General features: G+C 43.6%; 1 protein-coding gene across 1 annotated transcript; it reads right to left on the bottom strand.

Annotated features, from left to right (window-relative positions):
• Positions 1-17,742: 17,742 nt before the first annotated feature.
• Positions 17,743-106,510, bottom strand: LOC124021854 (multiple epidermal growth factor-like domains protein 6). The gene is made up of 34 exons (XM_046336995.1): positions 106,170-106,510; positions 79,547-79,669; positions 73,053-73,178; positions 69,555-69,677; positions 69,306-69,428; positions 68,779-68,916; positions 68,511-68,633; positions 67,893-68,015; positions 67,440-67,613; positions 65,790-65,921; positions 65,208-65,336; positions 64,887-65,015; positions 62,130-62,264; positions 59,969-60,103; positions 51,599-51,724; positions 50,277-50,408; positions 49,943-50,071; positions 49,295-49,426; positions 48,983-49,111; positions 48,687-48,815; positions 46,741-46,869; positions 45,037-45,165; positions 35,106-35,234; positions 25,473-25,601; positions 25,091-25,219; positions 23,264-23,395; positions 22,873-23,001; positions 22,492-22,620; positions 22,071-22,199; positions 21,593-21,721; positions 21,380-21,508; positions 21,060-21,188; positions 20,699-20,827; positions 17,743-18,499 (listed from the first exon to the last, which is right to left on the bottom strand). Exons 1-34 carry the CDS (start codon positions 106,336-106,338, stop codon positions 18,423-18,425), a joined length of 4,416 nt encoding a protein of 1,471 aa, XP_046192951.1. The 5' UTR covers positions 106,339-106,510; the 3' UTR covers positions 17,743-18,422.
• Between the last annotated feature and the right edge of the window lie 37,669 nt (positions 106,511-144,179).

The following is a 144,179-nucleotide window of genomic DNA, read 5'->3' on the forward strand; positions in this document are numbered from 1 at the left end:
CTGCTCTTAAATGAAGCGGCCTGGAACAAAGTATGTGCTATGAAAGCTTTAAGTCGCTTCCGCTGTGGAATCCATTTTGTTTGTTGAGGATTTTCCTCTCCCTGGGATTCCTCTCGGCAGGCCCTCTCTCCATCCCTCAAGACTTGGACTAAGCCTTTTGGACACGCATCAGGCCTGGTGAAGGGGAGAGTCTAGGGCTCCCAGGGGCTTACAGGCCCTTAGAGGGAGCGGGGTGACCTTTAATCAAGGATCAGGAGCCAGGCCTGCAGCTGAAGGCCCCCAGGAGCCCTGATTATACCTCTGGCATCACAGCCCACTGCCGCCACATAGCATCAGCCGGGTTGAGATGAAGTGGTCAGCACAGGCACGAGGTATATGACAACACAGCTTAATCTCAATAGGTTAGCGTTATCCTCATACCCATACACTGGGCAACTCCCTCCAGAAAACCCATAAGGCAGGGGTGCATGTACAGTATATACCCTACTCTCCAGATATTCACTGTCTGCAGGTTTGGTCTGCTGGTCACCACAAACACAAAAAATGTCATTATGCCTCCCGAACACTGTAGTTGTCCCTGACTAATAGATATTCCCAAGTGAAGTTTGTGCATGGATTGAGATTCAGCTAATGTGCATGTTTCCTCTGTGTTTATCAGAGAGCCAGGGTCGTCCTCCAATGGATTGGTCATGAAATATAAATGGTGTCAGAAGTGGAATTCTTAAGCACATAGTGGTCCGTAAATTGTTACCGTTTAGTATACTAAGTTCAGCTTGGCGGCGTGTTGACCGCTTTCCCAGTCTATCCTCAGATAAGCCAGAGTCGCAGGTCACCATATGGAGCAGCTCACATTTCTGTCTCTGGAGTTGAGATTGGGGTGAAAAAAGGCAACATTAGGGCAACATTAAGGTTAACATTCTGACCACTTAACTACTGATGTTACAGAAATGAACTATTTCCAACTTTATTGTGCATCTCATTCTGCTGGGTCAGACGGTGACCTGCGACTCTGGCTTATCCGAGGATAGATGGGGAAAGCGGTCAGCACGCCGCAATTGGCGCCCACAATAGGAGACGTACTTTACTTGTAAAAATCTGTCATCATTGTCTAGTCCAGAAAACAAAGAAAATGACTGGTTGGCTGGGGAAATGTTCTTGGTGATGTTGATTGGCAGATTCACTCCGTAAGTGCTGTTCTATTTGTTTAGCAGTTTCATAACAGACAGAGGCTTAGGACAGCAGGGGTTGTGGAGTGTTGGCAATAGAACCGCTGAAAGCCTCACTGACAGGGAGGCAGCGTGACACCAGCCCTAGAATCATCACTGAACCTACCGCGCAGTTAGTCTCATGCTAGAGGGCATGGATCTGCTCTTTCTTTACCCGAAGAATGAGCGGGCACTCAATTAAGGGCTGCCCATTGAGACTGCAGAGTGAGCTTGAATGCGGGCCCATCCAGAGGAATGAAGTCCCCATGAATAGATGGCAGGCCCTCATGAAATATTAAAGAGCGGACAGATTTCCCACAATATTTGTACACCTCCCTTTGTGGGGATTTCTCCCTCCATTGAGCCCGAAACTGTTAACACATCCGCTCTGAAGCACGGCCCCGTGGTCCGGGGCATCAAACGACGGGGCCCCCTGTTCCCTCCCTTTTTCTTCTCTCTTCAGTCGCGTTCTTCATCTCTCGCTTCTCTCTCTCTCTCTCTCTATGCCCATGACCATGGCTTACAGAGTGAGAGAAGTACTGAGCTATTCATGGAAGGGATTACAGCAGTTTTAATGACCACCTGCCCTTTCTCCTGCACTGTATTGTGTAGTGTTGGGCCGAGCAGCTAGGATTTCTCTGTTTTTAAAGGGTCAGAGAGCAACTACTGACCCTTGTCTCCACCATCACAAACCTGACGGGCAGATAGGGGGTGTGGGTCATAGTTAATGTTATTATTAACAGTCGTCCATCCATTTAGCCAACATGGTCTTTTCGTAGGCTACAGCTTCTATTGTGTGACAAAAAATAATGTTCAAATGAAACCCACAGTTTGTCAATGTTTTAGTGTTTTAAAGTGGAGTGAGTAATACTGGGCTTAGCATGACTCATATTGACTATAAGATAATGGCTGACATTTGTAGTGCTAAAGTCTTCTGCAAAGTGCCAGAAAATGACAATAAACCTCGGCATGATTTCATTCAAAATTCTTCTTCGACAACGTGAATTATGTGGAGGCAACTGTTTATGTATTGCTCAGTGTTCTGAACTCAAGTAAAATAATTGCCTACTCATACCAGATATTGTTGAAGAATGTTTCAAATTAAATCGCACTGCAAGATTATAATAAGGTTTACGGTATTTTTTGCACATTGCTTTTGCACTATCAAAATGTTGCCCAATGTGTTATGTTAATAGAAATATAATATATAATATAAAATGGTTATGTAACAGTTAATGGAAGTTATGATGGGCCCTTACTATTCTTTTATATCCTTCATGGGCTGCTCTTATCAGAAACAGTTTTGTGCTGATGAATTTTAAGCATAAAACGTTTCATACATGTGTTCTGTATCTATAATTAGATGACATTTGCAGACTGTCAAGAGTAGCTCAGCCATCAGAAGTAAACAAGTGGTTTTTGACATTCTCTTTTATATCATTGCTTTTCTCCCCTTGTCCATCTTTCCTCGCCCTCTACCCATCCCTTTCACACACACACACACACACACACACACACACACACACACACACACACACACACACACACACACACACACACACACACACACACACACACACACACACACACACACACACACACACACACACACACACACACACACACACACACACACACACACACACACACACACACACACACACACACACACACACACACACACACAGGGATCAGGTCTGAGTGCTGCTGCATGGAGAGCTCAGGCAGCTTGGTGAAGGAGTTGGTTCAAGCTGCCATTAGCATCAGAATGGCAACATATTCCTGCCGTGAGTCAACATTAGTTCATTTCAGAATCGAGGGGTTGAAAGGCAGGCCAAAAAACCTTAGCTCTCTCTTCTGGAAAAGTGTTCTGGGTCCTAACAGTGGCTGCACCGTGCTTGCGTGTGTGGTCCATCCTCATTGTGGAGTGAATGAACTACACTTGTTCTGTATCTCTTTGGTGGCTCACAAACAGGTCTCTTTTCCAGCAAAAGTACACAGCAAATGTCACTCTCCCCTGTGTAAGATTTGCATTGTCTTCACATACAAATGGCTATCACATGTTGTGTCAATACTGTAAGGACACCATTACATCTGATGAAGATGATTAAACAGCAGACTACAAAATGGGGAGAATTGGCAACCAAGAGTAGTACGGTGTTCTTTGTACATACATGTATATTTTAATAGTCTGCTATTTAATAGTTTAACAATTTATAACAGGGTGATCACATTGGATCTGTGTGTGAGTGAGAGATAAAGAGAGGGGTGTGTCTCTGCACTACACTGTCCAATCCACCAGACCTCCAGCTGGGTCCACAGGGGAGAGGAGTCCCATGGTCTGGGCTCCATATGCTAGCGCTCTGGACCCAGGCTGTCAGTGTTAGCCCCAGCACATGGAGGGCAGTCGGGGGTAAGCGGGGGGCTGCCTCCCTACCAGTATTTTGCGGAGGGGACGGGAGCCGATCGGAGCCCAGCAGGAGAGGAGAGGCCTTTTCTAAAGAGTGAGCCAAATGAAGCTCTCTTTCTCACACCTTGCTTTCTCTCTCCTTACTCCACTCTTTCACATCTCACACCCTGCTTTCTCTCTCCACATCTCCCTCTCTCTCTCTTACACCCTGCTTTCTCTCTCCCTCCACATCTCCCTCTCTCTCTCTCACACCCTGCTTTCTCTCTCCCTCCACATCTCCCTCTCTCTCTCTCACACCCTGCTTTCTCTCTCCCTCCACATCTCCCTCTCTCTCTCTTACACCCTGCTTTCTCTCTCCCTCCACATCTCCCTCTCTCTCTCTTACACCCTGCTTTCTCTCTCCCTCCACATCTCCCTCTCTCTCTCTCACCCTGCTTTCTCTCTCCCTCCACCCTGCTTTCTCTCTCCCTCCACATCTCCCTCTCTCACCCTCTCTCACACCCTGCTTTCTCTCTCTCCACATCTCCTCTCTCTCTCTCTCTCTCTCTTACACCCTGCTTTCTCTCCCTCCACATCTCTCTCTCTCTCTCTTACACCCTGCTTTCTCTCTCCCTCCACATCTCCCTCTCTCTCTCTCACACCCTGCTTTCTCTCTCCCTCCACATCTCCCTCTCTCTCTCTTACACCCTGCTTTCTCTCTCCCTCCACATCTCCTCTCTCTCTCTTACACCCTGCTTTCTCTCTCCCTCCACATCTCCTCTCTCTCTCTTACACCCTGCTTTCTCTCTCCCTCCACATCTCCCTCTCTCTCTCTTACACCCTGCTTTCTATCTCCCTCCACATCTCCCTCTCTCTCTCTTACACCCTGCTTTCTCTCTCCCTCCACATCTCCCTCTCTCTCTCTTACACCCTGCTTTCTCTCTCCCTCCACATCTCTCTCTCTCTCTCTTACACCCTGCTTTCTATCTCCCTCCACATCTCTCTCTCTCTCTCTCTCTTACACCCTGCTTTCTCTCTCCCTCCACATCTCCCTCTCTCTCTCTCTCTCTCTCTCTCTCTTACACCCTGCTTTCTATCTCCCTCCACATCTCTCTCTCTCTCTCTCTCTCTCTCTCTCTCTCTTACACCCTGCTTTCTCTCTCCCTCCACATTTCTCCCTCTCTCTTTCTTATTCACCCACACCACCTCCCCTCTTTCTTCTCTGGGCTGGCAGATTGATACACTCGCTAAAATGTGATTTTTGTTCCAGTGTTCTCTGTGAATTGACTTTTCTGAAACCGAACCGACCATTCCTCTTTCCCACTAACCTATTCTCGGCTAAATTCAATCGAGCCACACTGCGCTGTTTTTCAATCATTTTGTACACATTCAAGTCGCTCGCGAGAGGATGTAAGGAAGGGACCAGACAAATCTCTTTGGTCTTTCTATACACAATGCCTCTCCTTTTGAATTCCCACATGTATTGCTGATCACCAGTCTGAATGGTCCTGATTAAGTGTTGTTTTTGTGGTCTCCGCACATGAATTCCAAAGCCCGAGGGAGACATTTTCCCTTTTGTCTTTGACATCAAAGTTATTTGGGACGGAGTGTTTCTCAGCGACTGAGGAATCATGAGGTCATCAAGTCTAATGTGTGTTTACCAACCACCACCCGACCAATCTTGGACTATGAAGCTATGGAATCACCGTGCGGCATTACATGCATTCTTCAAGTGTTGGTGTGTTTTTGTGGTGGTACTGATTCCCATAGAGATACGATATAATTCATAATTCAATGGAATTTGTTTCTATCAAAAACAGAGATATTCTCCCTTTTTTGGGTTTGGTTAAAGAGGAGACCTTAATATATTAGTCATGTCTGCTACTCAGTTCCATAACTGGCGTGGATTGGCCTGGGTTTTAAAGCTCCAATTGTCAATGGACCCAGTCCAGTACAGCACAGACCATAAATAGCCTGTGGAGAGTCATTCCTTTAATGAAATAGTAGAGGGTACTGCTGAGTACAAATATACTGTGTGGATTAACAGAGCTATCACAGGGAGTTTGTTCTATGTAAGACTGCCCAGCTACTCACGTCTTATTTCAAGTTTGTTGTACACACGGTACACACCATCCAACAAAATGCTTACTTGCAGGTCCCTTCTCGACAATGCAACAACAATAAGAAATAAGAAAATATTAGAATACAAACATAAAGTAAATGGTTCAGTAGAATATAATAAATATTTTAACAAGAGTATGATTCAGGAAGGCACAATTGATTGTACAATATTTACACAGAGACAGGGGGATTGGGAGGCAAGTGTTTAAAATGTGCAGTATTAGCAATAGTAAATAATAATCTGGTAGCAGCAATTGTGATGTGTGTGTGTGTGTGTGTGTGTGTGTGTGTGTGTGTGTGTGTGTGTGTGTGTGTGTGTGTGTGTGTGTGTGTGTGTGTGTGTGTGTGTGTGTGTGTGTGTGTGTGTGTGTGTGTGTGTGTGTGTGTGTGTGTGTGTGTGAGTGAGTGAGTGAGTGAGTGAGTGAGTGAGTGAGTGAGTGCATATGTGCTAAGTTGCAGAGAATCAGAGCAGGTGGTCAATCCATTTCAAGTGTTCAGCAGTCTGATGGCTTGTAGATAGAAACTGTCTCTGAGCCTGTTGTTATAAGGCCTCATGCCCCGTCTTCCCGACGGTAAGGGAGTGAACAGCTTGTGGCTGGGGTTTGTGGTTCATGATGATGCTGCGGGACTGTACACTGTACATATAACAGAGTGAATAGTTGATAAACAAAGAGAAGATTGATATATAGATGAAAAAGATGTACTACATTTACAGTATTTGTGTATTCTGGTAGGCAACCTAGTGTTACACATTTTTAGGTATACATTATCATATAGCATTGACTCCAGCAAGGTTATGGTGATTTTGTATATTATTAAAAATTGCGTGTTAATGTTATACTATTATTTTATATTATACTATAGATGATTAAACTGCTAAAAATGTGACTATAAAAGTTGTCAGTATTATACAACGAGGTGTAGCTGTGCTGTACCTCAACTGTAGCTACTAATATCATCATCGTCCTAATGTAAATACAGTTTTAACAATAACTTACACTACCGTTCAAAAGTTTGAGGTCACTTAGAAATGTCCTTGTTTTAGAAAGGGATATTTTTTTGTCCATTAAAATAACATCAAATTGATCAGAAATACATTGTAGAAAATGTTAATTTTGTAAATGACTATTGTAGCTGGAAACTCGTACAACACTGTGTACTTCTCCATTCACAGAACAGCACAAACGGGCACTAACCAGAATAGAAAAAGGAGTGGGAGGCCCCGGTGCACAACTGAGCAAAATAGACATTTGTATCCGTAATGGCAACTCCGGGATGCTGGCCTTCTCGGCAGAGTTCCTCTGTCCAGTGTATGTGTTCTTTTGCCCATCTTAATCTTTTCTTGTCATTGGCCAGTCTGAGATATGGATTTTTCTTTGTAACTCTGCCTAGAAGGCCAGCATCCCGGAGTCGCCTCTTCACTGTTGACGTTGAGACTGGTGTTTTGCTCCAGATAATCAACTAGATTGACCTCAAACCTCATTCTTTGTAGACATGTTATTATTAATTGTGTGAGCCAAACTTGCACATTATGGAAATTAAAAGAATATCAAACTGTGTAAAATGACTGAATGGCCAGGGGTGGAATTGGTGATGTAAAAAGTGCTGATTTAGTAGCTAAATTCCTGGTGATTTTCCAGACTGATGTTTTTCTAACTATATTGAGTATTGGCTGAAATAACAACACTATAAAATAGACATTTGTATCCGTAATTTATATTTGACTATGACAGTGATGGTATGGTACTATGGAATTATTGGCACAATTTTAAACAAGAATTTACTGTTTTTCATAAATGGAGAGTTATTATCTCAGAGGTCTTTATTGATTTTCAAGTCTACTCTGACCATGTTCCTCTGCTGCCATCTACTGTTATTGTTCTGAACTACAAGTAGAGTGACACAAAGGGATTTATCTCAATTCATTGATACCTTGCACCCTATCTCCTCTCGCCTCTTTCTCAACTGTATCGTAGGAGAGTGAAGACTACATACCGACACAACACAAATGCATTTTCAGACTTTTTTTTGCCAAACCATCCCTTTTTTTTCCCTTATTTCAGTCCAAATACTGCTAAATAACTCATATATAGCATGGTTTATCCAGGAGAGTATCATCCCAGTATCATACCCAAAACATTATTCCTTTCCTTTGTAAGAGCTGGTAAATTACAATCTACACAATGTGCCACTGGAGTAGTACAGGATCACGCTGTACAGAACAGAATCAGTTTAACTCCTTTATTAATCACTCGTTAATAAATACTACATAATGTCCTCTGACATAGGCACAAGAGATACCAAACACAGAAAAGTTCACAGGTCCACAATTCAGATCTTTAGCCAGCTGGTGTCAGCAGTATAACTGCTATATGAGGAGAATGAATGAATTAATGAATAGTTATTATTGTTCTTCATAATAATTAAATGAATTGTTCTTCATCAAAAATGAAATTATTTCCACAGCTCACCAGTACATTTGAAGAGTTGTTATAACATTGTATTTTTTGTGTTTAATTAAATTATAATTTAATTTGAAACTAATTTGAGACATGCCCAAATTATGTAGATTAAAGTTGCAGTCTGTGATTGGTGCATCCATTTCTTGATTTTAAATTAATTATATATAGTAATTGATTATTGAAGAATATAACTAAATGCCTCATGAACTTAGTTCAACTGTTTTACCTCATCAGAACCCCCAAATCTTGTTTAACTCCATTGGTTGTAAACAATGTAAATGTAATTTAATACTAGAAGGCCATACTTTCAAATCTCAAAATGGACATCAGCCAATTAAAATCGTTGAGGTACTTGCACATGATAGAACCCTACACTGTATGTGGTCCCATCAGATAACCTGGCACACGTTAGCCCTATGGTCCCATCAGATAACCTGGCACACGTTAGCCCTATGGTCCCATCAAATAACCTGGCACACGTTAGCCCTATGGTCCCATCAGATAACCTGGCACACGTTAGCCCTATGGTCCCATCAAATAACCTGGCACACGTTAGCCCTATGGTCCCATCAAATAACCTGGCACATGTTAGCCCTATGGTCCCATCAGATAACCTGGCACACGTTAGCCCTATGGTCCCATCAAATAACCTGGCACATGTTAGCCCTATGGTCCCATCAGATAACCTGGCACACGTTAGCCCTATGGTCCCATCAAATAACCTGGCACATGTTAGCCCTATGGTCCCATCAGATAACCTGGCACATGTTAGCCCTATGGTCCCATCAAATAACCTGGCACATGTTAGCCCTATGGTCCCATCAGATAACCTGGCACATGTTAGCCCTATGGTCCCATCAAATAACCTGGCACATGTTAGCCCTATGGTCCCATCAAATAACCTGGCACATGTTAGCCCTATGGTCCCATCAGATAACCTGGCACATGTTAGCCCTATGGTCCCATCAAATAACCTGGCACATGTTAGCCCTATGGTCCCATCAGATAACCTGGCACACGTTAGCCCTATGGTCCCATCAGATAACCTGGCACACGTTAGCCCTATGGTCCCATCAGATAACCTGGCACACGTTAGCCCTATGGTCCCATCAAATAACCTGGCACACGTTAGCCCTATGGTCCCATCAAATAACCTGGCACACGTTAGCCCTATGGTCCCATCAGATAACCTGGCACACGTTAGCCCTATGGTCCCATCAAATAACCTGGCACACGTTAGCCCTATGGTCCCATCAAATAACCTGGCACATGTTAGCCCTATGGTCCCATCAACTAACCTGGCACACGTTAGCCCTATGGTCCCATCAGATAACCTGGCACACGTTAGCCCTATGGTCCCATCAGATAACCTGGGACACGTTAGCCCTATGGTCCCATCAAATACGTTAGTAACCCTATGCTAACTTCACCAGCTGACAGTGACTAGTTCCTGTACCAAATTCTGTATCATCTTATTTACAAAGATCTTAGACTTTGTAGCCACCAATCAATGGTATTTCTTAGGTCAACTTGGCCACCAGAAGGATATTTTAAACCTCCAAATTCAAGGTTTACTTTTGTTCCACTAGATCTGTAAAGTGTAGTGTCCCACTCAATATTGCATGATGCATCCTTGACTAGCTACTAAATTTAAAAAAGCACGTTTTCACATATGATAAAATTCCATGTTTTAGCCTATCACACACGTTCATGTGTTTTCACAGCAATAAAGATGTAGGAGGATTATATAACATGTAAATGTTAAAGGGCAGAGCTACTGGTTTCCAGACATCCCGCTATGCCCTCCGACAAACCATCAAACAGGTAAAGCGTCAATACAGGACTAAGATTGCATCCTACTACACCGGGTCCGACGCTGGCCAGAAGTGGCAGGGCTTGCAAACTACTACAGACTACAAAGGGAAGCACAGCCGCGAGCTGCCCAGTGACACGAGCCTACCAGACAAGCTAAATCACTTCTATGCTTGCCTCGAAGCAAGCAACACTGAAGCATGCATGAAAGCATCAGATGTTCTGGACGACTGTGTGATCACTCCCTCCTTAGCCAATGTGAGTAAGGCCTTCAAACAGGTCAACATTTACAAGGCTGCAGGGCCAGATGGATTACCAGGATGTGTACTCCAAGCATGCGCTGACCAACTGGCAAGTGTCTTCACTGACATTTTCAACCTGCCCTGACAGAGTCTGTAATACCAACATGTTTCAAGCAGACCACCATAGCCCCTGTGCCCAAGAACACCAAGGTAACCTGCTTAAATGACTACCGACCTGTAGCACTCACGTCTGTAGCAATGAAGTGCTTTGAAAGGCTGGTTATGGCTCACATCAAAACCATTTTCCCAGAAACCCTAGACCCAATCCAATTTGCATACTGCCCTAACAGATCCACAGATGATGCAATCTCTATTGCACTCCACACTGCCCTTTCCCTACTGGACAAAAGAAACACTTTCATGAGAATGCTATTCATTGACTACAGCCCCTTAAACCACACGAGTGGTGCTTTATCGGTATGCTTAGGGTCATTGTCCTGCTGGAAGGTGAATCTCCATCCTAGTATCAAATCTCTGGAAGGCGGAAACAGGTTTCCCTCAAGAATTTCCCTGTATTTAGCTCCATCCATCATTATTTCAATTCTGACCAGTTTCCCTGTCCCTGCTGATGAAACACATCCCCACAGCACGATGCAGCCACCACATGGCTTCACTGTAGGGATGGTGTTCTCAGGGTGATGAGAGGTGTTGGGTTTACGCCAGACATAGCATTTTCCTTGTTGGCCATAAAGCTCAATCTGTCCAGAGTACCTTCTTCCATATGTTTGGTGAGTCTCCCACATGCCTTTTGCCGAACAACAAACATGTTTGCTTTTTTTTCTTTCAGTCACTCTTCCGTAAAGCCCAGCTCTGTTGGGTGTATGGCTTAAAGTGGTCCTATGGACAGAAACTTCAATCTCCGCTGTGGAGCTTTGCAGCTCCTTCAGCGTTATCTTTGGTCTCTTTGTTGCCTCTCGGATTAAAGCTTGCTTGGTGGTGCCCCTTGCTTAGTGGTGTTTCAGACTCTGGGGCCTTTCAGAACAGGTATATATATAATGAGATCATGTGACAGATCATGTGACACTTAGATTGCACACAGGTGGACTTAGTTTAACTAATGATGTGACCTCTGAAGGTAATTGGTTGCACCAGATCTTATTTACATGCGCTTGTAACGCCAGGGTAGTGGGTTCGATCCCCCGGGACCACCCATACGTAGAATGTATGCACACATGACTGTAAGTCGCTTTGGATAAAAGCGTCTGCTAAATGGCATATATTATATTATTATATTATATTATTTAGGGGCTTCATAGCAAAGGGGGTGAACACACATGCAAGCACCACTTTTCCATAAAAAAAAAATTGAAACAAGTAATTTTTTTCCACTTCACTTCACCAATTTAGACTATTTTGTGTATGTCCATTACATGACATCCAAATAAAAATATATTTAAATTATGGGTTTCCAAAATAGGAAAAACGCCAACGGGGTTGAATACTTTAAGGCACTGCACACAGCGGTTGGAACTATACATCTCAGATTTGGACTCATCAGACCAAAGGACAGATTTGGCCCAAGCAAGTCTCTTATTCTTATTGGTGTCCTTTAGTAGTGGTTTCTTTGCAGCAATTAGATCATGAAGGCCTGATTAACGCAGTTGAATGTTGAGATGTGTCTTTTACTTTTATTTGGGTTGCAATCTGAGGTGCAGTCAATTGCTGATTTTTGAGGCTGATAACTCCAATGAACTTATCCTCTGCAGCAGAGGTAACTCTGGGTCTTCCTTTCCTGTGGCGGTCTTCATGAGAGCCGGTTTCATTATAGCTCTTGATGGTTTTTCGACTGCACTTGATTAAACTTTCAATGTTAAAATCTTAAAGTAATGATGGACTGTCATTTCTCTTTGCTTATTTGAGCTGTTCTTTGAGCTGGACTTGGTCATTTACCAAATAGGGCTATCTTCTGTATACCAACCCTACCTTGTTACAACACAACTTATTGGTTCAAATGCATAAAGAAGTAAAGAAATTACACAAATGAACTTTTAAGAAGGCACACCTGTTAATTAAAATGCATTCCAGGTGACTAACTTATGAAGCTGGTTGAGAGAATGTGCAAAGCTGTCATCAAGGCAAACGGTGGCTACTTTGAAGAATCTCAGATTTAAAATACATTTTGATTTGTTTAACACTATTTGGGTTACTACATGATTCCATTTGTGTTATTTCATAGTTATGATGTCTTCACTATTATTCTACAATTTAGAAAATAGTAAAAATAAAGAAAAACTCTTAAATTAGTAGGTGTTCTAAAGCTTTTGGCGGGTATTCGATATGTTATTTTGTATACTTCAAGGGGTCTTAAAATTCTAAATTAAATAGATAAATGATTCTTGGTAATACTTTCTTAAAACAATTCCATATAGCTTTGTAGAACCCCACCCCTTCCCCCATCTTAGACTATTAAAGATTAACACCCCTTCGCAGGATTGGACCTCTAAGTAGTGGACATGTTTAAAGCAAACTATTATATTAATATATTAAGTATTCACAATAATCATTATTATGCGCATGTAAACCATTGACAGGTGACACCATTGTTTCATGGCATCAATCTGTCTTAAAATAGATATTATTTTTGAAATATCTTTCAAATAATTAGCATTCAGGGAGAGATCAGGTAATCTGGTCACAATGCGGACACAGTAAAAGTATAAGAGACACATTTTAATACCATGTGTAGATGCAACAAACCATGTTCATGCAAGGTGTAAAATTTGTTTAAATGGCTACCTGGGCTGCGTTTAGAAAGGTAGCCAAATCAGATCTAGTAGTAGTTCTGTGAAGGGAGTAGTACACAGCGTTGTACGAGATCTTCAGTTTCTTGGCAATTTCTCGCATGGAAGAGCCTTCATTTCTAAGAACAAAAATGGACTGCCGAGTTTCAGAAGAAAGTACTTTGTTTCTGGCCATTTTGAGCCTGCAATCGAACCCACAAATGCTGATGCTCCAAATACTCAACTTATCTAAAGAAGGCTAGTTTTATTGCTTCTTTAATCAGATCAACAGTTTTCAGCTGTGCTAACATAATTGCAAAATGGTTTTCTAATGATCAATTAGCCTTTCAAAATGATAAACTTTGATTAGCTAAAACAACGTGTCATTGGAACACAGGAGTGATGGTTGCTGATAATGGGCCTCTGTACACCTATGTAGATATTCCATAAAAAATCTGCTGTTTCCAGTACAATAGTCATTTACAACGTTAACAATGTCTACATTGTATTACTGAATACTTTGAAGTTATTTTAAAGGACAAAAAAACATTGAACGATTGCCAGTGTAGGCTGGCAATCAATTCTAAGAATTCATGTTGACTTGTTGTCACAATATGTAATGTGGAGAGCCACCAGAAGATGGTGACAGAGGCTTCTGCAGGGATGTAGAACACCTTGACTTCATATTGCACTTGACGATGCAGTTTGATCACACTGGCTGGCAATGACCAAGATTATCATTTTATCCTTGTCCCATACCTGTATGTGCTTTAGCAAACTCTTGTGATTATTGCTCCCATACATACAGTCAGAGGGGTTTGCTAATGTACATGCAGATCTGGGATCAGGCTAAGTAAATGTATTGCATCTGTAGAATAGTTGTACATGACTTCCCTCTGCTATCCCTGGCTCTATTTAGGGCAGATGCAGCCTAAGGGCATTTGCTCTTAGACTGCATGAGATGATGAATATGAGCTTGAAAAGCAGTGGGTTTCCAATTTAAATGCAGTCTAAAGCTTTACTTCTGGTTTGAGTTGTATTTTTCAGCATACATACTACAATCCGAAAATTGCTTTATTGAAAACCGCAGCACTTTCCCCTCCATTTCGCTGAGGATGTCACGCCCTGACCTTAGTATTCTTTGTTTTCTTTATTGTTTTGGTTAGGTCAGGGTGTGACATGGGTGATGTATGTGTTTTTGTACTGTCTAGGGGTTTTGTAGGTTTATGGGGTCGTTTACTATCTAGGTGTTTATGTATGTCTATGGTTGTCTAGATTGGTTCTCAATTGGAGGCAGCTGTTGTCTCTAATTGGGAACCATATTTAGGCAGCAGTCTTCTTTGGGTATTTTGTGGGTTATTGTCTATGTCTAGTTGCATGTGTATGTACATTTATAGTATAGTGTCACGTTTGTTAAGTGTTCTTCGTCTTCATTAAAGTATGTGTTCGTCTTACGCTGTGCCTTGGTCTCCTCCGTACAACAAACGTGACAGAGGAGCTGTAGCTTACTTGGGGTGGCAGGTAGCCTAGTGGTTAGAGTGTTGGACTAGTAACCGAAAGGTTGCAAGATTGAATCCCCTAGCTGACAAGGTAAATCTGTCATTCTACCCCTGAACAAGGCAGTTAACCCACTATATCTAGGCCGTCATTGAAAATAAGAATTTGTTCCTAACTGACTTGCCTGGTAAAATAGAGTATAAGGGGTATGGACTAAAGCCTATTGACCAGTGTGTATGACTGTGCACATCATCAATACTGGGTGCAGACTTTCTAAATACTGGAGAACATTTCATTCAGATGAACTTTATCCTGAATTGTTTCTTATCGTTAAATCAACTGTGTCATAGGAGTCTGTATAGTGCAACAGTGGCAGCAAAGAGAACAAATGGATCATGTGTGTAAACTATTGTTTTTGGAGAAGCCAATGAGCAGGACAACAACTTCAATGATATTACTCCGAAGTACAACATATTTTATAAACAAAAAGCAAATCTCAATGTGAAAACCTCCTTCCAAAGAGGTACTATCATATCGTGAGTATAAGTACAACATTATTTTATTGTAGACGTGAACACATTTACATACATGCAATGTACAGACAAATACACACAACAGTTAAGCATGGTACATGATTGTCAACAACTTAACTGAATTTTACAGTAAATAATGCCGAAAACCTCTGCATAACTTTGTCCTTTTTGGAATTTGACCCAGAAATGTCCTCTTATACAGGGCAAACTAGAAAATGTGTACCAGTGTCTGGTAACTCTTGAGTACCTTTTGAGAGTCGACCACATAACATGAAGTATAGCAGAGTCAACCCCATAACAAAAAGTATAGAAGAGTCAACCCAGTCACATAAAGTATAGCAGTGTCAACCCCGTAGCGTGAAGTGTAGCAGCGTCAACCCTGTAGCGTGAAGAGTAGCAGCGTCAACCCCGTAGCATGAAGTTTAGTAGCGTCAACCCCGTAGCGTGAAGTGTAGCAGAGTCAACCCTGTAGTGTGAAGTGTAGCAGAGTCAACCCTGTAGTGTGAAGTGTAGCAGCGTCAACCCCGTAGCGTGAGGTGTAGCAGCGTCAACCCCGTAGTGTGAAATGTAGCAGCGTCAACCCCGTAGCGTGAAGAGTAGCAGTGTCAATCCCGTAGCGTGAAGTGTAGCAGCGTCAATCCCGTAGCGTGAAGTGTAGCAGTGGCAACCCCGTAGTGTGAAGTGTAGCAGCGTCAATCCCGTAGCGTGAAGTGTAGCAGCGTCAATCCCATAGCGTGAAGTGTAGCAGCATCAATCCCGTAGCGTGAAGTGTAGCAGAGTCAACCCTGCAGTGTGAAGTGTAGCAGCGTCAACTCCGTAGCGTGAAGTGTAGCAGAGTTAACCCCGTAGCGTGAAGTGTAGCAGAGTCAACCCGGTAGCGTGAAGTGTAGCAGCGTCAATCCCGTAGCGTGAAGTGTAGCAGAGTCAACCCTGCAGTGTGAAGTGTAGCAGCGTCAACCCCGTAGCGTGAAGTGTAGCAGAGTTAACCCCGTAGCGTGAAGTGTAGCAGAGTCAACCCGGTAGCGTGAAGTGTAGCAGAGTTAACCCCGTAGCGTGAAGTGCAGCAGAGTCAACCCTGTAACGTGAAGAGTAGGATAGTCAACCCCATCAAGCAAAATGTAGCAGAGTCAACCCCGTAGTGTGAAGTGTAACAGCGTCAACCTTGCAACGTGAAAAGTAGCAGAGTCAACCCCGTAACGTGAAATGTAGCAGAGTCAACCCTGTAGCGTGAAGTGTAGCAGAGTCAACCCCGTAGCGTGAAGTTTAGCAGAGTCAACCCGGTAGCGTGAAGTGTAGCAGAGTCAACCCCGTAGCGTGAAGTGCAGCAGAGTCAACCCTGTAACGTGAAGAGTAGGATAGTCCACCCCGTTAAGCAAAATGTAGCAGATTCAACCCCGTAGTGTGAAGTGTAGCAGAGTCAACCCTGTAACGTGAAGAGTAGCAGAGTCAACCCCATCAAGCAAAATGTAGCAGAGTCAACCCCGTAGTGTGAAGTGTAGCAGCATCAACCTTGTAACGTGAAGTGTAGCAGAGTCAACCCCGTAGCGTGAAGTGTAGCAGAGTCAACCCCGTAGCATGAAGTGTAGCAGCGTCAACCCCGTAGCGTGAAGAGTAGCAGTGTCAATCCCGCAGCGTGAAGTGTAGCAGAGTCAACCCCGTAGCGTGAAGTGTAGCAGCGTCAACCCCGTAGCATGAAGTGTAGCAGCATCAACCCCGTAGCATGAAGTGTAGCAGTGGCAACCCCGTAGTGTGAAGTGTAGCAGCGTCAATCCCGTAGCGTGAAGTGTAGCAGCGTCAATCCCATAGCGTGAAGTGTAGCAGAGTCAACCCTGTAACGTGGAAGTCCAGTTAGGAAAGTCCACCCCGTTAAGTGAAGTCAATCCCGTAGCGTGAAGTGTAGCAGACCCTACCCCGTAGTGTGAAGTGTAGCAGCGTCAATCCCGTAGCGTGAAGTGTAGCAGAGTTAACCCCGTAGCGTGAAGTGTAGCAGAGTCAACCCGGTAGCGTGAAGTGTAGCAGAGTTAACCCCGTAGCGTGAAGTGCAGCAGAGTCAACCCTGTAACGTGAAGAGTAGGATAGTCCACCCCGTTAAGCAAAATGTAGCAGATTCAACCCCGTAGCGTGAAGTGTAGCAGAGTCAACCATGTAGCGTGAAGAGTAGGATAGTCAACCCCATCAAGCAAAATGTAGCAGAGTCAACCCCGTAGTGTGAAGTGTAGCAGCGTCAACCTTGTAACGTGAAGCGTAGCAGAGTCAACCCCGTAACGTGAAATGTAGCAGAGTCAACCCCGTAGCGTGAAGTGTAACAGAGTCAACCCCGTAGCGTGAAGTGTAGCAGAGTCAACCCGGTAGCGTGAAGTGTAGCAGAGTCAACCCCGTAGCGTGAAGTGCAGCAGAGTCAACCCTGTAACGTGAAGAGTAGGATAGTCCACCCCGTTAAGCAAAATGTAGCAGATTCAACCCCGTAGCGTGAAGTGTAGCAGAGTCAACCCTGTAACGTGAAGAGTAGGATAGTCAACCCCATCAAGCAAAATGTAGCAGAGTCAACCCCGTAGTGTGAAGTGTAGCAGCATCAACCTTGTAACGTGAAGAGTAGCAGAGTCAACCCCGTAGCGTGAAGTGTAGCAGAGTCAACCCCGTAGCGTGAAGTGTAGAATAATCAATCCTATGACGTCAGAGTCAACCCCGTAGTGTTTAGCAGAGTCAACCCCGTAGTGTGAAGTGTAGCAGAGTTAACCCCGTAGCGTGAAGTGTAGCAGAGTCAACCCCGTAGCGTGAAATGTAGCAGAGTCAACCCCGTAGCGTGAAGTGTAGCAGAGTCAACCCTGTAACGTGAAGAGTAGGATAGTCCACCCCGTTAAGCAAAATGTAGCAGATTCAACCCCGTAGCGTGAAGTGTAGCAGAGTCAACCTTGTAACGTGAAGAGTAGAAGAGTCAACCTCGTCAAGCAAAATGTAGCAGATTCAACCCCGTAGCGTGAAGTGTAGCAGAGTCAACCTTGTAACGTGAAGAGTAGAAGAGTCAACCTCGTCAAGCAAAATGTAGCAGAGTCAACCCCGTAGCGTGAAGTGTAGAATAATCAATCCTATGACGTCAAGTGTAGTGTGTTATGTGAACTCCATTGTTTCATAAATGTCTGCGATTAGACAACTCCATAAATGGCATCTACCAATTCATAGGTCCCGACGCTGACACCAATAGAATGTCTCGGTACAAATGATCTGTTGACACCTACTGGCATTTAGTTCATCAAGTCCATGCCATTGCACTCCCATTTCTGTAGAAACAGTCTATTGTTTTGTGTGTCAGTTCAATTTCGAACTCAGTGGCCGCTAGAGGTGACCAGTAAGCCCCAGCTGGGGGTCAGTCAGTAGGGGGTGCTATACTGGAACAGGAGTGTGTGAATGCTTATTTTCTTGGTTTCTGTTGGGACTGCTGTGGAGACGTGAGGACCCTCCTGCAGACGAGAAGACAGAAAGTGCGTTCTTTTCTTTAGACTGAATTCTTATGAAACAGCTTTCACTATCATTTTAAAAATGTCATCTTTTATGTTATTTTATTCATTTACAGTAGTGGAAAAAGTACCCAATTGTCATACTTGAGTAAAAGTAAAGATACCTAAGGATCGTACCTTTTCCCCCAATTTTCGCCTAAAATGACATACCCAAATCTAACTCCCTGTAGCTCAGGACCTGAAGCAAGGATATTCAAATTATTGATACCATTTGAAAGGAAACACTTTAAAGTTAGTTGAAATGTGAAATTAATGTAGGAGAATATAACACATTAGATCTGGTAAAAGATAATACAATGAAATAAACATGCATTTTTAGTTGTAAATGCTTGTGCTTCTAGATCTGATAGTGCAGCAGAATCTAACAATAAATAATACATCAGAAAACTAAATACTGCATAGTTTCCTAAGGACTAGAAGCGAGGTGACCCTCTCTTCCTTATACTCCATGATGGAGCTTATACACTGTCACACATCTAGATGACCGGGCGGGGTGGGGTGGGTGTAGAGCCAGAGAGAGCAGGGACTCAAACTGTAGAACCCAGTTCCTATATTTATACAAAAATGTATTTTATCAATCAAAGGGATGCTACATTTTATCTCTGGGACCCTCAGTGTCACGGCTGTCGTTGAAGGAAGACCAAAGTGCAGCGTGGTAAGCGTACATTTTTATTTTATTTAAAATGTCACCAACAAACGAAGAAACAACCATGAAGCTTACGGGGCTATAGTGCCACTAACAAAAGTCAACTACCCACACTGAAAGGAGGGAAACAAGGGCTACGTAAGTATGATTCCCAATCAGAGACAACGATAGACAGCTCTCCCTGATTGAGACACCTACCCAGCCAAAACATAGAAATAAAGAAACATAGAAAACAAAACATAGAATGCCCACCCCACATCACACTCAGGATGACAAATCAGAGCAAGATTACTGAATGTAAGTACATTATTTACCTTCAGAGGTCAATGTATCAAACCAGTTGCCGTGATACATGTTTTTTGTTGTTGTGCAGTCTCCTCAAACAATAGCATGATACTTTTTTCACAGTAATAGCTACTGTAAATTGGACAGTGCAGTTAGATTAACAAGAATTTAAGTTTTCTGCCCATATAAGACATGTCTATGTCCTGGAAAGTTTGCTGTTTCTTACAACAGTCATGCTAATCACATTAGTACACGTTAGCTTAACCGTCCTGGTAAAGGGACACCTATCCTGTCGAGGTTATTAATAGGAAATGACTCAAGTAATAGTGAAAGTCACCCAGTAGAATACTACTTGAGTAAAAGTCTAAAACTATTTGGTTTTAAATATATTTAAGTTTCGAAAGTAAATATATTTGCTAAAATATACTTAAGTATCAAAAGTAAAAGTATAAATAATTTAAAATGTCTTATATTGAGCAAACCACATTTTTTTTTGCGGATGGCCTAGGGCTCAGACATAATCTACAAACGAAGCATGTGTTTAGTGAGTCTACCAGATCAGAGGCAATAGGGATGACCACTGATGTTCTCTTGATAAGTGTGTGAATTAGACAATTTTCCTGTACTGCTAAGCATTCAAAATGTAATGAGTACTTTTGGGTGTCAGGGAAAATGTATGGAGTAAAAAGTATATAATTTTCTTTAGGAATGTAGTGAAGTAAAAGTTGTCAAAAATACAGATACCTCCAAGAAGTACTTTCAAATATTTTTACTTAAGTACTTTACACTATCAAAATAAAGAAAGTTGCACACTCCATGTGTAATCTCCCAGCAATTTAGTGGGTATTTACCAATTAAATTGCTGGGAGATTACACATGGAGTGTGTGACTTTATTTTGATAGTTTATAGTTTATTTGCCGATAGTCAGCACCTCCACACAAACTATTATACTGGGTGTTCGCCAGCTCATGTTTTTTTATTTACTTAAAAGTACTTTACACCACTGTTCATATCTTGTATTGCCATCTCCTTGATTTTTATCTGAAATATCTCTGTGTGTTTTTGTATAGCGTGTGTTTTTGTATAGTGCGTTAATCAGTGGGATATTTATCCTAGTCATGCAGTTCTTAGTGTAGCATGTACTACAGTACCCATAATGCTCTGCCACATCCGTGCCTGCTCTGTCCTGTCACCTTATTAATACACGTACCTTCCTGACAGGTGGGTCCTATCCAGCCCTGTAGACAGGTGCAGCGGCCGTTCCGTGGATCACACCGTGCCCCGTTCCTACACTCACAGCTCTCAGAACAGTCCGGGCCGTAGTGGTTCACTGGACAATCTGGACACGACCCAGACAGGGAAACAAGAAGTGCGACAACACTTTTAGATTGTAGTGTTGTTTGGCATGTTTGAATCCTTACATTGACTTTAAGTCAAACTGCATTGATGTTAAATGGGAGACTCAGTGAACATTTGACTTAAGTGGATGTTAGGAGCCACCCCATAGTCGTTTGAAAAATGTTGATAAATCACAATACTTCAATATTAGATAAAAAGAAACAAACAACTACTTGTGTCACAGCGCGTTCCCATCTTTCCTGTGGGGCACAGACAGTGGCCGGTCATGGGGTCACATGGGGTGTCCCCCTCGCAGTCACATGACTGGTTGCAGCCCACCCCGAAACGACGCTGCTCACACTCTGTAACCGGGAATGAGAGGGAGGGGGAGCATTCATGGCACACATGGATATGAGATGAAAAGTAATCCCCATCCTTCAGCATTGCAGGTAAAAGACTATGACTGGGGCATGTAACAGTCCCATTTTATCAGTAATTGTATCTACTAAATCTCAGCCTAATCCTTATTTCTGACTGTTAAACTGCTTTTCACCTTTCTCACAGTGGTATCCATGGTAACCAGTAGGGCAGAGACAGTGCCCTGTGCTTGGGTCACAGGGGGCGAGGCCTCGGCACTTACACTGGCGTTGACAGCGGTGGCCATGGAAACCAGCAGGGCAGGCTAGACAGAACATTAGAACTTCAGAACATCAAACAGGACATAGGAACAACAGAACATAAGACAGACTGAATGGCCCTGCCTCACCATATTCACACAGGTGACCATAGTATCCCGGGTCACACTGGCACTCTCCCGTCACTCTGTCACATGTCCCGTTGTTATGACAATCACACTGCAATTTGCAGTTGGCTCCGTAACTCCCCGATGGGCACTCTGAATGATCAAGCAACAGAAAACACATACAACACCTTGTCATGGGTAAGCAATGGAATGGTGTCACGGGCTCATGATATCAGGGGCACTCAAATGGAGTCTTCACATCAAATTCACAAAACAACACAATGAGGAAAATGTGAAATGTGTTGGCATGGTTGTCACGACAGGGGTTTAAATACTATTTGAAATAAATGAAACACTGTGTATGTGCTTGATTGAGCTTGTCTGATGCAATTGAACCAATATAAGTGTCTCTGCTAACATCACCTACCTGGCACTCCAGGTTGGATTAAGCAAATAAGCAAAGACATTGAAAGATAGTAAATAGTAAGTATAGTCAGGTCACCTGTATCACAACTGGGTCCGGTCCAGCCTAGTCCGCAGGTACAGCCTCCAGAGACCAGTTCACACACACCACCGTTACTGCAGTTACAGTGCTGGCCACAGTCTTCCCCATACCAGCCCTGGGCACAATCTGACACACACACACACACACACACACACACACACACACACACACACACACACACACACACACACACACACACACACACACACACACACACACACACACACACACACACACACACACACACACACACACACACACACACACACACACACACACACACACACACACACACACACACACACACACACACACACACACACACTATAGAATGTCAATAAAACTTGACGGGGTGGTTTATTACATTGATTACACTCATTGTGGAGCAAGAATAAACAGAAATACGTGTGCGTGTTACCCTGTCTGCAGTCTTCTCCCCGCTGGCCCGCCTTGCACACACACCTGCCCGTCTCTGGGTCACTTCGTGCCCCCTCGCCACACAGGGCCACCCTGGCACAGTCCTGCCCATAGCGCCCTGATGGGCATGCTGGTAGAACCATAGGAAAAGATAGGGGAAAGAGAGGAGACCATACCAAATGTTATATGGTACTGCTTGTGTTATAGGATCAAAAATACATGCAATTGCCATTTTACGCAATTACCATTTTACTTTCTAATGTTGAACTAAATACTATGTAAATATCATTGTATGTGTATTGTATGTGAATGTCCACTCCTCCCCTCCTTCTGTCAATACCCTATGGATATGCCCATTCCCCTGGCACATGTTGGCACTCACTGGTGTTGCAGTCTGCTCCGATGTACCCCGATGGGCACTGACAGGTGCCCGTGGTGGTCTGGCACACACCGGCATTCAGACACTGGCACTGGCGTTCACAGTTTGGGCCATACCGTCCCATGTCACACTCTGTCAAGGCAAACACACACAGGACCTAGTTGTGGTAGTTATTATGGTTAACACATTTCCTACTGGTAAGAACAACGTTTTGTTCTGATCAGCTGATGTCATAACTAGGGCCAAGAGTTTTTCCTGATCAGGTCACATTGTGGAAAAACCCCTGAATCTAACTATGACTATTGTAAGCTCACAAACTTTCAACAGTGGAATTCCTTCGTGACATTGGTTAAGGAAGTGTGTGGCGGTCGGTGCATGTGTGTGGGGTGGTTGCCTTGATCACAGTTGTTGCCATGGTAACCCGGGGCGCAGAAGCAGAAGCCGGTGACAGGGTGGCACAGCTGGTTGGTGCCAGAGCACTGGCACACCTGGTTACAGTTCAGCCCATATGTGCCAGGTTGGCATGCTGGCAGAGAAACACACAACACACACATCAAGTCCCATACAACAAAGGTACAGTGCATTCGGAAAGTATTCAGAACCCTTGACGTTTTCCACATTTTGTTACGTTACAGCCTTATTCTAAATGGATTCAATAGTTTTTTCTTCTCATCAATCTAACCCACAATGACAATACCAATCATGATTTTAGAAATGTTAGTGATTGTATTAAAAATGAAGCACCTTCGGGAGTGATTACGACATTGAGTCTTCTTGGGTTTGATGCTACAAGTTTGGCACATCTGTATTTTGGGAGTTTCTACAATTCTTCTCTGAAGATCCTCTCGAGCGGGTTGGACGGGGAGCGTTGTTCCACAGCTATTTTCAGGTCTCTCCAGAGATGTTCGATAGGGTTCAAGTCCGGGCTCTGGTGGGCCACTCAAGGACATTCAGAGACTTGTCCCCAAGCTACTCCTGCGTTGTCTTAGCTGTGTGCTTAGGGTCGTTGACCTGTTGGAAGGTGAACCTTCGCCCCAGTCTGAGGTCCTGAGCACTCTGGAGCAGGTTATCAAGGATCTCTCTGTACTTTGCTCCATTCATCTTTGCCTCAATCCTGACTAGTCTCCCAGTCCCTGCCGCTGAAAAACATCCCCACAGCCTGATGCTGCCAACACCATGCTTTACTATAGAGATGGTGCCAGGTTTCCACCAGATGTAACTCTTGGCATTCAGGCCAAAGAGTTCTGTCTTGGTTTGATCAGACCAGAGAATCTTGTTTCTCATGGTCTGAGAGTCCTTTAGGTGCATTTTGGCAAATTCCAAGTGGGCTGTGCCTTTTACTGAGGAGTGGCTTCTGTCTGCCCAGTCTACCATAAATAACTGATTGTTGGAGTACTGCAGAGATGGTTGTCCTTCTGGAAGGTTCTCCCATCTCCACAGAGGGACTCTGGAGCTCTGTCAGAGTGACCATCGGGTTCTTGGTCACCTCCCTGACCAAGGCCCTCTCCCCCGATTACTCAGTTTGTCCGGGCGGCCAGTACTAGGAAGAGTCTTCGTGGTTCCAAACTTCTTGCATTTAAGAATGGAGTTCACTGTGCTCTTGGGGACCTTCAAAGCTTCAGAAATGTATTACCCTTCCCCAGATCTGCGCCTCAACACAGTCCTGTCTCGGATCTCTACGGACAAGTCCTTCGACCTCATGGCTTGGTTTTTGCTCTCACATGAACTGTCAACTGTGAGACCTTATATAGACAGGTGTGTGCCTTCCCAAATCATGTCAAGTCAATTGAATTTACCACAGGTAGACTCCAATCAAGTTGTAGAAACATCTCAAGGATGATCCATGGAAACAGGATGCACCTGAGCTCAATTTCATGGCAAAGGGTCTGAATAATTATGTAAATAACGTATTTCTGTTTTTTATTTTTAATAAATGTGCAAACGTTTCTAAAAACCTGTTTTCGCTTTGTCATTTTGGGGTATTGTGTGTAGACTGATGAAGAAAAATGTCAATTTAGTTAATTTTAGAATAATGCTGTAACGTGACAAAATGTGGAAAAGGTCAAGGGGTCTGAGTACCACAATCTATCACCGAACGAATGCTAACTTGTTAGGTTGCATGTGTCATTGCAGAGTCTGTTATTTTGCTTATTTTGCAACAAAAACAAGTGAAACAGTACAATACATCTTCACTCTCCTTCAGCTTCCCCAAGTCACTCACTTTGCTCACAGCCATTGCCAGTGAATCCAGGGGGACAGCCACATTTGCCAGACACATGGTTACAGGAAGTACCGTGGGGACAGTTACAGTCGCTCAGACAGTCATTCCCATAGGAGCCAGGTAAACAGGCTGTGGTGAACGGGGAAATCACACATGTTCAATGAAGTCAATGCATACAGTCTGTTGTGATTTACAGTATATACAGGTCCTTGTAATAAATAGTTACTATGCCTTCATATTTGACTATATGTCAGGACCTGTATTCATAAAGTGCCTCTGAGTAGGTTTGCTGATGTATGATCAGGTGTCCCCTTGTCCATGTAATCTTATTCATTATGATCTAAAAGGCAAGACTGATCCTAGATCAGCACTCTGGCCTTACCTCTGTCACACTTGGGTCCCCTCCAGCCAGGAGGACACACACACACACCGCTGACTTGGTCACACATATCCCCATGGTTACATCGACACTGCTCCTCACACCCTGGGCCAAACAGGCCAGCCTCACACGCTGTTTAGGACACAAGTGCACATAAAACAAAAACATGTTGAACTGCTGTCAAAGTGCTTTATGCTCCTCTGCACTGCTGCTTCTCATATTGAACTGATGTCAAAGTGCTTATGCTCCTCTGCACTGCTGCTTCTCATATTGAACTGCTGTCAAAGTGCTTTATGCTCCTCTGCACTGCTGCTTCTCATATTGAACTGCTGTCAAAGTGCTTATTATGTTCCTCTGCACTGCTGCTTCTCATATTGAACTGATGTCAAAGTGCTTATGCTCCTCTGCACTGCTGCTTCTCATATTGAACTGCTGTCAAAGTGCTTTATGCTCCTCTGCACTGCTGCTTCTCATATTGAACTGCTGTCAAAGTGCTTATGCTCCTCTGCACTGCTGCTTCTCATATTGAACTGCTGGATGTAGCTCTTACTCTTGGCTTGGAGACAAAAGCTTTCTATAGGCTACTACCATCACCATTATCAAAGACATTATCTGTTGCTGTTGGGATTAAGGATACACAAACACATTCACTGTTTAAAAATGTGAATTGTATTGATTGAAAAAATAAAAAAGCACCAGAAAGCAATGTACAGATATCACACATCGATCTGCCCAACATAGGCACGATGTATACAGGATACTTCGGGAAGATGTAGTTTAGGCATATTGTCAAGACTATTCTGTCTATCTGATGTCTCGGCGACATCTTCCCAATGTGCAAACGCTCTCTGAACGACATATTACCTAAAGATTTTGATACGTCGGCCAAAAGTGTGCATGTTTACTGGGGTGATAAGAAGACATTAGCATTGCAACAAAAATTACCTGTACTTAGGCGTTAGTATAGGCTAACACTTCAAAACAATAATAGAAAATATATTTTAAAGAAACAGAGCAAGAGTGCAAATAATTATAGCCCTAAAACTTTAAAAAAATGTAGTATATATTTTTCTACTTTGTCAATGTTGAATGAAAGAGCAAAACGAGGGCTATGGTAGGCTACTGCACTCAAAGTTTAAGCTATAAAAAAGGCACTAGGGCCTATTATCTCTCATAAACAAATTGTGTAAAGAAAGATGTGCCATGCACTCACAAAGCTATTGTCTATTGTTAGGCTACAGTCAGATGTAGAAGGCCTATGGCACACACTAAAGTTAGGCTAGGAGTTTTAAGTCTTCCTCCTCCTTGAGGTTCCGAGCAAGAAACTCCAGCATGTTTACTTTATCGGGATTCAGTGAAGACTGGACAGAGATGTTCCCTGCTGTGCTGAATACTTTCTCTGGCGCGGTGCTATTTTTAAAAATATTTTATTTATTTAACCTTTATTTAACTAGGGAAGTCAGTTAAGAACAAATTCTTACTTACAATGATGGCCTACCCTGGCCAAACCCGTACGACGCTGGGCCAATTGTGTGCCACCCTATGGAACTCCCAATCACGTCCGGATTTGGTTGTGCAAATGCACATGGACTTCTTGGGCAAACTACCTGCCCTCCAGGACACCTACACCACCCGATGTCACAGGAAGGCCATAAAGGTCATCAAGGACAACAACCACCCGAACCACTGCCTGTTCACCCTGCGATCATCCAGAAGACGAGGTCAGTACAGGTGCATCAAAGCTGGGACCGAGAGACTGAAAAACAGCTTCTATCTCAAGGCCATCGGACTGTTAAACAGCCACCACTAACATTGAGTGGCTGCTGCCAACACACGGACTCAACTCCAGCCACTTTAATAATGGGAATTGATGGGAATTTATGTAAAATATATCACTAGCCACTTTAAACAATGCTACTTAATATACTGTTTACATACCCTACATTATTAGAGCTTGGAGTTGTGGGGGTTTGGAGAGATAATTTTTCCCATTTAAAGTTGTAGAATGGGCTTAACTGATGATGCTGTCACATAAGTCTTCCCAGGGGGACTTGAGAGGCCAATCACTGGCGATGTAATGAGCAGTCAGGCTCATGTACGGGTTTGTGGTTGCACTAGACCACATATCTGTTGTGAGAGAGAAATTGGGTATGTCCTTGAGTGCTTGGAGAATTTCTTCCATCACTTTCTTATACAAATTGGGAACAGCTGTTTGTGAAAAGTATCTACTCGACGGTAACTGTTTGTCAAGTTCCTGCAGCATTTCTTTAAATGCTGGCTTTTCAACTGTACCAAAAAGCACCATCTCCATGACCAGTGTCGATTGTAGCATGTCAATCTTGGTGGGGAAAGCTCAACATTATTTGTGGGGATGCATGCCAGCAAAGGCACTAGTCAACACAACTCATTTACTGCCTTTATAAGAAACATAACTGATATAGCTGACTTGCTTAAACAAATGTGGTTTCTACTGCCAATTGAGACGTACAAACTGTGGCATAAGAGAACGATGAGCGGATACGAGCCAACCTGTTATTTTGATTAAGACATTAATGAGCGAGCTAAGACGGACGTCGTCAATTTAAGTATTTGTTTGGCACTTTTTAAATGTACTGCGACAGAATTCAGAACGTGGGCCGTTCTTACAGTATTTTCCCTGTTCACCAACTCAGAACCGAATAATAAATAAAGGGGGGGAATATAAGCAGACAATAAAAGCTCTAACAATATTAAATTATGACATTTCTCTAAAACAGGCTATAGGCTAGATTTGCACCACCAAGTCAGAACAGAAAGCTAAGTTCTGAGAAGGAAAGAGACCAAATTATTAGGGTGAAGCACATGGGCTACTAATATCTTACTACACAACATACACTTAGTATTACTTTCTTAGCTACAGTATACGTATCCCCTTGGCATCTTGCATCACTTATGCAGCAGCATACAAGACAGTTGTGGCTCGGCGGTCCTTCATCTGGGCATGTTTTGTCATCCTTGTCATCAAAGTCTGTCACTCTTTAGATTGATGGTGCTTTTAAGACAACTGGGAACTCAGAAAAAAACAAGGTTGAACTATGACATCAGTGAACATCAGGTTGGAGCGCTAGAAAGAGGCCAGAGTTCCCGACAAGGAATTCCGAGTTGGAAGACCGTTCAAAACGTATTTTCCCAGTCCGAGCTTGTTTTTTTCCGAGTTCCCTGTTGTTTTGAACTCATGGAAGTCTAAGATTTCCCAGTTCCGAGTTTTCAGTTGTTTTGAACATGACAGAAGTAATTCTGGCTTGACAGCATGGCCAATGTATTCAACCTTGTCTGACCCTGTCACATTCTGACCTTTATTTCCTTTGTTTTGTCATTATTTAGTATGGTCAGGGCGTGAGTTGGGTGGGCAGTCTATGTTTGTTTTTCTATGTTTTGGGGTATTTCTATGTTTTGGCCTAGTATGGTTCTCAATCAGAGGCAAGTGTCATTAGTTGTCTCTGATTGAGAATCATACTTAGGTAGCCTGGGTTTCACTGTGTGTTTGTGGGTGATTGTTCCTGTCTCTGTGTTTTGCACCAGATAGGGCTGTTTTTGGTTTTCCACGTTTATTGTTTTGTAGTGTTCATGTTTATCTGTTTTTATTAAACATGAGTAAATATAAACACGCTGCGTTTTGGTCCTCCTCTACTTCACCACAGGAAAACCCTGACAGACCAATTTTGCAACGGAGGTTCCGGACCATGGACCGTCGCTGGAGGTTCCGGACCGTGGACCGTCGCTGGAGGTTCCTGACCGTGGACCGTCGCAGGAGGTTCCGGACCGTGGACCGTCGCAGGAGGTTCCGGACCGTGGACTGTCGCAGGAGGTTCCGGACCGTGAACCGTCGCCGGAAGCTCTGGACTGGGGACCGTCGCCGGTTGCTCTGGACTGGGGACCAGCGCGCCTGTACGGCAGCATTCTCATTGCTACCACCTCTCTCCGGAAATTCAATTCAAATTTCTCATCCGACTCCCAAACAGGCTCTGGCACTCTACGCTGCTCGACCGCCAGCTCCATGTGCCTCCCCCACAAAAAATCTTGGGGTTTCTGTGGTCGTGGTCCCCGGTGTCGTCGCTGTCCTTCCATGCTTCTTGGCGACTCCCGCCAAGGAAGGCTATCCTGTCCAGGATCTCTTCCCACCCAAGATCTCCTCCTAAGTCCAGGATACCTTCTTCTCCTGGGCACGCTGCTTGGTCCTGTTGTGGTGGGATATTCTGTCACAATCTTGGAAATGAAGGTGCAAGGGCCAAGGTGCAGCGTGAGTATAGTTCCACATATTTCTTTAAGTGAAACTAACAAAACAACAAAACTTACAAAGACCGTGAGGACGTAGTGCCCAAACACACTAACCAACAATCAATATCCCACAAAACACAGGTGGGTAAATAGATACCTAAATATGATCCCCAATCAGAGGCAACGATAAACAGCTGCCTCTAATTGGGAACCATATTAGCACCAACATAGAAATATATATACTAGATCACCCCCTAGTCACGCGCTGACCTACTACACCATAGAGAACTAAGGGCTCTCTATGGTCAGGGCGTGACAGTATGATGTTGACATGTCCAATCAAAGCTATGATATAACTTAGATATAATGTGATTTGACGTCAGTTTAACTGTGCCCAATTACCTTGAGCCTTCTTGGATGGGCACTTCTAATGTAAATATATGGCAGCACCCAAGGGGGCTTGAACGTTCAATCAATCAATCAATCAATCAATCAATCAATCAATCAATCAATCAATTTAATTATGAAGCCCTTTTTACTTCAGCCGATGTCACAAAGTGCTATACAGAAACCCAGCCTAAAACCCCAAACAGCAAGCAATGCAGGTGTAGAAGCACGGTGGCTAGGAAAAACTGCCTAGAAAGGCAGGAACAAGGAAGACACCTAGAGAGGAACCAGGCTCTGAGGGGTGACCAATCCTCTTCTGGCTGTGCCGGGTGGAGATTATAATAGTGGCCAAGATGGCCAAGATGTTCAAACGTTCATAAATGACCAGCAGGGTCAAGCTCTCCCTGTAGATTTTGAGATGACGTAGTGTCTCCATGAGTGACAGAACACTGAGCAAATCATGGGGCAACTAGAGAAGATTGCCAACCCCTACGCTCTGTATTTTCCGCTGGCTGCCCCTCCACCAAAGAAAGCACTGAGCTAGGCTGAAACACCTGCATTTTGGAGCTGCCTTTCTCAAGAAAGCAGAAAACAAAAAGAGAGACCATGTTTGTTTTTACATTGTTTGCAAACTGATATGTGACATGTATGAATTCCAAAAACAACTTGCGAAACAGACAACCATTTGTATTACCCCCTTTTTCTCCCAAATTTCGTGATTCCGACCTTGTCTCATCGCTGCAACTCCCCAAAGGGCTCGGGAGAGGCGAAGGTCGGTTCATGTGTCCTCCAAAACATGACCAACCTGAACAAAACGCAGCGCAAACTAGCTCTAACCAGAGGCGACTCCGGGATGCTGGCCTTCTAGGCAGAGCTGCAAAGTTCTAGGCAGAGTTCCAAAGAAAAAGCCATATCTCAGACTGACCAATAAAAATAAAAAATGAAGATGGGGAAAAAGAATAGACACTGAACAGAGGACCTCTGCCTAGAAGGCCAGCATCCCGGAGTCGCCTCTTCACTGTTGACATTGAGACCGGTGATTTGCGGGTACTATTTCATGAAACTACCAGTTGAGGACTGGAGTCTTCTGTTTCTCAAACTAGACACTCTAATGTACTTGTCCTCTTGCTCAGTTGTGCACCGTGGCCTCCCACTCCTCTGTCTATTCTAGTTAGAGACAGTTTGCGCTGTTCTGTGAAGGGAGTAGTACACAGCGCTGTACGAGATCTTCAGTTTCTTGGCAATTTCTCACATGGAAGAGCCTTCATCTCTCTGAACAAGAATAGACTGATAAGTTTCAAAAGAAAGTACTTTGTCTCTGGCCATTTTGAGCCTGTAATCTCAAGTTTGCTAGAGAGCATTTGGATGATACAGAAGAAGATTGGGAGAATGTCATATGGTCAGATGAAACCAAAATATAACGTTTTGGTAAAAACTCAACTCGTCGTGTTTGGAGGACAAAGAATGCTGTGTTGCATCCAAAGAACACCATACCTACTGTGAAGCATGGGGGTGGAAACATCATGTTTTGGGGCTGTTTTTCTGCAAAGGGACAAGGACGACTGATCCGTGTAAAGGAAAGAATGAATGAGGCCATGTATCGTGAGATTTTGAGTGAAAACCTCCTTCCATCAGCAAGGGCATTGAAGATGAGACGTGGAAGGGTCTTTCAGCATGACAATGATCCCAAACACACCGCCCGGGCAACAAAGGAGTGGCTTCGTAAGAAGCATTTCAAGGTCCTGGAGTGGCCTAGCCAGTCTCCAGATCTCAACCCCATAGAAAATCTTTGGAGGGAGTTGAAAGTCCGTGTTGCCCAGCAACAGCCCCAAAACATCACTGCTCTAGAGGAGATCTGCATGGAGGAATGGGCCAAAATACCAGCAACAGTGTGTGAAAACCTTGTGAAGACTTACAGAAATCTTTTAACCTCTGTCATTGCCAAAAAAGGGCATATAACAAAATATTGAGATAAACTTTTGTTATTGACCAAATACTTATTTTCCACCATAATTTGCAAATAAATTCATTAAAAATCCTACAATGTGATTTTCTGGATTTTTTTTCTCATTTTGTCTGTCATAGTTGAAGGGTACCTATGATGAAAATTACAGACCTCTCTCATCTTTTTAAGTGGGAGAACTTGCACAATTGGTGGCTGACTAAATACTTTTTTGCCCCACTGTATACTGTAAGTCTCCAACTTCAGTGACCCAACACACCTCCAGGCTGTGTAAGAGCTATTTGACTAAGAAGGAGAGTGATGGAGTCCTGCATCAGATGACCTGGCCTCCACAATCACCCGACCTCAACCCAATTGAAATGGTTTGGGATGAGTTGGAATGCAGAGTGAAGGAAAAGCACCCAACAAGTGCTCAGCATATGTGGGAACTACATCAAGACTGTTGGAAAAGCATTCCTCATGAAGCTGATTGAGAGAATGTTAAGAGTGTGCAAAGCTGTAATCAAGGCAAAGGCTGGCTCCTTTGAAGAATGTAGAAGAATGTAAAATATAAAATATAAAATATATTTTGCTGATGCTGCGAGGGGTGCAGAGCTGTTGGCTGGTGTTGGAATAGCCAGGTGGAAAATGTGGCCAGTCGTAGAGAAATGCTTATTGAAATTCTTGATTATCCTGGATTTATTGGTGGCGGCAGTGTTTCCTAGCCTCAGTGCAGTGGGCAGCTAAGAGGAGGTGTTATTATTCTCCATTGACTTGACAGTGTCCCAAAACTTTGCTTCAGGATGTACATTTCTGTTTGAAAAAGTTAGCATTTGCTTTGCTAACTGACTGTGTATATTGGTTCCTAACTTCCCTGCAAAGTTGCATATCGTGGGGACTATTCGAAGTTAGTGTAGTGCGCCACAGGATGTTTTTGTGCTGGTCAAGGGCAGTCAAGTCTGGAGTTAACCAAGGGCTATATCTGTTCTTATTTTTTGAATGGGGCATGCTTATTTAAGATGGTGAGGAAGGCACTTTTGAAGAACAACCGGGCATCCTCTACTGACGGGATGAGGTCAATATCCTCCCAGGATACCCGGGCCAGGTCGTTTAGAAAGTGTTTTAGGGAGCATTTCACAGTGATGAGGATTGGTCGTTTGACCGTGGACCCATAACGGATGCAGGCAACGAGGCAGTGATCACTGAGATCCTGGTTGAAAACAGCAGAGGTATTTAGAGGGCATGTTGGTCTGGATGATATCTATGAGGGTGCCCATATATACGGATTTGGGGTTGTACCTGGTAGATTCCTTGATAATTTGTTTGAGATTGAGAGCACCTAGCTTAGATTGTAGGACGGCTGGGGTGTTAAGCATTTCCCAGTTTAGGTCATCTAACAGTACAAACTCGGACGACAGATGGGGGGCAATCAATTCACATATGGTGTCCAGGGCACAGCTGGGAGCTGAGTGGGGTCTGTAACAAGCTGATTATTTCTGGGGAGATGTATTTTTTAAAGTAGTAGCTCAAACTATTTGGGCATAGACCTGGATAGTAGGACATAACTCAGCAGGTTATCTCTAAAGCAGATTGCAACTCTGCCCCCTTTAGCAGTTCTATCTTGACGGAAAATGTTGTAATTGGGGATGGAAATTTCAGAATTCTTGGTGGCCTTCCTAAGCCAGGATTTTGACACAGCTAGGCCATAGGGGTTGATGGAGTGTGCTAAAGCAGTTTAGGGAGGAGGCTTCTGATGTTGACATGCATGAACCCAAGGCTTTTCCGGTTACAGAAGTCAACAAAAGAGAGCGCCTGGGGACACACAGGGCCTGGGTTAACCTCTACATCACCAGAGGAACAGAGGAGGAGTATGATAAGGGTACGGCTAGTGCGTTCGGAACAGAGAGTAAAAGGAGCAGACTTCTGGGCGTTTTAGGATGAATTCAGGGTATAATGCTCAGACAAGTGGATGGTAGGATACGAGTACAGTGGAGGTAAACCTAGGCATTGAGTGACGATGAGAGAGGCTGCATCTCTGGAGGCATCAGTTATGCTAGGTGCGGTCTCCACATGTGTGGGGGGTGAGGCAAGGGAGCTCACCGAGGCATGTAGAGCTGGACTAGGGGCTCTGCAGTAAAACAAAACAATGAGAGCTACCCTAAACAACAGTATACAAGGCATATTGACATTAGAGGGAGGCATAAAGCAATTACAGGTGTTCATTGGGAGGGCTAAGACAACAACAACGGGTAAATAGCGATGAATGGGCAGAGAAGGTCAGTTAACTACACACAGGGCCTGAGTTCGAGGCTGGGGCCGACAGATAGACAACATGAACAGTCCAGTAGGCATCAACTGTGTAGCTGAGTGATCACAGTGTCCAATAAGCAGCAATGGACAAAACAGCGGGAGACACGACGCTCAGAGAGTTAGCAGGCCAGGGCTAGTAGCTTTGTCCTCACTGTCATCAACGACGCAGAGGCCGGTTGAGAGCACATCGGCCGAAATACGTCAGCAGACCATTTGTGATGGATCGGCGGGGCTCAGTGTCGACAAAGGATCCAGGCCAATTGGCAAGAGAGGTATTGTAGTTGGTGTACTTCGTTTGCTAGCCGGGAGAATGGGCCTAGCTCCAGGCTAACTGGTGCTTGCTTCAGGACAAGGGTTTTAGCCACGATAGCCACTCGGTAGCAGCTGGCTAGCTGCAATGATCCGGTGTAATGGTCCAGAGCTTGCGGCATGAATCCGGTGATGTAGTGGGGGGAAAAAAGCAGTCCGATATGCTCAGAGCAGATATTATCCAGGTTATCCGGGCTAAAGCGGCTGGTGTCTGTGCTAAAGGTAAAGACTGCTAGCAGTGGCTAACAATGACTAAATAGCTAGTAGCTAATTAGCTAGCTAGATTCTGAAGGCTAGCTTCTGATGGAGGTTCCAGTTAGGTCTAAAAAAATAGATGAATATTTACACGGGACAAAAACAATCATCTTGCTGCTACGCCATTTTGGAGAATGTCATTTTACAGTAACATGGTTAGGATTCTTATTCCTTACCTGTCTGACAGTGCTGTCCTACCCAGCCTGGGCCACAGCTGCATTCTCCAATGCGATGGTCACACACACCACCATTCAAACACTCACAGGGCTGAGCACAGTCCGCCCCAAACCAGCCATGGGCACACTCTGGGGACAGAGAGAGAGAGAGAGGAATTCCTCATTAATAAAGTTTTGTCACGAGAATGTTAACTTAGTTACCATGGAAACGTATTGTGACATTGAAGCACATGGCTGCAGGAGACAGTTGTTCCAGAAGTGAAATCCAGAAGTTGAAGAAAAATCTAGGTAAATATTACTTGTGTAGAGAATATTTTTATTGTCAGTCATTTCCAAACAGGCTATAAATGTATTTAATTTGTGGTAGAATTTGGATTTTTTATTTATTTTTATGTATTTAGTGTAAACTACCTGTATATGCTAGCTGTCTGTCAAAAACAGTAGAAGCATAATTTCCATCACAAACTTAACTGTGGTGGAAATGACAAAAATCCATTGTTATTACTTTTTTAAAATTTATTTTTTTAGGCTTATCTAATCATGTTTTAAATTCCTTTAATCTAGAAAATACTCCAAGGTGTGGACAACTGGAAAACGTAAGTATTTTTCTTTGTTTATAGAAGATTCCACATAAAACAGCACAGTGGTCACAGACATAGAAACAAAATAAAAACCGACATCTGACTGATGCTGGTGAGCAGACATGGTGATTTGAGTGGAAAAACAAAGCTGGAGAGAGAGAGAAGAACAAAGAGGGAAACATGGATAAGTTCACTGTACATTTGACAGTTAAAGAAAACGTCTGTGGCACACTGCATATTCTACTGTAGGACTTCTCCAAAGAATTGAAAGAGAAGTTGGGGAAACACGTGTACAACATTCAACACCAACACTCCAAACTGAGAGAATTAAAAGAGAATCTGCGGAAAGAGAATCTGCGGAAAGAGAATCTGCGGAATCTCTGCAAAGTCAAAATGAGAGGATAGACCCTACAGAGAGACAGAGAGGGAGAGGAGACCATACAGAGAGACAGAGAGGGAGAGGAGAGACCCTACAGAAAGACAGAGAGGGAGAGGAGAGACCCTACAGAGAGACAGAGAGGGAGAGGAGACCATACAGAGAGACAGAGAGGGAGAGGAGAGACCCTACAGAAAGACAGAGAGGGAGAGGAGAGACCCTACAGAGAGACAGAGAGGGAGAGGAGACCATACAGAGAGACAGAGAGGGAGAGGAGAGACCCTACAGAAAGACAGAGAGGGAGAGGAGAGACCCTACAGAGAGACAGAGAGGGAGAGGAGAGACCCTACAGAGAGACAGAGAGGGAGAGGAGACCATACAGAGAGACAGAGAGGGAGAGGAGAGACCCTACAGAAAGACAGAGAGGGAGAGGAGAGACCCTACAGAGAGACAGAGAGGGAGAGGAGACCATACAGAGAGACAGAGGGAGAGGAGAGACCCTACAGAAAGACAGAGAGGGAGAGGAGACCCTACAGTGAGACAGAGAGGGATTGGAGAGACCCTACAGAGAGGCAGAGGAGACCCTACAGAGAGGGAGAGAGGGAGAGGAGACCCTACAGAGAGACAGAGAGGGAGAGGAGACCCTACAGAGAGACAGAGAGGGAGAGGAGACCCTACAGAGAGGCAGAGGAGACCCTACAGAGAGGGAGAGAGGGAGAGGAGACCCTACAGAGGGACAGAGAGGGAGAGGAGACCCTACAGAGGGACAGAGAGGGAGAGGAGACCCTACAGAGGGACAGAGAGGGAGAGGAGAGCCTACAGAGAGGGAGAGAGGGAGAGGAGACCCTACAGAGAGGGAGAGAGGGAGAGGAGACCCTACAGAGAGGGAGAGAGGGAGAGAGGGAGAGGAGACCCTACAGAGAGGGAGAGAGGGAGAGGAGACCCTACAGAGGGAAAGAGAGGGAGAGGAGATCCTACAGAGGGACAGAGGGAGAGGAGACCCTACAGAGGGACAGAGGGAGAGGAGATCCTACAAAGGGACAGAGAGGGAGAGGAGACCCTACAGAGAGGGAGAGAGGGAGAGGAGACCCTACAGAGGGACAGAGAGGGAGAGGAGACCCTACAGAGGGACAGAGAGGGAGAGGAGACCCTACAGAGGGACAGAGAGGGAGAGGAGAGCCTACAGAGAGGGAGAGAGGGAGAGGAGACCCTACAGAGAGACAGAGAGAGGAGAGCCTACAGAGAGGGAGAGAGGGAGAGAGGGAGAGGAGACCCTACAGAGAGGGAGAGAGGGAGAGGAGACCCTACAGAGGGGAAGAGAGGGAGAGGAGATCCTACTGAGGGACAGAGGGAGAGGAGACCCTACAGAGGGACAGAGGGAGAGGAGATCCTACAAAGGGACAGAGAGGGAGAGGAGACCCTACAGAGGGACAGAGGGAGAGGAGACCCTACAGAGGGACAGAGCATTATACAATGCAGATACTGTGATGGAACCATGAGAGAAAAAAGGAAAAAATGCCCTGCACATGGAGAAAAATGTCAATCCTGTGAAAAAAAAAACAATAAAAAATAATCAAATCAAATCAAATTTTATTTGTCACATACACATGGTTAGCAGATGTTAATGTGCGTGTAGCGAAATGCTTGTGCTTCTAGTTCCGACAATGCAGTAATAACCAACACGTAATCTAGCTAACAATTCCAAAACTACTACCTTATAGACACAAGTGTAAGGGGATAAAGAATGTACATAAAGATATATGAGTGAGTGATGGTACAGAGCGGCATAGGCAAGATACAGTAGATGGTATTGAGTGCAGTATATACATATGAAATGAGTATGTAAACAAAGTGGCATAGTTAAAGTGGCTAGTGATACATGTATTACATAAAGATGCAGTAGATGATATGGAGTACAGTATATACGTGTACATATTAGATGATTAATGTAGGGTATGTAAACATTATATTAGGTAGCATTGTTTAAAGTGGCTAGTGATATATTTGACATCATTTCCCATCAATTCCCATTATTAAAGCGGCTGGAGTTGAGTCAGTGTGTTGGCAGCAGCCACTCAATGTTAGTGGTGGCTGTTTAACAGTCTGATGGCCTTGAGTTTGCAAAAGTGCAGAGATCAGCAAGAGAAACAGAGTCCTGGCAATGGAGAATGCATCAGCTGACTCAGAGAGCGGTGAGGATGTTCTCTGCGTCACACTAGGGCCAAAGTCATAGAGCATCAACATGGTACAGAAGAAAACCACAGACCCCAATGCAGCTCTCTTTGCAACCATGCTGGTCAACAAAAAGTTGGTTAGATTTCAGCTAGATTGTGGTGCTATTTGTAATGTCATCCCTGCAAACCTCACAAAAGCCAGTCACCTAGATCCCTGCAGTCAGGTATCGGTGATGTTTAACAAGAGAACACTGACGCCACTGGGGAAATCTACACTTAACTTCTTGCGACTAGGTGGCGCTATTAAATTTTTTGAATGAAAAACGTTCCCGTTTACTACAACAATACTACAACAAGATATTTTGTCACGAAAAGATGCTCGACTAAGCATATAATTGACAGCTTTGAAAAGAAAACACTCTGACGTTTCCAAAACTGCAAAGATATTGTCTGTGAGTGCCACAGAACTGATGTTACAGGTGAAACCCAGATAAAAATCCAACCAGGAAGTGCAGCATTTTTTGAAACCACCTCATGCCAATGACTCCTTATATGGCTGTGAATGAGCTTCGAATGAGCTTACGTTTTCCACGTATTCCCCAAGGTGTCTACAGCATTGTGAAGTCTGGCTGTAAGGGACCATATATAGCATGTGGTCACATGGTGTCTCCCGCAGATAATCTTGCGTAAAATACTGAGGTAGCCATTTTTCCAATCGCTTCTTATGAGAAACCAATTGCCTCGACGGATATATTATCGAATATATATGTTAAAAACACCTTGAGGATGGATCCTAAACAACGTTTGCCGTGTTTCTGTCGATATTATGGAGCAAATTTTGAAAAAAGTTTGGCGTTATAGTTGTAGCATTTTCCGGTCGATTTCTCAGCCATGCATTATGAAGAAACGGGAGCTATTTCGCCTACAAAAATAATCTTTTTGGAAAAAAGGAACATTTGCTATCTAACTGGGAGTCTCCTGAGTGAAAGCATCTGAAGTTCTTCAAAGGTAAATGATTTAACTTGGTTGCTTTTCTTACTTTCGTGAAAATGTTGCCTGCTGCCAGCAGAGCCTAGCATAGCATTATGCCATAATAAACTTACACAAATGCTTGTCTAGCGTTGGCTGTAACGCATATTTTGAGAATCTGAGATGACAGTGTTGTTAACAAAAGGCTAATCTTGTGTTTGAATATATTTATTTAATTTCATTTGCGATTGTCATGAATAGGAAAAGTTTCTAGGGGTATTTATGTCCGCTGCGTTATGCTAATGCGTTTGAGGCTATGATTATGCTCCCGGATACGGGATTGCTCGTCACAAGAGGTTAAAGTGATCAATCCACGCAATAAGAAATCCTACCGAGTTGCGTTCATCGTAGTAAAAAAAATGTGCACAGGCCCATTCTAGGCAGTAAGGCTATCCAGGCAATGGAGGCAATGGAGTTTATTACTGTGCAGCATCACAACATCCTGCCCATCGAGAAAACAACAGGATCCTGGACTAAAGAGCAAATTTAACAGGAGTACTCTGATGTATTCCAGGGAGATGGATGCTTACCCGGCAAACTGAAGCTGGAAGTGAGATATTTGTCTAAACTCTCATCTGGGCCCGTCCAGCTGCCAAAGAGAAGAGTGCCAGTAGCACTATATAAACCACTCAAAGAGGAGCTCGGTGGTCTAGAGAAAAGAAGGATGATAAAAGCAGCTGAAAAAAAGCACAGATTGGATCAGCAGCCTGATCGTAGTGAAGAAACCGTCTGGAAAACTAAAAGTGTATTGATCCAAAACCTCTCAACAAGGTGCTCAAGGGGAGCCATTACCCACTTCCCACTGTTGAAGACGTGCTGCCAGATCTGAACAGAGCACACGTGTTCTCTGTTTGCGATGTAAAAACGGATTTTGGCATGTGGAACTGGAGGAGGAATCCAGCTCTCTCACCACGTTCTCTACTGCCATGGGATGCTACAGATGGCTGCTCATGCCAATGGGAATCAGTCCAGCCCCAGAGATCTTTCAGAGGAAGTTGAACCAGGCAATGGAAGGTCTTCCATGAGTCAAAATCATTGCAGACAACATCCTGATTGTGGGAGAAGGAGACAACGATGAAGCGGCGACTCCATGACAAAAACCTGAGAATGCTCCTGGACAGATGCAGGAAGCTCAATATCAAGCTGAATCCAGAGAAGCTGCAGCTCAGGCTGAAGGACGTACCTTACGTTGGCCACCTGCTAACATCAGAGGAGTTGAAAGTGGACCCAGGAAAAGGGACAGCCATCAGACAGATGCCTAGGCCTACAGATGTGCAGGGGGTGCAGCGCTTCCTGGGCAGGGTAAACTACCTAGCCAAGTTCTGCAGCCACGCCACGGGGCTCTGCGAGCCACTGCGACAGCTAACACACAAGGACTCACTGTGGCAGTGGTCAGAGAGACATGAACAAGCTATCAATAAAATCAGGGATACCAGTGCACAGACCCCTGTGCTGAAATACTACAACCCAACAGAGCAGTTTGTACTACAATGTGATGCTTCAGAGAGTGGGTTAGGAGCAGCCTTGATGCAGGGAGGACAACCAATAGCATATGCCAGCAGAGCCCTGACAGAGACTGATAAAGGGTATGCACAGATAGAGAAGGAGCTGCTAGCAGAACCCTGACAGAGATTGATAAAGGGTATGCACAGATAGAGAAGGAGCTGCTTGCAGAGCCCTGACAGAGACTGATAAAGGGTATGCACAGATAGAGAAGGAGCTGCTTGCAGAGCCCTGACAGAGACTGAAAAGGGGTATGCACAGATAGAGATGGAGCTGCTTGCAGTGGTGTTTGGCATGGAGAGGTTTCACACGTGGATAAACTGTGGAAGCGCAGTCAGATCACAAGCCTCTAGAGAGCATCATGTCAAAGCCTATCCTCAGCGCACCAAAAAGACTACAATGCATGCTCATGAGACTCCAAAACTACGAGGTCAGTCTCCGATATGTTCCGGGAAAACATGTGGTGCTGGCCGACTCCCTGAGCAGGGCGTACCTCACAGAACAAGACAACAGAGGTCATGTGGAGGTCGAAGTGGAATCAATCAATTTGATACACTACCTCCATGTGCTAAGCGAGAGACTAAAGCACATCCAGAGAGCCACTGAGCTGGACCGGGAGATCCAGACACTGAAAAATGCGATCCTGCAGGGGTGGCCTGAAGTGAAAGAACATGTACCCTTGGAAGAAGCCATGTATTTTCACAACAGAGATGAGCTGAGTGTGCAAAGTGGAGTTATCTTCAGAGGTAAGCGAGTAGTTGTGCCTACTGCCCTCAGGTCAGAGATAATGCAGAGAATCCATTCCTCACACATAGGAATCGAGGGATGTCTGAGAAGGGCTTGCGAGCATGTCTACTGGCCGGGCATGAAGATATGCTGAGCAGCTGAGAAGATATATGGCACGATGTAGCACCTGCACTGCATGGGGTGTGAAGCAGCAGAAAGAGACGCTGAGGCCACACAAAGCACCAAAGCGTCCCGGGAAAAAATAGGGACTGACCTGTTCCAGTTCAACGACAGAGACTATATGGTCACAGTTGATTATCTCTCCAACTTCTGGGAAGTAGACCATTTGGAGAACACATAGTCAAAAACGGTAAATCGAAAACTGAAGACACACTTTGCACGCTACAGGATATCTGACATCCTTTATTCAGACAATAGTCCCCAGTACTCTTCAGACGAGTTCCGAAGTTTCAGCAAGGCTTGTGAATTTACACACAAAACATCGTCTCCAGGGTACCCACACAGAAATAGAAAAGTGGAATTGGCAGTTAAAACCAGCCAAAAGACTGATGGCAAAAGCAAAGAGAGCAGGTGCTGACCCGTACCTGGTCCTGCTGGATCACAGAAATATCCTTCACAAGGAACAGACAGCAGCCTTGCAATGGTGCTCATGGGAAGACGTAAAAAGACACTACTTATTATAATGAGCGAAAATCTTCTGGGACCTGTGATGGCAAACTGTCAACTGGAGAAGTTCAACGAAAGACAGCAGAGACAGGCAAAGTACTACGACACCTCTGTTAAGGACCTCACAGAGCTGCAACGAGGTGACAGGGTGAGAGTTCAGCCACTCACAGGACAAAAACAGTGGTGGCAGAGGGCCACAGTAGTCAGACCTGTTGAGCGAGAGTCCTACGAGGTGAAGACAGAACAGGGACAAGTCTTCAGGAGGAACGGGTGACACCTGAGGAAGAGCAGAGAAATAGAGGAGGATTTCCCCTCTGTTGAGGAGCCTGGCACAGAGCCAGTAAACAGAGCAGTAGTTGACGCCCAACGAAACCTAGAGGTGAACGCTGCACCTCAACAAGAAGATTCAAACATCTCAGGTCAAGCACCTCCTGATGTAATCAACACTCCCCACACAAAGCTCGGTAGGGCCATCCGATGACCTATACACCTAAAAGACTTTGTGTGAAGGTAAAAATAATAATAATGTAATGGACAGTCAGAGACATTAAACAAACATTCAGTTCACATTCCAGTTTATTGCAGACATGGACTACAAGCCAAAGTTAGCTGGAGTCTTTTTTTTGTTTAAAAAAAGAAGAAGAAAAAGAGAATGTGTAGCAATATTGATGTTACTCATATTGATGTTACACAGGAAATGGAAACCAATTGTTACTTACCTCATTCATGGACTGGATGTGCTGGTTGACAACATGTCTAGTAAAGCTTGCTTAACTGTATATCTTTGCTTGTTGTGACTACAACACAAAGCGTATTGAAACATGTGTGCTTTAGAACCATGCAGACGCCTCTGAGGGTAGGCTGTTTGGAGTGTTCATCCGACTGGATAAAACAAATTATAATAATCCCCCCCCCCCTCCCACTTCTAAAACCAAAGTTGCGCCCCTGAGAGAACTACCTGTGTAAATACGCCAGTGAAATCCAGGCAGTTCAATTTGGTGATTCTCACAAGCAGGTGACCCTTACACACCTGTGTTGGGTATGCCAAAAAAGACACAGTTTCACTTTGCTCCTTGAGCTCTTCTATGCGGGTGATCCCTCTGCAATCTGGGCTCATGAAGAAGTGAGTCCCCATGTAACAACAGAACTCCAGGAGGACAAGGTCGTTGATTCAGCTGCCTTGAGCTCTTCTATGCGGATGATCCCTCTGCAATCTGGGCTCATGAATAAGTGAGTCCCCATGTAACAACAGAACTCCAGGAGGACAAGGTTGTTGATTCAGGTGCCTTGAGGAGGAAGATGTTCTATGTATTGCATTTTTTTTATTCTGTATAACTGCATAATCTGATTTTTGTGACCAATCTGGCCATAATGTAGCTTCTCTCTCGAAAACATTGAGTTTTGAAAGAAGACGTCACACACAAGAGGCCATGATGAGAGAGCTATACTGGTGCACATCCGAGCAACAGACTGTAAGCAACGTCTATGGTCAAACACGGGGGTTGAATGCCAACATTAAAGACGAAGAGGAGAATGAGAAGATTAGACCCTGGTAAGAGCATGTTTAATCTGGAGCAGTTTGCTCCTCTCAAGTTGTCACCCTTCAGTGTGTGAGGTGTTAGACTATTTCATGTCACAGACCTGCATGGTTTGGCATCAACATTCTCAATGCCAATACTTGTTTTCTTCTGTTTAAGGCAGTCGGTAGTTTACATTTTTCCCCCCCACAGCCCGTTGGTAAGAAATGACACAACAAATGATATGGTTTCTCTCTTTTGCTTCCTCTATAACCCACTTCCCTTGTCATGTAAAGCCTACTTACAGTAAATGTATTTGTATAACACACCAACTGACTTGCTAGTCGGATGCCATTCAATACATCATAAAAAAGGTTGACATGCTGAATGCACCGAGGTGTCTGTTGTATACTACTAGCACACAGCTCGGACACCTATGCATACCATTTTCCAAATGTATTAAACATTTAAAAAAAGGAAATATCACGTAACAATTTGTGCAAAAAGGGAAGGAGTGTGAATAGTTTCCGAATGCACTGTAAGTGCTCAGTTAAGAACTGAATTCACCTTTGATGGCTCACATCTACACCACCACAACCGTTTGTGATTGGAAGAACCACTCATTGCAGCCATTGTTCGAAAATGTGCTGAGATACAGTGCAATGGGACGGGGAGGGGCACATACAGGAGGTTGAAGTCAGACTTCTATTAAGGACTTATTATAATGGTGTCTGTATGGCATACATAGCTGTAACTCGGTCCAGCCAGCACATATAGTGGACAGATCAGCGAATCACCAGGAAAATAAATGAGGAAAATAAATGATGTAAATCTTAACGACAGTGATTTTTGGAATATCACATGATCCGTTTGAAGTGAATTATTCACCCAAGAAGTTGTTCATAACGTAATTTACCACTTGATAACACATCAACTTACTACAGTGGAAAAAAAGATCACATTATCTGTTCCACATGTCTATTAGCCTACATTACCTGACAACGTATTACATTACCCTGTTAAAAGGTTATTGCATTATGACAACTTCTAAAGTTATCTGCTACTGCATTATAGGGATACTGCGAGATTCTGGCATTTACCGTCCCTGTAGACTTTCAGTCATTGCGCAAACGCAAACCGCTAACTTCCTTCATACAGAAGGCTGAGACAATCAAATGGTATCCACGAGTTCATCTGACTTTAGGTAAGTAGAACAAAGGACTTCAATGCCAGAATCTCGCAATATCCCTTTAACTGTTGTAGAGGGCCTAAGTGCATTGGAACTCTCCCAGACCCCCTTCTTCCCCATTTGGTCCTGGAAGTTGATCCACCACTTACCCAGTTCGCAGGCGGCCCCAGTCCATCCGTTGGAGCACGAGCAGCGCCCGGAGAACTGATCACACACCCCTCCGTTGTGACACAGGCAGTGGTGATGGCAGTCTTGTCCATAAAAGCCTTCGACACATTCTGAAAGAAAGATACACATCGCTGTAAACACAAGCTAGATTCCCACCATATTTCAAATGTACACAAGTCCATTCCATTTTGATCCAGGAAGTGGAGTGAAAAAGTTAAGTGCACACATTAGGGAGAAGGGTAGAGAATCAGGGTGCAGCTACTGTATTCCATGTATAGTCTGTTCTATTGAATGACTGCACACATTAGGAAGAATGGTAGAGAATCAGGGTGCAGCCACTGTCCTGTATGTATAGTCTGTTCTATTGAATGACTGCACACATTAGGGAGAAGGGTAGAGAATCAGGGTGCAGCCTCTGTATTCAGTGTATAGTCTGTTCTATTGAATGACTGCACACATTAGGGAGAAGGGTAGAGAATCAGGGTGCAGCTACTGTCCTGTATGTATAGTCTGTTCTATTGAATGACTGCACACATTAGGGAGAAGGGTAGAGAATCAGGGTCAGCCACTGTCCTGTATGTATAGTCTACCATTACTTAGCATCAACGACGTTCATTACTTCTTCAAGGAAATGTACAGATGTGGAGGCTTGAATGGCAGCTAAATATAGCCTGCTTTTCAAATGTACTTTCCAATTTTGTAGGCAAAATAATACATTCTCTGTTACGCAGGCACACATGCATTGATATTTTAAGTAGAAATGGTCCACCAAAATGGAATTTTAAAAGCCTATTATATTAAATGAAGTGCCTTTTTAACAAACACAACATGGAAAATCCAATATATCAGATTTTTATATGAATCAAGACTTGCCAAAGTGCCAAATTCTTCGAGGAAGACTAACTCACTTAACCCCAAACTTTTGCCAAGTTTTCCCCATCATTGTAAAGCCGTAGTTATTTTTGTTGCTTTGAAAAAGTCATTTCTGAAGAATATAATTTATTTTCATGTGAATAGTGATTAATTTCCATCTCATTTTAAGACCAACCCTTTTATAAAAACTGAACTCTCGTTTTAATATGGTGAAACTATTCCTATTTTTTTCAAAAGAAACATTGAAAACATAACAGTAAAATCATAGTGTAAAAGCAGGTGAGCTAGTTCTGCTTTTTTGGCAATTTTCTGGGGTTTTATGGTGGAAAACAGTGCATCAAGCATAACACGTCAAGCATAACACATCAACCCTGTTGCCCATAGATAGACACAGGATAGAACATACAAAATAATAAAAATGTTAAGCTTGCATGTCCCTTCCTGTAGCACACAACATGTTTCCATCCTCCCTGTCACAAGGGGATTTATGTCTGATTTAAGATGCAAGGTCAATCCTGTTACGGTCAACTCTGTTACTTGAATTGGGATTAACTGGCAGTTAATATCATTTTATTTGTATACCACACACACACACGCACACGCATATGCACACGCACGCACACACACACACACACACACACACACACACACACACACACACACACACACACACACACACACACACACACACACACACACACACACACACACACACACACACACACACACACACACACACACACACACACACACACACGCACGCACGCACGCACGCACACGCACACACACACATGCACACACACTGACAGTACCTTTCTCACAGCTGGGGCCGATCCACCCTGGCGTACACTGGCACTGCCCACTCACAGGGTCACAGGTGGCATTATTATGGCATCCACAGGTGTGTTCACACCCACGGCCAAACCACCCTGCCTGGCATGCTACCACAGGAACAGGGCACAGAAAGTTAGGGGGAATAAAAACAGCCATAACATACTGTAACTGTATACAGATACAAAGGGTGTTGTGACAGTTGTGTGCCATGCTCAGCTCTCCACACAACACAACACAGGCACATGCACAAACACAGGCACACGCACACACAGGAACACAAACAGGCACACACACACACACACACACACACACACACACACACACACAGACACACACACACACACACACACACACACACACACACACACACACACACACACACACACACACACACACACACACACACACACACACACACACACACACACACACAGACAATTCTTTGTGGGCCCTCCTCTTACCATTAGACAACCAAATCTTATTAAGGGACTCCAAAAGGCTAGAGGAGGCTCTCGGCAGGGGCCTCAGACTGGTCTATACCTGGGGCCTCCAATTCACTAAGTACGGCCCTCCTGGTGGCACCCCATTACCAGTCAGAACTGAAAAATGACTATGTTGATCCAGGGGATTATGCAATGCCACATTTATGTATTTTTACTCAACCTTTATTTAACTAGTCAAGTCAGTTAAGAACAAATTCTTATTTTACAACGATAGCCTACCCCGGTAAAACTCTTCCCTAACTCAGATGACGCTGGGCCAATTGTGCGCCGCCCTATGGGACTCCCGATCACAGCCGGTTGTGATAAGGCCTGGGATCAAACCAGTGTCTGTAGTGTCACCTCTATCACTGAGATGCTGTGCCTTAGACCGCTGCGCCACTCGGGAGCCCACACACATGCAAGCGGGGAACATCAGGGCTATTCACCAGACACGTCATTACCACTTCCTTAAATCTACTGCCACCAGTTTTTCTGTTTCTCTTTTCTTTTATCTAGTGGCTAAAGAAATCCCACGGATATTGGTTTGATGCATGTTTGGTTCTATTCAAGCTGTTAAAGGCCTGCTCCAGAAACTTGGCGACTACTAAGTACTTTTTAAACCTCCCGCTTGGGGCTGGATGTGTCAATGTGTGGTTCATACATGCATAATCTATGAAATTATTGTCTTACCTCAAATAGCCACAACATCCCTAGTCTGAAAGCGACTGTTTTTCTATAAACTGTGCTGCGTCATTTACCCCCACGCGGGCCAGCCCCCTAGAAATTTGAGTTCTAGCCAATGAGCTTCAGCCACTTGCCATTTGAGTGACAGATAGCAAGATCCACACACAGCAGAGCGAAAGAGGAGCAATGACAGTGAACATATCTGCACATATGTGACGTAGTAATACATTTTTGGGGACCACTTTTGTCTCGTGAGCATTACTTTCAGAACTACTGGCTAAAAAGTATACAAAAGTACCAGAGAATCTCTTTTAAAGGGGTGTTCCATAACATTTTCTCACACAAACAACTCTTAATGTGATGTTAGTGGAACATTTCATTATTGGAGAAATTAAAACAATCTGATTACGGTGCTGAGTTGAACTATTGAAAGTAGCTTAAATAAACTATAATGCAATAGAACAGATCCCATATGGTTCCTAACATAATTCATTTGTGTGCTTTTGTCTAGTGTGTTAAACATTTACATTTGAGTCATTTAGCAGAAGCTCTCCTCCAGAGCAACTTACAGGAGCAATTCAGGTGAAGTGCCTTCCTCAAGGGCACCTAGTCAGCTCAGGGATTTGAACCAGTGACCTTTTGGTTACAGGCCCAACGCTCTTAACTGCTAGGCTACCTGACGCGTGTTCTGTATGTGTATGGATGGATGGGTGGGCAGGATGGAATTTGCATAGAGGACCAAGGCCAATGGGACTCACTGATGTTGCATTGTGGTCCGACCCAGCCGTCTGGACAGTGGCAGGCACCCGTCAGGTGGTCACATCGGCCCCCGTTAAAACACTGACACCGCTGCTGACACTCCAGCCCATGGAAGCCGTCAGGACATGCTTCACACACACACACACACGCACGCACACACACACATTTTTTTAAATGTCACCTTTATTTATACAGGTAAGTCAATGAATTACGACCTTACACAGCTCAACATATCATGTGAGCATGCTCAGATACTCAAATTAGTTATCCAACACACACGCAAACACACACTTACATTTTTCACAGTATGTGCCGGTCCAACCACTGAGGCAGGTGCAGGCTCCACTAACATGCTCACAGGCTGCCTCATTGGCACATTGGCACATATGTCTGCAGCCTATGCCAAACGAGCCTTCTGGGCACTCTGTGGCAGTGCCAGGGCAGAGAGAGAGAGAGCTCAGAGAGAAACTAAAACACTTTCCCCTGCTAGTGACTTTGTTAAGGCATTGTCTCCAATCCAGCTAGTGTATGTACAGTTACACACAAATTGACACGCACACATGAACGTGCACAAGCATACACAAGGATATATACTGTAAGTGTTTACTCTGTTGGCAGCGGGGTCCCGTGTAGCCCGCCTCACAGCGACATTGCCCCGTGATGAGGTCACAGCTGCCATCGCTGCCCGGGCACTCACACATGTTAGCACAGTCCGCCCCCCAGCGCCCGGCATCACATGCTGCCATGGAGACAAAGGTCAGAGGTCAACACAAGTCAGCATAGCCTAGTGGTTAGAGCGTTGGACTAGTAACCGGAAGGTTGCAAGTTCAAACCCCGAGCTGACGAGGTACAAATCTATCATTCTGCCCCTGAACAGGTAGTTAAACCCACTGTTCCTAGGCCGTCATTGAAAATAAGAATTTGTTCTTAACTGACTTGCCTAGTAAAATAAGTCATATATCTCATATTTTTTCACCTAATCAGTCATGATCAAAGAAGGATCCAACTAATGAACTACAATGTTATTATAACTATTATTACAAGCTGTGGTGGGAGCAGACCTGGGTTCAACTACTTCAGCCTGCCTGGAGCGCAAGATGGGCAAGGTTTTGCAACTTCCACTTCTATTGGTTCCGTTGAGCCAAGGAATTTAGCCAAGATTTCAAATAGTATTGTATTTGAACCCAGGTCTAGTACAGACCATCAGGTACTCCAGTGAGGATTGTGGGTCACACAATCAATCATCCTTACTTACCTCTGCTGCAGCTGGGTCCAGTCCATCCTACAGGACAGGCACAGTTGCCCGTCCTCGGGTGGCAGAGCCCACCGTTATCACACAAACAACGTAGACGACAACCCAGGCCAAATCTACCCACCGGGCAGGCTACGAAAGAGAGAATGTGTGGTCAATTATACTTAGTCTGAGGAGTGGTGACTAGTGTGTGTGTGTGTGTGTGTGTGTGTGTGTGTGTGTGTGTGTGTGTGTGTGTGTGTGTGTGTGTGTGTGTGTGTGTGTGTGTGTGTGTGTGTGTGTGTGTGTGTGTGTGTGTGTGTGTGTGTGTGTGTGTGGGTGCGGGTGTCTCTCTCACCGCTCTGACACAAGGTGCCCATGTATCCAGGTTGACAGAAACACACTCCATTGTGTTTGTCACACACTCCACCGTTCTGACAGTGGGGACATGAGCCTGAGCAGCCCACTCCCCAATGACCCTCCTCACACTCTAACAGACATGAGGGGAGAGAAAGGGACAGAGAGAAAGAAAGTTAGAGAAAAAAAGCCTCCAAAGCTGTCCTTGTGAATGAAATGTTCTATTCTTCAAATGGGTCTAGTACTACTTAGCATTATTTTTCTAACCAGTGTTCCATGAGTAAAAAATGAACAGAGTACTGATTCTCATATGGCTTATTTGAAAATAAAATTATTGGCCTATCAACACATTTGCCGCAGGGTGATGTCACCATGGAAAGCCAAAACTCCCTCCCACCAAAACGAGTTGAAATTGAAGGCAGTCTTTTCAAACAGCTCTTACACTAAAATGGGTATTATCATTTTCAAGATGTCACAGTGTTATTCCAACTTCATAGCGTGGAAATATATATAAAACACAGGAAAATCACGTGTTTGACTACACTGGGCCTTTAAGTACTCTCTCTTCTCTAAAACTGCCAGGCTCAATTCCATCACCTCTTCCAAGGAGCTTGTATTCCCAACAATGTCCAGGAGAATTTCAAACAAACCAGAATGGAAAAACATTAAAGATGCAATCACAACATGTTTTCTTGGTTGTTTTACTATGGTTAACAGTTGGAGAGAGATATGTGCCATCACAATATTGAATAGAACACACGTCCTGCTCTTTTGTGCCCAGCCCATGTTGAATTGAAGAGAGCTTTTAAAGAGGACAGACCGTGGCCGATACTGCGGCACAGGGGTTTTTCCATGCCAGTATGCAAGGAGGATATTCCTATGGGATTTGTCATTATGCCTGGCCAGTCAGAAGAGGATGGGAGGACTGGTTCTAGGAGGACTGGTTCCTCTACCTACAGTTTTCCTTGTTTTTCAAACGCCTTGGGAGGTTGAGTTTTTTATTCAGTGACAGCTTTATTTTTTGTACAGTTAATATTCTACCTACATAGTGCCAGACAAATGGCTTTGGATAGCGTCTGTTGAAGGCCACGGCATTGACGGCCGAAATGTCATGATTTGAATTTGAAGTAGATAATACAATCTCATGTTTTTATGATAGAGTCCCGCCTTTTCCTTCCTGATGTTTGTGCAGTACACGTAAAGAAAAAAGAGAAAATTATTTTTGATTTATTGATTTGAACCCCTTGCGCCCTCTGCCCAAGTTCCTCTTCCCCCATGGCCCTACACGACACGCCCTTTTAGCATGTCGCCTCCCATCCTTACCAGTTTCACAGTGCTGTCCCTTCATCCCGGCAAGACAGTGACACTGTCCTGTCATGTTGTCACATGGGGAGCCAGAACAGTGGCACGATTGGTTACATCCAGCCCCGTAGTAACCCTCCGGACAGTCTGTGAAAGAAGACACACACATTTATGATTTATTGACAGATATTAGGTTGATATACAGACGGAAAACACACTATACAATTTTATGTTTACACAACTGTTTGGCTACCCTCGATTGAACTGAATTTGGATGAATATGTTTGATTAGATTAATATGTAGGAAATATATGTGGATGGGTGTTGGATAGCATATGCGTTTCCTTTGTCAAGTTTGTCTGATATTCCCCTTGGCATGTGAATGGTGGATCTAGAGTGGCTTGCGAAAGTATTCACCCAAGTTGGCATTTTTCCTATTTTGTTGCCTTACAACCTGAAATTAAAATAGATTTTGGGGGGGTTTGTGTCATTTGATTTACACAACATGCCTACCACTTTGAAGATGCAAAATATTTTTTATTGTGACACAAACAAGAAATATGACAGAAAAACAGAGAACTTGAGCATGCATAACTATTCACCCCCCCAAGTCAATACTTTGTAGAGCCACCTTTTGCAGCAATTACAGCTGCAAGTCACTTGGGGTATGTCTCTATAAACTTGGCACATCTAGCCACTGGGATTTTTGCCCATTCTTCAAGGCAAAACTGATCCAGCTCCTTCAAGAAGGATGGGTTCCACTGGTGTACAGCAATCTTTAAGTCATACCACATATTCTCAATTGGATTGAGGTCTGGGCTTTGACTAGACCATTCCAAGACATTTAAAAGTTTCCCCTTAAACCATTTGAGCGTTGCTTTAGCAGTTTGCTTAGGGTCATTGCCCTGCTGGAAGACGAACCTCCGTCCCACTCTCAAATCTCTGGAAGACTGAAACAGGTTTCCCTCAAGAATTTCCCTGTATTTAGCACCATCCACCATTTCTTCAATTCTGACCTGTTTCTCAGTCCCTGCCGATGAAAAACATCCCCACAGCATGATGCTGCCACCACCATGATGCTGCCACCACCATGCTTCACTGTGGGGATGTTGTTCTCGGGGAGATGAGAGGTGTTGCATTTGCGCCAGACATAACGTTTTCCTTGATGGCCAAAAAGGTCAATTTAGTTGCCACCCTTTGCCTTGATGACAGCTTTGCACACTCTTGGCATTCTCTCAACTAGCATCACCTGGAATGCTTTTCCAACAGTCTTGAAGGAGTTCCCACATATGCTGAGCACTTGTTGGCTGCTTTTCCATTACTCTGCAGTCCAACTCATCTCAAACCATCACAATTGGGTTAAGGTTGTCTGATTGTGGAGGCCAGGTCATCTGATGCAGTACTCCATCACTTTCCTTCATGGTCAAATAGCCCTTACACAGCCTGGAGTCTTTTGCTCACGTTTCTTTGCCCAAGCATGTCTCTTCTTATTATTGGTGTCCTTTAGGAGTGGTTTCTTTGCAGCAATTCAACCATGAAGGACTGATTCATACAGTCTCCTCTGAACAGTTTATGATGAGATGTGTCTGTTACTTGAACACTGTGATGGATTTATTTGGGCTGCAATTTCTGAGGTTGGTAACTAAGGAACTTATCCTCTCTAGCAGAGGTAACTCTGGGTCTTCGTTTCCTGTGGCGGTCCTTATGAGAGACAGTTTCATCATAGTGATTGACGGTTTTCGCGACTGCACTTGAAGAAACTTTCAAAGTTCTTAAAATTGTCCGCATTGACTGCTCTTTGAGTCTTAAAGTAATGATGGACTGCCATTTCTCTTTAATTATTTAAGCTGTTCGTGCCATAATATGGACTTGGTCTTTTTCCAAATCTTCTGTATATTATTCAGACCCTTTACTCAGTACTTTGTTGAAGAACCTTTAGCAGCGATTACAGCCACGAGTCTTCTTGGGTATGACTCTCTTTCTCCCATTCTTCTCTGCAGATCCTCTCAAGCTCTGTCAGGTTGGATGGGGTGAGTGGCTGCACAGCTATTTTCAGGTCTCTCCAGAGATGTTCGATCGGGTTCAAGTCCAGGCTCTGGCTGAGCCACTCAAGGACATTCAGAGACTTGTCCTGAAGCCACTCCTGCATTGCCTTGGCTGTCTGCTTAGGGTTATTGTCCTGTTGGAAGGTGAACCTTCGCCACAGTCTGAAGTTCTGAGCACTCTGGAGCAGGTCTTCATCAAGGATCTCTCTGTATTTTGCTTTGTTTATCTTTGCCTCTATCCTGACTAGTCTCCCAGTCTCTGCCATTGAAAAACATCTCCACAGCATGATGCTGCTACCACGTGCTTCACCGTAGGGATGTTGCCAGGTTTCCTCCAGACGTGAAGCTTGGCATTCTGGCCAAAGAGTTCAATCTTGGTTTCATCAGACCAGAGAATCTTGTTTCTCATGGTCTGAGAGTCTTTAGGTGTCTTTTGGCACACTTGAATGGGACTGTCATGTGCATTTTAATGAGGAGTGTCTTCCATCTGGCCACTGTAACATAAAGGTCAGATTGGTGTTTAGTCTGTCCACTCTACGACAAAGGCCTGATGGGTGGAGTGCTGCAGAGATGGTCGTCCTTCTGGAAGATTCTCCCATCTCCACAGAGGAACTTTAGAGCTCTATCAGACTGACCATCGGGTTCTTGGTCACCTCCCTGACCAAGGCCCTTTTCACCCGATTGCTCAGTTTGGCCGGGCGGCCAGCTCTAGGAAGAGTCTTGGTGGTACCAAACTTCTTCCATTTAAGAATGATGGAGACCATGGTGTTCTTTGGGACATTCAATGCTGCAAAACATGTTTTGGTACCCTTCCCCAGATCTGTCCCTCGACACAATCCTGTCTTGGAGCTCTACAGACAATTTCTTTGTTTTTGCTCTGATATGCACCGTCAACTGTGGGACCTTATATTGACAGGTGCGTACCTTTCCAAATCATGTTTAATCAATTGAATTTAACACAGGTGGACTCCATTCAAGTTGTAGAAACATCTCAAGGCTGATCAATGGAAAAAGGATGCACCTGAACACAATTTTGAGTCTCATAGCAAAGGGTATGAATAGTTATGTAGATAATGTATTTCTGTTTTTTAGTTTTAATAAATTAGCAAAAAATATAAATATAAATAATATATGGAGTATTGTGTGTAGATTTCTGAGAAAATGTTTAATTTAATCCATTGTAGAATAAGGCTGTAACATAACAAAATGTTGAAAAAGGGAAGGGAAGGGGTCTGAATACATTCCAAAGGCACTGTACACAGTGGCTTCATAAAGTATTTACACTCATTACAGCAGAGAGAGAGAGAGAGAGAGAAAAAGAGACAGGAAGAGATACATTTTATTTCTCACAGGCTCAGAATACAACCTTAGCGTGAAATGTTTACGTACAAGCCCTTAAAACCAAAAATGCAGAGTAAAAAAAAAAAGATTATATATATATATATATATATATATATATATATATATATATATATATATATATATATATATATATATCAAATAAAAAAATGATATATAACAAATAATAATAACAACAAGGCTATCTACAGGGGATACCGGTACCGAGTCACTGTGCGGAGGTACAGGTTAGTCGAGGTAATTTAGGTAATATGTACATGTAGGGAGGGTTACATCTGCATTGCTTGCTGTTTGGGGTTTTAGGCTGGGTTTCTGTATAGCACTTTGTGACATCGGCTGGTGTTAAAAGGGCTTTATAAATACATTCGATTGAAATACATTTGATTGATTAAAGTGACTATTCATAGATAATAAAAAGGGAGTAACGGCACTGTAATAAGGTGGTCAATGCATATGGTCGGGTAGCCATTTGGCTTGGGGGTAGACGCTGTTAGGGAGCCTTTTGGACCTAGACTTGGTGCTCCGGTACCACTTCTCGTACGATAGCAGAGAGAACAGTCTATGACTTGGTTAGCTGGAGTCTTTTCTTTTAGGGCCTTCCTCTGACATCGCCTGGTATAGAGGTACTAGATGGAAGCAAGCTTGGCCCCAGTGATGTACTGGGCTGTACACATTACCCTTTGTAGTGCCTTATGGTTGGATGCCGAGCAGTTGCCATACCAAGTGGTGATACAACCAGTCAGGATGCTCTCGATGGTGCAGCTGTAGAACTTTTTAAGGATCTGAGTGCCCATGCCACATCTTTTCAGTCTCCTGTTGGGGAATAGGCGTTGATGTGCCCTCTTCACAACTATCTTGGTGTGTTTGGACCATGATAATTTGTTAGTGATGTGGTAAGCAAGGAACTTGTATCTCTCAACCTGCTCCACTACAGCCCGGTCGATTTTATCGGGGGTGTGCTCGGCCCTCCTATTCCTGTAGTCCAAGATCAGCTCCTTTGTCTTGCTCACGTTGAGGAATATGTTGTTGTCTTGGCACCACACGTGTTGAGAATCAGCATGGAAGATGTCTCAACTTCCTTAGCTTAGTGATGAGCTTTAGGACACTACGGTGTTGAACGCTGAGCTGTAGTCAACGAACAGTATTCTCAAGTTGGTGTTCCTTTTGTCTAGGTGTGAAAATGCAGTGTGGTGTGCAATAAAGATTGCGTCATCTGTGGCTCTTTTGGGGCGGAATGTCATTTAATGTGGATCTAGGGTTTCTGGGATGATGGTGTTGATGTTTTTATTTTATTTTTAAAAAATTATTTCACCTTTATTTAACCAGGTAGGCTAGTTGAGAACAGGTTCTCATTTGCAACTGTGACCTGGCCAAGATAAAGCATAGCAGTGTGAACAGACAACACAGTTACACATGGAGTAAACAATTAACAAGTCAATAACACAGTAGAGAAAAAAAGGGGAGTCTATATACAATGTGAGCCATGACCAGCCTTTTAAAGCACTTCATGGCTACATACATGAATTCTACAGGTCGGTAGTCATTTTGGGAGGTTACCTTGGTGTTCTTGGGCACAGGGACTATAGTGGTCTGCTTTACACATGTAGGTATTACAGACTCAGTCAAGCAGAGGTTGAAAAGGTCAGTGAAGACAGTTGTATGCTCTGAGGACGCATCCTGATCATTTGTCTGGCCTTGTGAATGTTGACCTGTTTAAAGGTCTTACATCGGCTACGGAGAGACGTGATCACAAAGTCTTACAGAACAGCTGGTGATCGCATGCATGGTTCAGTGTTGCTCGAAGCGAGCATAGAAGTCATTTAGCTCGTCTGGTAGGCTTGCATCACTGGGCAGCTCGAGGCTGGGTTGACCTTTATAATCCGTAATAGTTTGCAAGCCCTGCCATTTACGACAAGCGTCAAAGCCGGTGTAGTAGGATTCAATCTTAGTCCCGTGTTGACACTTTGCCTGTTTGATGGTTTGACGAAGGGCATAGCGGTATTTCTTATAACAGTGTCCCGCTCTTTGAAAGCGGCAGCTATAGACTTTAGCTCAGTGGGGATGTTGCCTGTAATCTACAGGATCTGGTTGGGATATGGACGTAGGGTCACTGTGGGGATGACGTCATCAATGCACTTATTGATTAAGCCCGTGACTGAAGTGGTTTACAGTACTCCTTAATGCCATCGGATGAATCCCGGAAGATATTACCGTTTTTAATGTCCCTTTGGTAGGATAGTCTCGAACGGAGCCAGTTTATTCTCCAGTGATTGCATGTTTGCCAGTAGGACGGATGGTAAAGGTGGATTATCCACTAGCCGACAAATTCTCATCAAGCACCCGGATCTGCGAATCCTGTATCGGTGTCTCCTCTTCATGGCAATGTCGGGGAATTGGGCCTGGTCCAGGAGGAGCCGTAAATCTTTCGCCTCCCAGTCATTGAAGAAAAAATATTTGTCCAGCCTGAGGTGAATAATCGCTGTTCTGATGTCCAGAAACTCTTTTTGGTTATAAGAGACAATGGCCCCAAAAAATACACAGAATAGCACAATTGGTTAGGAGCCCGTAAAACAGTAGCCATCCCCTCTGGCAACTTTCTCTGAGACCCTGTACTAATTTACAGATTGAGGGTATCCTTCCCCTCCAGAGTGCCCAGAGTATCCAAATTAAATTGGAGGGGAAAGGTTGAAAAACATACCATTAAGAGAGATGCAGAAAAACAGAGGGAAATTAGAGGAGGTAGGCCAGCACGATTCCCCTCGCTCTCCGATATTTCGAATGGATTGGAGATGCAAGGGTCTGATCGCTTAATGGCTTCCAGATGACAAGAAACTCACCGCCAGCTTGGTGTTTCAATGAAACTATTCTGGTTGTTTCTGTCTGTTATTGACCCACACACATAAACGGACACACATAGACACACAAACGCATGCATAGCTACATACACACGCAGACACAAAACACCAATATAGGAACTCACTTATGCAGTAAGTGCATCTCCACAAACACACACACTTTCATGGATGCAAGCATGCATGTATGTAAACACGCACACACGCACACGCACACACACACGTCACCTTATTCTCCCACAGAGTTTGAGTACATTCATTACACAATGACCATCCTATTAGCCAGACACCATTGTGGGAAAGACAGAGGGATAAGTTAAAAGATGGAAGGATGGATGGTGGAAGCAGACTCAACGGACAGCCCCGGTTCCCAGAGGTGTCCGTTGTCAAGTACTATAGCCCCACACATTCTCACAGCTGCTTGTCAGTGAAGCCACCCACCCACAACCCAGTAGGGGAGACCGGGGTTGAGGCTCACAGGTTGGATCATAACTAGGGTGCTGTACGTCAGTTGGTGTGGGGGTGATGTGAGCTCTGCTTTTTTCCACTGTCAAAATGTCACCCCATAATGAGCACATCTGCTCAGACCTAATGCCTCCAATACAGGGGTCTCCAACTCCTGTCCTTGGGGAGCTACAGGGTGTATAGGCTTTTGTTCCACTCCAGTACTAACACATGTTTCAAATAATCAAGGTTCTGACGTGCAGCTAGTACAGGTAATTCTTCAGTCTTATGTGAATAGTACCCTATACATTTTTTAAATTGTTTGCCGGATTCTGTTTTGTGTTTATTCCAATTCTTTCAGGTATTCAAGACTGCCTGAAATGTCAGCTTGTTTTGGTGGGATGGCCTTCCATGGTGATATCACCATGCAGTAAATTAGTTAAATAGACCAATAAGAAAGAGTTCCAAACCTCTACTAATAACAGCACATTTCCAGATCACTCCCAGGCAGTCTTAGCAATAGTCTTACTTGAGAAATTGCCTTTCGCTATGAAGCTATTTGTGTTTCTTTTTGACAATGTTAATTGAAAACAATCCACAACAAGCTACTTAACTGTTACCCAAAAATGATTTGATATGGAGATAAAAATGGCTGCATTGGAGCTTTAAACCACATCAGGAGACCACTTTTGAGGTCTTAGGAAAATAGAATATATGCAAGTAAGCACCAGCAAGATACCTTTGTTTGGTTAGCAATGTCTCTGTCGAGCTCATGTGATCGCAGAGTTTGCAAAACAAATGGCCACTGGATTGATGCAAATGATTATGATATACCAGGTAGGCATAGGTTACTTTGTAGTTCACATTTAATGGAGAAGGTTTTTGGGAGAGCCTTTCCATCTCTACCAGAAGAAGGTTGTCATTAGCGTCATCGCTAACGGCTACACATATGCGCACCACACACACACACACAAGTGCCGTTTCAGAAATACAAATCACTGATGCATTTTGTTGTTCTCTTATGAATAACTTGGGCAAATCCATGCATGTTCTAATAAGTTCAATACATTTAGTTGATTTTCTACTAGTTGTTTTGAATGGATTTTTTAATATTGTTGAATTTAGTTTTATTTTCTGGATCCCGTGATTCTGTCCGGAACACAGATTTTATAGGGCCCTAGGTGAAGTAGGTCTGTTGGAATTGGGTTAGAACCAAACCCTGCACACCCAGGCCAGTAGCTCTCCAGGACCAGAGTTGGAGACACCCCATCCATCTCTTGTTGATTATTGTGTAACTGCTCAGCACAAACCTCAAGAGAGGGGAAAACAGAAGGCCAGTGTTGAGCACCACATCTAAAAGAAGACAAACTCATAAACAGCTGCAACTACTGGTGTATGAAAGACCGAGTCCATGAGAAACACCATGAGAAAACTAGCACAAACAAACATGAAACCAGTCGCTTTGGAATCTAGCCATGACAGAGAATGAGTGCAATAGACTTAGATGCCATACTGTGCATGTGTGCAAGTGCGAGTGTGTGTGTGTCTGTGTGCATGTCTGCAAGCGTTTTATGTTGTCTCGCCTGAGGGAGTTAGAAGAAACAAGAAATACACATTTCTGTTCCCAATACATAGACAAGAAAGTACTATTCTGCATTGGTCTGCGTTGGCATGCCATGCACTGTACCCACCTAGGTCACAGTTGTCCCCATGGAAGCCAGGTGGGCACTGGCTCAGACACTCCCCTGTCACATGATCACAGGGTACCCCAGATGGACACTGACATGTCCTCTTGCAGGCCAGGCCATAGTATCCTCTATTACACTCTAGAGGAGAGGAGCAAAAGTGGGTTAAAGGTACTGGTTACACATTTCGGGCCCGTTTCCTGGACCGAGATCAAGCCAGATAGAACCATTCCATTGACGTATGCATGTTGTGTTCGTTTGTGTGTTTGTGTGTTTGTGTGTGTGTGTGTGCATGTACATAGGTATATGTATATGTGAATGCGTGTGTGTGTTTATGTGTGCATGTGCACATACGTGTATGTGTGCATGAGCATGTGTGTGTATGCTTGTGTCTGGGTACGCTCATGTGTGTGTATGCTTGTGTCTGCGTACGCTCATATGTGTGTATGCTTGTGTCTGGTTACGCTCATGCGGGTGTATGCTTGTGTCTGGGTACGCTCATGTGTGTGTATGCTTGTGTCTGGGTACGCTCATATGTGTGTATGCTTGTGTCTGGTTACGCTCATGCGGGTGTATGCTTGTGTCTGGGTACGCTCATGTGTGTGTATGCTTGTGTCTGGGTACGCTCATGCGGGTGTATGCTTGTGTCTGGGTACGCTCATGCGGGTGTATGCTTGTGTCTGGGTACGCTCATGTGTGTGTATGCTTGTGTCTGGGTACGCTCATGCGGGTGTATGCTTGTGTCTGGGTACGCTCATGCGGGTGTATGCTTGTGTCTGGGTACGCTCATGTGTGTGTATGCTTGTGTCTGGGTACGCTCATGCGGGTGTATGCTTGTGTCTAGGTACGCTCATGTGTGTGTATGCTTGTGTCTGGGTACGCTCATGCGGGTGTATGCTTGTGTCTGGGTACGCTCATGCGGGTGTATGCTTGTGTCTGGTTACGCTCATGTGTGTGTATGCTTGTGTCTGGTTACGCTCATGCGGGTGTATGCTTGTGTCTGGTTACGCTCATGCGGGTGTATGCTTGTGTCTGGTTACGCTCATGCGGGTGTATGCTTGTGTCTGGTTACGCTCATGCGGGTGTATGCTTGTGTCTGGTTACGCTCATGCGGGTGTATGCTTGTGTCTGGTTACGCTCATGTGTGTGTATGCTTGTGTCTGGTTACGCTCATGCGGGTGTATGCTTGTGTCTGGTTACGCTCATGCGGGTGTATGCTTGTGTCTGGTTACGCTCATGCGGGTGTATGCTTGTGTCTGGTTACGCTCATGCGGGTGTATGCTTGTGTCTGGTTACGCTCATGCGGGTGTATGCTTGTGTCTGGTTACGCTCATGCGGGTGTATGCTTGTGTCTGGTTACGCTCATGCGGGTGTATGCTTGTGTCTGGTTACGCTCATGTGTGTGTATGCTTGTGTCTGGTTACGCTCATGCGGGTGTATGCTTGTGTCTGGTTACGCTCATGCGGGTGTATGCTTGTGTCTGGTTACGCTCATGCGGGTGTATGCTTGTGTCTGGTTACGCTCATGTGTGTGTATGCTTGTGTCTGGTTACGCTCATGCGGGTGTATGCTTGTGTCTGGTTACGCTCATGTGTGTGTATGCTTGTGTCTGGTTACGCTCATGCGGGTGTATGCTTGTGTCTGGTTACGCTCATGCGGGTGTATGCTTGTGTCTGGTCACGCTCATGCGGGTGTATGCTTGTGTCTGGTTACGCTCATGCGGGTGTATGCTTGTGTCTGGTTACGCTCATGTGTGTGTATGCTTGTGTCTGGTTACGCTCATGTGTGTGTATGCTTGTGTCTGGGTGCGCTCATGCGGGTGTATGCTTGTGTCTGGTTACGCTCATGTGTGTGTATGCTTGTGTCTGGGTACGCTCATGCGGGTGTATGCTTGTGTCTGGTTACGCTCATGCGGGTGTATGCTTGTGTCTGGGTACGCTCATGTGTGTGTATGCTTGTGTCTGGGTACGCTCATGCGGGTGTATGCTTGTGTCTGGGTACGCTCATGTGTGTGTATGCTTGTGTCTGGGTACGCTCATGTGTGTGTATGCTTGTGTCTGGGTACGCTCATGCGGGTGTATGCTTGTGTCTGGGTATGCTCATGTGTGTGTATGCTTGTGTCTGGGTACGCTCATGTGTGTGTGCAGAACATATTCTGGACCACTGACCCTCCTGGCAGTTCTTTCCCTGGTAGCCTGGTTTGCAGACACAGGAGCCATGGTTGCGGTGGCACTCTAGGGTGTTCTGTTGGACACACTGGCACTCCTCCGAGCAGCCAGGGCCGAACGCCCACTTAGGACACGCTGGGGAGAGACGGCACACCAAGCGTTAAACAGGACTGCAGGCCTGATAGGGTACACACTGCCCAACTGTTTACATGGTAGTGCAGGGGAAGAGAGGTCCGAGGCCCTTACTGATAAATATGGGTTTTATCTTATCTTGATTATTGTCCAGTCATATGGACAATATGAGCACGTCTTGCTCTTCATTGTAATCAGAAGGCTAATATTAATACTATGGATGCCAGTCTCTCTTGGCTAAGAGTTGAGGAAAGACTGACAATCACTTCTTGTATTCATAAGAAACATTCATGTTTGTCCAAATTGCTTGCATAGTCAACTTACACACAGCATTAACACACACACTTACCCCACCAGACATGCCACATGTCTTTTTACCGTGCCCAGGTCCAAGACAAATTCAAGGAAACATACAGTATTATACAGAGTGCACGGAACTCCATCTAATAAAGCGCAAGTGGACAGCAAACCTGGTTTAAAAAAAAACAAATAAAGCAACACCTCACGGCACAACACCTCTCCCCCATGTGACCTACTTGTTGTGTGTATGTACTGACATGTGTGTGTAACTGATAGATGCGCACACACACACACACACACACACACACACACACACACACACACACACACACACACACACACACACACACACACACACACACACACACACACACACACACACACACACACACACACACACACACACACACACACACACACACACACACACACACACACACACACACACACGTTAAGTTCTACAGATGCACAATCGAGAGCATCCTGTCGGACTGGATCACCGCCTGGTACAGCAACTGCTCCGCCCACAACCGTAAGGCTCTCCAGAGGGTAGTGAGGTCTGCACAACGCATCACCGGGGGCAAACTATCTGCCCTCCAGGACACCTACACCACCCGATGTCACAGGAAGGCCATAAAGATCATCAAGGACAACAACCACCCGAGCCACTGCCTGTTCACCCCGGTATCATCCAGAAGGCGAGGTCAGTACAGGTGCATCAAAGCTGGGACCGAGAGACTGAAAAACAGCTTCTATCTCAAGGCCATGAGACTGTTAAACCGCCACCACTAACATTGAGTGGCTGCTGCCAACACACTGACTCAACTCCAGCCACTTTAATAATGGGAATTGATGGGAAATGATGTAAAATATATCACTAGCCACTTTAAACAATGCTACCTAATATAATGTTTACATACCCTACATTATTCATCTCATATGTATACGTATATACTGTACTCTATATCATCTACTGCATCTGTATGTAATACATGTATCACTAGCCACTTTAACTATGCCACTTTGTTTACATACTCATCTCATGTGTATATACTGTACTCAATACCATCTACTGTATCTTGCCTATGCCACTCTGTACCATCACTCATTCATATATCATTATGTACATATTCTTTATCCCCTTACACCTAGGTAGTAGTTTTGGAATTGTTAGCTAGATTACTTGTTGGTTATTACTGCATTGGCGGAACTAGAAGCACAAGCATTTCGCTACACTCGCATTAACATCTGCTAACCATGTGTATGTGACAAATAAAATTTGATTGATTGATTTAATGTTTTTAAACGTATGTAAATTGTAAACTCTTTTGTCTGTAATGTATTTTCCGCTGTGTGTTGGACCCCAGTAAGATGAGCTCTCACTATTGACGTCGGATGACGGTGATCCTAATAACTCAAATCAAATAAAGCATCTTAGAGTTGGTATTCTGATTTAGGATCAGTTTAGCCTTTTAGATCATATTGATCACAACAGAGGGGACCTGATCCTAGATCAGCAATCCTAGTGGCCGAACAGCCCCAGTTCACAGTAAGATCCAGATGTACCAGGAATGAGTCATTCCTTGAGGTAATCACTGGTCCTGGCAATCAGAGAAATGGCTACAGGGAGTGAAAGGATTACATAAAGCAGTGGTTCCCAAACTGTGGAGCATGCTGGGTTTTTAAGGAACTCAGTCTGACTTTCAACTTACTCTTGAAAGTTGTAATAGTAGATTGCACAAGGTGCGATTTCTAAATTGGGTAGCGCATCATCAGTTGTCCTTTTGTCACGACCTTAGAGAGCTATTTATAACTTGTCAGAAATGATACAGATCAACTAGCCGAGGTCAGATAACATTTTTTAGCTAGGTTTTTTTGCCCATTGGTTTTGACATTCAGGGAGAAAATGTTCTAATGTTTGAGCCACTCAGATACAGTGTCACATGAACACATATATGACATGGCAAAATGCAGAGAATTGTAGGAAATTAGCTTTAAAACCACAAAATGTTCTCTCCACCCCATATCAAAATGCATATAATTGCTGGACATTTTCTTTAAAATGGCAACAATCAAAAACTATCCACACCATGGCAAAACATATAGAATTGCAGGAAATAAGATATAAACCTGCAAAATGTTCTCTCCTCCAACAAGAGGGGTGAGAACAGTCATGGACAGTGCTTGTGCCCATAGAAATAGTGTGGGATGTTCCCCTATGACAGAAGGGGGTGAAACGTTTTGGGGAACCACTGACATAAAGGAAATAGAGCGAAAGAAACTACAGGTAGAGGTGGAGAGGCAACGAGACATCATTCCACTCACTTAGATGACAGAAGCGCCCGTAGAGCCCGGGATCACACAGGCAGGCTCCATAGGTACGATGGCAGCGCCCGTTATTGGCACAGTTACACTTCTTATTGCAAAGTCTCCCATACAGGCCCTTAGGACAGCCTACAGAGCACAGAGACACAGAGGCAAGAGTAGAAAGTACAACATATTATAATGTGCACCAATATTAAGAGTTGCACTTTTAGGACAATTCCATTGGTTCAATTGTAAGCTAAATAAATTATACATTTTTGAGAGAAAGCAATGCCATTTTGATCCAGTGCTGCATGATAACATGAATCTGTGCCAACTCACCATCCTGGCACATGTCCCCGCTGATGCCAGGCGGGCAGCGGCAGTGCCCGTACACAGGGTCACAGGTGGCACCATTCTTACACTTACAGCTGAAGGAGCAGTTCCTGCCAAAGGTGCCCTCTGGACAAGCTGGGCAAAGGAAAGGAGAGAGAGAGCGAGAGAGGGTGAGAGAAGCAGAGACAGAGGTAGGGCGTTATTTCTCCCAACAAAGCTATACACAGTAGATACATCATCAAAATACGGAATTTTCTGTAGGATGATCATGTCTGACAGAATGTTCCATTTAAACATAAGGTAGGCCACTTTTATAGCTTCACCCAGCAATAGATAGAGAAACATTTGGTTCGAACTTAGATGACTAGTAACACAACAGGGGTGTATTCATGAGTGTACACCATAGCAAACTGTTGCAAAACTTTTTGCAAAGGAAATGTTTCGCAGTCCCCTCCATGTTTACATTGGTTTGCTTTCGTTTAGTTCCTAGTAAATACATTCTCAGGTGCTCAGCATCACCTGTGACTTTGAGGGTTTAAACCCTGTTGATGTTTTGATGTTTTGTTTTCTCTGCATGGCTTCACTCACTCTGGTTGCAGACAACGCCTGTCCACCCATCAGGACAGTCACAGTGGCCCTCCTCCATGTCACACACGCCACCGTTGGAACAGTCGTCACACGTCAGGCTGCAGTCGTAACCAAACGTGTTGTTTAGACACACTGGGGAGGTGGAAGAAGAGGAGAAGAAGGAAGATGAAGAAGAAGTTAAAAAATATACAGTAGCAGTCAAAAGTTTGGACACACCTACTCATTCCATGACTTTTCTTTAGATTTACTATGTTCTACATTGTGGAATAATAGTGAAGACATCAAAACGATGAAATAATACATATGGAATCAAGTAGTAACCATCTGTAAAACTGATCAAAATATATTTTAAATTGGAGATTCTTCAAAGTAGCCACCCTTTGCCTTGATGACAGCTTTGCACACACTCTTGGCATTCTCTTCATGAGGTAGCCACCTAGAATGCGTTTCAGTTAACAGGTGTGCCTTGTTAAAAGTGCATTTGTGGAATGTCTTTCCTTCTTAATGTGAGCCAATCAGTTGTGTTGTGACAATGTAGGGGTGGTATACAGAAGATAGCCCTATTTGGTAAAATACCAAGTCCATATTATGGCAATAGCTGAAATAAGCAAAGAGAACCAAAGTCCATCATTGCTTTACGACATGAAGATCAGTCAATCCAGGAAAATATCAAGAACTTTTAATGTGGGATAGCCCCCTTTTTTTCAATTTTCGCCTAAATGACATACCCAAATCTAACTGGCTGTAGCTCAGGCCCTGAAGCAAGGATATGCATATTCTTGATACCATTTGAAAGGAAACACTTTGAAGTTTGTGGAAATGTGAATTGAATGTAGGAGAATATAACACAATAGATCTGGTAGAAGAAAATACTCATGAAGCTGGCTGAGAGAATGCATAGAGTGTGCAAAGCTGTCATAGGCAATGTCACGACTTCCACTGAAGTTGGTACCTCTCCTTGTTCGGGCGGTGTCCGGCGGTCGGCGTCGCCGGTCTTCTAGCCATCATTGATCCATTTTTCCTTTTCCATTTGTTTTGTCTTGTCTTCCCACACACTTGGTTTCAATTCCATCTTTACATGTTGTGTATTTAACCCTCTGTTCCCCCCATGTCCTTACCCGGAATTGTTTATTGTAAGTGCTTGTGCACGTTATTTCTGGTGTGCGAAGGGTTTTGTACCCATTGTATTGATTGTTTTGTTTACGGTGATTTTTATTATTAAACTGCGCCGTTGTAACACAGTTTTTGCTCTCCTGTGCCTGACTTCTCTGCCACCAGTACGCACCCCTTACAGGCAAAGTGTGGCTACTTTGAAGACTCTATAATCTAAAATATATCTAGATTTGTTTAACACTTTTTTGGTTACTACATGATTCAATATGTGTCATTTCATAGTTTTGATGTCTTCACTATTATTCGACAATGTAGGAAATAGTACAAATAAAGAAAAACCCTTGAATGAGTAGGTGTGTCCAAACCTTTGACTGGTACTGTATACGTAGATACATATTGGGAAAAGGACTTGGAGTAATCTTAAAAAATAACCAAATTCTACATCGGTGCAAACAAGCTGTTAAGGAACTGCTTTTAAGCTGCTTGTATAGGTGTTACGACAGTGTAATGTAGATGTTACTACAGGTGTATGTATACCAAAGGTCTGGGTGAGGGTGCTCAGGGCCCGCAGCTCTCCCAGGCTGTCCTCCTCGTAATCGTCATAACGCTCTAGCGGCTGGAAGTAATCCCCCAGCAGGGTTATCTGGGGCAGAGGACGCTCCACTGCGATGCGACTGCTCCACTCCAACGCCTCTACTGCCCCCTCCAGGGCTGGAGGGAGAAAGTACAACAGTTATTTTCATTCTCCTTGCACACTTTCTCTCCAAACTAATATCCAGTTGAGCATGCCACTTATTAACATAAAGCAATTTGTTTCTTGTAAACTCTGGGCCATAGCTATAGCCTTTAACCTGTACTGCCAGTTATAGCCTACCACTAAGGCCCAGAGTTTTCCTAGTCAGGTTACAATCAGTTCAGGAAAACTCCTGGCCCAATGTATTATTTCTACCTGACTACCACCAAGACAGGATTCATATCTGATCCACTTACGAATACAAGAGACACGGTTCTCATCTAGCCGGTGTCCTAGGTGACAGTAGCACTGAAAGGAGCCGGCTGTGTTCTGGCAGGTATGGTCACAGCCTCCGTTGTCTACCAGACACTCATCCACATCTGCAACATCAACAACCAGAAAACGCAGATTTCCTGAAGAAAATGTATGTGCTTGCTTCAGCAGTCTAAAATATATTTCATGGTAGTGGCAGGGGTTTAAATTGTTTGAGGCAAATGTACAGTTTAAGTTGAAGCAAGCACCCTTATTAAAACAGCACAGAAAATGATATTAAAGAGCACCATAGGTTCCGCATCATCATGACATGACATCATCGTACACAGCGGGGTGTCTTCCTGCTTAGAAACATCAACAACGGAACTAAAAATCTGCTAAGAATGCGATTATTGGCACCATCCAATTTGCCCCCTTGTGGTATACATACTGTGTACAGTATACTGGGAAGAGCCAACTATTACAATCTTGACAGATTTAGATTCTGTTGATGTCTTTAAGTAAGCAGTAAGTCATAGCACTGTGTAGATATATACAAAATAAATAAAAACATATTTGATCCAATTTTGATCAAGGAAGTTATGTTGATTAATAGAACGTACCATCACAGCCACACCCATCCGAATTGAGACGGTAGCCAGCCCCGCAGTAGCATTCGTAACCCCCGGGATAGTTGGTACAGTCCTGCTCGCAGCACGAGCTTCCCACCTCACACTCGTCCAAGTCTGAAACATACACAGTCGTTGTTGACAAGTCTGTCTATGGAAAGATTTTAGTGGCAATTTTTTCAATAACTTTGAATTCATGTAAAATTCTAAATTATTTGCAGATAAAAATCACTCCATATTGATCAAACTGCTCTTTGCTCACCCACACATGTCCTGAGGTCGTCGTCCAGGTGGTAACCGTGGTGACAGCTGCAGACAGGTCCAAGGGTGGAGTGTTGGCACTTTTGGGAACAGCCTCCATTGGCAGTCTCACAACCATTCACGATCTCCATCTCGATTCCTTAAGAGAAAGAAATATGGCCACATGCCCAGAATATAGGATTATCATTGCATTGTGAAGTTCTGCTGATCTGCGCAGACATTCGAACGAGCATTAGAGTTGAATAAGAAAAATTGGGAGTTGACAAAGTGAATAACAGGACTGAGAATGAATGGGAGTTGACTGAGTGAATGAGAGTTGACAAAAATGAATGTGAGTTGACTGAAAGAGAATGGGAGTTGACTGATAGGGAATAACAGTTGAATGAGAGTGAATGTGAGAAGACTGAGAAAGAATGTGAGTTGACTGAGGGTGAATGGGAGTTGACTGAGTGAATGAGAGTTGACAGAGAGAATGGAAGTTGACTGAGTGAAAATGATAGTTGACAGAGTGAATGGGAGTTGACTTACGATAGCACTTCCTGCCATCGGCACCCAACTCGTATGCTGGGTTACAGACACAGGTGAAGGAGCCCTGGGTGTTATGGCAACCGTGGGCACAAGCAGTTTTGTCGGTCTCACACTCATCAATGTCTGGGACAAACACACACACAAACAACTTTGAACTACTTGCTTTTTAGCATTATCATCATAATCCTCATCACCACCATAACCAATAAAATCATCACCAGACTCATTTGGCAAATGATGGATATTTACCTTCACAGTTTCTGCTATCCTGTGCCAGTATGTATCCAGGAAGACAGTTGCACTGAGCTCTTCCTCCGTCATTCTTGCAGGTGTGCATACAGCCCCCATTTCTGTCTGCACAGGGGTTTCTTACTGAAATACAGTTACATGGGATGAGTACACACACATGAACATTGAAAGAAACATTCACACACACACACACACACACACACACACACACACACACACACACACACACACACACACACACACACACACACACACACACACACACACACACACACACACACACACACACACACACACACACACACACACACACACACACACACACACACACACACACACACATTTCATAATATTCACTTGTCAGCCCTTCTCTCTCTCTCTGACTGATAGAGACATATGCATAATACACATAAGCAACATACACACACACACACACATTGTGACTGCCCTGAACGTCTCAGTGCTTCTCCTTCCAATAGGGCGCTTCCCTTTTAATTCCCAATGAAATAGCCAGCATCAGCTGCTCAAAGTGGGGTGGTGATGGAGAAGCGAATGAGGATGAGTTCAACCCTCAGTTCCGAAGCTTCTTTACTCCGTTTGTTTTGTTGTATTTAAAAGTGTGCTTTGTAGCCTAGTCGCAAGTTTAACCAAGCTAAATGACTTAAATGTAAATGTAAATGTAACCAGGATCGGATCCACTCATTGCTTCCTTTGGACGACACATCTGTTGTTCTCTGTTGGTTCTTCGTGGCCTTTCACCTCTGGAGATCTGTTGGCGGATTGGATTGTCTGACTGACCGACTGACTACAACTATTTTGCATAAAGTATTTCATTTGTTTTAGAGTGATGTATACCGTGATGATTTAAGACTTATTGAGATGTGATATTCTCCATGGTTGTGTGGTAAAATAGTTAATATTTTGATTGTATGATTGAGACTGGGTTTACGCTACACTTTATGAACGGACAAACATTGCGTGACTAAGGTCACTTGAGTTCACTGAACTCATTTACCGGGCTGGACTCTTTTAGGCCTGAAGTATGGGACTTTTCTGGAGGAACCAGAGCTCATTATTTGTTATATTATTATGTGTGTGATCATTTATGTTGGTAATACAACCCACGCGAAAGAACACAGTTGTTTTGAAGTTATTTCCAATGTTTTAAGGGTTAATGAAAAGTGTATGTCCATCCTGACTTTTACATGAGTTCTTTGTATTGGTGTTGACTTGACAGACCAGACGGGACTCATTCCCTCCCAAACCAAAAGGAAAAATCGATATTTTCTCTGGTGGGCACAACCTTCCTGGCACCCCTACAAACAATAACCTCAAGTCAAAACCGTTACAACATACACAGACTGACAGATACACACACACACACTTCATTTCCTCTTGCTAGCCCTTCTCCCCTGTGGATTTAAGAGAGTAAATGGGTAATGTGGTTAAATGGGCGTGTGGTTACTTTCTCTGTGCAGAACTGGCCATAATTACATTCATGTCTGCACCCCCGAGGAGTGAATTTCCAAGGAGCTCCACTTACTAGAAATGATGCACTTTTTAAAACTTTTTAGATTTTTTTCTTGGTCGTTAGTTGTTGATGTATGGAAGACGATGTTAGACAGTGCACATCTAGCTAAGTAAGAAATGGAGATGGCTTCATATATTGTAAAGGGTTAGAAAATCAGAAAAGGTAGAAGATGTCCACATCTGCCCATAGATAGACTTGATACAGCAGTAACTATGTTACTTTTTCACAATGCAGGTTTGTTTGAAATCCACCCTAGGTGGATAACTATTTAATGCGTTTCTATATGTCGCTTTTGGATCGGGTTCGGTAACCATAACAACAGCGGAACTCTGGTAAGCCTCCTGATGATTGCAATAACCAGTCATTCTGCTGGCACGACAGACCATTGGTCAGAGGTCGTCAAGGCGATGACGGCCTAGTTGGACTGGTCTCTCTCTCAGACCTTGGAGTCTGAGACAAGCCAGGAGGAATTTCAAAGCCTGCCAAAGTGCACAGTAATTTAACATATAGGGTTATTACAGTGTTCACTCCCAAATAGCTGCATTCTCTATATTACATCCTAATATATTTATATAAAAGTATCCCCCGCTTTAGTGCTAAAATTGGGCTAATGCATGTCTGGTATCAAAACCATTTAAATATAACTTCAATCCTATTGGATCTACAATAGCATTGACATCTCTCAAAGTGCTTTTTTCTTTGAAAATGTGAAATTCCAAGAATATTAAATACGTCCATATGTCTTGATATATAAAATACGACATGATATATCTGAGATCTACTTGTCGACCACAATAAGAACCGTCTGAAGTTAAAGGATCTGAGCTGCCAATGGGCTTTAGGTAAGGACTGAGGACTGCCAGGCACGATATCTGAAGCCAACCACTCCAGCACAGCTGTATCCTCTATCTACTGTATCTTTAGCAGGAGGAGATCTGGGTGCTATAGTTTGGCCTAGTAGTCATTAAAACAAGCTAGTCAGTACAGTATCTATGAACATAATCAGTGCCGTCTCCAACCTTTATGTACGTTTCAAATTCATTGCAAGCCATGAAACGCCTTTATGCGGTCAAACGCCTTTATGCGGTCAAACGCCTTTATGCAGTCAAACGCCTTTATGCGGTCATACCAAATGGGCATGGGAAACAACGATGGCCAAATGTGCATTTGAGTTTGTTTCAAATTCTACTTTTATGAGGATGCGGTGATTGTCCACGGTTTTCATGAGCCTTGTTTGAGAAAATAATGTGGAGTTGGTAAGGAAAACACCAGGCTGGAGTTAAAGGCATAGCCTTGCATCAGGTTTATTCGGACCCACGACAGGACAGGACCGGACCAGACCAGACCAGACCAGACCAGACAGACAGACCAGACCAGACAGACAGACAGACAGACAGACAGACAGACAGACAGACAGACAGACAGACAGACAGACAGACAGACAGACAGACAGACAGACAGACAGACAGACAGACAGACAGACAGACAGACAGACAGACAGACAGACAGACAGACAGGAAGTGAGCTGTTGAAGCACAGACCACAAAGTCAACACAGTCCGCACAGTCAACACAGCCAACGAAGTCAACACAGCTAGCATAGCCAGCACAGTCAGCATTTTGTAATTTCACCTCATCCCTGACATGGCAAACAAAGACAAAAAGGTTTGTGCTGCATGGAGATTCAAGACCAAGATGGACTGAGAAATTGCGTGCACACCCACATCCACTATAAAGTTTAGGCACAACAGTGCAGTAACATTGATTTCATTGTTTTTGACAAAACTAGCGTAATGCGACACCTCATGGTGGATCATTGCTATCAGTCAACCACAGAACACACGTGTGAGCCATGCAAAGCTTGATAAACGACCATCAACCTGAACTGTGTCTAGACATGACTTTATGATTCATATTGAACATATTACACGGACAGACATTTTTTTATGGCAGTCTAGCGGCACTTACGTATGCAGTGTTTGCCGTCCTCTGCGAGGTGATAGTTGGGTCTGCAGCGACACTGGTAGTGAGCCGGGGACAGTTGCACACAGTTCTGCTCACAGCTTCCATTGCTGACGGCACAGGATCGGACGGCTGGAGACAAACACACAGAGAGAGCGACAACAGATCAACAATTAAAGGTGATGTATAGTACACAAAGTTGATTTATTATCATATGAAGAAAGAATACCTGTTTCGATGCTCTCAAAGTCTAATGCAGACAGACACAATTTGACCACTATTGTTTCTTGTTTCCGATGACCTACATTGACACAGGCCCAGAGTTTTTCATGAGAGCAGGATAAACTCCTGGCCCTAACAATGACTAGTAATTGTTATGAACATTACATGTACAGTAGGTCTGCTTTCTCTGACAGCAGGAGCAAGTGTTCGTCTATATGTTTTCTCAGAAAGAGCGAGACACCACGAGATCGTTTCAAACATTGGATGTATCATAACCCAAGGTGAACTGTATCTCTTTATGAGAAGTACCTCCTCCATTTTCATTTGGATGAACTAATAAATAATATAATAATAATATATGAAAGGTAGTCCATGTGTGCATACATTCTACGTTTGGTCCCGGGAAAACAAAAATGCTCTAAACTGAGCTACAGAAGGACCACAAGGACCACTAAGAAAAGGGAGTCCCAGTTTCAAAACAAAAACTAAACTGTACCCCATCTCCACCCCACCCTTGGAATGTGATGATCGCAGACACTGTCCCCTCTGCTCCAATCTGTTTTCCCTTCAATTGCTACCTCGGAAGAAAAGCCCAATAATAACATGGAGAGAAATGACAGAGATAATTCATTTTTGCTGCTCCATTAGCGAGCCATCGTGTTGGGCCAATAAGTGTACGGACAGCAGGGGGTACTTACGTGGTTCATTGCAGTGGACCTTGTAATATATGCCATTTAGCAGACGCTTTTATCCAAAGCGACTTACAGTCATGTGTGCATACATTCTACGTATGGGTGGTCCCGGGGATCGAACCCACTACCCTGGCGTCACAAGCGCCATGCTCTACCAACTGAGCTACAGAAGGACAGAAACAACCCCTGCCGCTAACCTCTAGGCCATTGGAACCTTATGTACAGTATATCTGACAGGATTGGATAGATATAAGCAATATGGTAGTGGCTTAACTAATATTGCTTACACCTAGTCCTGTCAGATCTACTAAAGTACCTAGAGTGGTATAGGGGAAATGGGTTGTTTCTGGACAGGGCCTATTTCGGTTCCGGTTCCGGTTGGAGCGAGTGGTCGCATCTGCACGTCGCTCCAACGGGTAGTATAACTTTTTCATTATATTTCATTATATCACAACGGTTTGATTTGTCTTATCTTAGCAATTTCTTCTCAGCTAGCTACATAGCCGTCTTTGTATCAAAGATAATTGCGTAATTATCGTATTTCGCCGTCCTAACGTAGTCTTCACTAGCCAGCTAGCTAACGTCCACTGATTAGCTGCACTGAGAAACTTTTACACTCAACTGAACGACTTGATTAGTTTAGTGTTAGCTACCTACATAGCTGTCTTTGCTGTCTTCGTATCATCGTATCATCGTATCCAAGATAATTGTGTTGTTTAGGTTTAGAGTGTGTAGTCTTAGAGTGATTATCTTAATTTACCGAGGTTAGCTAGCCAGCTATTTGTCGTCCTTAACGTAGGTGACTCTGCTAGCTAGCCAACAGCTAGCCAACGCTAGCCAACGTCTTCTGTATAGAACTCAACTACCCGGTCGCATTCACAGGTTGTATCACATTTTCACTTCATTTCATTACAGTACAACGGTTTGATTTGTTTGATCGTAGCTAGCTACTTAGCTAGCTACATAGCCGTCTTTGTATCAAAGATAATTGTGTAGTCTAGAGCGATTTTCTAGGTTCGCTAGCCATCTATTGTCGTTCTTTTAACGCAACGTAACGTAAACAACACTGCTAGCTAGCCTGCTAGCCCCCGAATAGCAACACTGCAGAAACTATTACACTCAACGGAATGACTTGATTAGTGTAGTGTCAACAACGCACCCACTGCCAGCTGGCCTACTTCAGCAGTACTGTATCATTTTAATCATTTTAGTCAATAAGATTCTTGCTACGTAGCTTAACTTTCTGAACATTCGAGACGTGTAGTCCACTTGTCATTCCAATCTCCTTTGCATTAGCGTAGCCTCTTCTGTAGCCTGTCAACTATGTGTCTGTTTATCCCTGTTCTCTCCTCTCTGCACAGACCATACAAACGCTCCTCACCGCGTGGCCGCGGCCACCCTACTCTGGTGGTCCCAGCGCGCACGACCCACGTGGAGTTCCAGGTCTCCGGTAGCCTCTGGAACTGCCAATCTGCGGTCAACAAGGCAGAGTTCATCTCAGCCTATGCCTCCCTCCAGTCCCTCGACTTCTTGGCACTGGACGGAAACATGGATCACCACAGACAACACTGCTACTCCTACTGCTCTCTCTTCGTCCGCCCACGTGTTCTCGCACACCCCGAGAGCATCTGGTCAGCGGGGTGGTGGCACCGGGATCCTCATCTCTCCCAAGTGGTCATTCTCTCTTCTCCCCTTACCCATCTGTCTATCGCCTCCTTTGAATTCCATGCTGTCACAGTTACTAGCCCTTTCAAGCTTAACATCCTTATCATTTATCGCCCTCCAGGTTCCCTCGGAGAGTTCATCAATGAGCTTGATGCCTTGATAAGCTCCTTTCCTGAGGACGGCTCACCTCTCACAGTTCTGGGCGACTTTAACCTCCCCACGTCTACCTTTGACTCTTTCCTCTCTGCCTCCTTCTTTCCACTCCTCTCCTCTTTTGACCTCACCCTCTCACCTTCCCCCTACTCACAAGGCAGGCAATACGCCGACCTCATCTTTACTAGATGCTGTTCTTCCACTAACCTCACTGCAACTCCCCTCCAAGTCTCCGACCACTGCCTTGTATCCTTTTCCCTCTCGCTCTCATCCAACACTCCCACACTGCCCCTACTCGGATGGTATCGCGCCGTCCCAACCTTCGCTCTCTCTCCCCCGCTTCTCTCCTTTCCATCCTATCATCTCTTCCCTCTGCTCAAACCTTCTCCAACCTATCTCTGATTCTGCCTCCTCAACCCTCCTCTCTCTCCTCTCTGCATCCCTTGACTCTCTGTCCCCTATCCTCCAGGCCGCTCGGTCCTCCCCCTCCCGCTCCGTGGCTCGATGACTCATTGCGAGCTCACAGAACAGGGCTCCCAGGGAGCGGAAATGGAGGAAAATGCCTCCCCTGCGGACCTGGCATCCTTTCACTCCCTCCTCTCTACATTTTCCTCCTCTGTCTCTGCTGCTAAAGCCACTTTCTACCACTAAATTCTAAGCATCTGCCTCTAACCCTAGGAAGCTCTTTGCCACCTTCTCCTCCCTCCTGAATCCTCCTCCCTCCCCCTCCTCCCTCTCTGCAGATGACTTCTGTCGACCATTTTGAAAAGAAGGTCGGCGACATCCGATCCTCGTTGCTAAGTCAAACGACACCGCTGGTTCTGCTCACACTGCCCTACCCTGTGCTGACCTCTTTCTCCCCTCTCTCTCAGATGAAATCTCGCGTCTTGTAACGGCCGGCCGCCCAACAACCCCTGCCCGCTTGACCCTATCCCCCCTCTCTTCTCCAGACCATTTCCGGAGACCTTCTCCCTTACCTCACCTCGCTCATCAACTCATCCCTGACCGTTGGCTACGTCCCTTCCGTCTTCAAGAGCGAAGTTGCACCCTTCTGAAAAAACCTACACTCGTCCTCCGATGTCAACAATTACAGACCAGTATCCCTTCTTTCTTTTCTCTCCAAAACTCTTGAACGTGCCGTCCTTGGTCAGCTCTCCGCTATCTCTCTCTCTAGTTGGGCATCTCCGGCGTGGCCCACGCTTGGATTGCGTCCTACCTGACAGGTCGCTCCTACCAGGTGGCGTGGCGAGAATCTGTCTCCTCACCATGCGCTCTCACCACTGGTGTCCCCCAGGGCTCTGTTCTAGGCCCTCTCCTATTCTCGCTATACACCAAGTCACTTGGCTCTGTCATAACCTCACATGGTCTATCCTATCATTGCTATGCAGACGACACACAATTAATCTTCTCCTTTCCCCCTTCTGATGACCAGGTGGCGAATCGCATCTCTGCATGTCTGGCAGACATATCAGTGTGGATGACGGATCACCATCTCAAGCTGAACTTCGGCAAGACGGAGCTGCTCTTCCTCCCGGGGAAGGACTGCCCGTTCCATGATCTCGCCATCACGGTTGACAACTCCATTGTGTCCTCCTCCCAGAGCGCTAAGAACCTTGGCGTGATCCTGGACAACACCCTGTCGTTCTCAACTAACATCAAGGCGGTGGCCCGTTCCTGTAGGTTCATGCTCTACAACATCCGCAGAGTACGACCCTGCCTCACACAGGAAGCGGCGCAGGTCCTAATCCAGGCACTTGTCATCTCCCGTCTGGATTACTGCAACTCGCTGTTGGCTGGGCTCCCTGCCTGTGCCATTAAACCCCTTCAACTCATCCAGAACGCCGCAGCCCGTCTAGTGTTCAACCTTCCCAAGTTCTCTCACGTCACCCCGCTCCTCCGCTCTCTCCACTGGCTTCCAGTTGAAGCTCGCATCCGCTACAAGACCATGGTGCTTGCCTACGGAGCTGTGAGGGGAACGGCACCTCAGTACCTCCAGGCTCTGATCAGGCCCTACACCCAAATAAGGGCACTGCGTTCATCCACCTCTGGCCTGCTCGCCTCCCTACCACTGAGGAAGTACAGTTCCCGCTCAGCCCAGTCAAAACTGTTCGCTGCTCTGGCTCCCCAATGGTGGAACAAACTCCCTCACGACGCCAGGACAGCGGAGTCAATCACCACCTTCCGGAGACACCTGAAACCCCACCTCTTTAAGGAATACCTAGGATAGGATAAAGTAATCCTTCTCACCCCCCCTTAAAATATGTAGATGCACTATTGTAAAGTGGCTGTTCCACTGGATGTCATAAGGTGAATGCACCAATTTGTAAGTCGCTCTGGATAAGAGCGTCTGCTAAATGACTTAAATGTAAATGTAAATATGTTATGTTTTTCTACTGTTTGGGGCATCCTTGAGTTCATCAGCTGCCTTTCATTTAAAGGAGGGAAATGAGGCCTGGTGAAAAACAACGTGAGAATGATGAGGCGGTTTGTTTGACACACCACGCCTTCAGAGGTTTCTGTGCCTTCAAAGCAGCCTGATTAAAATCTAAATAAATAACTGATTCTGCGCTTCTGGACTGCACACAGATGATGTGCATAAGACTACAGGGAATCTAAAATTAGCCCGTGTGTCAAAGCACATGGTCTGCCTCTTCAATGGTGAAAAGGAAAAGCAATGTGATTGAAAGTCTTTGTAGTTGAACTGAGAGGACAGCATTTTGGGGTGGCCAACCCTGGAGAGCTCTAAGTGGTGCACATTTTGTTCCAGCTCAGCTTTAACAGTAACACACCTTTTTCTACTAAATAGCTGTAAGACCTTGATTAGCTGAACCAGGTATGTTAATGCCATGCTGGAACAAAAGCCTGCACACCCAGTAGCTCTCCTGGAAAAGGGGTTGGCCACCTGCACTCTAAGTCATCACTCTGCAGAATTCTATTCACAAATTGAGGTAGTGTAATTTAGGGCCCATTTGGAGTATCTCTGTGGTAATTATAAATAACAGGCACACTAACATTTCATCCAGACCAGCTCTGGTCAAAGCCAACTGTGTTTCAACAGGCCTCGGGGCTTCCCACCCACTGGGCACATACTGGTTGAATAAACGTTGTTTCCACATCATTTCAATGACATTATGTTAAACCAATGTGGAAAAGACGTTGAATTGACGTCTGGCCCGCTGTGCGGTAATGCTCCCTAATCAATCAGAGAGAGAGAGTTATCCTGACACGCTGTTGTTGTGTGAATTAAAATAAGCTTTCTGATGCATCACTGGAACTTGCAGAGGAAAACAGATGAGATCTAAGCGAGAGAGTGTGTGTGCGCATGTACACATATGCGAGAGAGAGAGAGAGAGAGAGAGAGAGAGAGAGAGAGAGAGAGAGAGAGAGAGAGAGAGAGAGAGAGAGAGAGAGAGAGAGAGAGAGAGAGAGAGAGAAGAAGAGGGGGAGACACTGCACTACTATATATGCCCAGACACAAACCTGCTCTGACAGGGCTGCTGGGGAACAGTGGGAAAGCTTGTCTTCACAACAGCCAGCACAACAGACTCTTTGATTCCCCCTTTTGACACAAGCAGAAGGTGGAGACCCCTCTTTCACTGCTTTGATGTGAGTCCCAGCTTCTCCCGTGGCCTTGCTTCCAGACGGTGAGGGCAACAACAGAATACATCCACGTTGGACCGCATCCACCTGATTCATCCCAAATCTCCCTCATCCCCCTTCACCCCTTTGACCTCAGGTGACCCCTCCACACCCTCCCCTGGATCTTACCGATGCAAGTCCGGCCATCTGTGTGCAGACGGGTGCCCGGGTTGCACTCGCAGTAGTACGAGCCCCTGGTGTTGACACATCGGTGCTGGCAGCCCCCATTATAGACCTGACACTCATCAATATCTGTGGGAGAGACATGACAAATCAGTGTAATCACTCGTTAATAGTAAAGAAGAGTAAATTGTGGTGGAACAGCTCTGCCTAAGCCCAAGGCCGGCATTATGAGCGGGGCTTAGGGGGCCTGGCCTGCCCTATCGTACCTTGTAATATTGATAATTTATTTTCACCGAGATGCGCACCGACAGAAAGACCTATCAATCTCAGATAAATCATCCAAGCGAGCAAAACAGCACCCCTCTGTCTCAGTATGTGTAGCCCATGTACAGTCGTGGCCAAAAGTTTTGAGAATGACACAAATATTAATTTCCACAAAGTTTGCTGCTTCAGTGTCTTTAGATATTTTTTGTCAGATGTTACTATGGAATTCTGAAGTATAATTACAAACATTTTATAAGTGTCAAAGTCTTTTATTGACAATTACATGAAGTTGATGCAAAGAGTCTTTGCAGTGTTGACCCTTCTTTTTCAAGACCTCTGAAATTCGCCCTGGCATGCTGTCAATTAACTTCTGGGCCACATCCTGACTGATGGCAGCCCATTCTTACATAATCAATGCTTGGAGTTTGTCAGAATTTGTGGGGTTTTGTTTGTCCACGCGCTTCTTGAGGATTGACCACAAGTTCTCAATGGGATTAATGTCTGGGGAGTTTCCTGGCCATGGACCCAGAATATCGATGTTTTGTTCCCCGAGCCACTTAGTTTTCACTTTTGCCTTATGGCAAGATACTCTATCATGCTGGAAAATGCATTGTTCGTCACCAAACTGTTCCTGGATTGTTGGGAGAATTTGCTCTCGAAGGATGTGTTGGTACCATTCTTTATTCATGGCTGTGTTCTTATGCACAATTGTCAGTGAGCCCACTCCCTGGGCTGAGAAGCAACCCCACACATGAATGGTCTCAGGATGCTTTACTGTTGGCATGACACAGGACTGATGGTAGCGCTCACCTCAGCTTTTTCCGGATGCCCCAAACAATCGGAAAGGGGATTCATCAGAGAAAATGACTTTACCCCAGTCCTCAGCAGTCCAATCCCTGTACCTTTTGCAGAATATCAGTCTGTCCCTGATGTTTTTCCTGGAGAGAAGTGGCTTCTTTGCTGCCCTTCTTAACTCCAGGCCATCCTCCAAAAGTATTTGCCTCACTGTGTGTGCAGATGCACTCACACCTGCCTGCTGCCATTCCTGAGCAAGCTCTGTACTGGTGGTGCCCCGATCCCGCAGCTGAATCAACTTTAGGAGACAGTCTTGGCACTTGCTGGACTTTCTTGGGTGCCCTGAAGCATTCTTCACAACAATTGTACCGCTCTCCTTGAAGTTCCTGATAAATGGTTGATTTATGTGCAATCTTACTGGCAGCAATGTCCTTGCCTGTGAAGTCCTTTTTGTGCAAAGCAATGATGACGGCACGTGTTTTCTTGCAGTTAACCATTGTTGACAGAGGAAGAACAATGATTCCAAGCACCGCCCTCCTTTTGAAGCTTCCAGTCTGTTATTCGAACTCAATCAGCATGACAGAGGGATCTCCAGCCTTGTCCTCGTCAACACTCACACCTGTGTTAACGAGAGAATCACTGACATGTCAGCTGGTCCTTTTGTGGCAGGGCTGAAATGCAGTGGAAATGTTTTTTGGGGATTCAGGTCATTTGCATGGCAAAGAGGGACTTGCAATTAATTGCAATTCATCTGATCATTCTTCATAACATTCTGGAGTATATTTAAATTGCCAACATACAAACTGAGGCAGCAGACTTTGAAAATTACTATTTGTGTCATTCTCAAAACGACTGTACTGTATCTGATGCTGTCTGGACAAAATGAGTATGGCATTAGCTTGAAGGGGGGTCCCTTGAGACCCAGCAGTTCTATTTGAAAAAAATAAAATGTGTGCAGCACTTGCAGACATCGGAGGTCCCATGAAAAAAAGCGCCCCCTATTTAAATCAAATATCCTTCCAACTGATTTGTTCTGGCACCAGTCCTGCCTAAGCACCAGAAGCCCTGCAGGCCAGTTACAGAGAAGCCATTAGACACACACAGAGCAATCAGCAATAAATACAGGCGCATGCCAATCTCACAGGGCCAGGAGGTAACTGGAGACAGCTGGACGAAGGCCAGGACAGTTAGCAAAGAAAGTACTGGAGGGCTGGTAAACGCACACACACACACACACACACACACACACACACACACACACACACACACACACACACACACACACACACACACACACACACACACACACACACACACACACACACACACACACACACACACACACACACACACACACACACACACACACACACACACACACACACACACACACACAACCGCCCTCTAACCACAGAAGTCCTACGGCATCTTGACAACGCTTGTACTTCAAGCGACCTGTCTTGTAGGACGTAGAACTCATATTCAAATTGTAATATTCCAGACCATCAGCAATTTAACAATGAAAACATACTTCCTATTTTTTATATGACTCCATGAATAAGGCAGAATAATTAGCTAGCTACACTGAACAAAAATATAAACGCAACACGTAAAGTGGTGGTCCCATGTTTCATGAGCTGAAATAACAGATCATAGAAATGTTCCATATGCACAAAAAGCGTATTTCTCTCAAATGTTGTGCACAAATTTGTTAACTTCTTATGGCTGGGGAGCAGTATTGAGTAGCTTGGACGAATAAGGTGCCCAAAGTAAATGGTCTGCTCCTCAGTCTCAGTTGCTAATATATGCATATTAGTATTAGTATTAGATAGAAAACACTCTGAAGTTTCTAAAACTGTTTGAATGATGTCTGTGAGTATAACAGAACTCATATGGCAGGCAAAAACCTGAGGAGAAATCAAAACAGGAAGTGAGAAATCTGAGGCTGGTATGTACTCAACACAGTTCCCATTGAAACCCGCTTGAGATATTAATGACGTTGCACTTCCTAGGGCTTCCACTAGATGTCAACCGTCTATAGAAATGTGAATGAGGCTTCTACTGTGTTGTGGGACTGAATGACAACAGAATGAATCAGGTGTCTGGCAGTCAGCCATTTTCTGGCTGCGCGCATTGCACATGATAGCGACCTGCGTTCCATGGCTCCTGAAAACACAAAGGAATACTCCGGTTGGAACTTTATTGAAGATTAATATTTAAAATATCCTAATGATTGATTCTGTACTTAGTTTGAAATGTTTCTTCGACCTGTAATATAACTTTTTGAAGATTTTGTCCGACGTAACGCTGACCAGAATGAGCGTTTGGATATGTATACCAAATGCGCTAACAAAAGTAGCTAATTGGACATAAATAACGGACATTATCGAACAAATCAAGCATTTATTGTGGACCTGGGATTCCTTGGAGTGCATTCTGATGAAGATCCTCAAAGGTAAGGGAATATTTAGCATGTCATTTATGGTTTATGTTGACTACAACATGGCGGCTATTTTGACTTGATTGTTCTGAGCGCCGTCTCAGATTATTGCATGATTTGCTTTTAACAGAGTTACATTAAGGAGAGGTATATCTATAATTCCATGTGTATAACTTGTATTATCATCTGCATTTATGATGAGTATTTCTGTTGAATTGATGTGGCTATGCAAAAACCCTGGCTGTTTTTGGAAATAGTGAAAATAACGTGCCAATGTGAACTCAGATTTTGTTTTATAAATATGAACTTTATCAAACAAAACATACATGTATTGTGTAACATGAAGTCCTATGAGTGTCATCTGATGAAGATCATCAAAGGTTAGTGATTAATTTTCTCTATTTGTGGTTTTTGTGACTCCTCTCTCTGGATGGAAAAATGGCTGTGTTTTATTGTGACTCGGTGCTGACCTAACATAATCGTTTGTGGTGCTTTCGCCGTAAATCCTATTTGAAATCGGACACTGTGGTGGGATTAACAACAAGAATACCTTTAAAACGGTATAAGACACATGTATGTTTGCGGAATTTTAATTGTGAGATTTCTGTTGTTTTGAATTTGGCGCCCTGCACTTTCAGTGGCTGTTTTCATATCATCCCGATAATGGGATTGCAGCCCAATTAACATCCCTGTTAGTGAGCATTTCTCCTTTGCCAAAATAATCCATCCACCTGACAGGTGTGGCATATCAAGAAGCTGATTAAACATCATGATCATTACACAGGTGCACCTTGTGTTGGGGACAATAGAAGGCCACTTTAAAATGTGCAGTTTTGTTACACGACACAATGTCACAGATGTATCAAGTTTTGAGGGAGCAATTGACATGCTGATGGCAGGAATTCTCACCAGCAGTTGTTGCCAGATAATTTAATGTTAATTTCTCTACCATAAGCTGCTTCCAACATAATTTTAATGAATTTTGTAGTATGTCCAACCGGCCTCAGAACCGTAGACCATGTGTATGCCGTCATGTGGGCGAGCGGTATCCTGATGTCAACGTTGTAAACAGAGTGCCCCATGGTGGCGCTGGGATTATTGTATAGGCAGGCATAAACTACAGACAACAAACACAATTGCATTTTATCAATGGCAATTTGAATGCACAGAGATACCGTGACGAGATCCTGAGGCCCATTGTCATGCCATTCATACACACCGCCATCACCTCATCTTTCTGCATGATAATGCACAGCCCCATGTCACATGGATCTGTACACAATTCCTGGAAGCTGAAAATATCCCAGTTCTTCCATGGCCTGCATACTCACCAGACATGTCACCGATTGAGTTTGGGATGCTCTGGCTCGATGTGTAAAACAGCTTGTTCCCGCCAATATCAAGCAACTTCACACAGTCATTGAAGAGGAGTGGGACAACATTCCACAGACCACAATCAACAGCCTAATCAACTCTATGCGAAGAAGATGTGTTGCACTGCATGAGGCAAATTGGTGGTCACGCCCCAACTTTTTTCAAGGTATCTGTGACCAACAGATGCATAACTGTATCCCCAGTCATGTGAAATCCATAGATTAGGGCCTAATGAATTGATTTAAATTGTCTGATTTCCTTATATGACCCGTAACTCAGTAAAATATTTGAAATTGTTGCATGTTGCGTTTATACTGAATGATTAAACACGTTGTGACAGTGATTTAATAGTTTGCAAATTTGAGAAAAAAATGATCAAAGTGGTAGCTATCTCCTGCACAAATTCTGTGCAAGGAAGTCGATCTCCAGTGCTGTGACTTGATCAGCTGCTTAGCTAACTTCTTAGCTAGCTTACTGACATAGCTAGTTAGCTTTCTACCTCTGTCTTTATTGACATAAAAGGCTTGCTTAAATTACACTGAAGTTGTCGACATACAGTCCCAGCATGATTTATGCTAGCTCCATGATTAATTCAGACAGCTTTGAGGCTGAAATGGGGTTCAGCAGACGATGTCACCTAGATAATATTATCTAATGTTAAACAGCACATTGTAGCCGTTTGATCCATCCCATTAGTCTTTGCGAGATACGAGACAGATCAGTGCAAGCAATGCTAACATGGAGTATATCTACCCCATTTATTACAACAAAAATGAACCTTACACCTGGATTAGGAATGGCACTGGACAATTAACATATGGCCCCATGCAAGCTTCATCAAAGGCAGTAAACATCATCCAGTTCCTCTCCATAACAACCCGTTTTATCTGTCAGAGGTCAATGATTCCCTTACAAAAATATCATGTGGTTTTGAAACTACAGTTAAAGTGCAGTAACTGCTGTCGATTGTGATATTTTGGACGCAGTAATTGCAGAATATCTGCAGTTATACTTCACTTTAACTACAGTTACACTGCTAAATTACTGCAGTAAGAAAATTGTTATTTTGGATGCAGTATTTGTAGCATACTGTGGTTATAATTCACTCACTAACTGCAGTTGTATTCCCGTGTACTGCAGTTATACTGCACTCTGACTGCAATCTTTTTTTCATAAGGGTTCTCTGTGCCTCTATTAAAACTTGATCCAGAGGCTCCTATGACATTAAGTGTCCTTCAGGGGCCAGTTTGAAGACATTCTCTTCTGGATATCACCGCTTCAAAGAGCACTACCATAGGGAAAATACATACTCAGCACAAACCTGCAGCTATCAAAAACGTAATAGTTTCCTGCAGAGTAGATTTAGCTCTATAAGCTACACATTTGTTCTTCTAAGGAGCCACATCCATACAATGCACAAGATACATATAGCAGAAAAAAGCAGTCATAACAAATACAGTATGTCACTATGAAGAGAGTTGCTGACTCCAAAGCAATGAAGTGACATTTTCTTAATAAGACGAGAGCTTATTCTCCATTCAAGATTTATGGAGAACAAACATGGTTTCCTTAGTTTCTTTGAAATACAGCCATCGTTCCACAATGTCAAGTCCAGTAGCATTCCACGACACGGTTTACTGTTATCATTTCAAGGCACTGTGGTCACACGGCTCCCCTTTCAAGCCTATGAGAAACCATCTGTGACGCAGACATCCCCTACTTCCAACTTCAACAAAACCAGAGACCGCCAAAACAAGACGAATGTCAGAATGAGAAATAGGCTATGAGGAGTTATTTGGCTTTTGAAACAAAGACCTTTGGATGTCCTCTGATGTCCTCTGTCTTCTGTTCTGGAGCTATATTAGGGTCCACTTGGGGGCAAGACCTGAAAGAGACTTCAGAGGACGTTACTAAAGCCGGAAGGAAAGGTCTGGCTTCGGGCCTCAAGAGGCCCAGGAGTGGAGAGTGGCCCAGTTGCCATTAAAACTGGGCAGTGTGATAAGCAGTAAATGCCTGAAGTGATCAGCCAAATTATGTTTACTGGATTTATCTTGGTACCATAAGGGATTTGGAGTTACAGCAAAGTTCAATCTATGTATCAATCTATACGGAACAAAAATATAAACGCAACATGGAACAATTTCAATGATTTAACTGAGTTACAGTTCATATAAGGAAATCAATCAATTGAAATACATTCATTAAGCACTAATCTCTGGATTTCAGATAACTGGGCAGGGACGCAGTCATGTGTGGGCTGATTAGGGCGTAAGTCTACCCACTTGGGAGCCAGGTCCACCCACTGGGGAGCCAGGCTCAACCAATCAGAATGAGTTTTTCCCAAGAAAAGGGCTTTATTACAGAAATAAATATTCCTCCGTTTCATCAACTGTCCATGTGGTTGGTCTCAGATGATCCCACAGGTGAAAAATCTGGATGTGAAGGTCCTGGGCTGGTGTGGTTACACGTGTCTGCGGATGTGAGGACAGTTGGAAGTACTGCTAAATTATCTGGAGTTGGGGGTGGCTTATGGTAGAGAAATTAACATTAAATTCTTTGCAGTCAGCATGCCAATTGCACGCTCTCTCAAAACTTGAGACATCTGATGCATTGTGTTATGTGACGAAACTGCACATTTTAGAGGTGGCATTTTATTGTCAGCATGTCACGCCCTGGTCTAAGTATTTTGTGTTTTTCTTCATGTATTGGGTCAGGCCAGGGTGTGGCATGGAGTTTTTGTATTGTGGTGTGTTTTGTCTTGGGGTTTTGGTGTGTATGTATTTGGGATTGTAGCTAGTGGGGTTATCTAGCTAAATCTATGGCTGTCTGGAGTGGTTCTCAATCAGAGGCATGTGCTTATCGTTGTCTCTGATTGGGAACCATATTTAGGCAGCCATATTCTTTGGTTGTATTGTGGGTGATTGTCCTGAGTGTCTTGATGTCCTTAGTCTGTGTTAGTTTGCACCAGTTAAGGCTGTTTCGGTTTTCACTACGTTTATTGTTTTGTAGAGTTTGTGTTTTGGATTCGTGTTACGTTGTGTAAATAAACATGGATCACAATATACGCGCTGCAGTTTGGTCCGACTCTCCTTCACCATTAGAAAACCGTGACACACCAGCACATGGTGCACTTGTGTAAGGATCATGCTGTTTTATCAGCTTCTTGATATGCCACACCTGTCAGGTGGATGGATTATCTTGGCAAAGGAGAAATGCTAACAGGGAAGTAAACTAATTTGTGCACAAAATTTGAGAGAAATTATCTTTTTGTGCGTGTGGAACATTTCTGTGATCTTTTATTTCAGCTCATGAAACATGGTACCAACACTTTACATGTTGCGTTTATATTTTTGCTCAGTATATATTTGAACACTTGGACAAATATCAAATCCAACAAAAACATTGCTGCAACCAATGCAAACAAATGTACACATGAGAGAATATGTGCATTACATGTAGAATTTGGCCAAGTAATCCATGTGATGTGTCTGGGTGAAGTCAAGGCTGTCAGTTGAAATTACTTAAGTCCATTCACAGACAATGGAAACTTTGCCAAATAAATGTATTTATTCACGACGCTGTCTCTTTCATCCTCAAATTGTATTTACAGCCATTTGTTTCCCCATACAGAACACCAGCTGGGGGGTGATTGCTACGGTATTTAATCACTTTCCTCCAAGAAAGCCTTGCAGCCAAGAGACTCTTAGTGCCAGACGTTATCTGTTTCACATGGCCAGGAGCGTGTAATAGTTCTGCCCAAAATGTGGAGCTCAGAGACCCATTTACAGCATGTTAATGTATAAGGATTTGAACATCTTGCTACTTTTCACAGCCAAGGGACAATTTACTGCTGAAGGGCCTTGAGACTAATTGGATAGAGAGAGAATCCAAATAAAAACAAAGATATGTCTGGATTAATTAGTGGAACGGCAAGAGATGAAAGCAGATAAATAACACAAAGAGGGTGAGCAATGAATGGTCAGGGACCTTAGTTTCATTGCTTTAACCTTCAGGAGCCAAACAAGGAGTTACTCAAAGTGAAACACTCATATTTCAAGTTGACTGACACACATAACTGTTATACATATAGAATCCAATTATGGATAATAAGAAAAAACACAACGTCATGATTCTTCCATGCTCTACCATATGGCCATTTTCACACAGTGCCAGACAACCCCATTTGGGTGATGTACGGTAGAGGAGGGTAATGTAGGGTATAAGAGTACAGTCAATAGGGGCACTAGACTGAAGCTTTGATTAAACGTCAGTCTCCCTCTGAGGGACAAAGACAAGCGTGTCCAGACAGCTCAACAGACAGTCTGGCACACTCTCTGAGGCAGCCCATGATGATAAAAGGGCTCATCAGAAGTCTTACTTGCATTCAGGACTATTGTGATGATGATTAAAGTTCTGCCTATTCTACTCCAGGAGATAAATAACTATGTCTGACCCCTGAGGCCCACCGTACTCTGACGGCGAGCAGCCTTGTGCTGATGGGGCGTCTGAGCTGATATACAGTAGGCACTACTAATTTATTTCACATTGCGCTGACAACCCCATTTGCATTCTGCCGGCAAGATATATGGGTTGTCAATCTTTTATTTTTTAAATATTTTTTTTCAATCATTGTCTTGAGGTAGGCACATTGACATGCTATATGTTTTTCTCCCCCAATTGACAAAGGCATGAGTTCCTTTTACCAAACAAAACAACTGAGAGACTAAAAAATAAGGGAGGGGAGGGTAACAGCATGAACTTTTCTACTGAACTAAATCTGCTCTAAGCGTCAGTTCCATAACCTTATATCCTCTAGATAATTACAGGGTGAAACATGAAGATGAATCTCAAAAGAAACGTTGGCAGACAAAATGGCTGTTCACGGGTCATGAATGTTAAGCCTCCACAACAAAGTGGTCAGTACACATTTCAATTTGAGAGATGATAGCTGTTTCCACATGTTATCAATCATATGGCTAAGAGTCATTTTATTAAGCTGCTAGCATATGCAAGACGTGACAGGTTTTTATAAGACGCAGCCAACAGGTAGATCAAACCCAAAGCCACATCAACACTGATGGAAAATGGAGATTCATGAAACATGCCACGCAGACTTTACACACTGGCGTGTGCACACACACGCGCTCAGCACAAGTTCACTCGCAGGCACACACGCTCGGTCATCACCATTTCTAATAATAAATCCCTTTTAACCTCCGGCGCCGACAGAGATGGCCGCCTCGCTTCGCGTTCCTAGGAAACTATGCAGTATTTTGTTTTTTTTACGTGTTATTTCATACATTGGTACCCCAGGTAATCTTAGGTTTCATAACATACAGTCGGGAGGAACTACTGAATATAAGAGCAACGTCAACTCACCATCAATACGACTAGGAATATGACTGTCCCGAAGCGGATCCTGTGTTTTGCCTTCCACCCAGGACAATGGATCGGATCCCAGCCGGCGACCCAAAACAACGAAGCCGAAAAAGGTGCACACGAAGCGGTCTTCTGGTCAGGCTCCGGAGACGGGCACACGTGCACCACTCCTTAGCATACTACTCGCCAATGTCCAGTCTCTTGACAACAAGGTTGATGAAATCCGAGCAAGGGTAGCATTCCAGAGCGACATCAGAGACTGTAACGTTCTTTGCTTCACGGAAACATGGCTCACTCGAGAGACGCTAACGGAGTCGGTGCAGCCAGCTGGTTTCTTCACCCATCGCGCTGACAGAAAGAAGCATCTTTCTGGTAAGAAGAGGGGCGGGGGGAAGGGGGGGGGGTATGCCTTATGATTAACGAGACGTGGTGTGATCATAACAACATACAGGAACTCAAGTCCTTCTGTTCACCTGACTTAGAATTCCTCACAGTCAAATGTCGACCGCATTATCTACCAAGGTAATTCTCTTCGATTATAATCACAGCCATATATATTCCCCAACAAGCAGACACATCGATGGCCCTGAAAGAACTTTCATTGACTCTATGTAAACTGGAAACCACATGTCCGGAGGCTGCATTCATTGTAGCTGGGGATTTTAACAAGGCTCATCTGAAAACAAGACTCCCTAAATTCTATCAGCATATCGATTGTGCTACCAGGGCTGGTAAAACCCTGGATCATTGTTATTCTAACTTTCGCGATGCATATAAGGCCCTCCCCCGCCCTCCTTTCGGAAAAGCTGACCACGACTCCATTCTGTTGCTTCCAGCCTACAGACAGAGACTAAAACAAGAAGCTCCTGCGCTCAGGTCTGTTCAACGCTGGTCCGACTAATCTGATTCCACGCTTCAAGACTGCTTTGATCACGTGGATTGGGATATGTTCTGCATTGCGTCCAACAACAACATTGATGAATACGCTGATTCGGTGAGCGAGTTCATTAGAAAGTGCATTGGCGATGTTATACCCACAGCAACGATTAAAACATTCCCAAACCAGAAACCGTGGATTGATGGCAGCATTCGCGCGAAACTGAAAACGCGAACCACTGCTTTTAACCAGGGCAAGGTGACCGGAAACATGACCGAATACAAACAGTGTAGCTATTCCCTCCGCAAGGCAATCAAACAAGCTAAGTGTCAGTATAGAGACAAAGTAGAGTCACAATTCAACGGCTCAGACACAAGAGGTATGTGGCAGGGTCTACAGTCAATCACGGATTACAAAAAGAAAACCAGCCCCGTATGGGACCAGGATGTCTTGCTCCCAGACAGACTAAGTAACCTTTTTGCTCGCTTTGAGGACAATACAGTGCCACTGACACGGCCCGCTACCGAAACCTGCAGGCTCTCCTTCACTGCAGCCGACGTGAGTAAAACATTTAAACGTGTTAACACACAAGGCTGCAGGCCCAGACGGCATTCCCGCTTCATCCTCAGAGCATCCGCAGACCAGCTGGCTGGAGTGATTACGGACATATTCAATCAATCCTTATCCCAGTCTGCTGTTCCAACATGCTTCAAGAGGGCCACCATTGTTCCTGTTCCCAAGAAAGCTAAGGTAACTGAGCTAAACAACTACCGCCCCGTAGCACTCACTTCCGTCATCATGAAGTGCTGTGAGAGACTAGTCAAGGACCATATCACTTCCACCCTACCTGACACCCTAGACCCACTCCAATATGCTTACCGCCCCAATAGGTCCACAGACGACGCAATCGCAACCACACTGCACACTGCCCTAACCCATCTGGACAAAAGGAATACCTATGTGAGAATGCTGTTCATCGACTACAGCTCAGAATTTTACACCATAATACCCTCCAAACTCCTCTCCTGTACTCCCTGTTCACCCACGACTGCGTGGCCATGCACGCCTCCAACTCAATCATCAAGTTTGTGGACGACACTACAGTGTTAGGCTTGATTAGCAACAACGACGAGACGGCCTACAGGGAGGAGGTGAGGGCCTTCGGAGTGTGGTGTCAGGAAAATAACCTCACACTCAACGTCAACAAATCAAAGGAGACGATTGTGGACTTCAGGAAACAGCAGAGGGAGCACCCCCTCTATCCACATCGACGGGACAGTAGCGGAGAGGGTAGTATCAAGTTCCTCGGCGTACACATCACGGACAAACTGGTCCACCCACACAGACAGCATTGTGAAGATGGCGCAGCAGCGCCTTTTCAACCTCAGGAGGCTGAAGAAATTTGGCTTGTCACCAAAAGCACTCACAAACTTCTACAGATACACAATCGAGAGCATCCTGTCGGGCTGTATCACCGTCTGGTACGGCATCTGCTCCGCCCACAACCGTAAGGCTCTCCAGAGGGTGGTGAGGTCTGCACAACACATCACCGGGGGTAAACTACCTGCCCTCCAGGACATCTACACCACCCGATGTCACAGGAAGGGCATAAAGATCATCAAGGACAACAAACACCCGAGCCACTGCCTGTTAACCCCTCTATCATCCAGAAGGCGAGGTCAGTACAGGTGCATCAAAGCAGGGACCGAGAGACTGAAAAACAACTTCTATCTCAAGGCCATCAGACTGTTAAACAGCCATCAATAACATTGAGTGGCTGCTGCCAACATACTGACTCAACTCCAGCCACTTTAATCATGGAAAGTGATGTAAAAAATATATCACTAGCCACTTTAAACAATGCCACTTAATATAATTTTTACATACCCTACATTACTCATCTCATATGTATATGTATATACTGTAGGCAGGGTAGCCTAGTGGTTAGAGCATTGGGCTAGTAACCGGAAGGTTGCAAGTTCAAATCCCTGAGCTGACAAGGTACAACTCTGTCATTCTGCCCCTGAACAGGCAGTTAACCCACTGTTCCTAGGCAGTCATTGAAAATAAGAATTTGTTCTTAACTGACTTGCCTAGTTAATGTTAGGGCTCATGCGAATTTTCACAGCTTTTTGTTAAAAATCGCGCAACATTTCAGCGCCCTGCTACTCATGCCAGGAATATAGTATATGCATATGATTAGTATGTGTGGATAGAAAACACTCAGATGTTTATAAAACTGGTTAAATCACGGCTGTGACTATAACAGAACGTGCGTTTCATCGAAAAGTGCAGGAAAATCTGATCACTGAAAATGGGAAAATATATCCATGCGCCACTTCAACCAATTGTTAAACGTGAACCACATTAAACGGGGCCGAGGTTGCAATACCTACAGCTTCCACACAATGTCAACAGTCTTGTCATTTGTCTCGAATTTGTTTCTTGGTCAAACCGACACAAGGCAGCGCATTTTTTCCGGTCTCCGACCGGATGTTTTGCTTGAGGAATATTTGGACACGATATCAGGACGTGAAGCTATTGAATATACATCGCCCCGTGATCATTTTGATAGATTATTAACGTTTACTAATACCTAAAGTTGCATTACAAAAGTATTTCGAAGTGTTTTGTGAAAGTTTATCATCAACTTTTTTAATTAAAAAAAATGATGTTGCGTTATCAAACTCCTTGATTACACAGTCTTCATAGATCGATATCTAGGCTATATATGGACCGATTTAATCGAAAAAAAGACCCAATAGTGATGTTTATGGGACATCTAGGAGTGCCAAGAAAGAAGCTCGTCAAAGGTAATGAATGTTTTATATTTTATTTCTGCGTTTTGGGTAGCGCCGGCTACCGCAAAATCTGTCGTGTTAGGTGATGTTGCAGTATTTTGGGGGTACATGCTATCAGATAATAGCTTCTCATGCTTTCGCCGAAAAGCATTTTACAAATCTGACTTGGTGGATAGATTCACAACGAGTGTAGCTTTAATTCACTACCTTGAATGTGTGTTTTAATGAAAGTTTGAGTTTTATCAAAAACTATAGGTGGCGCTCTGAAATTCCGCTGAGTGATGTTCCTGCATGGGAACTGTATTCTGCGTCATCCTTAAGAAGGTAGAAAAATATATACTGTACTCTATACCATCTGCTGCATCTTGCCTATGCCGTTCTGTACCATCACTCATTCATATATCTTTATGTACATATTCTTTATCCCTTTACACTTGTGTGTATAAGGTAGTAGTTGTGGAATTGTTAGCTTAGATTACTCGTTGGTTATTACTGCATTATCGGAACTAGAAGCACCAGCATTTTGCTACACTCACATTAACATCTGCTAACCATCTGTATGAGACAAATCAAATTGGATTGGATTTGATTTAAAGCAGGAAAACAAGGAACAACAGCCAACAGGCCATTTCCATAAAAGTATGTTTATCTGTGCCTGTGCAGAACATACACTGAGTACATAAACATTAGGAACACCTGCTCTTTCCACGACAAACACTGTTGAGGTGAATCCAGGTGAAAGCTATGATCCCTTATTCATGTCATCTGTTAAATACACTTCAGTCAGTGTTGATGAAGGTGAGGAGACATGTTAATAAAGAAGGATTTTTAAGCCTTGAGACACTTGAGACATGCATTGTGTATGTGTGCCATTCAGAGTTTTGAGTGTGTCAAGAACTGCAACATTGCTGGGTTTTTCAGGCTCAACAGTTTCCCGTGTGTATCAAGAATGGTACACCACCCAAAGGACATCCAGCCAACTTGACACAATTGTGGGAAGCATTCGACACCTTGTGGAGTCCATGCTCCGACGAATTGAGGCTGTTCTGAGGGCAAAAGAGTGTGTGAATCAATATTAGGAAGGTATTCCTGAAGTTTTCTACATTCAGTGTATACTAGCCTTTTTCAGTGAATTAAAGGACATACTACACTGCATACAGTACAAACTGTGCATTCGGAAAGTATTTAGACCCCTTGACTTTTTCCACATTTTGTTACATTACAGCCTTATTCTAAAGTGGATTAAATAGTTTTTCCCCCTTATCAATCTACACACAATACCCCATATTGACAGAGAAATAAATGTCTTTTTAGACATTTTATTTTAGAAACAAAAATATCACATTTACAAAAGTATTCAGACCCTTTACTCAGTAATTTGTTGAAGTACCTTTGGCAGCGATTACAGCCTCGAGTCTTCTTGGGTATGATGCGACAAGCTTGGCACTCCTGTATTTGGGGAGTTTCTCCCATTCTTCTCTGCAGATTCTCTCAAGCTCTGTTGGTTGGGGAGAGTCGCTGCACAGCTATTTTCAGGTCTCTCCAGAGATGTTCGATTGGGTTCTAGTCCGGGCTCTGGCTGGGCCACTCAAGGACATTCAGAGACTTGCCCTGAAGCCACTTCTGCATTGCCTTCGCCCAAGTCTGAGGTCCTGGGCGCTCTGGAGCAGGTTTTCATCAAGGATATCTCTGTACTTTACTCCATTACTCTTTCCCTCAGTCCTGACTAGTCTCCCAGTCTCTGTCGTTGAAAAACATCCCCATAGCATGATGCTGCCACCACCATGCTTCACTGTAGGGATGGCGCCAGGTTTCCTCCAGACGTGACACTTGGCATTCAGGCCAAAGAGTTCAATCATGGTTTCATCAGACCAGAGAATCTTGTTTCTCATGGTCTGAGAGTCTTTAGGTGTCTTTTGGCAAACTCCAAGTGTACTGTCATGTGCATTTTACTGAGGAGTGTCTTCCATCTGGCCACTGTAACATAAAGGTCAGATTGGTGTAGTGCTGCAGAGATGGTTGTTCTTCTGGAAGGTTCTCCCATCTCCACAGAGGAACTCTGGAGCTCTGTCAGACTGACCATCGGGTTCTTGGTCACCTCCTTGACCAAGGCCCTTCTCACTCGATTGCTCAGTTTGGCCGGGCAGCCAGATCTCGGAAGCGTCTTGGTGGTTCCAAACTTCTTCCATTTAAGAATGAAGGAGGCCACTGTGTCCTTGGTGACCTTCAATGCTGCATAAATGTTTGGGTACCCTTCCCCAGATCCTGTCTCTGAGCTCTACGGACAGTTCCTTTGACCTCATGGCTTTGTTTTTGCTCTGACATGCACTGTCAACTGTGTGACCTTCTATAGACAGGTGTGTGCCTTTCCAAATAATGTCCAATCAATTGAATTTACCACAGGTCGACTCTATTCAAGTTGTAAAAACATCTCAAGGATGATCAATGGAAATAGGATGCACCTGAGCTCAATTTCGAGTCTCATGGCAAAGGGTCTGAATACTTATGTAAATAAGTTATTTCTGTTTTTTATTTTTAATACATTTGCAAATATTTTTAAACCTGTTTTTGCTTTTTCATTATGGGGTGTTGTGTGTAGATTGATGAGGAAAATATGTTTTTAATCCATTTTAGAATAAGGCTGTAACGTAACAAAATATGGAAAAAGTCAAGGGGTCTGAATACTTTCCGATTGCACTGTAGTCTAGGGGAGACTGGGGTTGGTTGTCACAGCGGTAAATACTCCCAATCTAAATTGTGTAATATTTTGAAGGTTCAAATGTTTGAATTCTTTGAAAAAACATCCACCTGGTCAATTTGTGTTAGCATGACTAAACACTAAGATGAGGGGAATTTATGTGTTTATCATAGAAAGAAAATAAATGCATTATTGGTATTTTCTTTGTAAATGTTTGAATTATGGGAGTATCTATGACCAATTATGTTTCCTGAAAAGAGGGAATAAAGAGCTACCCTTCCAGTCAAAAGTTTAAAATGTAGAAAATAGTCCAAATAAAGAAAAACCCTTGAATAAGTAGGGGTTCTAAAACTTTTGACCGGTAGTATATATTTGGTAGTATACATTTTGTGTGTGTGCTATAAAGAGCCCCCTTAATTTCTGTCACACACACCCACAAGTATGCAAACACATGTATACACCCTACAAATGATATTCTCACAGCATAAAATTGAGAATTTTGTTCGGAATATCAACAGACCAAAGAAAGGAGTGGCTATTTCTAAGACTATGTTTGCTATGAGCTACTAGCAAACATTGTGACAGCCAACCCCATACTGTGTGACAACCAACCACGCGAAGGCGCTGGTTGTTACAAGTGGACAGAGTGTGTTTGATGGCTTATAACTTCACGTTGGAATAAGATACGAGGATAAAAATCATCCCCATTTCAACCCAAGACCTTGTTCTTTATTCTAATATTGAAAAGTCAGATTGACTGGTGCTGTGAAATACACACGAGAGCAAAATGTGTGACAACCAACCTCCGTCTCCCCTCTTACAGTGTATACAAAAGTGTGCCTCCCAAACAGTGTACCAATCGAGCACATGCAAACTCTACAGGCTAACGAAGACCACCTCCCCAAGTGATCGGCAAGTAATTTTAATAGCTGTGGCCCGGAGCGCTGACGGGAGGCTAAATTAATGCCCCTTGTGTGTGTGTGTGTGTGTGTGTGTGTGTGTGTGTGTGTGTGTGTGTGTGTGTGTGTGTGTGTGTGTGTGTGTGTGTGTGTGTGTGTGTGTGTGTGTGTGTGCGTGCGTGCGTGCGTGCGTGCGTGCGTGCGTGCGTGCGTGCGTGCGCGTGCGTGCGTGCGTGCGTGCGTGCGTGCGTGCGTGCGTGTGCGTGCGTGCGTGCATTGTGTCACTCACACACACGGTCAGCGAGGACATAAACAGCAGCACTGTTTCACACAGAATCATTAGAGCATGATTACACCACTGTGAGTAAAAGTGGGACATGATCTGGTATGACAATACAGCACATTCCCAGTCAGCAACCAATTGTTATTGGTAAAGCCAAATGTATGCAACAGCTTAGCATCGAGTAGGGGTTAAAGCATTTGCTCTGGTGCTGCAGCATTCTGGATATAGACGAGCTATGAAATGTATCTGGTGCACATACCTGGGGGTCAGTTGTGCATAGAGAGGTAGAGAGAGAGGTAGAGAGTAGAGGTCGGCCGATTAATCGGAATGGCAGTTTAATTAGGGCTGATTTCAAGTTTTCATAACAATCAGAAATCGGCAGGTTTTTTTTTACGCCTTTATTTAATCTTTATTTAACTAGGCAAGTCAGTTAAGAACACATTCTTATTTTCAATGACAGCCTAGGAACGGTGGGTTAACTGCCTTGTTCAGGGGCAGAACGACAGATTTTCACCTTGTCAGCTCGGGGGATCCAATCTTGCAACCTTACAGTTAACTAGTCCAACGCTCAAACCACCTGCCTCTCGTAGCACTCCACAAGGAGACTGCCTGTTACGCGAATGCAGTAAGCCAAGGTAAGTTGCTAGCTAGCATTAAACTTATCTTATAAAAAACAATCAATCAATCATAATCACTAGTTAACTACACATGGTTGATGATATTACTAGTTTATCTAGCGTGTCCTGCGTTGCATATAATCTGACTGAGCATACAAGCATACAAGTATCTGACTGAGCGGTGGTAGGCAGCAGCAGGCTCATAAGCATTCATTCAAAAAGCACTTTCGTGCATTTTGCCAGCAGCACTTCGTTGTGCGTCAAGCATTGCGCTGTTTATGACTTCAAGCATATCAACTCCCGAGATGAGGCTGGTGTAACCAATGTGAAATGTCTAGCTAATTAGCGGGGTGCAAGATTATAGCGTTTCAAATGCCACTCGCTCTGAGACTTGGAGTGGTTGTTCCCCTTGCTCTGCATGGGTAACGCTGCTTCGAGGGTGGCTGTTGTCATTGTGTTCCTGGTTCAAGCTCAGGGAGGAGCGAGGAGAGGGATGGAAGCTATACTGTTACACTGGCAATACTAAAGTGCCTATAAGAACATCCAATAGTCAAAGGTTAATGAAATACAAATGGTATAGAGGGAAATAGTCCTATAATTCCTATAATAACTACAACCTAAAACTTCTTACCTGGGAATATTGAAGACACATGTTGAAAGGAACCACCAGCTTTCGTATGTTCTCATGTTCTGAGCAAGGAACTTAAACGTTAGCTTTCTTACATTGCACATATTGCACTTTTACTTTCTTCTCCAACACTTTGTTTTTGCAATATTTAAACCAAATTGAAAATTTTTCATTATTTATTTGAGGGTAAATTGATTTTATGGATGTATTATATTAAGTTAAAATAAGTGTTCATTCAGTATTGTTGTAATTGTCATTATTTCAAATACATTTTTAAAAATCGTCCGATTAATCAGTATCTGCTTTTTTGGTCCTCCAATAATCGGTATCTGTATCAGCGTTGAAAAAACATAATCGGTCGACCTCTAGTAGAGAGAGAGGTATAGAGAGAGAGGTAGGTAGAGAGAGAGAAGGAGAGGGAGAGAGGCCACGATACCAGGACTTTGATACCGATACCAGGTTTAGTATCACAATACCATCACGATACTTGATACCAAAATGATACCACGTCAACAAAAGCAGACATTTTGGCCAAAGTAACAGAATGGCACTTGATCCAGACATATCCTTTGAGTTCAATATCATTATATTGGACATTTTGTATTTTTGATTGTATGCATTAAATAAACTTTTTTATATACAAGATAACAGCATAATGGTAATCATTCATGTGAATTGTACATTTCTATTTGATAAACTGGGTAAATCAAGGTGTAGCCTAGGCCTATTCACAATACAGGTGAATACATATTCAATAAGAGAATGTGCATGCGTTATTGAGCTTGTTTTGGCTGATTTCATGTGGCTACAAATGAAAAACAATCAGTTAACCTTCCATTTGGGCCTTTTAACATTTGCATAGAAGAAGCAATCTCTTATTTAAAAAAAGTGTGCGCTGTCTCTTTAAGACCCATTAGATCATTCACACACAAAGCCATTTCGAGGCCCCAGCAAAGATAATCTCGACTGGGAGAGATAAATAATGTTTTTTGCTGACAAATCAGCATATTTAGCATTATGGTTTACATATTATCACAAACATAGTACTGGGGAAGTGAATTGATGTTGGCTTCAGCTGTAAGCTAGCAAGGAAAGTTAGCCTACAAAGATGGAAGCTACCGGTATCTTCTTGCCTTGTAGTGTTCTAGCCTGTACTGGACATAGTTTTGAGAACAGCAATTTCAAACAGTTTCAACATTTCTACATACTGTGTTGATTTATTCAAGTGTGTTAACTTCTGTGCAGCATAAGTGGTGATACAGCCCAGACTCCCAATGAGTGCAGTGGTTCCTCATGTCAGGCTATAGCTAGCAATGAGTAAGTGGAGCAGTCAGACAAGAGGCATGAACAGTTCGCTCACGCTACAGGAGGCATCGACTGCACTGATAGACTTGATTGTCTCTCAATCAATAGATGACGTGAGGCACATTTGACAGAAGAAAAGACAGAGAGGAAGAGCAACTGCAGCCTAGCTGTTTACCATACGACAATCTCTGAATGTTGTTCTCGACGTGAGAGGATTATTGATATGGATTGGAGCCACTGGCCTCTGCTGCTGTGGCCAACATCCCTCCCTGACCTCACAGTCATTCAGTGTATATCTGGCCTCAAGTCACTGACCTCTCACCAACAGCCATGAAATTCACACTGACTAGCACAACACAACTCGGTTGTAATGTCCTAAACAGCTGCCCTGGGGTCTCTCCCACACTCACAGCCAGCATCAACATGTTTGGAACTGGAACCACGACCAGAGATGGAACACACATGGCTCAGATCAAGTACGACGTTTGGCAACCTGTGGGGGTCCGCTGCGGTCCAATATCACAACATTTTTCAGGATTAGAGGTATGGAGTGCAGCCGAACCTTGGTTTTGGGAAGTAGCATTGGCGTGTGTGTGTGTGCACACATGAATGTGTGTGCATGTGTGAGTGAGTTCTTGTGTGTGTCCATGCATGGGTGTGTGTGGTGCCAGGATCTCCTTGTGCTTTCCATACTCTTACTAGACAATGTTAAGACGCATTCAAAAAGCAACTAGACTCCAACTGTCATAAATCAGGAGGATCACAGGGATTCACCAAGTCAAAGAAACAACCAAGAAACTGCTGCATCTGCAGATTGAATATGCCAGGTAGTCTATAACTCTAATATCTAGTCGAAGGGTGTTTTCACACTTAGTCCCTTTCAGCCAATTTGGTTTGCTTAATTTTGGGGGCAGCGTGAACACTCCAAAGGAACTTAGACCCCTCAAAGAGCCCCCAAAGAGAACCGAACTGAACTGAGATCATTTCGAGAGGAGGTCAAGTTCCTTTTTTTTTAGGGCAATGTGAAAACAAAGCTCCCCAGGTTCGCTTGTCATCATTGCTACACAACACACCTGACTACTGCAACACCTGTTCCCCTGCCATAAACGCTCACATTGGTGCCACAAAAGAGAGAAGATGATGTGCATCAAGGATGCATATTTTTTTAGTTCAAGATTACTTGTTTGCGATAATTTCATCTATAGGATAAGAGAGCTTCACAAGCTGTGAGAAAAAAGATCATCAAGGACAACAACCACCCAAGCCACTGCCTGTTCATCCCGCTATCATCCAGAAGGCGAGGTCAGTACAGGTGCATCAAAGCTGGGACCGAGAGACTGAAAAACAGCTTCTATCTCAAGGCCATCAAACTGTTAAACAGCCATCACTAACATTGAGTGGCTGCTACCAAAATACTGACTCAATCTCTAGCCACTTTAATAATAAAAAATTGGATGTAATAAATGTATCACTAGTCACTTTAAACTATGCCACTTTATATAATGTTTACATACCCTACACTACTCATCTCATATGTACATATTGTACTCTATACCATCTACTGCATCTTTCCTATGGCGTTCGGCCATTGCTCATCCATATATATGTTTATGTACATGTTCTTATTCATTCCTTTGCACTTGTGTGTGTATAAGGTAGTTGTTGTGAAATTGTTAGATTACTTGTTAGATATTACTGCAAGGTCAGAACTACAAGCACAAGCATTTTGCTACACTCGCATTAACATCTGTTAACCATGTGTATGTGACAAATAAAATTTGACTTGATTTTTAAAGCCATTTTGCTGCAACTTTGGAAGTATGCTTGGGGTCCATGTCCATTTGGAAGACCCATTTGCGACAAGCTTTAACTTCCTGACTGATGTCTTGAGATTTTGCTTCAATATAACCACGTAATTTTCCCTCCTCATGAAGCCATCTATTTTCTGAAGTGCACCAGTCCCTCCTACAGCAAAGCACCCCACAACATGATGCTGCCAACAGTGCTTAATTTCTCCAAAAAGTACGATCTTTGTGCAGTTGCAAACCGTACTTTGGCTTTTTTATGGTGGTTTTGGAGCAGTGGCTTCTTCCTTGCTGAGTGGCCTTTCAGGTTATGTCGATATACAGTGGGGCAAAAAAGTATTTATTTGCACCAATTGTGCAAGTTCTCCCACTTAAATATATGAGAGTTTAAACCCAGAATGCATTGAGTGAATGTTGACTACATATATTGGTTTCTTTATAAGCATAGCAATGACGGATCACCACCTCAAGCTGAACCTCGGCAAGACGGAGCTGCTCTTCCTCCCGGGGAAGGACTGCCCATTCCATGATCTCGCCATCACGGTTGACAACTCCATTGTGTCCTCCTCCCAGAGAGCTAAGAACCTTGGCGTGATCCTGGACAACACCCTGTCATTCTCAACTAACATCAAGGCGGTGGCCCGTTCCTGTAGGTTCATGCTCTACAACATCCGCAGAGTACGACCCTGCCTCACACAGGAAGCGGCGCAGGTCCTAATCCAGGCACTTGTCATCTCCCGTCTGGATTACTGCAACTCGCTGTTGGCTGGGCTCCCTGCCTGTGCCATTAAACCCCTACAACTCATCCAGAACGCCGTAGCCCGTCTGGTGTTCAACCTTCCTAAGTTCTCTCACGTCACCCCGCTCCTCCGCTCTCTCCACTGGCTTCCAGTTGAAGCTCGCATCCGCTACAAGACCATGGTGCTTGCCTACGGAGCTGTGAGGGGAACGGCACCTCAGTACCTCCAGGCTCTGATCAGGCCCTACACCCAAACAAGGGCACTGCGTTCATCCACCTCTGGCCTGCTCGCCTCCCTACCACTGAGGATGTACAGTTCCCGCTCAGCCCAGTCAAAACTGTTCGCTGCTCTGGCCCCCCAATGGTGGAACAAACTCCCTCACGACGCCAGGACAGCGGAGTCAATCACCACCTTCCGGAGACACCTGAAACCCCACCTCTTTAAGGTATACCTAGGATAGGATAAAGTAATCCTTCTCACTCCCCCCCTCCCTTAAAAGATTTAGATGCACTATTGTAAAGTGGCGGTTCCACTGGATGTCATAAGGTGAATGCACCAATTTGTAAGTCGCTCTGGATACGAGCGTCTGCTAAATGACTTAAATGTAATGTAAATGTAATGTAATGCAATGTGAATACGAAGAGGATTCAGACCACAAAATAGTTGAAGTGAACTGGCAAAAGAGTTCAAATGCAAATGCAAGGGCAGAGTGAAAACAAAGAGAACTGAGTTTGTTTGCCTTTTTTATCCCAGAGTTCACTTTAAAGAGGACTGAGATGGGTTCTTTTAAAGAGGACTATGTGTGAAAACACCCTAAGACATACAGAGTGTACAAAACATTGCACCCCCTTTTGCCCTCAGAACAGCCTGAATTCGTCGGGGCATGGACTACAAGGTGTCAAAAGCGTTCCACAGGCATGCTGGCCCATGTTGACTCCAATGCTTCCCACAGTTGTGTCAAGTTGGCTGGATGTCATTTGGGTGGTGGACCATTCTTGATACACACGGAAAACTGTTGAGTGTGAAAAACCCAGCAGCATTGCAGTTCTTGACACACTCAAACCGGTGTTCCTGCTACCATTCCCCGTTAAAAGGCACTTCAATCTTTTGTCTTGCCCATTCACCCTCCGAATGACACCCACAGAATCCATGTCTCAAGGCTTAAAAATCCTTCTTTAACCTGTCTCCTCCCCTTCATCTAAACGGATTGATGTGGCTTTAACATATTAGATCAATACGGAATCATAGCTTCCACCTGGATTCCCTTGGTCAGTCTACGTCATTGAAAGCGCAGGTGTTCCTAATGTTTTGTATAGACATCTCACCCTCTCCTGATGCTGACACAGGATACACCATCTACAGTTGGGTTAGGGCACCGACACACTGGAATTTGGAAAATGTTTGTAAAAAAAAATAATTTTTAATTAAAAAAGACAAATGACCAGGAATTCACCAAAACATGCATTTAATTTAGGAAATCTGTTCACCAACTATTCCCTTATATGATCATGTCTCAATGTTATCAAGGTATGAAAACTATTGTTATTTTCAAATATAATTTATTTTTTGGGCTCAGTTATGGTCAATTTGCAGTGTACATGTAACGTTCGTCTTAAGAAGTAGATAGACCAAGGTGCAGCGTAGAAGTCTTCATGATCTTTAATGCTCAGAACACCAAACAAAACCACCAAAAGGAATAACGAACGTCACGTTCTGCCGGCTTCACAGAGCTAACAAAAACAAGATCCCACAACATAGGTGGGAAAACAGGCTACCTAAGTATGATTCCCAATCAGAGACAACGATAGACAGCTGCCTCTGATTGGGAACTACACTCGGCCAAAACCAAAGAAATACAAAACATAGAATGCCCACCCCACATCACACCCTGACCTCACCAAATAGAGAAATAAAATGACTCTCTAAGGTCAGGGTGTGACAGTGTAAATGATTATATCTACTGAATGTCCCAGCTCCCGGCCATCCACTCCGACAAAAATCGCCTACCGCTGTCATATGATTTAAGTTATTAATCAATCTCTATCTCTCTCTCTCTCCAGGGTCGGTCTACCGCATTTGGGGCCCCGGGCACCTAGCTCCAGGGGGAGCCCCAAACCCCCCCCCCAAAAAGGGAAGCAGATTATTTTAGGAAAACAACTAATTTCCTGCATTTTAACGTTTTGCCATGGGGCAGAGATATTTGTTTCCTTCAGTTGTATGATGTATTCTATTCATTTTGGTTTGAGGCTGCGAGAATTTAGCCGTTTTAAAGCTAATTTCCTGCAATTGTGTACATTTTGCCATGGGGCAATTCTTCACATTTTTTGATGAGGCTGAGAGAAGAATTTAGCTGCATTTTAACAAATTTTGCCATGGGAAGAGAGAATTATTTTGCAGTTTTATGATGCTATTTTACACATTTTGTTATGAGGCTGAGATCATTTTGCAGATTTAAAGCTTAATTCCTGCTTTTTTACACATTTTGCCATTGCTTATGACGTGTTCAAATGCTCTCTCTCTCTCCACATATAGATCCTCCCTGTATCTCTGACAAGTGAGAGGCTATTAAACATCTTCCAGGGTATTCCCCTTAACTGCAGGAGCAGTATTGTCTCCTGATCCTTACCTGCTTTCAATGAATTTTACACAAGTTCACTCACACCATTACAATTTTACCATTAAAAGTAATGTAGGTTAAGCCACTAATGTAGGTTCATAGCCTCATGTGGGACAATAAAGCTGCATTGTATTTCTAACTCTCACACAGACAAGTGTAACCGATGTGAAATGGCTAGCTAGTTAGCGGGGTGCGCTCTAACAGTGTTTCAATCGGTAACGTCACTCGCTCTGAGACCTTGAAGTAGTTGTTCCCCTTGCTCTGCAAGGGCTGTGGCTTTTGTGGGGTGATGGGTAACGATGCTTCAAGGGTGGCTGTTGTCGATGTGTGCAGAAGGTCCCTGGTTCGGGGCGAAGAGAGGGACGGAAGCTATACTGTTACATTGATGCTGTTGACCTGGATCACTGGTAGCTGCAGAAAAGGGGGAGGTCAAAAGGGGGGTGAGTGTAACCGATGTGAAATGGCTAGCTAGTTAGAGGTGTGCGCGCTAACAGCGTTTCAATTGGTGACGTCACTCGCTCGGAGACCTTGAAGTAGCTGTTCCCCTTGCTCTGCAATGTAACGATGCTTCGAGGGTTTCTGTTGTTGATGTGTGCAGAGGGTCCCTGGTTCGAGCCCAGGTAGGCGCGAGGAGAGGGACGGAAGCTAAAGCCCACACTGATAATTTGGTGATATGTCAGATGTCAACACACAGACGCCATGATTCAGAATTATAATCTCTCAGACTAGGAGTTCTCTTGCATTCCAGAAGATGCAAGTGACATTGTCTATCATCATACAGTACTGCCAGGACTGATATACTATATCAGGGAAGGGAAACTTTGTAGGCTTAAGCCACAATTATTCTATATATTTCTTCCAGTCTTCCAGTTGAGAGTTCAAATAGCAGTTTTTCCCCCTCCCCATGGCAAAATGAGTAGAATGTATTCACTTAGGGTTCCCAAAAGGCTAGGGCCGGCTCTGACTGCATCTGTGGGTATGTGGGTATGCAGACCCTCAAGCCACTGCTGCCCCTCATGATGACTTCAAATTGTTTATGGCCCCCACCCCCGTCAAAGTCGCTACTATGGTAGAGCACTGTGCACACAGCACATACTTCTCACTCACCTGCACCATGCGTGTGTCCTGTGTTGTAGCCACTGTATCCATAAAAACAGGTGAAGCAGTTCCTGCGCTGGTAGCGGTATCTGCCAAGCCTGTTATTAGCTCCCCAACTAGGGCTTAACTGACTCCAAAAGCCCACTAGAACCACCATAAACCATCCTGTGGAAGCCATGGTCTAAACAGCACTGAAAGTAAGTGTCTACAAAGAAGTAAGATAATTACGATGTGTAGAGAGATGGAGCCTGGACCATGCTGTCGATAGCATCGTTTCCGAAGGAGGTATGATCACCGCACCAGTTGAGTCATTTTCTTTGGTAATTTCAGGCAGCATTCCCCCTTTTCTCTTTCTCTCTCCCTCTAACTCTCTCAGCTTTGACAAACATGTATGTATGTGATTCTCTTTTGCTTGGGAGCTCCTCCCTCTCTCCCCCTCTCCCTCTCTCCCTCTCCCCAAAGACAGGTCCACTCTCCTTGCTCCTATGTTCCTCCCTCCTTCTTCCCACCTCCCTGCCCCCTCAGGTACAGTGACACAGTTGTACAGAGGAACTCTAACAACTGGACCGCACAGGAACATTCACCGAGGTACCATCACACCAGAGAAGCCAAGCACTGTCACACCTATCCTGTAACTCGTATTGTAAATCACACTGATGCCATGGCAATGGGAGAGCTTGTACATGGCCTGTACATGTAACTGGGATTTTGACAGCTAGTTGGCTCGTCACAGGTAAGATGAAAATGCAATAAAAGGAAAATATGGAAATATTACAGCAGAGGTCAACATATTATCTTCATGAAAAGGGATCACCATGGAGATATTAACCTGCCAATAAAGGATAGAGGGGGGGGGTAGGAGGGAGATAGGAAGAGACTGCTATTTTGGTTTTACAGCTTGTCCAGCAAGCAGAGATGAGGACATGTGAATGGAAGTGATTACTGAAGAGAACGCAGAAAGGAAGTCATCAGTAACAGCGTGCCCACCTCATCTCACTACCCAATGGGGATGAGACAGAAAACCATTATCACACTGTTACTTTTAGATTCTCAAACATTGGGCCTGGGGCTCTGTTTATCCTCGTTCACAACCATCCCCTCACAAATAACAAAATAAGGTAATAATATTCCCAGGGTGATGAACGACACAGTCCAAAAGAGTTCCCAGATGTTGAATTAAACCACAATAAAAGTCTCTCTCCCTATCCTTGGCCACCTGCCGCCTTATATGTCACAACTTTATCTAAAGTATTACACAGAGGTCACCAGACAGAGGTCAACCCCCCTAGAGTGAATTGAAGTGACACAACAAAAACATCCCCATAAATATCCTCAGTTTAAGCTAGAGATATCAGGTTTGCATTGGATTTGTCTCACTCCACCACATCTGCCAGTGTTATGGAAAGGGGAGATTCTCACGGACACCATGGTGTTCTCTGTTTAGCTCTACGACCATGTGAAGTCGGTACCGTCGACGTGCCAACTTCTGTCTGTAGCGTCTGAACCGTTTGGGTTAAAGCTAATGTCACCCCACTGTGGAAAGGGGAGATTCAATCAAACTGGGAACTTCACAAAACCTCCAGGCGACCATTATGTGACGTCCCAGGATGTCCGAACGACTCATTATTGTTTGCAGGTAACGATTGCAGATTATATGTTTAAAATGATGGCCTACAGACTCATTCAGGTATTTTTTTATGTGTGTGTGTGTGTGTGTGTGTGTGTGTGTGTGTGTGTGTGTGTGTGTGTGTGTGTGTGTGTGTGTGTGTGTGTGTGTGTGTGTGTGTGTGTGTGTGTGTGTGTGTGTGTGTGTGTGTGTGTGTGTGTGTGTACATTTCCATGTGTGCTGGTGAGTGTCTCTATGTATGAGTATTCCTGTATGATGTGCATGAGTTTGTTTGTGTCATAATTGTCAGTGGGTGGTGGTATGTGCATCAAATTGAGGGAAGTAGTGCATAAAAAACATTGATTATTAAGCTTACAGTTCAACATTTACTGGCAAGTTATTACATAAAAACATTGAAATGCTATTACAAATAGAAAAATGTGTACATTTTCCGGGTGTTATTACATTTACCGTTGTTGGAGGCCTTGAAAGGAGAACGAGAGAAAGAGAGCAGAACAGAGGATCTGGAAGGAGTAATATGCGAAGAGACAGAGCTAAGGGAATCAACTCCTCGCTCCTGTCACCAGGACTGTCAGGAATACAAGGAGAGAAAGGTGACCTGTTGGATATAGTCTAGCGCCCATCCATGCTACTAGCGTACTGATGGACTGTGCATCAATGGTACTGATACAAGGGCTCCAGGCTAGAAAAGGCATGATTACTTACTGCTAATGGACCTGTAATTCCTTCCCAATGTATTAAAGTCTCCAGAGTAACCCTTACATTGCACTCTGTGAGAGAGCACCGACTCTGTTCATTAATGGACCATCTGAAGAGCCCATATTGCGACTGTCGGTCGCTTAGTTTCAGTCTCCCATGTAGAAAAAGTAGCAACAGGGGGAACCAAGAGCCACAGAAGGGAGCTTCCAAAGCACTAACCACTGGAACATTCTCATAAGAACACACACAAAGAACACATCTATTACAAGACACTCATCTGACCAAAAAACTATAGTAGCTACCCCTGAAGGACATTACGTTTGTCGAGGACAAGACACTACACTACCTACACTACACTAACTCAACACGGACACTTCCTGACATAAATCAAGACGTCAATGCCATTTTGGACATGAAAGGAATTGTGGGAATTGCGAGGGCTATTTTTTTATGTAATCAATCATTGACTGCTGCGCTTGGATGGGAGCTGCGAGAGAAGGGCCAACTTCAGCTGAGTGAGGGAAATTATAGGTAATAGCGTGCTCAAGTGATGTGCCAGGCAAGCCATATGTGAGCTCATCTATAGAATAACAAATCCTTAAGTACAAGGCTGCATGTACAGTAGGAGACTTATAGAAGAACATTGGAACTAAAATACTATTTTACAGGCTGTTCATTACCTGTTAATCACTAGCTTTTAGGATGTGGACTATGTCCCAGATAGCAGTCAAATCTGGGCCAGTTAAGGCAATTAACAGAAAGTTAATTGTGGTCCGAGTGCAGCCAAGTGGGATTGAAAAGTTCATACATTTGTTGAAGATGGCAGTTTTCAGGAGTGTGTTGGGTTTGAAAAGCAGTGTGTCCTGGATGAAGGAAGTTGACATCTTCAACCTCATAAGGATCCGCCCTTTACTTTAAATTTTCACCTAAAATTACATACCCAAATCTAACTGCCTATAGCTCAGGCATTGAAGCAAAGATCTGCAAATTGTCGATACCATTTGAAAGGAAACACTTTGAAGTTTGTGGAAATGTGAAATTAATGTAGGAGAATATAACACATTAGATCTGGTAAAAGAAAATACAAAGAAAAAAACAAACAAAAAATTGTATTTTTTTGTACCATCGTCTTTGAAATGCAGGAGAAAGGCCATAATGTATTATGCAGCCCGTTTTAATTTAGCTTTTGGCCACTAGATGGCAGCAGTGGATGTGCAAAGTTTTAGACTGATCCATTGAACTATTGCGTTTCTGTTCAAAATGTTGTGTCAAGACTTCCCGAATATGCCTATTTGGTTTATTAATAACTTTTCAAGTTCATAACTGTGCACTCTCCTCAAACAATAAAATGGTATTCTTTCACTGTAATAGCTACTGTAAATTGGACAGTGCAGTTAGATTAACAACAATTTAAGCTTTCTGCCAATATCAGATATGTATATGTCCTGGGAAATGTTCTTCTTACTTACAACCTCATCGCATTAGCCTACATTTGCTCAACTGTCCCGTGGGGGACCCACCTATCCCGAGGAAGAAAATCAACAGTCCATGAACCACTTCCCTGAATGCATACGCTTCCTTTGACGCACGTCTCTTAATAGGACATACACTCGAACACATGCCTCAAGCCTCAAGCGTTGCTGTGCTGATGATGCTGCGGATATAGCAGGCAGGCAGTATTCCCCACAATGGTGTCACACATCACCAGGTACTCTATGACATTTTAGACAGAGATCAGCAGCCAGTCGGACCTTATTATTAAGAGATTTGGGCTGTTCACTTCATACTGGTTCGTACCTTCCTTAATGCACCGCCATTGATTAGGCTAAAGGCCTGATTTGAAGTGAGAGCATTGAGATTTTGATAATGGCTTTGACTCAAGGATCCTCTGTCATTTCCATGGTATTGTCCTATCTTTTATAGGTGCTGTCCTCAAGCCAACAGTTCTGGACTTAACCCGTGTGTAGTCTTAACATTCTGTATACTCCCCTTGTCCTAAGGGTAAAAAAATGACCCGCCTTCACTAAACCCTTAAAATAAAGCATCTTCACTGAATTTTAAACTCCAAATCTATATTGCATGAAGATACAACCTGTCATTCACACATTTTGTGAATATCTGGGTTTTCCCTCTTCACAATGCAGAAAGACTGCATTTAATCAGTGGACACCACTCGTTTTTATTACAACACACCTGTCATAATTGTTTTCTTTAGTAAAGTAGAGGTTTATTTTTTATTATTATTATTGCTAAAGGTACTGCATAGGTGTAAACATTATTTTTATTTTTATCAAGAGAGCACTTGTATAGCCTAAGAAAGTAGCAGAAATGTGCAGAAAGTAGTTTTCAATGCATTGTATTGAAGGGAAACAATAACAGTCTTGAACTTTTTTGGCAACATAGAGATATACACTTATACACCATACAATGAGGAATTCAACTACAAAATACTAGTCTCATTTTTGAACCATTGCCCCCACCCACAAGGTGTATTAACAACATCAATAAATACGAATGAAATAAGATAATAGATCCAAAACAAAAACGTGAAGAACATAAATCAATCAACTCTAATTGGCTCGTGTGATGAACATGTAGAATGTTGAGGCAATGTCCTGGGCAACTGCATGTCTTGTGGGCCCTGGGGTCATCCTTATGACATGTTGACTGCATGTCTTGTGGGCCCTGGGGTCATCCTTATGACATGTTGACTGCATGTCTTGTGGGCCCTGGGGTCATCCTTATGACATGTTGACTGCATGTCTTGTGGGCCCTGGGGTCATCCTTATGACATGTTGACTGCATGTCTTGTGGGCCCTGGGGTCATCCTTATGACATGTTGACTGCATGTCTTGTGGGCCCTGTGGTCATCCTTATGACATGTTGACTGCATGTCTTGTGGGCCCTGGGGTCATCCTTATGACATGTTGACTGCATGTCTTGTGGGCCCTGGGGTCATCCTTATGACATGTTGTGCTGCCATCCTGCCCTGGTCATTGGTGACAAGGACCATGTCATTCTGCTGTTCTTTGACAAAAATGTCTCTTTTTCAGCTTGGGGGATTTCTTCTTCATCTGAAGATGATGCATTGTGCTCTGGGTTGTATTCTTCCTCATCTTCTTCTTCATCTGGAGATGATGCATCGTGCTCTGGGTGTCACGCCTTGGTCATTGTATTTTGTGTTTTCGTTATATGTTTGGTCAGGCCAGGGTGTAACATGGGTTTATATGTTGTGGTTCGTATTGGGGTTTTTGTATTTTTGTGATTACGGCTGAGTAGGGGTGTTGCATAGGCTTGGCTGCCTGAGGCGGTTCTCAATCGGAGTCAGGTGATTCTCGTTGTCTCTGATTGGGAACCGTATTTAGGTAGCCTGGGTTTCGCTGTGTATTTCGTGGGTGATTGTTCCTGTCTCTGTGTAGTTTCACCAGATAGGCTGTAATTAGGTTTCACGTTCCGTTTGTTGTTTTGTATTTTGTATCGTTATTTCATGTGTCACTTTTTCTATTAAAGTCATGAGTAACCACCACGCTGCATTTCGGTCCGACTCTCTTTTGACAAACGAAGAATGCCGTTACACTGGGTTGTATTTTTCCCCATCTTCTTCTTCATCTGGACATGATGTACCGTGCTCTGGGTTGTATTCTTCCCCATCTCCTTCTTCATCTGGACATGATGTACCGTGCTCTGGGTTGTATTCTTCCCCATCTCCTTCTTCATCTGGACATGATGTACCGTGCTCTGGGTTGTATTCTTCCCCATCTCCTTCTTCATCTGGACATGATGTACCGTGCTCTGGGTTGTATTCTTCCCCATCTCCTTCTTCATCTGGACATGATGTACCGTGCTCTGGGTTGTATTCTTCCCCATCTCCTTCTTCATCTGGACATGATGTACCGTGCTCTGGGTTGTATTCTTCCCCATCTCCTTCTTCATCTGGACATGATGTACCGTGCTCTGGGTTGTATTCTTCCCCATCTCCTTCTTCAGATACCTCCTCCTCTTCTAAATCATTGTTCTCTTGTTCCTCCTGGACATCTGACAAAATCAGATCTACGACCTGTTGGGCACTGAAAAGTGCACTCATGGCTTCAGCAAAGAGAGAACTCAGGGGACTGTCATCTGCATCACCTTTATTGCCTTTGACTGCATTCCCCATTAGGTAACAATGCTTTCAAGATGTTTTTATTTTGTAGGAAATGTTGTTTATCTTGTCTGAAATGTTGTTTATTTTGTCTGTGAACTTGAGTCATGTGTGTGGTGGTGGAGGGGAGATGCTGCACATGCACAAGAAAGTTTCAGTTTTGTCTGAATTCAATCAGCAGCACACAATCTCAATGTCACAGTGTGTGTGTGTGTGTGTGTGTGTGTGTGTGTGTGTGTGTGTGTGTGTGTGTGTGTGTGTGTGTGTGTGTGTGTGTGTGTGTGTGTGTGTGTGTGTGTGTGTGTGTGTGTGTGTGTGTGTGTGTGTGTGTGTGTGTGTGTGTGTGTGTGTGTGTGTGTGTGTGGTTTAAATTATTTTATAACTGACCCTAAGATAATCTTTGTAGCCTGCTGGTGTACAGCTTTCATGGAAATATTAACAAATGTGATGGTGGGTCATTTTTGATCCTTAAGACAACACACGGGTAGGAATAGGACACACACAAACATACACACGTGCAAACACACACACACACACACACGATCATTGTAGCACCAGTACATCTCTACTATGGCTATAGGCTCAGTGTAGATTGTTCCCCACAGTGATCCCCCACAAATGATTAATTCCGTGTGTGTGCTTGCTTGCGCATGTGTGTGTGTGTATACATGAGTACATGTGTGCATTACTCTCTCACACACACCTACATACAAACCCAAACCCACACACAAACACTCCTGCTTCCTGTTATAGAGTATGGCACATGGACACAGCTCCTGAAGGCTTCTTTTGATGAATGAGGCCAAGGAAAGAAAACTTTGCAGTTCTTTCAACCCCAAAAAGCCAAGAGTTAATGTAAACCAGACAGGACATTCTTAATTTTAATGGCTTACAGCTTTTCAAACCTTTGCCTTTTTTAGATGGGTGTTGGGATTCCTACTGTTGGAATTCCTATTTCTCCTACTATAATAGAGCAATATTTTTGGTGTCACAGATTGTTCTGACAATTCCCACCATTTTTGAGAAGATCTTGATGAAAGTGGCTATTTTAGGCCCTTTTTAAACCTATATGGACTAAAGCAGTGTGTTACGGATACAGTTATCCTGTGTGTGTGTGTATCCTGTGTGTGTGTTTCTTTTCTCTCCTTCTCCCCTCACAGGTGATAATCATCACTCCCCAATCAGTCAACAATCAATCATCAATCAGAAGACACACCTCCTCCTATTTCCTGACCTATCACAGTTCCTTCCCCATGGTTTAAAAACCCCATTTGTTTGTTCTAGAGCTCAGCTCAAAGCTCAGCTCAGCTCAATCTCTCTGTAAATGCCATGTCTGTAGGTCTCTGTGTTTCACTCTCGCTTTGTGTCTTAACCTCTCTTTTGTTTAAAGCACCTCCATAGCACTTTGTCATCACCTGTGAGTATTGTTTTTGGTTATGGTGTTTGCTGGTGGGAAAAGGGGAAACCAAGACAAGTCGCCCATGGGCATACACTACCCGTAGGTGAACTTTGTTAAATACACTAGTTAGAACTGGGCGGACCACCCACTGTATTTTTGGTTAGTTAGTTAGTTGTTGTTAAAGTAGGCTAGTCTAGCTTAGGGGTGTGTTTTTGTATATTTATTGTTTCTTTCCTTGGGTCCAGCTCAGCCCCTTTTCCTGCTCCCCCCCATTACCGTGTGTTTATAAATAAACCTAGAGTTTGACGGTAGATTTCTGTTGTCGTGGTTATTTCGTGCACACTTTTACTTTGTCACAATAATAATTTGCATGAGTTATGTTACGGGTCTCATTACCATCCCCCCTAGACTGTCGGGCCAAAAGGGATTCGTAACATAAGTGGGGGCTCGTCCGGGATCTGTCATAACTGACACCCATGCCGCTCATGTAGATTGTTGTAGTGGTATAGTTCAGTGTTGAGCATCATAGCTGAAGTAGCATTAGTGTTTGCTATTTTCTTTGGCACTTGTGAAGTAGTGTAAAATGACTACTTTTGATTTGAGATCCTTTTTGGATAACCCTTCGTGGGAGGTTTTTGACAAATGTCGTAGAGTTGATTTAATGACCTTGGCTGACCATTATTCAGTATCGATTCCGCAGAGTTTAGTTAAGGCGGAGGTTAAACGGCTAGTATTAAATGTATTGTTGGAAGAGCAGGTGCTTGTGTTCCCGCTGCCTGAGTCTACTACCCCTGTAGGGGATGTTGCTGCTCCTGTAAGCCCATTGGTGTCTGATAATGAGGGCGAGGCTAAAACACCAGCCACATTGTCCCGTTTTGATCCACTCTCCCCACTGTCAAATGGTGATGCCAGGCGCGATGTCCATTTAGCACAGTTCCAACTGGAGGTGGAAGAGAGAGCCCAAATTAGGCAAGAGACTCTCCAGTTGGAGATGTGTAAAATAGAGGCAGAAAAAGAACGAGAACAACGGCATTTGGAGATGTGTAAAATTGAGGCAGACAGAGAACAAAGGCAGTTGGAGTTCAAAATGCGCCAGATGGAACTGGAGGCAGAGACAGCGAGGCTAGCCTCCGGTCCTACTGTGCCTGTTTGTGAGCCATCCTCACCTGCTGTGTCCTCAAACACGTTTGACATTAGTAGGCAGATTGCCTTAGTACCTTTGTTCAGAGAGTCAGAGGTTGACTCCTATTTTTGTGTATTTGAGCGTATAGCCGTAGCATTGAAATGGCCTGAAGAGGTATCAAATCAAATCAAATCAAATTGATTTATATAGCCCTTCGTACATCAGCTGATATCTCAAAGTGCTGTACAGAAACCCAGCCTAAAACGCCAAACAGCAAACAATGCAGGTGTAAAAGCACGGTGGCTAGGAAAAACTCCCTAGAAAGGCCAAAACCTAGGAAGAAACCTAGAGAGGAACCGGGCTATGTGGGGTGGCCAGTCCTCTTCTGGCTGTGCCGGGTAGAGATTATAACAGAACATGACCAAGATGTTCAAATGTTCATAAATGACCAGCATGGTCAAATAATAAGGCAGAACAGTTGAAACTGGAGCAGCAGCACAGTCAGGTGGACTGGGGACAGCAAGGAGCCATCATGTCAGGTAGTCCTGGGGCACGGTCCTAGGGCTCAGGTCCTCCGAGAGAGAGAAAGAAAGAGAGAATTAGAGAGAGCATATGTGGGGTGGCCAGTCCTCTTCTGGCTTTGCCGGGTGGAGATTATAACAGAACGTGGCCAAGATGTTCAAATGGTGCCTATTACTTCAGTGTAAATTAACTGGTAAAGCCCAAGAGGTTTTGTCAGCGTTACCTCTGGAGGACAGTTTGAATTACGAAGTGGTCAAAGCTACTGTTCTTCGTGCCTATGAGCTTGTGCCTGAGGCATACCGACAGAGATTTAGGTCTCATAGAAAGTCTTCTAGTAAGACTTATGTAGAATTTGCTAGAGACAAGGGAAATCTGTTTGGTAAATGGCATGCTGCTAGTAAGGTAACTGATTTCAACTCTCTCCGGGAGTTAATCTTGTTGGAAGAGTTTAAAAATTGCTTACCCGAACGCATTGTAGTTTACCTAAACGAACAGAAAGTATCCTCCCTGGCAGAAGCATCTGTGTTGGCAGACGAGTTTGTGTTGACGCACAAGAGTGTGTTTTCGGCTCAAACTGAGAGTAGAGCCTCTGAGTTTCCTACCTTTAGCCCTAGTCGGCCAGCAGTAGTATATCAAGCACGCCAGAAGAATGAGCGTCCCTGTTTCTATTGTCATAAAGTAGGACATATGATTAATGATTGCTTCCTGCTTAAACGCAAACAAGGGATGCCTCTTCGTGCCAAGCCACCAACAGGTGTTGCTCTAATTCGTACTGTTAAGAGGTCGGCAACAAAACAGGTGCCTCAGGGTAACTGTAGTTTGAAAGTCTCAGTCCCCGACCGCCGTTATGAACCATTCATTTTCGAGGGGTTTGTGTCCCTAACGAATGACGAAGCGTCTCAGCGACCGGTTAAAATCCTTAGAGATACTGGTGCGGCGCAGTCGTTTATATTGTCTGATGTGTTGCCCTTATCTGACGATACATACTGTGGTTCCAGTGTGTTAGTGCAGGGTATTGAAATGGGTTTTGTCCCAGTACCATTGCACTTTGTAAATGTACACTCTGAGTTAATCAGTGGAATATTCAGAGTGGGGGTACGCCCTATGTTGCCAGTGAAAGGTGTGACCTTTATAATGGGTAACGATATTGCCGGAGGAAAGGTAGTACCCGTATTGGAAGTATTGGATAAAAGTGACCACTCTCTCTCTAATGAGCTGGCACAGAGTTATCCACATGTGTTCCCCGCTTGTGCTGTCACTCGTGCTCAGGCACGACAAGAGGGTGACGTGATAGATTTGTCGAACACTGTTCTGTTCAAAGAGGTTGATCAAGAGGATGGATTGTGTGATACCTCTGAGAAGCTGATCACCTCTGACAAACAGCCCAGGAAAGAATCAAAGAACGTTGAACTTATTGCTGATGCAATACAGTTACCAGTCACTCGTGAGCAGCTGATTGCTAACCAAAAGGTTGACAACAAACTTGCTAAATGTTTTTCTAGTGTTGTCTCATTGGAAGATGTGAAGAAGAAGAACGTGGCTTACTTCATTGATGGTAATCTCCTTATGCGTAAATGGAAATCCCATGTTGACGCAGATGGAGATTGGAATGCTGTTTACCAAATAGTGATTCCTACAGCCTTTCGACAAAATGTGTTATCCCTTGCTCATGATCACCAGTGGTCTGGTCATTTAGGAATCACAAAAACTTATGATCGGATCCTTCGACATTTCTTTTGGCCGGGTTTAAAACAAGATGTGGCTCAGTTCTGTTGGACATGCCACACATGTCAGATAACAGGAAAACCAAATCAGGTTATTCCTCCCGCTCCTCATTGTCCCATACCTGTCATAGGTGAACCATTCGAGCATGTGGTGGTTGATTGTGTCGGACCGTTACCGAAGACAAAATCGGGTAACCAGTTTTTGTTCTGATAATGTGTTGGCAGATGCTTTGCTGCGTGTGTGAAAATGATTTCTGTATGTTTTGCAAGGTTGTTGCTTTGTTGTCAGTATTCACTGAAATACTGTAGTCGCAACCCCTAGGGTTGCTCTTTTAAGGGTGGGAGTGTTACGGATACAGTTATCCTGTGTGTGTGTGTATCCTGTGTGTGTGTTTCTTTTCTCTCCTTCTCCCCTCACAGGTGATAATCATCACTCCCCAATCAGTCAACAATCAATCATCAATCAGAAGACACACCTCCTCCTATTTCCTGACCTATCACAGTTCCTTCCCCATGGTTTAAAAACCCCCATTTGTTTGTTCTAGAGCTCAGCTCAAAGCTCAGCTCAGCTCAAAGCTCAGCTCAGCTCAAAGCTCTCTGTAAATGCCATGTCTGTAGGTCTCTGTGTTTCACTCTCGCTTTGTGTCTTAACCTCTCTTTTGTTTAAAGCACCTCCATAGCACTTTGTCATCACCTGTGAGTATTGTTTTTGGTTATGGTGTTTGTTTGTTTGCTGGTGGGAAAAGGGGAAACCAAGACAAGTCGCCCATGGGCATACACTACCCGTAGGTGAACTTTGTTAAATACACTAGTTAGAACTGGGCGGACCACCCACTGTATTTTTGGTTAGTTAGTTGTTGTTAAAGTAGGCTAGTCTAGCTTAGGGGTGTGTTTTTGTATATTTATTGTTTCTTTCCTTGGGTCCAGCTCAGCCCCTTTTCCTGCTCCCCCCCATTACCGTGTGTTTATAAATAAACCTAGAGTTTGACGGTAGATTTCTGTTGTCGTGGTTATTTCGTGCACACTTTTACTTTGTCACAATAATAATTTGCATGAGTTATGTTACGGGTCTCATTACCATCCCCCCCTAGACTGTCGGGCCAAAAGGGACTCGTAACACAGTGGTTCCCAACCTTTTTTGGTTATTGTACCACCAACTGAATTTTTCTCTGCCCGGACTATGCCTGAAGTACCCGCTCATGTGCATTTTACCAGTAACCCCATGGAATCATGAGTCTTCAAGTACCCCCATGGGGTCCTAGTACCCTTGGTTGGGAACCGCTGGTCTATATGTTTATTGTCTACATGTACATAACTCCTATAAGATCCTATATAGAGCCTTTTAATTCTCAATTTTGGTTGGGTCGGGGTGTGACTAGGGTGGGTGATCTAGTTAATTTATTTCTATGTTGGCCTGGTATGGTTCCCAATCAGAGGCAGCTGTTTATCGTTGTCTCTGATTGGGGATCATATTTAGGCAGCCATTTCCCCACTGTGTTTTGTGGGATCTTGTTTTCGTGTTGATGCCTGTGAGCTCCACAGAACGTCACATTGCGCTGTATTGTTTTTGTGAGTTTTGTTTAATAAACATGTGGAAATCTACATACGCTGCACCTTGTTCCGAGTATGATTACCACGATGATCGTGACAGAAGATCCCACCACACCAGGACCAAGCAGAGTGCACAGGAGGAGAGGGTATCCTGGGCCTGGGAGGATATCCAGGAGGTAAGGACATCCTGGACTTGAGAAGAGATCATGGCAGGAGACGAAAGCCTTCCATGGAAGTAGACGCAAGCGGTGAAGGAAGGACACCATCTGTGCCAGCTCTACACACCAGGTCTCCAGTACGCCTCCAGTGCGCCTCCACAGCCCAGTACCTCCAATGCCTCCTCCTCACTCTCAGGTGTGCTTTGCTTAAAATCCATTTGTGGAATTTCTTTCCTTCTTAATTCATGTGTTTGAGCCAATCAGTTGTGTTGTGACAAGGTAGGGGTGGTATACAGAAGATAGCACTATTTTGTAAAACACCAAGTCCATTAATGAGGGGATTGTGTCGCTGGAGCCAGGAGAAACCCAATAGCACGGGAAGCTGAGGGGACATGATGAGCAGGAACTGGATAGCCTTGCTGTGGTTCCCTGACACACGTAGGTTGATGGGAGTAGTGTTGTGGGTGACTCCCTAGCCTATAAGGTGTCTGAGTCTGCGCCCTTCCCGTCCAGCCTCTCTGTCCTCGTCATGTCCATGGGAATGGAATAAAGGGGCTGATTCACCTGTGGGGATGTTACTCAGCCTCGAACCCCAGGGTAGGGGCTGTCCAAAAAAAAGCTCTGGTTGGCCCCAGAGTCATTGAGAACCGCGAAAGATTTGGACTGGTCTCCCCACAGCAGAATGGCTGAAAAGGGGTCCGAGCAGGGGAAGCAGGAATGTTCTCCATATGGCCCACCAGAGTACTCGCTCCTACCGATGAGCCTGTTTTTTTTAAAGGACAATAGGACACGAAATGATCAAGAGTCCCACAATACAGAACTCTTCGTGTCGATCCTGTATTGCCTTTCTGCTGGCGATAACCCAGCTAGTGGCATTGGCTCAGGAAGTGGTGACTCTGCCGTCTTCAGCAGCCCTCAGGGCAAGTTGGGAAGCATCGGGTTCTCTGGGCATCGAGACTGTCGGGGGCTTCCGGGATGACTCTGAGGCAAGGTGGGATCCCTGGGCGTGCGAGCGAAATCCAATTTCCTCTCCCTCCTTCATTCCCATAATCGCCCATCGATACGGATGGTCAAAGTAATGAGGGAATCGAGCTCCGTAGGTAACTCCCAGGGTGCAAGCTGTCTTTGACCTCCTCCGAGACGTGGTGCAGGAACATATCGAACAGTGCATTTTGATTCCAAGCAATCTCCGCTGAAAACATGAGGAAATCCACTGCATTATCAGCTACACTGCGGGAGTCCTGCCAAAACTGGATTAGCTGCCGGGCAGCCTCTCACCCAGAGAACGGGGCATCAAAAACCTTTCTCACTTCACACACGAAACCCCTCCAGACTAGCCATAGGTGTTTCAACAAAATACTGAGTAAAAGAGTCTGAATACTTATGTAAATGTGAATATAAAAAATATATATTGTACATTTGCAAACATTTCTAAAAACTTGTTTTTGCTTTGTATCAATAGTGTATTGTATGTAGATTGATAAGGGGAAAAAACTATTTGATCAATTTTCGAATAAGGCTGTAACCTAACAAAATGTGGACAAAGTCAAGGGATCTGAATACTTTCCGAATGCACTGTATACAGGGGGTACCGGTACCATAACCACCAATACCTTTCTGGTGCATTTTAGTCACTTCAAACTACACTGTCTTCAAATTGAAATACTGTCAAAATGCTGTCAGACTGATAGATTGTCGTGGCCCAAATAAAAAAAGTAAACATTACCTAACTTTCTTTACATGATGGGTTCACAAGAAAATGTTGATATGAAACTGGGGTCGCGGACCATAAGGGTTTGGGAATCCCCGGTTTTGGGAGTTTGTGAGTAGGGCCCAGAGCTTTGCTGACCATGTGACCTGACCAGGAAAAACTCTGGGCCTTCAATATAGGTCATAAGACTTCTGACTAAACGTTATTTATTTCATGCTGAGTCGTGGTCAAAGTCGACTCCTCGGTCCTCAGCCTTGATCACACAGATTATTACAACACTGCTTTTCCTACCGTAGATTTCACAGGGAAATGTGCTATTGTACATCCTTGGAGGTCATTTTGAAAAAGGATTAGTTCAAACAAACATCTTGTACAGTAACGAGGACTATCCAATACCAGATAATAATAGACAAAACTCAATGGCAAATAGCTTCCATAAACAACTTTGAATCCTGGCAAATGACTTAAACCGTTTAATTCTATTTCAAGAATTGCACCACTGGCGATGGAAACCACAGACAGCGATCTGAAAAACCACAACCTCCAGTTAGCTGGCTTCAATTCCTGACCTTTTCAAAGTAGATGACAGAGAAATGGCTGCACGGTGCACATTAAATTTTCCAACATTAGGAGCAAATATTTTCCAGCTCGTTTTATCGAACCATTAGGGAAAAAAAACATATCTGACTGTTTAATATGTGCATGACTGTAGAAGAAATGAGCACAACTGTTTGCTTCAATCTGTGCATTCTGCCACTTGTCTAAGCTGCATAATCAGAAGGGAACACATCCATAGCTCTGTTATTGAATATTGATATCTGTAGGATTCAATGGTCAGGGAAGTTTGGTAATTCAACAGAGAAAATCCAGTGAGAATGAAATACTGTATAATTTACTTTATTTCAACTTTATTTAACCAGGTAGGCCAGTTGAGAACAAGTTCTCATTTACAACTGCGACCTGACCAAGATAAAGCAAAGCAGTGTGACAAAAACAACAACACAGCTACACATGGGATAAACAAACGCACTGTCAATAACACAAGAGAAAAATTATATGTACAGTGTGTTCAAATGTAGTAAGATTAGGGAGGTACGGCAATACATAGGCCATAGAGGCGAAATAATTACAATTTAGCATTGTGCAGATGAGGATTTGCAAGCATGGATACTAGGGTGCAAAAGAGCAAAATAAATAAATAACAATATGGGGATGAGGTAGTTGAGTGTGCTATTTACAGATGGGCTGTGCACAGGTACACTGATTGGTAAGCTGCTCTGACAGCTGATGCTTAAAGTTAGAGAGGGAGATATTCAATTTGTTCCAGTCATTGGCAGCAGAGAACTGTAAGGAAAGGCGGCCAAAGTAGGTGTTGGCTTTGGAGATGACAGGTGAGATATACCTGCTGGAGTGTATGCTACGGGTGGGTGTTGTTATCGTGACCAGTGAGCTGAGATAAGGCGAGACTTTACCTAGCAAAGACTTATAGATGACTTGGAGCCAGTGGGTTTGGCGACGAATATGTAGCGAGGGCCAGCCAACGAGAGCATACAGGTCGCAGTGGTGGGTGGTATATGGGGCGTTGGTGAAAAAATGGATGGCACTGTGATAGACTACATTCAATTTGCTGAGTAGAGTGTTGGAGGCTATTTTGTAAATGACATCGCCGAAGTTAAGGATCAGTAGGATAGTCAGTTTTACGAGGGTATGTTTGGCAGCATGAGTGAAGGAGGTATTGTTGAGAAGTATGAAGACGATTCTATATTTAATTTTGGATTGGAGATGCTTAATGTGAGTCTGGAAGGAGAGTTTACAATCTAAACAGACACCTAGGTATTTGTAGTTGTCCACATATTCTAAGTCAGAACCGTCCAGAGTAGTGATGCTGGACAGGCGGGCGGGTGCAGGCAGCAATAGGTTGAAGAGCATGCATTTAGTTTTACTAGCATTTAAATGCAGTTGGAGGCCACAGAAGGAGTGTTGTATGGCATTGAAGCTCGTTTGGAGGTTTGTTAACACAGTGTCCAAAGAAGGGCCGGATGTATACAGAATGGTGTCGTCTGCGTAGAGGTGGATCAGAGAATCACCAGCAGCAAGAGCGACATCATTGATATATACAGAGAAAAATGTAGGCCCAAAATTGAACCCTGTGGCATCCCCATAGAGACTGCCAGAGGTCCGGACAACGGGCCCCCCAATTTGACACACTGAACTCTATCTGAGAAGTGGTTGGTGAACCAGGCGAGGCATTCCTTTGAGAAAGCCTTAGCCACGTCGATGAAGAAGCTTGAGGGAGCAAAAGTGTCTTTTAGTTTCATACAGTCCAACAAACTCTGATGTACAATATCATAGTTTTCCAGGTGGCTCAATTGACTGAAATATGGTGCTGGCAACATCAAGGTCAAGGGTTCAATGCGAACATTTGCGACATATCACTGTTCAGCGTGTTAGCTAACGAGGACAAGTGTATACAGGAACTGTACATTGTTAATGAATGTAAAGCTTTCTAAGCATAAGGGTTGAAGCATGTGTATCTCTGCTACTGCTCCTAGCTAAGGTCCCCCTGGTATCACTAATGATAGATTCTGTAAGCAACCAGATCCATCAACATTCACTTGATTAAAGCGTAAATTGTTCACTGACGACTCAGGCCAAAGAACTTGAATGGTCAAAATTAAATTGCTGTTGTTCAAGAACGTCCCAGCCATAAAATATTCCACAATGCCATAGTAGAAGGGAACAAGGGAATCTTACAGCCAGTTCTCCAGGTCTCAAACCTATACAGGTGGACACATGTAATAAGACAGGTCTGTGTTCCTGGCATGCACACACAAGTACACGCCATAGGAGGTTGGTGGCACATTCATTGGGGAGGACGGGCTCATGGTAATGTCTGGAGCGGAGTTCCTGGACGTCATACTCATTTAGGCTTTTCATCTAGTAGAATTCGATGCACAGAGAATTGTCTTTTCACACTCAAGTGTGTTCGACAACAGCTGCTAATCAGAATAGCACTCTACAGAAATGAATGAATGGCGGGGAACAAGCGCAATTGCTCATTCGATGACACCTATGTGACCAATACAATTTGATTTGATGACGCCTTCTCAGTGTGGATGAGTAGCCTGTTGATATTTGTTGTACTCAACTGTCCCTTCTAAATAGCATGTAGTACGATTAGTGCACAGTATACATTTTAAGTGATGTAAGCAGTAGACAAGACAGATTTGGGACACGGCCACAAACACAGAAATCAAATGGAACAGAATGTACCTTACATGCCGGCCCAAAATATATTCCTCCAGTCCAGTGGGGAAAGCAGTATGTTCTTCATCTCCCAAACAGGCCACACTATCAGGTCAGTGCAAGGTAACGCAGAGACATGCCAAAGCACACACTAAAATGATCTATTTCTCACTGAAATGCATACACACACACACACACACACACACACACACACACACACACACACACACACACACACACACACACACACACACACACACACACACACACACACACACACACACACACACACACACACACACACACACACACACACACAGAGACAGAGAGACACAGAGACAGAGACAGAGACACACACACACAGCAGGTTAACAGTCTTGCCGTGCGCAGACAAGTGAACCCAGCTTCAAACCCAGTCGGTCACATTTATCAAGATTGATGTATCGCTATAAAATCATTTTAAAGGGGTTCTCACAGTGGCTGATATTACAACAAAAGTTGATACTACCCGGATTAACAAAGAATACAACATAAAAAGAATACATGTACATCACAGGAGGTTGGTGGCACCTTAATTGGGGAGGACGGGCTCGAGGTAATGACTGGAGCAGAATACGTGGAATGGTATCAAATACATCAAACACATGGTTTCCAGGTATTAGATGCCATTCATTCCATTAGCTTCGTCCCGGCTATTATTATGAGCCTGCCGCCCATCTGCAGCCTCCACTGATATACAGCACTAAAGTCAATGACACCTAGACGGAGGGAGGATAATATGGACTCTTTATCAATGCAACCGTTTATTTTGGTCTCTCTATGCAATAACTCTTACTTTGTGCCATGACTCTTTACTCTTTGAAATAACTTCCACCTCGGCATAACATTTCTCCACAACATTCAGTTAGCACTGCGGGGAACAGAAAGCAATCAATTCACATTTTAAGTAAACACAGTCCGAGCAGGTCTGCATTCATCACAGCAAAGATGTCCTGGCACTGGTTCGGGCCTGGCGTCATAAAAATACAGTAGGGCTTTGTCTAGGAAACATAATATAGCTTCATTGCTTTCCTGGCACCCAAAAGTTCAACAAATCCACTAGTTACTTTGATTTATCGGGGGAAACATGCATGAGCTACATAGACCTCCTGGGCTATGTACATGTGATATCGCTTTCATAAGCTACGCTAGGAGGAGAGTGTGGAGAGTGAGTTATGGATGTGTATGGATATGTAGAAGTCAATTCCAGTGCACAGGTTTGATGTTATCCTCTGCTCAATAAAGGATTTGTGTGAAGGGCCCAAATTAAGTGTGAGGCCCATATAAAACATAAAACGTTTTACATGGTAAAACACTTCCACACTGAATCGTCTTATGGGGTTATAGTATAGAAGCCAGTTTATAAGAGTGTTTCATTCAGTTCCATGGGATGTGGTGATCAATGTTCTGTACCATCTTACGTTTATAGGCCCAGTGCAGTCAAAATTCAGTTTTCCTGAATTTTGTATCATATTGTACAACGGCTGATGAAATTAACACTGTAAAAATTTGAAAAAGCAATCAGTGTCATTTCCTGATAGTTGCTGGTTGAAAATACAATTTACACCAGACCTTCTAATCAGCAGGTTTTGCATGGGCCGAGGTTTTGCTTGCCTGGTGACATCACCAGGCGGTAAAAGTGAACAGACCAATAACAAAAATAATTCCAATCCTCTCTGCCAATAACAGCTAGTTGTCAGGTTACATATCCCTCCCATTAGGCCCCTCCAAAAAGGCCCCTCACTCAGACCACTCCTAGACAGTCCTAGCCAAATTCTTGTTTGAAAAATGGTCTTTTGCTGAAATCAATTTATTTTAGCTTTTTGACCATTTTAAATGGAAAGCTATTACAGTAAGGTATTTCATTGTTCTATTTTCTTGATAGACCAAACATCATTAAATGATTCAGATGCATGAAGGTTCTTGAAAGAGATTAACAGAAAAAGGACAGGCCTCTTGATGGAAGGGGGTTGCGTAGCATCTTTAGGGCATGGCCAGACATGCATTAACACAAAATAACATCTCATCCTTCTACTTTTCGGACGAGTTGCATAGGTAACACACACTTACTCCATCTGTAATTCTCGCACACAAAATACCAATGTGGCCACGGACTTAGTACAAAACCATCAAACTTGTCAAGGGGTGGGCATGAGTTCACTCATTAGCCACCACTAAAAAAAAAGTGGAAGAAATCAACATAAGTCCACTGGGGAAATAAGATCAAACTACTGAAGATTAGGGTAATTTAGAGTGTTCTACTAAAACCTTAACATCAATGAACAAAACTTTATAAGTCTGTGCCAGAATCTACCCAAGGCTGATTAGTCTGGAATTTGCACAGCACTGATGTGAGCTTGATCATACGGAGTGTGACTTTCAGTTCACTAATACTGCATCACAATACTGTTCTTGCAACTGGAATAGTTTCCAACAAGTATTTTAAGAAGTTTGTATTTGTGACTGAGAGGTATGTGACTATTCCTTTTGTTGTTTGTATATAGTATGGCATTTGTTAATAAAGTTCATTTGAAAACTGGACTGAGCCATCTCCACGTTGTCCTGTCCCAGGCCAAGCCAAAACCAGTCTTTCCTCTTTCCCTGTGCCTAAAATCAACCCTGATGCACACTTCCTGTTGGAATAAATGTCCCATTAATGGGACTGTGGGCACTGACAGTGGGCTTAGTCAGTGGAAGCCCTATAATAGAACCAAATGGGATCTGCCTTTTTTCATTTGTCAGTCAGAGTCTGGCCTAGAGGAGTTGCTCTAGCTCAGAGTCATTCATAGTGTCAAAAGGATTGGATTGCTGAGAGAGAGAGGACAGTTGGTTTGAATTTCAACGGCCATTACACAAGTCAATTTAGAATGTATACTTTCTAGATGAGCATGCGACCTATAAGAACATATTCTCTGTTCTGTTCAGTATATTTAAAAGACTTTTAACTGGTTGAACCTACATTCATTTGGAATGTACTGAAAGGGTGCCTTGTCACGCGGTGCAGGAACAATTGAATCTTTCTGCAAATTGTGGGGGACAAATGTGTATTAGCACTACTTTAAATGATTGGTATGTACAATCCTGTTATTCTGTTTGTGTAAGTTGCTGTTTTCACCTAACTCTGTAACTAATCCACCACGGCTGTGCACATCTCGTGTTCTTACCCCCACCCTCTGTATTCTGAAACTTGCATGTTCTGAGCGAGGTATCTCTGTTCCGAATGAAGACTACTTATGTCTATTCTAGGAACAAACCATTTTTAGTACTCACAGGAGAACACAGAGGACTCAGAATATGGCCAGCTGATCCAGTAGATATCGGTTGGTTCGACACATTGAGACGGTTGTGGTGGATTAAGGAAATGTAACAGGGTTGGGCTATACAAGGCAAGCCCAGACTCTGAATCGCTGAGCTCTCAGTCTATTCACTTGTGTGTGTGGTGTGACCTGCTCCCTTAATACGTTTTGAATGAAGAAATAACTTAATTGCTGACTGCCCCTTGTCTCGCCTCATTAATGAATTCTTATTTCCACGACAAAAGCGGCTTTAACAATTGAACCGGTCCCTATGGCTCTGTCACAGTAGAGTGTGAGTGAAGTGGAGTAACATGAGTCAAGTTTAAACTAAACCTCAAAGGGTGCTTTTCCTATTAATGAGTTATAGTAATAAATAAATCCCCCTTTTTTGCCAACTAATGTAGCCAATTTGGAAACTGTTGTAACTCTGGAATATAAAACCAATGGAAGGTATGGGTACATTTGCAGAACACTCATTTCAAGTGTAAATATAATAAATCACATGCTGCCCAAAGCAAACTACCCACAAATGCTGGGCAGCCAAAATTGCAGCCATTAACAAGGGCATGAGAGGAACTTGACAAATGCAACAATCATATTTAGTTATGTGGTTGTCTGTTTTCCAAATGACTGTAAACTGTCAGCCATATTGTCTCATAACCTACTTTACGATCAATTGGTGAGATCACAAAGTTTCAACATGATCACTAAAGAGAGCTTTTTTTTCAGCAGTGTACTGCAAAATATTGTGTCACCTACAGTGTATGACTTGCCTTCAGAAAGTATTCACACCCCTTGACTTATTCCACATTTTGTTGTTACAGTCTGAATTCAAAATGCTTGCAATATTTTTTTTCTCACCCATCTACACACAATACCCCATATTGAAAATATAAAAACATGTTTTTAGAAATTTGGGCAAATTCATTGTAAATGAAATAGAGAAATATCTCATTGACATAAGTATTCATACCCCTGAGTCATTACTTTGTAGAAGCAACTTTGGCTGTGATTACAGCTATGGGTCTTTCTGGGTAAGTCTGTAAGAGCTTTAAACACCTGGATTGTAAAATATTTGCATAATGTTTTAAACATTCTTCATGCTCTGTCAAGGTGGTTGTTGATTATTCCTAGACAGCCATTGTCAAGTCTTCCCATAGATTTTTAAGCCGATTTACAGTACCAGTCAAAAGTTTGAAGACACTTACTCATTCAAGGTTTTTTCTTTATTTTTGCTATTTTCTACATTGTAGAATAATAGTGAAGACATCAAACGTATGAAAAAACACATGAAATAATATAGTAACCAAAAAAGTGTTAAACAAATCCAAATACATATTAGATTTTAGATTCTTCAAAGTAGCCACCCTTTGCCTTGATGACCGCTTTGCATACTCTTGGCATTCTCTCAACCAGCTTCATGAGGTAGTCACCTGGAATGCATTTCAACTAACATGTGTGCCCTGTTAAAAGTTAATTTGTGGAATTTATTTTCTTCTTAATGTGCTTGAGCCAAGCAGTTGTGTTGTCCAAACCTTTGACTGTACTGTATATTTTGACTTGTGTATTATGTTATTACGCTGATGACAAGCGTACCCATAACATGATGCAGACACCACCATGCTTGAAAATATGAAGAGTGGTACTCAGTAATATATTTTGTTGGATTTGCCTCAAACATAACGCTTTGTATTCAGGACATAAAGTTAATTTCCTTTCCATTTTTTTTGCAGTTTTACTTTAATGTCTTATTGCAAACAGGATGCATGTTTTGGAATATTTTTATTCTCTGTAATTTAGGTTAATATTGTGGATGAACTACAATGGTAATATTGTGGATTAACTACAGTACATCCTCAGTTATCTCCTATCACAGCCATTAAACTTTGTAACTCTTTCAAAGAGCCTCATGGTGAAACACCTGAGCAACACCTCTCCGGCAACTGAGTTAGGAAGGACGCCTGTATCTTTGTAGTGACCGGGTGCATTGATACACCATCCAAAGTGTAATTAATAAATTCACCATGCTCAAAGAGATATTCAATGACTGTTTTTTTACCCCTCTATCAAAAGGTGTCCTTATTTGTGAGGCATTAGACAACCTCCCTGGTGTTTGAAACTCACTGCATGACTGAGATCTTATCACTCCCCTATCTAAGACACATAGGCTGTCAGAACTGGTTAGAACCTGTTTTCATGTTTTAATGCTTTAAGGGTGTAGAGCTAAGTACCCCTGATATCTAATGTACTGTAACCTTTCCACCCTCTTTGAGGGGTCAGCAGCTATTTGTGCAGATTAAGTATAAAAAGATCCTCTCCAGTATGTCCTGAGAGTTCCTATCCGGTATATCCTGAGAATTCCTTTCCGGTATGTCCTGAAAGTTAATATCCTGGTTCAGGATATTTCCTTAGTATCTCCAAGGAAAGCATCCACAAACACTCTGACTGTGTTGGCAAACGGACCTACATTTGTGTCTTTCTTCCATGGCCACCGACAACCAGTTTCTTCCCCATTGCCCCCCCTTCTCCCGACAGAAAGGCCTTCTGAAGGTGCCATGCCAAGTTGATAATAACCCCGATAAATGCCTGGAAACTGAACATAAACTACACAGAAACTCATTTCACAGATATAAACAACATATGAAATAAATGAAGCAAACTATGATGGGGAGAACAGGGGAGAATGGGTGAGTTGATGAGCGAGGGGATGTAATCACCAATTGCAAATGAAGAACATGGCAGCAAGTCTATTCTAGTGATTTATTCTAATTATAATCTAAAAATGGTATGTACCCTATATCAGTCCCCCGAATTCAAGCTTTCGTGTCAGTCTACGCTGGCCTACGTGGAGTACACAGTGAGAGAGTGGGTAATTTACAATGGCAAGAAGACCAAGATGAATGGATGCACATGCAGTGTTAGTGACGCTACAAAATCTGAATGAAAACGACTCAGATGTTGTGGAAGAAATGACTCATCACATCGCTGATGATTATTATTCTGATTGTGAACCTGCACCTCCGAGGCCTAAACGCAAAAAAGCCAGAATGTTGCGCACTAAGGTGCCTGCGCCACCAACAAATAGTGAGACAGAAGATAGGAAGGGAAGGCACTGTTTGGCTAGAACATGCTGGTGACAATGCTACGGCCATTAACAGCGCAAAATGACATCACAGAAAGGAGGCCCTACATCTCAAGCAAGAAAACAACATCAGCAACGCACTCACCAGCTTTTTTTTGTCGTTGTCATTTATCAGACGCTCTTATCCAGAGTGACTTACATGAACAATTAGGTTAAGTGCCTTCTCAAGGGCCTTGCTGTCATATCAACACTTATATTCATTATAATGCAATTATTGCTTTTGTGCAGATGTTCACTCTTTATCAAGCACACTTGGCGCTTAAAATTATGTTTAGGCTACTGATATTATGTTTAGGCTACTGATGTTTTCATCATTTGACCGCAAGTCTTGGTGGTTGGGTTATTTAATTTTTTTCTAATGACAAAAATAAGCTGTTACCGCGTTCCAACACATGCTTTCGGTTCCATAGGTATTGTTTACACTGCTAGAATGCTGCAGTCAGAATGACTGCTCATTAGCTTGAAGGGGGGGGGGGGTCACTCGAGGCCCAGCGGTTCTTGTTTTAATGACAAAAGAAAGCAATTTCCATTGCGAAAGTAATACTTAGTTCGTTGATCATATTTTCATCCATGAGACGGCACAAAATAACACGCTACACTTCAGCGTCAGTGCTTCATCGTCGGTGCTAATTCTATTTCGATGCTTGCTGCCTGTATCTCCAGGTGACCAAATAGTCCCCCTACGGAATCCATATTAGGATTGCATACTAGGCTATGCTGGACGACATTGCGCAGTTATGGTGTTTCTAAAAGTGAACTCAAAGGCACTGTAGACTGTAATAATAAGGCATTTTTCTTTATAAATTGTTCTTAAATTCAAAGTATATTTTTGCATTTCATTTTATACAGCCTAAAGGCCCGGTTTAAAAGCTTTGTTGATTAAATCAATGCTGAGTGATCGTGCTGCATATAGCGTGTCGCAAATGCTTAAAAAATTATTTCTTTCTTAAAATGGTAGACTATAAAAGATGAATGGAGCGAATTTCGAGCGGCAGTTTTTTGTTCCTGTGAGCGGAGAGGGATTTTTAGTGGAAAGGATGCTCGGTGAGCGATGAGTGGGATTTCCAATCAAGCGGAAATGGAGTGAATGCAGGACAGTGGAAAGAGAGTGTTGAATGCGTGGGTCCATCACTGCATCTACTACATATGCTATGCTCAATGTCATGACAAATCGCTGGAGTATTTCCTATAGGCGTCATCTCTCTCAGTTCTTCAAATGAAAAAACATATCCAAAACTTCCTCAAGACGGCCTAGCCAACGGCCAAGAGCTGCAGGACCCGAGAGTCCACAAGGGAGTCTGGTATTGATTCGCTGTACTGTACATATATAAGTATCATAGCTAGCGTTTCCAGGCAAGATGAGTCAAGCCAACATTAGACAGACTCACTGTAGCTGTAAGTGAATAAGAGTCCTCCACAGATTGGTCTATTTTGTGTAAGTCTATGATCATATGATATGGATAACGTGGAAGCTGGATAAAGCAATAAAGCCTTGCCAATCCTACAGTAATTTCAACATCATAAAGCAAATGCTAAATGACATAAAGAACATTCTTCAACACTGATACATTGTCACCCATTCCTATACCTTTGGCATAGATTCTACAAGTGTCTGGAACTCTTGGAGAGATGTGACTATTGGAGAGATGTGACAACATTCTTTCATGATAAATTCAATAATTTGGTGTTTTGTTGATGGTGGTGGAAAATGCTGTCTCAGCTACGGCTCCAGAGTCTCCCATAAGTTTTCAATTGGGTTGAGATTTGGTGACTGAGACACACACAAACACCCTTGAAACCCCCTATGCTCCTTTGAGACCCCTTTCTATGGGCATTTTCACACATTTTTCTAAACTATAGTTCGAATCAGAGTTAGATTATTTGTCACGTTGTATTTTTTTCTCATTTGGTCCAGTTGGTTTCACAATGCCACACACTAAACTGACTAACTAAAATGACTTAACAAAACCAAGTGTCCATGCAAGTCACTTGTTTATCACATTAAATCCATCTACGATTATTAACCTGTATCCCAAACGTAATATTACAATTTTCAACAACATAAGGGAGCAAACAATAGCTGCTTGAACTGCAATGTTAATAGCCTATATTCAGTAGCCTACAGTACATTCGGAGAGAGTATTTTGACCCCTTGACCTATTCCACATTTTGCTACATTACAGCTTTATTCTAAAATGGATTCAATTACTTATTTTCCTGATCAATCTATAAACAATGTCCCATAATGACAAAGTAAAAAAAGGTTTTTAGAAATGTTTATTTACATAAATATTCAGACCCTTTGCTTTGGGACTCAAAATGGAGCTCAGGTGCATCCTGTTTCCATTGATCATCCTTGAGATGTTTCTACAACTTCATTGGAGTCCACCTGTGGTACAGTACATTCAATTGATTGTACATGATTTGGAAAGGCACACACACCTGTCTATATAAGGTCTCACGGTTGACAGTAAATGTCAAAGCAAAAACCAAGCCATGAGGTCGAAGGAATTATCCGTAGAGCTCCGAGACAGGATTGTGTCGAGGCACAGATCTTGGGAAGAGTACCAAAATAATGCTGCAGCATTGAAGGTCCCCAAGAACACAGTGGGCTCCAACATTCTTAAATGGAAGAAGTTTGGAACCACCCAGACTCTTCCTAGAGCTGACCGCTCAGCCAAACTGAGCAATGGGGTAGAAGGACCTTGGTCAGGGAGGTGAGTAAGAACCCGATGGTCACTCTGACAGAGCTCCAGAGTTCCTCTGTGGAGGTAGGAGAACTTTCCAGAAGGACAACCATCCCTGCAGCACTCTAGGCCTTTATGCTAAGATTTCCTAGTCTGTTGAAACCAAGCATCACATCTGGAAGAAGCCTGGCACCATCCCTACGGTGAAGCATGTTGGTGGCAGCATCATGCTGTGGGGATGATTTTCAGCGGCAGGGACTAGTCAGGCTCCGACTTGGGGGCGTGGCAATGCTGCCAGACCCTGAGCTCACCTGCGTGAATTATTTGTTTGTTTATAGTTATGTCGCTCAATTTAGATTTGTTTTGTCTAAAATCCAAGTGTATCGCAAGTTTGAACGTACGTGGCATGTGTGACCTTCATCCTAATCGCTGCAATATGCGGAAAACTTTACAATCACTATCGGAGGTTGTAGGGATTTTGTGAGTAAATCTGTTATGCAGGTGAATGAGGACCCAAAAGCGACTTAACAGAAACAGAGTTTATTCCAGTCTTTAACAAAAACGATAATCCTGGATACTATTACAGGTAAAGTCAAAACAGGAAAACTGAAACCCTCTAGTCAGTAGAGGGGAACAACTGGAGATGCGACCACAGACTGCAGGTCGCTTTGGGAAGGCGCAGGCCGTAGCTGATAGAGACACCTGCTCACACGCAGCATCTGAAGAAGGCAAAAACACGACAGGACGGAACTAGGACACAGAACAGCAAACAAGGATCCGACAAGGACAGAAGCGAAAACAGAGAGAAAATAGGGACTTAATCAGAGGGCAAAATAGGGAACAGGTGTCAAAGAGTAAATGAGGTAGTTAGGAGAATGAGGAACAGCTGGGAGCAGGAACGGAACGATAGAGAGAGAGAGAGAGAGAGAGAGAGAGAGAGAGGGAGGGGAGAGAGAGGGATAGAAAGAGGGAAAGAACCTAATAAGACCAGCAGGGGGAAACGAATAGAAGTGGAAGCACAGGGACAAGACATGACAATCTAAGACAAAACATGACAAAATCAACCACCATCACCTACTCCGGTGAGACTCTCTTTCCGAGATAAAGCTCACACTCTCCAAAACAGCATTGCCTTGCCTGATGGTTGTTCTACAAAGTCAAAAAAGGAAACTAAGAAGAAGCGAGGCTCAAGATGTGGTCGAGACTACGGAGGCGGAGAAGCCGTCACTCGCTCCTGGTGATCACCCTGTCAAATGTGAGGTCACTAAATAATAAACTGGATGAGATAGCGTCAAGGGCTAAATTTAAAGAGGACTTTAGGAGAAGTAATTTAATCTGCTTTACAGAAACGTGGCTCAAGCAGGACAGGACAATATTGATGTGAACATTGATGGATACATTGTCATTACAACATCACATAAATCAATATGCGGGGGGCTATGTATCTTTGTAGTTAATACTTGGTCCATGTAGTGTGATAAATACCTGCTCCAGACCCTTAGACTGGGGCGAAGGTTCACCTTCCAACAGGACAACGACCCTAAGCACACAGCCAAGACAATGCAGGAGTGGCTTGGGGTTAAGTTTCTTCATGTCCTTGAAGTCCTGGAGTGGCCCAGCCAGAGCCTGGACTTGAACCTGATCAAACATCTCTGGAGAGACCTAAAAAATAGCTAGGCAGAAACGCTCCCCATCCAACCTGACAGAGCTTGAGAGGATCTGCAGAGAAGAATGGTAGAAACTCCCCAAATACAGGTGTGCCAAGCTTGTAGCGTCATACCCAAGAAGACTCGGGGCTGTAATCACTGCTGAAGGTGCTTCAACAAAATACTGAATAAAGGGTCAAAATACTTATGTAAATGTGATATTTCAGTTTTTTATTTTTAATACATTTGCAGACATTTCTAACAACCAGTTTTTGCTTTGTCATTATGGGGTATTGTGTGTAGATTGATGAGGCGGGAAAAAAAACAATTCAATAACATTTTGAATAAAGCTGTGACGTAACAAAATGTGGAAAAAGTCAAGGGGTCTGAATACTTTCAGAATGCACTGTGTATCCCCGTCTCCCCTAATCTGCATCGGATGCACTCATAACATAAATGTGCTGCTACGCTACTCACATAATGTTTCAGAGATATCAAGTTATGGTAGCCTAACTGTGTGCATTTCATTAAATGCTTAGTCATGGTTCTTTTTCTGCGTTTGGTCCGGACTGCGTTCTCACCTGCAGCAAACCGCACCACAGTACAAATGTAATCGGACCTAGACCACTCTTTGTGAGCGAACCACGGTGCGTTGTTTAGTAAGCTTCCAAGTGCAGTTAGAGTGTTCACACCAGTCCAAACAAACCGAAACCGAACAAGGGGGTAATTTGAAAAACCACTCCAAACCAATTTGGTGTAAAAGCCCTCAACATCACAGAGGTCTTTTTTTCTAGCCATGGTAGCCAAAATAATAGGCAACTGGGCATTTTTATACATGACCCTAAGCATGATGGGATGTTAATTGCTTAATTAACTCAGGAACTACACCTGTGTGGAAGGACCTGCTTTCAATATACTTTGTAATCCTCATTTCTCACATGTTTCCTTCATTTTGACAGTTACCTGAACAACCAAACATTGTCTTTAAGCTCAGTGGACCAATGGCAAACAGTCCTGTATGTGTGAAAAAATGTGATGCTTGTTTGATCTCTCCTATGAGAACTGCATCAACATGGACTTCCCTTTGGGCACTGTGATTGTGTACACACACTGTGTTTGTGTGTACAAGTGTGCGTTGTTGGGGGCATAGAAACCCAGGATGCACCACGTTCCTGCAGGATCCAACCAATAGACATCTAATCAGATACAGATGTGCATTATAGCCCAAGTCAACAGTAATTTTGACTAGTATGATGTTATGCAGAGAAGGCCAAACAACTGTCTGTCTATCTGCACTAAATTATATTACAGAAGCAAACATGTTCCTGAGACAGTTGGCTTTAACCTTCTGGGCAGTGTTTGTATGTTCTGAGTCTACCTCTGGCATTTGGAAGGTTTCACAGAGCCCTGAGGCAAGGTTAGGAGACAGACAGGAATGTCAGAATTCACAAATTACTGCTATGGCTTCTTTCTACAGGACCTGCTCCAAAACAACTTAATTTATCAGCTACTTTTGTGTACATTGAAAAGCATGTTTCCACATACACACTGGTTTGTGCCTAACGTGATAGTAGACGGCTTGTGGAAGTATGTGACAAGTTTGTGTGAGTGAGTGTGTGTGGGCATGTGTTCTACAGGGTTTTGAGGACCTGCTGTACCCACCCCCCCACCCAATTTCCAAGAACAAATCAACTGTAAAATCTCCTCCAAAAAAAGCACACAAGCTTAACCTTCCTTCCTGACCCCCATAGTGATCAACAAGTTCAAGGAGAACACATCCAAACAGAGTGCCTGACGGGTGGCATTGTGTGGTTAGTAGGAGTAAGTCACCCTGTAATCCCCATCCTACAGTACATACAGACAGGATAGTCTCCTTGGACCAGGTGCGGGAAGCCAGGGTTGTGTTCAGTAGGACCTATATCACCCAGATGTCCTCTAATCCCATCCAGCACATAACATTTTGGGAACCATACAGTGAGTTCAGAAAGTTGACTTAATCCACATTTTGTTCTGCTACAGTTTGAATTCAAAATGTATTACATTTATATTCCCCCCCCTCACCCATCTACACACAATACCCTATAATGACAATGTGGAAAACACATTTTTACAAATGTATTGAAAATGAAATACGGAAATCTAATTTATATAAGTATTCACACTAGAGGTCTTCACGGGTCATGACCCGAAATATATATATATATATATATACTGCTCAAAAAAATAAAGGGAACACTTAACACAATGTAACTCAAAGTCAATCACACTTCTGTGAAATCAAACTGTCCACTTAGGAAGCAACAATGATTGACAATAAATTTCACATGCTGTTGTGCAAATGGAATAGACAACAGGTGGAAATTATAGGCAATTAGCAAGACACCCTCAATAAAGGAGTGGTTCTGCAGGTGGTGACCACAGACCACTTCTCAGTTCCTATGCTTCCTGGCTGATGTTTTGGTCACTGTTGAATGCTGCCGGTGCTTTCACTCGAGTGGTAGCATGAGACGGAGTCTACAACCCACACAAGTAGCTCAGGTAGTGCAGCTCATCCAGGATGGACCATCAATGCGAGCTGTGGCAAGAAGGTTTGCTGTGTCTGTCAGCGTAGTGTCCAGAGCATGGAGGCGCTACCAGGAGACAGGCCAGTACATCAGGAGATGTGGAGGAGGCCGTAGGAGGGCAACAACCCAGCAGCAGGACCGCTACCTCCGCCTTTGTGCAAGGAGGAGCAGGAGGAGCACTGCCAGAGCACTGCGAAATGACCTCCAGCAGGCCACAAATGTGCATGTGTCTGCTCAAACGGTCAGAAACAGACTCCATGGGGGTGGTGTGAGGGCCCGACTTCCACAGGTGGGGGTTGTGCTTACAGCCCAACACCGTGCAGGATGTTTGGCATTTGCCAGAGAACACCAAGATTGGCAAATTCGCCACTGGCGCCCTGTGCTCTTCACAGATGAAAGCAGGTTCACACTGAGCACATGTGACAGACGTGACAGAGTCTGGAGACGCTGTGGAGAACGTTCTGTTGCCTGCAACATCCTCCAGCATGACCGGTTTGGCGGTGGGTCAGTCATGGTGTGGGGTGGCATTTCTTTGAGGGTCCTCCATGTGCTCACCAGAGTTAGCCTGACTGCCATTAGGTATCGAGATGAGATCCTCAGACCCTTGTGAGACCATATGCTGGTGCGGTTGGCTCTGGGTTCCTCCTAATGCAAGACAATGCTAGACCTCATGTGTCTGGAGTGTGTCAGCAGTTCCTGCAAGAGGAAGGCATCGATGCTATGGACGGGCCCGCCCGTTTCCCAGACCTGAATCTGGGACATCATGTCTCGCTCCATCCACCATTGTACCACAGACTGTCCAGGAGTTGGCGGATGCTTTAGTCCAGGTCTGGGAGGAGATCCCTCAGGAGACCATCTGCTACCTCATCAGGAGTATGCACAGGCGTTGTAGGGAGGTCATACAGGCACGTGGAGGCCACACACACTACTGAGCCTCATTTTGACTTGTTTTACGGACATTACATTTCAAGTTGGATCAGCCTGTAGTGTGGTTTTCCACTGAAAACACACTTTTGAGTGTGACTCCAAATCCAGACCTCCATGTGTTGATACATTTGATTTCCATTGATAATTTTTGTGTGATTTTGTTGTCAGCACATTCAACTATGTAAAGAAAAAAGTATTTAATAAGAATATGTCATTCATTCAGATCTAGGATGTGTTATTTTAGTGTTCCCTTTATATTTTTGAGCAGTGTATATATATACATATATAAAATTACATAAAGAACCATTCTGAACTAGACACATTCCGTATTGACCTGCTCAGATCCAGACCCAGTCCGATCCGAGTGACGGAAGCAGCAGAAAATATATATTTTTAAAGTTACTTTATTAAATAGGAGCTGTTAAAAGTGTGAGAGGAGGGAAAGAGGGGTGCCACTCTAGCAGGCAGCAGAGGGCCCGTACCGTGAGTGAGAGACACAGGAGCAGGGAGGGAGAGACAGCAACCAACCAAGCGAACTTGCGCTATAGTAGACCAATAGCTACCATAGCTAGGTTATATATGATCAAATATGACTGCATCAAATGTTAGCTAGCTAGTCTAATTGAGGCTGCAGTGCATGTGCTTTCTCAGTGCATGCGCTCTCAGTGCATGTGCTTTAATCAGTTAACAATTAACAAATAACAAATATTAAGTGGCAGCCTACCTGTTGGCTCTTGGTAGTTGTAGCCTATCCTCCTTTAACTTTTAATTCCAGCATTTTAATTCCATCTTCCATTGATTAGATATGTCCTAACTTTTGCCATACACAGGGTTTTATGACTGTAGCCTATTACCGCTTTGATGACTTATTGGCCAACAACAACAAGCTACATGCGCCATGCTCCACTCTCTGAAAAGCAAGAGCAGTAGCATAAATTATATTTCGCTCTCTCTCTCTCTCTCTCTTTCTTGCTCTCTACTGCAGCAGTTGAGTTTGGATCTGTACAGGCACGTCCAGACATGTCAGTTAAAATGACACATACCGGAGACCTGTGACTATCATATCAGATTCAACCCAGACCTGTGATATTATTTAGGGTCCCGGATCTGGTCTCAGATACTCAGGTACAGGTGGATCTGTTAAGACCAGAGTCAAAACTTTGTAGAAGCACCTTTGGTGCCTGTTACAGCTTTAAGTCATTTGGGTATGTCTGTATCAGCTTTGCACAGCTGGATTTGGGGATCTTCAAGTTTTTACAAAGATTTTCAATGAGATTCACGTCTGGGCTTTGGCTGGGCCACTGAAGGACTTTCACATTCTTGTTCTGAAGCCATTCCAGAATTTCTTTGGACGCACGCTTTGGGTCATTGTCCTGTTGGAATGTAAATATTCGCCCCCAGTCTAAAGTTGTTTGCACTCTGAAGCAGATTCTCATCAAGGATTTGCATGTATTTGGCTCCATTCATTGTACCCTCTATCCTTACCCGTCTCCCAGTCCCCACCTCTGAAAAGCTTCCCCATAGCAGGATGCTGCCACCACCATACTTCATGGTAGGGATGGTGTTAGACAGGTGATGAGCTGTGCCTGGTTTTATTCAAGCATAGCGCTTTGCATTCAGGACAAAGAGTTCTATTTTTTTTGTCTCAGAATATTTTGCCTTATGCTTTGAGTCTTTCACATGCCAGATGTGCTGTCATTTGCCTTTTTCACAGGAGTGTCTCCTATAAAGCCCAGATTGGTGAAGTGCTGTAGAGACGGTTGTCCTTCTGGCAGGTTCTCGCCTCTCAGCCAAGGTACTCTGTAGTTCTGTCAGAGTGGTCATTGGGTTCTTGGTCACATCCCTGACCAAGGTCCCTCTTGCTCGGTTGTTGAGTTTGGTCAGACAGCCAGCTCTAGGCAGAGTCTGGGTAGTTCCATATTTGTTCAAATTCCCAATGATGGAGAGCACTGTGCTCTTGGAAACTCTCAACACTAGAAATGGTTTTATACCCTTCTCTGAGATCTATGTACAGTTTCTTGGAATTCAAGGTAAAGTTTCTGCTCTGACACACACTGTCAACTGTGGGAGCTTCTATAGAAACTTGTGTTTCTTTCTAAATCATGTCCAAACAATTGAATTGGGTACAGGTGGACGCCAATCAAGTTGCAGCAACATCTCAACGACGATCAAAGGAAATTGGATGCACCTGAGCTCAATTTGGAGTGTCATAGCAAAGTGTTGTGAATACTTATGTCAATGAGATTTTTCCGTATTGTTTTATCTTTGTCCACATGAGGTATTATATAGGTATTGTGTGTAGATGGGTGTGAAAATCTATTTAATCCATTTTGAAATCAGGCTGTAACACAAAAAAATGTGGAATAAGTGAATGGCTATGAATACTTTCTGAATGCAGTAAATGTTTCTTAGAGCTTGGTGAGAGTGTGGTTGTCCTGTGATTATTTTACACACAACCTTCATATAACAGGTCTGCTCATGGTGCTAAAGTAATGTTCTCAATTTGTTCCTGAAAATGTTAAGAAACAACGTTATTCTGTGGGAATTTCACTTATTCAGCATTACATTTTCTGCAGGTTCTGCATGGTTCTATTTAAAGGCATGTTCCCAGAACATTAAGAAAACTTTCCATAAAAAACATTCATCCTCCCTCCTCTCCTCTATAACTATTCCCCAGTTCGTTGCTGTAAATGAGAACATGTTTTCAGTCAATTTACCTGGTAAAATAAGGATTAAAATAAAATAAAACATTAGTAACGTTCAACAAACGTTATTTAAAAACATATACATTCCGTTCTCAGCGTCAATAAAACTCTCTAGCCACTATCTACTTCTTTTGGCCGGGGGCAGTATTGAATAGCTTGGATCAATAAGGTGCCCAGAGGTGCCCAGAGTAAACTGCTTGCTACTCAGTCCCAGTTGCTAATATATGCATATTATATTATATATATATGCACATAGTATATTTGGATAGACAACACTCTGAAGTTTCTAAAACGGTTTGAATGATGTCTGTGAGTATAACAGAACTCATATGGCTGGCAAAAACCTGAGAAAAATCCAAACCAGGAAGTGAGAAATCTGAGGTTGGTCGATTTTCAACTCATTCCCTATTGAAGATACAGTGGGATATTGGTCATATTGCACTTCCTAAGGCTTCCACTAGATGTCAACCGTCTTTAGAAACGTGTTTGAAGCTTCTACTGTAAAGGAGGGGCTCATAAGGGCTCTTTGAGTCAGTGGTCTGGCAGAGTGCCACAAACTCTTCTTCCAGACTCATATCAAACATCTCCAATCGAAAATCAAATCAAGAGTCGGCTTTCTATTCCGCAACAAAGCCTCCTTCACTCATGCCGCCAAGCTTACCCTAGTAAAACTGACTATCCTACCGATCCTCGACTTCGGCGATGTCATCTACAAAATGGCTTCCAACACTCTACTCAGCAAACTGGATGCAGTCTATCACAGTGCCATCCATTTTGTCACTAAAGCACCTTATACCACCCACCACTGCGACTTGTATGCTCTAGTCGGCTGGCCCTCATATTCGTCGCCAGACCCACTGGCTCCAGGTCATCTACAAGTCCATACTAGGTAAAGCTCCGCCTTATCTCAGTTCACTGGTCACGATGGCAACACCCATCCGTAGCACGCGCTCCAGCAGGTGTATCTCATTGATCATCCCTAAAGCCAACACCTCATTTGGCCGCCTTTCGTTCCAGTACTCTGCTGCCTGTGACTGGAACGAATTGCAAAAATCGCTGAAGTTGGAGACTTTTATCTCCCTCACCAACTTCAAACATTAGCTATCTGAGCAGCTAACCGCCCACCCATTTTCACCTACCCCATCCTCATACTGTTTTATTTATTTACTTTTCTGCTCTTTTGCACTCCAATATCTCTACCTGTACATGACCATCTGATCATTTATCACTCCAGTGTTAATCTGCAAAATTGTAATTATTCGCCTACCTCATGCCTTTTGCACACATTGTATATAGACTCCCCCTTTTTTTCTACTGTGTTATTGACTTGTTAATTGTTTACTCCATGTGTAACTCTGTGTTGTCTGTTCACACTGCTATGCTTTATCTTGGCCAGGTCGCAGTTGCAAATGAGAACTTGTTCTCAACTAGCCTACCTGGTTAAATAAAGGTGAAATTAAAAATTAAAAAATAAACTCGTGATGCTCGTTCACGTGAGAGGTAGCTCCCATTCCATTGCATATCTGAAGACAAAGGAATTTCTGTTTGGAACATTATTGAAGATTCATGTTAAAAACATCCTAAAGATTGATTTATTCATCGTTTGACATGTTTCTAAGGACTGTAACGGAACTTTTTTACATTACGTCTGCTCCTAGACTTTGTGACTTTGGATTTGTTTACAAAACGCGCTAACAAAACTAGCTATTTGGACGTAAATGATGGACATTATCGAACAAAACAAACATTTATTGTGGAACTGGGATTCCTGGGAGTGCAGTCTGATGAAGATCATCAAAGGTAAGTGAATATTTATAATGTTATTTCTAACTTCTGTTGCCTGCACAATATGGCGGATATCTTTTTGGCTTGTTGGGTCTCAGCGCCGTACTCAGATTATTGCATGGTTTGCTTTTTTCCGTAAAGCTTTTTTGAAAGCTGACACAGCTGTTGCATTAAGGAGAAGTTTATCTAAAGTTCCATGTATAACACTTGCATTATCATCAACATTTATAATGAATATTTCTGTAAATTGATGTGGCTCTCTGCAAAATCACTGGATGTTTTTGGAACTACTGAACATAACGCGCCAATGTATAATGAGGTTTTTTGATATAAATATGAACTTTATCGAACAAAACATAGATGTATTGTGTAACATGAAGTCCTATGAGTGTCATCTGATGAAGATCATCAAAGGTTAGTTATTAATTCTCTCTCTATTTCTGATTTTTGTGACTCCACTCTTTGGCTGGAAAAATGGCTGTGTTTTTCTGTGACTTGGCTCTGACCTAACAAAATCGTTTGTGGTGCTTTCATTTTAAAGCCAATTTGAAATCAGACACTGTGGTGGGATTAACAACAATATTACCTTTAAAATGGTATAAGATACTTGTATGTGTGAGGAATTTTAATTATGAGATTTCTGTTGTTTGAATTTGGTGCCATGCACTTTCACTGGCTGTTGTCATATCAATCCCGTTAACGGAATCTCAGCCCTGAGAAAGTGTGTTCAGGTGTGTTGGCCATCCCCACTAATTTGCCACAGCTGATCTTAATGAGTGCTTTTTTCCTTTGAAACAGGTTCTGTTTGAATAGACTAAAATGAACAGCTTTGTATGAGTTAAAAAATACATGGCATGCTAGCTCCATCCTGTTGGCGCAGTGGACTAATTCCATGGATAAAGAGTAGAAGATCATAGGTTTGCATCTCACTGGTGCAATGCCACAACAATAAAGAAATGTGTTTGAATGAATAATGCCTAAGGAAATTAAGTTCCATCTGTGCTTGGTGTTCAAAACAGTTAACCTACGCTAAATAGTTAACATTTCCAAAACCTAAGCTAAGTAATTCATATTCCCAGAAAAGGTGACATTTTCACTTCCATTCTCAGAATGTTTAGAAAACGGTTAGGAAACGTATGGCTTTGTTCCCAGAACCAATTGGAAACAAAAAACATACATTCCCACAACTTCCAAGGAACAAAATGTGCTACCTGGGATGTTATTTTGTAATTTTGGTCAAAGTGCTGGATGAGTTACTTTGGTGGCTAGGTTGAGGAACTTGGAAATGCTAATGAATACAAAGGCTTTATTGGAAGGCATCGGACCA

The sequence above is a fragment of the Oncorhynchus gorbuscha genome, linkage group LG03 (assembly GCF_021184085.1).
Source record: "Oncorhynchus gorbuscha isolate QuinsamMale2020 ecotype Even-year linkage group LG03, OgorEven_v1.0, whole genome shotgun sequence".
Taxonomy (NCBI): Eukaryota; Metazoa; Chordata; class Actinopteri; order Salmoniformes; family Salmonidae; genus Oncorhynchus; species Oncorhynchus gorbuscha.

What these genes read in the sequence shown, in the direction of transcription:
- LOC124021854 (XM_046336995.1), bottom strand. Translation starts at nt 106,338, where the DNA reads ATGGCTTCCACAGGATGGTTTATGGTGGTTCTAGTGGGCTTTTGGAGT. An exon ending in CGGAGCAGACTGCAACACCA is followed by an intron (nt 22,621 to 22,872) that starts GTGAGTGCCAAC and finishes TGGTTCTACCAG; the next exon opens with CATGCCCATCAGGGCGCTAT. An exon ending in GGGAGAAGACTGCAGACAGG is followed by an intron (nt 22,200 to 22,491) that starts GTAACACGCACA and finishes TGTGTGTGTCAG; the next exon opens with ATTGTGCCCAGGGCTGGTAT.